This window comes from Bos javanicus, chromosome 8 (assembly GCF_032452875.1).
Source record: "Bos javanicus breed banteng chromosome 8, ARS-OSU_banteng_1.0, whole genome shotgun sequence".
NCBI lineage: Eukaryota > Metazoa > Chordata > Mammalia > Artiodactyla > Bovidae > Bos > Bos javanicus.
The window spans coordinates 81,049,255-81,193,433 of NC_083875.1; positions in this window are offsets into that span (position 1 = coordinate 81,049,255).

The window sequence follows — 144,179 nt, forward strand, 5'->3', positions numbered from 1 at the left end:
CAGTGTTTATTTATACACACTATAAAATGTATTCTTATGTCTTTGTGCTCTGGTATATAGATTGCTTATGGTCACTCAGAATTGTCTTCTAAAATCCACAAGTGATATTTAAAAAAAACTTGAGCTAGGTAGTCCATTAAAAGCCCAAGGTGATACTGCATTTCTGATTACCTACTGAGTCATGGACAGTGTACTGTACATTCATATCAATGGCATAAGCAAAGGCCAGAGCATGCCCTAGTTTTTTGTATTTCCTGAGTTTTCTTGATTGCAGTCTAATCCTTCATGTTGTTCCAACACAGAGTGATTTTTTAAAGCAGAATTTAATTTAATACAAGTCTGAATATCTTCTGGAATGCTAGAAACCAGCATTACTACAGCAACCCTAATGAAAAACACAAGTTCCGTGTACCAATTTGTGGTCAGAGCCAGCATTCCAACCCTGCTCTCTCGTGGCAGCTAGTACTCCGTCCTGCTCCTTTTCCCAGCCCTTTGCTATTCTAGTTAAAGATGTCAGCGGCTGTGGCCCACATGGCATGCTAAACAGTCCACTGCTCACAGCAGGCTCCTCCAGCTCAAGTGCAAAGACTTTGAACTCATAAAACACACCACTACCACCACCACCATCCCCACTCCCTCCACCACCTCCCAGTGGAAGTCTCAGAGGATTTCCCGTTAATGCCCCAGCACACTGAAGCACATTTGTTTTAAAACATCCTACAAGTGCACACAGATCCACTCCCATATATGCAAGAAAAAGAATGAAGCACCTTCCAGAAGAAAACTTGCACAGTTGGGCCAAGGCTGATTCACTCAAATGTTTTATCACCGGTGTGGAATGCCAGTAACAAGGGCAATCATTTGTTTGTGAATTCACGGAAGACTGGACTCGCACACTGGAAAAGGGCTTCCTAATGAATAGCAATGGGGAGACTTGCTGTGTATTAGCATATTTTATCTGCCCTTGTTTTGAAATTAAACAGAGTTGTGGATGAAAAAGGAAGGCACAGACTGCCACTAAGCTGGCTTTTTAGAAAAGTGGCATTTGGAATGAGGTTTAACTATATGGACAAATTCTAAAGTTAACTGTTAGAATCCTCGGGCTTGCCTAAGACATTTTCCCCCTCCTTGAGTGATAACAGAATTTCCTAGTCACTATTATTCTTTCCTAAAGGCTTCTCACTCTTGGATACAATGTCTTTCTGTTTTGTCTGGAGTTGCTTAAAAATAAATCAATGAGGATTCTGAGCTGGAGCAAAGACTCCTCTGCAAAGCTAAATAAAATTTTATTCACTGTCTATTTATTGAACATATACTATGTGCTCAAAGCTATCCTAAGCACCTTGGGGGCAGCATTGAGAATGGAGCATATGTACATAATTTTAAAATCTTCTTGAAGGAATAGTTCATAGGGTTCAGTATCCACCTGAAAGGGAAGGAAATAGATAAGTAGATAGCTAAATACAGATACAGATTCAAATAAATGAATAAAAGGACAAGGTAAAAAGTTAAAGTAGCATGTCATTAAGATCAACAAGTATTCTAGAAGTTCTAAGAACACAATGGTGAACATGAGTTGGAATAGTCAGAGAAGGTCTCAAGGGTGCTGGAGAGTCTTTGTTTAATTTGGTAAGTTTGGATATAGGCACAAGGGGCAGGTATTCTGAAGCTGGGAAGTGCTAAATTATTAGCCAAATAATTGAGTGTGTAGGCTCTGATTGTCAAACTATAATTTTCTAAAAGTTAAAGGCAAGACTGTCATAAAAACATATAATATACACCTTCCAAGTTTCACTTATTAATGAGGGAATCAGTAGTATAATAAAGTTGACAACAGAATAAAGGAGAAATCAAAGGATATACTATTAATGAGACTTAGAATACTGAAATAAAGTTGCTAAGTTAAAAACAAAACTGGTTAATGCTATCAAATCAGATCAGTCGCTCAGTTGTGTCCGACTCTTTGCGACCCCATGAATCGCAGCACGCCAGGCCTCCCTGTCCATTACCAACTCCTGGAGTTCACTGAGACTAACGTTCATCGAGTCAGTGATGCCATCCAGCCATCTCATCCTCTGTTGTCCCCTTCTCCTTCTGTCCCCAATCCTTCCCAGCATCAGAGTCTTTTCCAATGAGTCAACTCTTCGCATGAGGTGGCCAAAGTACTGGACTTTCAGCTTTAGCATCATTCCTTCCAAAGAAATCCCAGGGCTGATCTCCTTTAGAATGGACTTGTTGGATCTCCTTGCAGTCCAAGGGACTCTCAAGAGTCTTCTCCAACACCACAGTTCAAAAGCATCAATTCTTCGGCGCTCAGCCTTCTTCACAGTCCAACTCTCACATCCATACATGACCACAGGAAAAACCATAGCCTTGATTAGACGAACCTTTGTTGGCAAAGTAATGTCTCTGCTTTTGAATATGCTATCTAGGTTGGTCATAACTTTCCTTCCAAGGAGTAAGCATCTTTTAATTTCATGGCTTCAGTCACCATCTGCAGTAATTTTGGAGCCCAGAAAAATAAAGTCTGACACTGTTTCCACTGTTTCCCCATCTATTTCCCATGAAGTGGTGGGACTGGATGCCATGATCTTCGTTTTCTGAATGTTGAGCTTTAAGCCAACTTTTTCACTCTCCACTTTCACTTTCATCAAGAGGCTTTTTAGTTCCTCTTCACTTTCTGCCATAAGGGTGATGTCATCCGCATATCTGAGGTTATTGATATTTCTCCCCGCAATCTTGATTCCAACTTGTGTTTCTCCCAGTCCAGCGTTTCTCATGATGTACTCTGCATATAAGTTAAATAAACGGGGTGACAATATACAGCCTTGACGTACTCCTTTTCCTATTTGGAACCAGTCTGTTGTTCCATGTCCAGTTCTAACTGTTGCTTCCTGACCTGCATACAAATTTCTCAAGAGGCAGATCAGGTGGTCTGGTATTCCCATCTCTTGAAGAATTTTCCACAGTTTATTGTGATCTACACAGTCAAAGGCTTTGGCATAGTACATAAAGCAGAAATAGATGTTTTTCTGGAACTCTCTTGCTTTTTCCATGATCCAGCGGATGTTGGCAATTTGATCTCTGGCTCCTCTGCCTTTTTTAAAACCAGCTTGAACATTAGGAAGTTCACGGTTCACATATTGCTGACCTGGCTTGCAGAATTTTGAGCATTACTTTACCAGTGTGTGAGATGAGTGCAATTGTGTAGTAGTTTGAGCATTCTTTGGCATTGCCTTTCTTTGGGATTGGAGTGAAAACTGACCTTTTCCAGGCCTGTGGCCACTGCTGAGTTTTCCAAATTTGTTGGCATATTGAGTGCAGCACTTTCACAGCATCATCTTTCAGGATTTGAAATAGCTCAACTGGAATTCCATCACCTCCACTAGCTTTGTTCGTAGTGATGCTTTCTAAGGCCCACTTGACTTCACATTCCAGGATGTCTGGCTCTAGGTCAGTGATTACACCATCGTGATTATCTGGGTTGTGAAGATCTTTTTGTATAGTTCTTCTGTGTATTCTTGCCATCTCTTCTTAATATCTTCTGCTTCTGTTAGGTCCATAGCATTTCTGCCCTTTATTGAGCCCATCTTTGCATGAAATGTTCCTTTGGTATCTCTGATTTTCTTGAAGAGATTCCTAGTCGTTCCCATTCTGTTGTTTTCCTCTATTTCTTTGCATTGATTGCTGAAGAAGGCTTTCTTATCTCTTCTTGCTATTCTTTGGAACTCTGCATTCAGATGCTTATATCTTTCCTTTTCTCCTTTTCTTCTCACTTCTCTTCTTTTCACAGCTATTTGTAAGGCCTCCCCAGACAGCCATTTTGCTTTTTTGCATTTCTTTTCTATGAGAATGGTCTTTATCCCTGTCTCCTGTACAATGTCACGAACCTCATTCCATAGTTCATCAGGCATTCTACCTATCAGATCTAGGCCCTTAAATCTATTTCTCACTTCCACTGTATAATCATAAGGGATTTGATTTAGGTCATACCTGAATGGTCTAGTGGTTTTCCCTACTTTCTTCAATTTAAGTCTGAATTTGGCAATAAGGAGTTCATGGTCTGAGCCACAGTCAGCTCCTGGTCTTGTTTTTGCTGACTGTATAGAGCTTCTCCATCTTTGGCTGCAAAGAATATAATCAATCTGATTTCGGTGTTGACCATCTGGTGATGTCCATGTGTAGAGTCTTCTCTTGTGTTGTTGGAAGTGGGTGTTTGTTATGACCAGTGCATTCTCTTGGCAAAACTCTATTAGTCTTTGCCCTGCTTCATTCCGTATTCCAAGGCCAAATTTGCCTGTTACTCCAGGTGTTTCTTGACTTCCTACTTTTGCATTCCAGTCCCCTATAATGAAAAGGACATCTTTTTTGGGTGTTAGTTCTAAAAGGTCCTGTAGGTCTTCATAGAAGTGTTCAACTTCAGCTTCTTCAGCGTTACTGGTTGGGGCATAGACTTGGATTACTGTGATATTGAATGATTTGCCTTGGAAATGAACAGAAATCATTCTGTCATTTTTGAGATTGCATCCAAGTACTGCATTTCGGACTCTTTTGTTGACTATCATGGCCACTCCATTTCTTCTGAGGGATTCCTGCCCGCAATAGTAGATATAAATCTGTAAATTTGGGCCTCCCTTTTCCACTGGACAAAGATCTACGCAAAAATCATTTGTATAATTTAAAGTAACTTCAGCACGTGGGTCCTAATAAATTTTTCAGTTCAGTTCAGTTCAGTCACTCAGTCGTGTCCGACTCTTTGGGACCCCATGAATCGCAGCACGCCAGGCCTCCCTGTCCATCACCAACTCCCGTAGTTCACTCAGACTAACGTCCATTGAGTCGGTGATGCCATCCAGCCATCTCATCCTCTGTCGCCCCCTTCTCCTTCTGTCCCCAATCCCTCCCAGCATCAGAGTCTTTTCCAATGAATCAACTCTTTGCATGAGGTGGCCAAAGGACTGGAGTTTCAGCTTTAGCATCATTTCTTCCAAAGAAATCCCAGGGCTGATCTCCTTTAGAATGGACTTGTTGGATCTCCTTGCAGTCCAAGGGACTCTCAAGAGTCTTCTCCAACACCACATTTCAAAAGCATCAATTCTTTGGCGCTCAGCCTTCTTCACAGTTCAACTTTCACATCCATACATGACCACAGGAAAAACCATAGCCTTGACTAGACGAACCTTTGTTGGCAAAGTAATGTCTCTGCTTTTGAATATGCTATCTAGGTTTGTCATAACTTTCCTTCCAAGGAGTAAGCATCTTTTAATTTCATGGCTGCAGTTACCATCTGCAGTGATTTTGGAGCCCAGAAAAATAAAGTCTGACACTGTTTCCACTGTTTCCCCATCTATTTCCCATGAAGTGGTGGGACTGGATGCCATGATCTTCGTTTTCTGAATGTTGAGCTTGAAGCCAACTTTTTCACTCTCCACTTTCACTTTCATCAAGAGGCTTTTTAGTTTCTCTTCACTTTCTGCCATAAGGGTGATGTCATCTGCATATCTGAGGTTATTGATATTTCTCCTGGCAATCTTGATTCCAGCTTGTGTTTCTTCCAGTCCAGCGTTTCTCATGATGTACTCTGCATACAAGTTAAATAAGCAGGGTGACAATATACAGCCTTGACGTACTCCTTTTCCTATTTGGAACCAGTCTGTTGTTCCATGTCCAGTTCTAACTGTTGCTTCCTGACCTGAATACAGATTTCTCAAGAGGCAGATCAGGTGGTCTGGTGTTCCCATCTCTTGAAGAATTTTCCACAGTTTATTGTGATCTACACAGTCAAAGGCTTTGGCATAATCAATAAAGCAGAAATAGATGTTTTTCTGGAACTCTCTTGCTTTTTCCATGATCCAGCAGATGTTGGCAATTTGATCTCTGGTTCCTCTGCCTTTTCTAAAACCAGCTTGAACATCAGGAAGTTCACGGTTCACGTATTGCTGAGGCCTGGCCTGAAGAATTTTGAGCATTATTTTACTAGCGTGTGAGATGAGTGCAATTGTGGGGTAGTTTGAGCATTCTTTGGCATTGCCTTTCTTTGGGATTGGAATGAAAACTGACCTTTTCCAGGCCTGTGGCCACTGCTGAGTTTTCCAAATTTGTTGGCATATTGAGTGCAGCACTTTCACAGCATCATCTTTCAGGATTTGAAATAGCTCAACTGGAATTCCATCACCTCCACTAGCTTTGTTCATAGTGATGCTTTCTAAGGCCCACTTGACTTCACATTCCAGGGTGTCTGGCTCTAGGTCAGTGATCACACCATCGTGATTATCTGTGTCATGAAGATCTTTTTTGTACAGTTCTTCTGTGTATTCTTGCAACCTCTTCTTAATATCTTCTGCTTCTATTAGGTCCATGCCATTTCTGTCCTTTATCGAGCCCATCTTTGCATGAAATGTTTCCTTGGTATTTCTAATTTTCTTGAAGAGATAAATTTTTAACTATAAGTTAAACAAAGGTACATTACCCTAAAGAATCAGATACTCTCTGTCGAAGCCTGTTAGACAGTAATCCAACATGGCACTGAAAGGATCTCCAAGTGCTGTTTTTTTCTCAACAGTATTCAGGCAGAAAGGAGTTCTCATCTTACTTTATCTTTTGCTGACTATATAATGTGGTCACGTGCCTTATCTTCTGGTTCCTTGGTTTCTGTATTTGTAAAATGTAGATAATAATAATTTTTAGCACACAGAGCTGCAGTAGAGATAAAATAAGTTAATATATAATGCTTTTGCAAAATACTTTGTATATAGGAAGGGCTCACGATATGTTACCTACGGCACGTAGAGAAGGGTCTTGAGCAAAACCCCAGACAAGAACGAGCACATTAAGGGAGCACTGAATAGTCCAGTTGGAGGGGACAATTTATTTTGGGAAAAAGAGAAAGATAAATTGAGTAAAGAGGTTTTTGGTCAGACTAGAGGAAATTAAAATTTAAAAATATTTTAAAGAGGAAAGACAGAAACACACAGTTTTAAGAAACTTGGATTCTATCCTAAAGTCAGTTGAAAGGTACCAGTAGGTTTTTGTTTTTGTTTTTTAGCTGCAGAATGACATAGTAAATGCAGATCCTGGGTGAAATTCGCCCAGCTCCTCATAGAGCAACCTGAACAGAATGGGTGTACGTGGTTAGAGAAGACTTGGAAAGTGGAAAAGGGTTGAGGAGCCAAAGTAGAATCACACATGACCAGATTATAAAACTAAAAGATTGTAGAAAGAGTGTTACCTTTGGTATAAATAAGGACCTTAAGAAAAGGAGACATTGTGAAGTGAAGGTGAGGAATTACATCTTGCAACAGTAGATGCAAATACTGTAGGTTGTACTAGAGAATAAGCGACATATATGTAGACAGTGGGAGACCGGGGTTTGGGTGAAAAATCAATTGTGGAGGTACAGAGTTAGAAGTTACCCACACACATGTGATAGCAAAAGCCATGAAAATCAATGGACTACCTACGTTAGCACTGGAAAAAAGCAGAGGAACAAGAATCATATGTGTGTTCTCTCTTCTTCTTTTTTCCAAAAGTTAACTTGGAAACCATGAAAATTTTACCCCTTCTTTGTGTCCCTGGATGTGATCCAGTGTCTTCTAGTTTATAGTTTATGGAAACTTGAATAGAATTTGTATCCTACTATTGTGTGAAAATTGTGTAAATCTTAATTATGTTGAACTGGTTCATAATACTTTTCAGGACTACTATATCCTACTACTTTTATGCATATTCATTCTATTAATTTTTGAGAATTTGATACTGAAACTCCAGCTAAAAAGCTTAATTTATCTACTTAAAAGTCATTGTAATATACAGTGGAACTATATGAACTTTGTTCTGTATTTTCCGAGTCTCCTCTAGATGTTATCATACTTCTGTAATTTAAAAATTAAAAAAGAAAGAGAAAAGAAACAGTATTAAAGTAAAAAAAAAAAAACCCACAAAAGTCAACTGTTTTCCAAAGGACAAAATCAGTGGGTTATTGATGAGAGAGGAGGGACAGTTTAGTGGCACTTTGGAATGCAAGGCAGAGGGTTGATTTAGGGGAAAGGAGGTCAGTTCTGCTGAACACCCCTCATGAAGGGGATGGCTGACAGCATTTGGTTGACTTCCCCCATTAAACATTAAAACTTTGGGAATGGTGATACATTAGCTTAAATTCACCCTATGGTATAAATCATCAATATGAAAGTGATTCCCAATGGAAGGGTTTGCTAGGAGGATAGAAATATTAAAGCAGGGGGGAAATTTAAGTTAAGGAGTTCAGAGTAGGCATTCCTTAGGCTTGGACTGCTCCCAAGGCAGCCCTGAGACAAGCATTTGAGTACAAGCAACTTAATTGGGACGCAGTTCTAGAAAGAACCGGGAGAGGAGTGGACAGTGGGCCAGGGAAGAGAAGAAAGCCAGTGCAGGATGAATTCATGAGCAAGGTCACGCTGAGGGCAACCAGTGCTCCCAGGGCTGCTAGGAAGCAACAAGGAGCTATGAAGAACAGGTTTGGGCTTACCCACTTGAGGGGTGAGTGGCTGGAGTACTTATCCCCTGAGTCCAGGCTGTTTGTGGAGGGTTTAACACCTCAGTACTTCTGGTCATCCAGTGCCTACAGTCAGAAACAGCCGTCTGGAGAGAGAGAGAGAGAGAGAGAGAGAGAGAGAGCAAGAGCACATGGCCCACAGGAAGCAGCCTTTGTGTTCCTGAGATCAGCAAGAACTGAGGAGATATGGTGGCCCCCCGCCCAGGGACCTGGGAGTCAAGGACTGGAGCCAGACTGCCTGCATGCAAATCTGGTTGAATGTGCTGCTTTTGAAAGCAACTCTGGGCAGGGCTATTGAAAGAGCTCTGACTATTCCAGTTCCACTTGCTTCAAGTTTCCTAAGAGGGACCTCGAAAATCTAAAAAAATCCAACCAATCTGTTGGGCGTCGAATAGAATTATTAGCAACCATGTGCTGGTCACTCACTATGTGCTAGCCTTTCTATATGGGTCAGGACAGGGTTTTCTGTCCCTTGCCCCACAATCTGCTCTGTCCTCCTCATCCTCCCTGGGTTGGGGGAGGGCAGATCTTTGTTACCCTGGAGTTCACAGGTTAGTTAGCATAACTCCTGCAAGTTCTTCTATTAAGACCATTAATAGAAAATGTTGCACTCTACTCCAAAATCCTATGGCTCCACAGGTACTTTTTCAAGATAAAGCCAAGAATCGTTGCCATCACTTAGAGAACACTGCAATGTTACCATCAGGCAATGACATTCACATTGAATCCAGGAGACGCTGTACCACATGGCGTTTCTTTTCCTATCACGCGGGTCCATGAATCCTTTACCTTCCTCCTCCCTCGTACCCCTCCACCATCAGTCTTTTACCTTTCTGTTTTCATGATTCTGGCTCAATTCTGGTGGCACTTAGCAAAGGTGGCTATATTTCTTCCCCAGAACATCCAGATCCTTTTAGGACCCTCTCCTTACGACCCACATTCTTGAGATTCTAGGGAAATAATAACTCTTTGGCTTTATTAACTAAAGTGAATGGCAGCATACTTCATTTGATTCTTTAAACGTTGCCCACACCTTTACAGAGGGACCTTTTATTAGCCTGTCTTCAAGTTACCTAATTCTCTTGCTTCCTGCAGAACTCCAACTGGTAGAGCCCCCCAAGACACTGTGGGCAGTTCAGTGACAGGAGCCTGCCTTATACTTCTGAATCTGTCTTTGCTAAGATACAAGCTCAGATGTTAGTAGAGCTTAAAACTCTGAGTTTCAGAGTAGATCCCATCAAAGAAGAATGATTGTGCCTGGAGAAAAAAAATTTTCATAGAGGATATTGTGACTTCAGTCCTTTTTCTCAACACATATTGAGAGCCCCTACGTGCCAGGCACTGTTCTAGGTGCTAGGAATATAGTGCAGCCAAACAAAGTTGCTGCCTCATGAAGTTCTATTCTAATGGACGGAGTGAGTAACTGACACACACACACAGGAAAAAGGCAAGTGCAAATAATGAAAGTTAACATTTTTAAAGTACTGAAGATGGAGGAGCACAATTTTGGGTTCGATAGCTAACAAATACACTTAAGAATTAATATCTAGGTTGATTGGGCATCTTCTTTAGCACAATAAGGACAGCCACTTGACACCTCTTAAAGTTATTGAGAGTAATTTTGAAGGAGACTGTAGCAATGCATGGACAGGAAGGAACAGTGACTCATTGAATTCTTGATATTAATGTTAAAGGGACTTATAATCCACCCTCCAAAGTTAATTTACACACCTCTCACCCTCATCATGTGATGTTTCTAGTAGTTCAAGAAAAACTTATTAACTGAACTGTTGCTACAGTTCTTTCTACTCTTAGGGAGATTGTGACCCTCGTCAAAATGGTGTGAATAAGCTATAACTTTCTTTCTGCAAACAGAATGGAAATTACTCTGGGCCGTGGGTGTGTGAGGTTTTCCTTAGAATGGAATGGTGAGGGTGAGTACTAATGTGCTAATCAACCACTGTTTGCTGGAAAGGTTTTTTGTCAATGAGCTCTGAGAGAAGCAGAATATAGTCACGGGAAGTTCCAGGATGGGGTCTACTTTACGGGAATTGGAGTCAAATCCAAACATTTTGTGGTTCCACAGTGTAAACTTCTACTCAAACCTTTGGACATCTATCCATCACTGGTCCCGCCTGGAGCCACTGTGACTTTCACATGAAATCCACTGCAAGCTACTAATTATCGTCTTCATAAAAACCACAGTGCAGGCAGTAGCTGAATTCCAAAAATGTGTTTTCTGCTCTCAAGGAATAATAGTGATGAGAGAAAACTTGTAGATGGCTAGTGTCCTTATCCATGAGTGTTTCCCCAAACATCAACTTAATTCCAAGACTCTTTTTTTCTTTCTTTTAATCCCATAGCTATGAGTTTCTCTCATCCCTCATAGCTATTACTGCCTCCCCTAATAGCACTTTGATTGTAACTATGCAGGAGATTGGTTTCTAGAGCAAGCTAGCTTCAGGCCTTTGAGAGGTTATCTCAGTTGACTGTGAAATGGATGAAACCATTTGTCATGATCCTTGTCAAAGTGTTAAAGCAGTTACATATGTCTAATGTGTTTGACTTCTAAGGAGCATGTTGTTTGCCTAATGTAATAACGGAAGCTTGGTAACATAAGGACTTTTCAACTAAATGATATGTGAAAGACAGTGGGTCTCAGACTTTTGGTCTCACCACTTCACACTCCTAAAATTATTAAGACTCCCAAAGTGCTTTTGTTTATCTGGGTAATAATATCTGTTGATAATTACTATGTCAGAAATTAAAACAGAATTTTTTGTTTTAATTTACTTAAAAATAGCAGTGAAACCTTATCCTTTTATATAAAAATCACATTTTATGAACAATAAGTATATTTTCCAAAACTAAAAAAAGTTAGTGATAATGTGGCATCATTTACTGGTTTTGTGAATCTCTTTAATTCCATATCTGGCTTCATAGAAGATAGCTGGGTTCTGTTTCTGTTTTTGGTCTGTTGTCATATCATATGCTGTGTAGCTGCTGGAAAGCTCTTCTGTACACTTGTGAGAGAACAAGAAGGAAGACAAATAATGCTTGACCATTCTGATAGAAATGGTTTTGATCTAGTCTCTGGAACTCTCTGAGCTCCTGGAAGTCATTTTGAGAACTGTTGTCAGAAGGGAAAGGCGCCATTCTTTGCCAGTTGATGAAACAGGGGCAGCTTGAGGAAGGAGTGTAGTGCACAGGATCTCAAGGCGAATTCACTGCTAATCCCAAGAAAGTGACATGAGATTTGAGAAGTGGCAAGAAAAACTGGGTTCACTTCCACTTCAACATTGAATCCTTTGGATCTACAAAGACAGATTTCAAATATTGGAGCTCGGTGGGAACTTAAGATCACATGAAAAAATCTTTCATTGTAAAGAAATGAAATATGTTGACTCAATGACTAGATATTGGCAAACTCCAGCCAACAGCTGGGGTGTAGCCTGAGCACAAAATGATGGGTACTCAGAAGCAACAGGAGGCATGGAGGGTGTCCCCCATTCCCCACATGACTTCCCTTTTTGTTTATTGCTGAATTGTTCTCTCTCCAATAGCACTGGGCTCCATCCAGTGAATATATGTTCTGCTAGCCACTTAACAAACTCAAGCTGTGGTTTTGGGCTGATAAATAATTATGTTAATTAACAGGTTGGAGGAAAAATATGATGTTATTCCTGTGGAATGCTCTGAGAAGCTGGAAACACTTAACTGCAAAAACTACATGTGGTGAAGTAACCAATAATTTGCTTAAAAAACCCACATCTGGTTTGCTGGCTCAAAGCAGGGGTTAATAGTCGTTCGAGGGCAGCCAGTGGTGAAGAGGGGTCCCAGGATAAACAGCCAAACCTTCACGGCAGGAAATATGCTTGTTCTGAAGCAAAAGCATTTATGTTGGCTTCTAACCAAGATGAAAAGTGAAAGGAATTGCTTGGTTTGCCTCTTGCTTTCTTCTCTTTACAACATACAGCTCAAGAATGTCTTTCTCATATTTGTACACTTGGAAATGGGAAAGAGTTAGGAAATAGTCAAGTGAGAAAAAAAAGTATATATATATATATTCTCCAAATTCCTAAAAGGATGCAGCAAAGACATCACAGCACTGAAGAACAGAAAAGTGAGTTTGAATTGTACGCATCACTATTATCATAATAGATATAATGATTTGATAAATATTTACTGAACATCTTCCTTGCACAAGGCACAAATATGAGTGTTATAACTAATACACAGATAATATGTGGTCCTAGATCTCAAGGGGGGACGAGCTCAGTAGAGAGACTAAAACAAATATACAATATATGCATAAAACAAATCCCAGTGTGATAGGAGTCGTTAAAGAGAGAGAAAGAAAGTGCTTCAGGAAGTTCAGAAGGAGGACACCTCATCTAAGATTGGACGAGTCTGTGAAGCTTTCCTGTCAACAGTGGTATTTCAGCTGAGGCATAAAAGACAACAAGGATTCCTGCAGATGGAAATGAAGGCAGAATTGTATTGGGAGGGAGAGTATTAGCATATCCATAGTACCTACAGATGGAGGTAGAAAATTAGAAGATGGTAAGTAAACTTGTTTGACTAGAATGTAGGAAAGATGAAGAGAGTTTGGGGAAGTTAAGCAGAGAAAAGCCAAAATTGGAGGGTTTGGAACTGGAATACTGATCTGGCATAGTACTGTGTATGACAAAGTGGAATCGAACAAATCTGAGGACCAAGATGGGGCTCGGGAAGATAGTCTCATGATGAAATCATTACAGAGGTGCTATGGTTGACGACCACAGATATGTATGTGACATGATGACATGGGATATGAGTGCCAAGGTAGCTGGACAGTTGAAGGTGTTTTCCTAGGCTCCATCTGCAGAGACTAAGGGAAAGTGCTTAAATTTCTGAGCTGCCAAATAGACATTCTAGCCAGTGGTCAAAAGTTGGATATGGAATCCAGACAAAACTATAATTCAAAAAGACACATGTACCCTTATGTTCATAGCAACACTATTCACAGCAGCCAAGACATGAAAACAACCTAAATGCTCATCAACAGATAAATGGATTAAAAAGATGTGGTACATGTGGATGATGGAATCCTACTCAGCCACAAACTAAGAAGGAAATGATGCCACTTGCAAGGACATGGATAGACCTAGAGACTGTCATATTAAGTGAAGTAAGTCAGAAGGAGAAAAACAAATACCTTATGATATCACTTATATATGGAATCTAAAATATGACATGAAAGAACTTATCTATGAAACAAAAACAGACTCACAGACATAGAGAACAGACTTGTGGTTGCTAAGGAGATGGTGGGGTTGAGGAGGGGTGGAGTGAAAGTTCGGGACTAGCAGATGCAGTTAGCAGATGCAAACTAGTACATATGGGATGAATAAACAGCAAGGTCCTACCGTATGGCACAGGGAACTCTAGTCAATATCCTGTGATAAACCATAAAGGAAAAGAATATAAAAAAGGATGCATGTATATATATAATTGAATCACTTTGTTGTACAGCAGAAATTAACACCATATTGTAAATCAACTATACTTCAATAAGCATTCTTTTTTAATTGGGATATAAAGGCCAAAACCATGAAGGGAGGGAGTACAGTCAGAGGTCAAGATAAGGAAGAGCAGTCATTACCAGGAAGGAATGAGAAGCAGTGATGCACGTGAATCTGAGCTACACAGATTTGACTCTGGCACTGCCCACGATGTGTCTGCTAAAGGTATTCTGGTGACTTCCCATCACTCTTAGGATAGTACCAAATCTCAACGGCCTACACATCCCCACAAGTTCTGGTCCTCTCCTGCCTCTGAAGCACTACCTTCTTCCACCCTCTGTACTTCAGCCCCTGTGGCCTTCTTTTCATTCCTGGGCCAGCTAGGCTCCTTCCCTCCTCAGGGCCTTGACTGTGCCTGAGAACATTTTCTTTCATCCTTTTGCCTGGTTACCCTCTATACATCATATACAATTCAGTGGTCACTCCTCAGGACCACTTTATACTTCTCTACCTTATGACGCTTTATACTTTATAAAACCTTTTGACCTGTTATACTTCTCTGACTAGAAGTATCAAATCCTCCCACTAAATCCTCTCTTAGCACCTTATGTTTTCCCTTTCCAGACCTTATCACAGTTGCAGCTGTACATCTTTCTGTAAAATTATTTGATTCATACTGACTCTACCAAGAAGCTATAAGTTCCTAAGGACAGAGTTACCACTGATGCTTTATTCTCAGAACAGTTCCTGGTCCTTGCTGCTGCTGCTGCTAAGTCACTTCAGTCGTGTCCGACTCTGTGCGACCCCATAGACGGAAGCCCACCAGGCTCCCCCGTCCCTGGGATTCTCCAGGCAAGAACACTGGAGTGGGTTGCCATTTCCTTCTCCAATGCATGAAAGTGAAAAGTGAAAGTGAAGTCTCTCAGTCGTGTCTGACTCTTAGCGACCCCATGGACTGCAGCCTACCAGGCTCCTCCGTCCATGGGATTTTCCAGAGTACTGGAGTGGGGTGCCATTGCCTTCTCCTCCTGGTCCTTAGAAGTCTCTAAATGCATAGCTGTTGAGTGAATGAATGTTAAAGGAGGATACAAAAATGCTTTCACCTGCATTATCTCATTTGATCTCCATAATATACCTACAAGGTAGATATGGTAACCCAAATTTTACAAACAGATAAACTTTACAATACACATCTTGCTGAGCACTAAACAGAAGTTAATGGCAGGCTTTGGAAACACAGAACTCCCATATGAACCAGCAATTCTATTCTTTGTTATATACTCAAGAGAAATGAAAATATATACCACACAAAAGCTTGTATATAAATGTTTATAGAAGCATCATTCATAATAGGTAAAACCTGGAAACAATCCAAATGTCCATCAACTGATGGATGTATAAACTAAACAGGGTACATCCATACAAAGAAAAGTTGTTCATCAATTAAAAGGAAGGAAATTTTTTTAAAAAAAGAAGTTAACAGGAGCATTGTGGCTCTGACTCTTTTCACTATGTCACACATGTTCCTCAGGAGCAGAATCCAGGCCACGAATATCAAAGAGAGAGGTGAGGACAAGTATCAAACGCCATAGAGGGGCAAAAGAGGATGGAGATAGGGTCACTTCACTGATTTGAAATGCCAGGAATGGCCTTTTAGAAAATAGTATCAGAAAAGAAATGGGGACAGGAATCAGACTATGAGTATCTTTAAGTATAGTGGATTAAGGAAAGCTTTGGGGGTGAGGCAAGATGTGGCAAGACGATTACAAAAAGTCTTGCAGTTTGTCCAGATTGACGCTAAGAAAAATTATTTGGAAATTGAGATTATAAGGAATTTAAGGTAGAATCCTCCCTGGGACAAGTAAAAAGTCAAAGCAAAACCATGCTTCATAAACAAGGAAACTGGAACTCTATTCCAAGATAATACATGAAAAATGAAAATGGCAAAATTATAGTAATTAAAAGAGTAATTTAAAAAAGAAAATTCCCTGTTGGTCCAGTGGTTAGGATTCCAGGCTTTCACTGCCAGGGCCCACACTGTTCAACCCCTCACCATGGAACTAGGGCTCTATAAGCCATGCAGCCAGGATGAAAGAGAGAGAGAGAAGTTATAATTAGAGGTACCATAGTCACTCATCAAGCTGGGACTTTTAAAAAAAAATAATGATGCTTGATGTTATATTATTGTTTACCTTCTGGATATTTAATGGCCAAACAAGCCTTACAGAGTATAAGGACCACCGTCCAGAGAGTTTAATAGTCCTCGTGATGGTGGCTGAATATGATGAGTGTTCCAAAGGAGGAAAATAATATCAATTCTCTCTTATTCGACAGATGCTTCTGAGGAAATGAGTGTGAAAAACCATCTGCTGTGCAAAACGCTGTTACAGAATGCGGGAGGAGAATGGATGACATGCTTTCTGGGTGGCAAAAAGGCTGATTCATTTTAAAAGTACAAGAAACATATAAAGGTATGTGGTCTGTACAAATAGTAGTCCCAGATGCCACATGAAAATAAACCAGTGGAAACTTCTAATTTAAAAAATTAAATTAGAATAGTTATAATTCACTGATAGAAACTTTTGATATTCCAATCAAACTACCTGTAAGGATATAGCCAATGAAAGAAGAACCATCTCACATTAAAACTGGTTCAATTTCAATTCAATTCAGTCACTCAGTCATGTCCGACTCTTTGCGACCCCATGAACCGCAGCATGCCAGGCCTCCCTGTCCATCACCAACTCCTGGAGTCCTCCCAAACCCAAGTCCATCAAGTCGGTGATGCCATCCAACCATCTCATCCTCTGTCGTCCCCTTCCCCTTCTGCCTCGATCTTTCCCAGCATCAGGGTCTTTTCCAATGAGTCAGCTTTTGGCATCAGGTGGTCAAAGTACTGGAGTTTCAGCTTCAACATCAGGCCTTCCAATGAACACCCAGGAGTGATTTCCTTTAGGATGGACTGGTTGGATCTCCTTGCAGTCCAAGGGACTCTCAAGAGTCTTCTCCAACACCACAGTTCAAAAGCATCAATTTTTTGGCGCTCAGCTTTCTTCACAGTCCAACTCTCACATCCATACATGACCACTGGAAAAACCATAGCCTTGACTAGACGAACCTTTGTTGACAAAGTAATGTCTCTGCTTTTTAATATGCTGTCTAGGTTGGTGATAACTTTCCTTAAAACTGATACTAGAGGCCAACCTACCAGTAGAATTAGAGTTTTCTACTACTTTCACTCCACATTGTGGGCTAATGTGTGACTCTTGACCACCTGAAACTCACTACCCTGTCACCTGAAAGGAGAGCCCAAGACTCAGTGTGTCCCCTCTGTCACCCTTCAGCTGAAAGATGAGAGTGTCAAGCAATTTGAAAATGCTCTATTATGGGAGCATCATTTTTTTAAGATCTGCCTTTGTCATCAATAAAAGTGCAGTAGCTACCCCCAAAGCAGGCTCTCAGAAAGGCAGCTGCAATACAGTGCATCCAGGAAGCTGCAGGCCTACTAAGTAAAATACCATGGGAATAGGCTAGTAGCAGGGCTTGCCTTTGTTTCATTGTGTATATGGGTGTTTCCACTTTTCAGAAGAGCAGACAGAGGGAGGGAAAGAAGACCCCTCCTCAGTCCAGCAGAATTTATTAGATGGAGCCTACAGGTGAGAGATATTCTCCTAACCTATTAGGGGACAAAGAACAGAGACTGTGCAAGTCAGCACCTCCACCTCCAGCCCAGATAGCCTTCTCTTCACCCTGAGGTAGGAAGTAGGCCAAACAGAGAAGCAAAATGCTACAAAGCAAGGAAACTGGAAATCTCTCTTAAAACTCTTTGGAAAAACAAACAAGTCTATATCCAACAAATGAACAGAATACCATTTTTGCTTCTAAAATTGGCAATAATTTTAATGAAACATTTAAAGGTAATGAGGTTTATAGGAGAGTCCATGAAAAAGACATTCTCATATACCATCAGTGGAAATGTAAATTGCCAGTAACTTTCAGGAAATGATCCGGGTTTACCTACTTTCATCACTGCAGGCTTTTTAAAAAATATTTTTTATTTTTAATTGGAAGACAATTGATTAACAATGTTATGTTGGTCTCTGCCATACAACATCATGAATCAGCCATAAGTATACATATATCTACTCCCTCTTAAGCCTCCTCCCACCCACCTCCATCCCATCCTTCTAGGTCAACACAGAACATCAGGTTGAGCTCCCTATGTTAAACAGCAAGTTTCCACTAGCTGTCTATTTTACATATGGCAATATATATATTTCAGTGCTATTCTCTCAGTTCATCCTTCTGACCCTCTCCTTCCCTCACAGTGCCCACATGTCTGTTCTGTACTTCTACATCTCTATTCCTGACCTGAAGATAGGTTTATCATTTTGTACCATTTTTCTAGATTCCATATATATGCATTAATATACAATAGTTTTTCTCTTTCTGACTTACTTCACTCTATATAACAAGCTCTAGGCTTATCCACCTCAGTTCAGCTGACTCAAATTTGTTCCTTTTTATGGCTGAGTAATATTCCACTGAATATATATACCACAACTGCTTTATCCATTCATCTGTCACATCATTGCAGTCTTGCTTAAACAACCTTATAGCCTAAAATAGAAGAATATTTAAATATTTTTATAAACATAGGTGTATAATACTCCTCCATAAGAATGTGGAGTTATATAATGACATGGGAAAATGTTAATGACATAACTGAAAACTTTAAAAAGAACAAGAAAAATATTACATATCTATTTAATATTACAAAGTATTTACAATATGACCCCAATTTTTAAAACCACACCAAAAGTATTAGAGATCAAGATGGCAGAGTAAGAGGACACTGGGTTCACCTCCCCTCACCAACACATCAAGAGTCCAGCTACATATGGAAAAGATCAATGAAACCAAGAGCTATTTTTTTTTCTTTAAGATTACAAAATTGATAAAACTTTAGCCAGGCTCATTGAGGAAAAAAGGAAAGGGGGCCAAAAAATGAAAGAGAAATTGCAACCAATATCACACATTACACCGCAACCATTAGGGAATACTACAAACAGTTATATGTCAACAAATTAGACAACCTAGAGGAAATGATAAGTTCCTAGAAATATGTATCTTCCAAGACTGAATAGAAGAAATAGATAATCTAAACAGATCAATTACTAGGACTAAAGTTAAATCAGTAATCAAAACACTGTCAACAAATAGAAGTCCAGGATCAGACAGCTTCTCAGGGGAATTCTATCAAACATAAAGAAGAGTTAATACCTATCTTTCTCAAACTATTCTGGAAAATTGAAGAAGAAGAAACACTTGCAAATTCATTCTGAGGCCACCATTACCTTGATACCAGGGTAATCAGATTTACTAGGTTAATCAGTGACACTACTGAAAAAGAAAATACACATCACTACCTCTGATGTATATAGATGCAAAAATACTCAACAAAATATTAACAAACTGAATTCAACAATTTGTAAAAATGATACACCACGACCAAGTTGGATTTTTCCAGATATATAAGTTCATACCTTCCATGTGGTGCTGGAGAAGACTCTTGAGAGTCCCGTGGACAGCAAGGAGATCCAACCAGTCAATCCTAAAGGACGTAAACCCTGAATATTCACTGGAAGGACTGATGCTGAAGCTGAAGCTCCAATTCTTTGGCCACCTGATGAGAAGAGCTGACTAATTGGAAAAGACGCTGATGCTGGGAAAGATTGAAAGCAGGAGGAAAAGGGGACAACAGAGGATGAGATGGTTGGATGGCGTCACTGACGCAATGAACACGAGTTTGAGAAAACTCTGGGAGATGGTGAAGGACAGGGAAACCTGGAGTGCTGCAGTCCACGAAGTCACAAAGAGTCAGACATGACTGAGTGACTGAACAACAACTACTACAAGTATAAGTTCAGTGTATGTGGTTCAATATTTATTAATTAATCTATGTGATATGCCACATTAACAAAACAAATGATAAAAATCACAATCATTTCTATTGACCAGAAAAAACATTTGACAAAATGTAACACCCGTTTCGGAGAAGGCAATGGCAACCCACTCCAGTACTTTTGCCTGGAAAATCCCATGGACAGAGGAGCCTGGTAGGCTGCAGTCCATGAGGTCGCTAAGAGTCGGACATGACTGAGCGACTTCACTTTCACTTTTCACTTTCATGCACTGGAGAAGGAAATGGCAACCCACTCCAGTGTTCTTGCCTGAAGAATCCCAGGGATAGGGGAGTCTGGTGGGCTGCCTTCTATGGGGTTGCACAGAGTCGGACACAACTTTGCAGTGGCAGCAACACCCATTTATGATAAAAAGTTTTCAACAGAGTTGAAAACATAATAAAGGCCATTTATGACAAACCCACAGGTAACATCACACTTGTTGGTGAAAAACTGAAACCTTTCCTTCGAAAATCAGGAACAGGGCAAGGAAGATTACCCTCATCATTTCTATTTGATATATATTTGAAGTCCTGGCCACAGCAAACAGGCAATGAAAATAAATAAAAGGCATCAAAAGTGTAAGGGAAGAAATACAAATGCAACTACTTGCAAATGATAAAACCCTGAAGTCTTCACCAAAACTCTATTAGAATTAATAAATGAATTCAGTAAAGTTGCAGGACACAAGATTAATATACAGACATCTGTTGCTTTTCTATACTCTAATAATGAGCTATCAGACAGAGAAGTAAGAAAACAATTCCACCTACTATGGATCAGAAAGAATAAAATGTCTAGGAGTACACTTAGCCAAGGAGGTAGAAGACCCATAGGCTGAAAACTGTAAGACATTTATTGATGAAGGAAATTGAAGAGGATACAAATAATGGACAGATATTCCACATTCATGGATTGGAAGAATTAATGTTATAGAAATGTCCATACAACCCAAAGAAATCTATAGATTCAATGCAGATCAGATCAGATCAGATCAGTTGCTCAGTCGTGTCCGACTCTTTGCAACCCCATGAATCGCAGCACACCAGGCCTCCCTGTCCATCACCAACTCCCGGAGTTCACTCAGACTCACGTCCATTGAGTCAGTGATACCATCCAGCCATCTCATCCTCTGTCGTCCCCTTCTCCTCTTGCCCCCAATCCCTCCCAGCATCAGAGTCTTTTCCAATGAGTCAAATCTTCACATGAGGTGGCCAAAGTACTGGAGTTTCAGCTTTAGCATCATTCCTTCCAAAGAAATCCCAGGGCTGATCTCCTTCAGAATGGACTCAATGCAATCGCTATCAAAATACCCATGACATCTTTCACAGAACTAGAACAAATAATCCTAAAATCTACATGAAATCATGTATGTGTGCTGTGCTAAGTTGCTTCAGTTGTGTCTGACTCTTCACAACCTTATGGACTGTAGCCCACCAGTCTCCTCTGTACATGGATTCTCCAGGCAAGGGTACTGGAGTGGGTAGCCATGCTTTCCTCCAAGGGATCTTCCCAACCCAGGGATTGATCCTGCATCTCTTACATCTCCCACATTGGCAGGCAGATTCTTTACCATCAAAGCCACCTGGGAAGCCCTATAAAAGACCCCAAATAGCCAAAGAAATCTTGAGAAAGAATAAGACTAAAGGTATCATGCTCCTTGACTTCAAACTATATACTACAAAGCCACAGTAATCAAAACAGTATGGTACTGATACAGAAACAGACACATAGATCAGTAGAACAGAAGAGAGCCCCAAATTAAGACCACACACATTCAGTCAATTAATCTCCAACAAAGAATGCAAGAATATACAATGCAGAAAAGATAGTTTCTTTAATAAGTGGTATTGAGAAAACTTCACAATAAACTGTGGGAAATTCTGAAAGAGATGGGAATACCAGACCACCTGATCTGCCTCTTGAGAAATCTGTATGCAGGTCAGAAAGCAACAGTTAGAACTGGACATGGAACAACAGACTGGTTCCAAATAGGGAAAGGAGTACATCAAGGCTGTATATTGTCACCCTGCTTATTTAACTTATGTGCAGAGTACATCATGAGAAATGCTGGACTGAAAGAAACACAAGCTGAAATCAAGATTGCTGGGAGAAATATCAATAACCTCAGATATGCAGATGATATCACCCTTATGGCAGAAAGTGAAGAGGAACTCAAAAGCCTCTTGATGAAAGTGAAAGTGGAGAGTGAAAAAGTTGGCTTCAAGCTCAACATTCAGAAAATGAAGATCATGGCATCCGGTCCCACCACTTCATGGGAAATAGATGGGGAAACAGTGGAAACAGTGTCAGACTTTATTTTTGGGGGCTCCAAAATCACGGCAGATGGTGACTGCAGCCATGAAATTAAAAGACGCTTACTCCTTGGAAGGAAAGTTATGACCAACCTAGATAGCATATTGAAAAGCAGAGACATTACTTTGCCAACAAAGGTTCATCTAGTCAAGGTTATGGTTTTTCCTGTGGTCATGTATGGATGTGAGAGTTGGACTGTGAAGAAGGCCGAGCACCGAAGAATTGATGCTTTTGAACTGTGGTGTTGGAGAAGACTCTTGAGAGTCCCTTGGACTGCAAGGAGATCCAACCAGTCCATTCTGATTTCTTTGGAAGGAATGATGCTAAAGCTGAAACTCCAGTCCTTTGGCCACCTCATGCGAAGAGTTGACTCATTGGAAAAGACTCTGATGCTGGGAGGGATGGGGGACAGAAGGAGAAGGGGACGACAGAGGATGAGATGGCTGGATGGCATCACTGACTCGATGGACGTGAGTCTCAGTGAACTCCGGGAGTTGGTGATGGACAGGGACGCCTGGCATGCTGCAGTTCATGGGGTCGCAAAGAGTTGGACACGACTGAGCGACTGAACTGAACTGAACTGAATTGAGAAAACTGAAGAGCTACATGTAAAAGTTTAAAACTACAACATTTTCTCAAACCACATACAAAAATAAAATGGATTAAAGACCTAAATGTAAGACTGGAAGCCATAAAAGTCCTAGAATAAAAAAAAGGCAGTGCACTCCCTGAGATAAGCCTTAGCGTTACTTTTTTTGGATCTGTCTCCTCAGACAAGGGAAATAAGAATAAAATAACAAATGAGGCTTAATTAAACTTAAAGAGCTTTTGTACAGTGAAGGAAACCATCAACAAAATTAAAGGGCAACATACTAAATAGGGGAGATATCTGTAAATAATATATATGATAAGAAAATAATATCCAAATATATAAAGAGCTCACACAACTCAGTATTTTTTAAAAAATTAATTAAAAGCAGGCAGAAGACCTGAATAGATATTTTACCAAAGAGGACATACAGATGGCCAACAGGCACAAGAAAGGATGCTCAACATCACTAATCATAAGGGAAACACAGATCAAAACACAATGATATATTATCTCACACATGTCAAAATGGCTATCATCTAAAAGACAACAAATAATAAATGTTGGCAAGGATGTGGAAACCATGGTACTCTATGAGTGGGAATGTATTAATAAAGCTTGTGCAGCCACTACTTGCACAGTATGGAAATTTCTCAAAAATCAGTAGCTACCACATGTTCTAGTAATTTCTCTCTGGGTATATATCCAAAGAAAATAGACACATTAATTCAAAAGGCTATATGAACCCTAATATTCATAGCAGCATTATTTACAATAGCCAAGATATGGAAACAACTTAAGTGTCCATTAGCAAATGAATCGGAGAAGGCAATGGCACCCCACTCCAGTACTCTTGCCTGGAAAATCCCATAGATGGAGGAGCCTGGTAGGCTGCAGTCCATGGGGTTGCTAAGGGTCGGACACGACTGAGCGAATTCCCTTTCACTTTTCACTTTCATGCATTGGAGAAGGAAATGGCAACTCACTCCAGTGTTCTTGCCTGGAGAATCCCAGGTATGGGGGAGCCTGGTGGGCTGCTGTCTATGGGGTCACACAGAGTCAGACACAACTGAAGTGACTTAGCAGTAGCAGCAGTAGCAGATGAATAAATAAAGAAGATGTGATATGGAATGGAACATGATGAAATATTGTTGTTGTTGCTGTTATTTAGTCACTAAGTCATGTCTGACTCTTTTGCAACCCCATGACTGTATCCCACCAGGCTCCTCTGTCCATAGGATTCTCCAGGCAAGAATACTGGAGTGGGTTACCAGTTCCTCCTTCAGGGGATCTTCCCGACCCAGGGATCAAACCCACGTGTCCTGTATTGGCAGACCAGTTCTTTACCACTAAGCCACCAGGGAAGCCAAATGGAATATTACTCAGCTATAAAATGAATGAAATTTTGCCATTTACAAAAATGTAGATGGAACTGGAGGGTATCATGCTTAGTGAACTCAGACAGAGAAATATGAATACTATGTTACCAATTATATTTGGAATCTAAAAAATAAAACGAATGTAACAAAACCAAAACAAACTCACAGATATAGAGAACAAGCTAGTGGTCACTTGTGGGGAGATGGAATGAGTTAAGGGAAAGAAGCCTAAGAAGTACAAACTACTAGGTATAAATTAAATAAGATACAAGGATGTCATGTACAGTACAGGGGATAGAGCCAATATTTTATAATAATTTTATTTTAAAAAATTTTTTAATTAAAAACTTAAAAACAATTTTTTTTATTAACAAGGAAACACAAACTTTAGATGATACAGTAGACCAGTTAGACCTAATTGATATCTATAGGACATTTCACCCCAAAACAGTGAATTTCACCTTTTTCTCAAGTGCACATGGAACCTTCTCCAGGATAGATCACACCCTGGGCCATAAATCTAGCCTTGGTAAATTGAAAAAAATTGAAATCATTCCAAGCATCTTTTCTGACCACAATTCAGTAAGATTAGATCTCAATTACAGGAGAAATACTATTACAAATTCCAACATATGGAGGCTGAACAACACGCTGCTGAATAACCAACAAATCACAGAAGAAATCAAAAAAGAAATTAAAATATGCATAGAAATGAATGAAAATGAAAACAACAACCCAAAACCTATGGGACACTGTAAAAGCAGGGCTAAGGGAAAGGTTCATAGCAATACAGGCTTACCTCAAGAAGCAAGAAAAAAGTCAAATAAATAACCTAACTCTACACCTAATGCAACTAGAAAAGGAAGAAATGAAGAACCCCAGGGTTAGTAGAAGGAAAGAAATCTTAAAAATTAGGGCAGAAATAAACACGAATGAAACAAAAGAGACCATAGCAAAAATCAACAAAGCTGAAAGCTAGTTCTTTGAGAAGGTAAATAAAATTGACAAACCATTAGCCAGACTCATCAAGAAACAAAGGTAGAAAAATCAAATCAACAAAATTAGAAATGAAAATGGAGAGATCACAATAGACAACACAGAAATACAAAGGATCATAAGAGACTATTATCAGCAACTATATGCAAATAAAATGGACAACTTGGAAGAAATGGAAAAATTCTTAGAAAAGTACAACTTTCCAAAACTGAACCAGGAAGAGATAGAAAATCTTAATAGACCCATCACAAGCACGGAAATTGAAACTGTAATCAGAAATCTTCCAACAAACAAAAGCCCAGGACCAGACAGCTTCACAGTTGAATTCTACCAAAAATTTAGAGAAGAGCTAACACCTATCCTACTCAAACTCTTCCAGAAAATTGCAGAGGAAGGTAAACTTCCAAACTCGTTCTATGAGGCCACCATCACCCTAATACAAAACCTGACAAAGATGCCACTAAAAAAGAAAACTACAGGCCAATATCACTGATGAACATAGATACAAAAGTCCTTAAAAAAATTGTAGCAAACAGAATCCAACAACATATTAAAAAGATATATCATGACCAAGTGGGCTTTATCCCAGGGATGGAAGGATTCTATCCACAAATCAATCAATGTAATACAACACATTAACAAATTGAAAAATAAAAGCCATATGATTATCTCAATCGATGCAGAGAAAACCTTTGACAAAATTCAACATCCATTTATGATAAAAAACCCTCCAGAAAGCAGACATAGAAGGAACATACCTCAACATAATAAAAGCTATATATGACAAACCCACAGCAAACATTATCCTCAATGGTGAAAAATTGAAAGCATTTCCCCTAAAGTCAGGAACAAGACAAGGGTGCCCACTTTCATGACTACTATTCAACATAGTTTTGGATGTTTTGGCCACAGCAATAAGAACAGAAAAAGAGATAAAAGGAATCCAGATGGGAAAAGAAGAAGTAAAACTCTCACTGCAGATGACATGATCCTCTACATAGAAAACCCTAAAGACTCCACCAGAAAATTACTAGAGCTAATCAATTAATATAGTAAAGTTACAGGATATAAAATCAACACACAGAAATCCCTTGCATTCTTATATACTAACAATGAGAAAACAGAAAGAGAAATTAAGGAAACAATTCCATTCACCCATTGCAATGAAAAGAATAAAATACTTAGGAATATATCTACCTAAAGAAATGAAAGACCTATATATAGAAAACTATAATACACTAGTGAAAGAAATCAAAGAGGACACAAATAGATGGAGAAATATACCATGTTCATGGATCAGAAGAGTCAATATAATGAAAATGAGTATACTATCCAAAGCAATCTATAGATTCAGTGCAATCTCTATCAAGCTACCAATGGTATTTTTCACAGAACTACAACAAATAATTTCATAATTGGTATGGAAATACAAAAAAAAACCTCTAATAGCCAAAGCAATCTTGAGAAAGAAGAATGGAACTGGAGGAATCAACCTGCCTGACTTCAGGCTCTACTACAAAGCCACAGTCATCGAGACAGTATGGTACTTGCACAAAGACAGAAATATAGATCAATGGAACAAAATAGAAAGCCCAGAGATAAATCCACACATCTATGGACACCTTATCTTTGACAAAGGAGGCAAGAATATACAGTGGAGAAAAGACAATCTTTTTAACAAGTGGTGCTGGTAAATCTGGTCAACCACTTGTAAAAAAATGAAACTACAACACTTTCTAACACCATACACAAAAATAAACTCAAAATGGATTAAAGATCTAAATGTAAGACCAGTAACTATAAAACTCCTAGAGGAAAACATAGGCAAAACACTCTCCGACATAAATCACAGCAGGATCCTCTATGACCCACCTCCCAGAATATTGGAAATATTAGCAAAAATAAACAAATGGGACCTAATTAAAATTAAAAGCTTCTGCACAACAAAGGAAATTATAAGCAAGGTGAAAAGACAGCCTTAAGAATGTGAGAAAATAATAGCAAATGGAGCAACAGACAAAGAATTAATCTCAAAAATATACAAGCAACTCCTGCAGCTCAATTCCAGAAAAATAAACGACCCAATCAAAAAGTGGGCCAAAGAACTAAACAGACATTTCTCCAAAGAAGATATACAGATGGCTAACAAACACATGAAAAGATGCTCAACATCACTCATTATCAGAGAAATGCAAATCAAAACCACAATGAGGTACCATTTCACGCCAGTTAGAATAGCTGCAATCCAAAAGTCTACAAGCAATAAATGCTGGAGAGGGTGTGGAGAAAAGGGAACCCTCTTACACTGTTGGTGGGAATGCAAACTAGTATAGCCACTATGGAGAACGGTGTGGAGATTCCTTTAAAAACTGGAAATAGAACTGCCATATGACCCAGCAATCCCACTTCTGGGCATACACACTGAGGAAACCAGAATTGAAAGAGACACGTGTACCCTAATGTTCATTGCAGCACTGTTTATAATAGCCAAGACATGGAAGCAACCTAGATGTCCATCAGCAGATGAATGGATAAGAAAGCTGTGGTACATATACACAGTGGAATATTACTCAGCCATTAAAAAGAATACATTTGAATCAGTTCTAATGAGGTAGATGAAACTGGAGCCTATTATACAGAGTGAAGTAAGCCAGAAAGAAAAACACCAATACAGTATACTAATGCATATATATGGAATTTAGAAAGATGGTAATGATAACCCTATATGCAAGACAGCAAAAGAGACACAGATGTATAGAACAGTCTTTTGGACTCTGTGGGAGAGGGCGAGGGTGGGATGATATGGGAGAATGGCATTGAAACGTGTAAATTATCACATGTGAAGCGAATCACCAGTCCAGGTTCAATGCATGATACAGGGTGCTCGGGGCTGGTGAACTGGGATGACCCAGAGGGATGGGATGGGGAGGGAGGTGGGAGGGGGGTTCAGGATGGGAAACACATGTATACCCATGTCGGATTCATGTCAATGTATGGCAAAACCAATACAATATTGTAAAGTAAAATAAATAAATAAATAAAACTGAGATATAATAATTTTAAATGGAATATAATCTATAAAAAATTTCATATCAGTATGTTGTACACATGAAACTAACATAACATTGCAAATCAACTATACTTCTACTTTAAAAAGAAAGTAAAAAGATTAAAAACAAACTAATGGAAAGCAAATACAGGCATAAAAAATGTGGACATGACAGGGGAAAAAAATGGAAAACTGCCTCCAAATGTTAACAGTGACTATGGCAAAATATATGTAAGATTTAAGATTACCTTGAAAGCATAATTGGTTATATTTTTGTAGTAAAATGCATAGATTAACAAAAGGACTGGGAGAAACTTTTTTAGAGATAGAGAGGCCAGGCAGAAATGGAGCAAGAAGGGCCATGAATAGCTAGTACTCACACCAGCCCAGTGATGATGTTCATAGAAATTAAAGCATGTCAGAGACAACTTTCTTTTTTCCCTATACAGGCCCCTAGAAACATTAAAATTGCCCAAGACTTGGTAGGCTAACATACATTTGATGGATCTTTAATAAATCAGTCATGGAACAGTTTTATTAATAGAGGTTTTATAGGAACATGATCTCATTCCAAATAGTGCTTATGAACCCAAACTCTGAAGTAAGGGAAAGCTATCATAACAGAAAGACTTTATGGAGTTCTAAATTAACCAGTGACACCTACCCTGGAAACACAGATGAGATGGAAAGAACCCTGGAGTCTAACTCAGAGACTCTTCTGCCCCATGATGAAGGTGTCCTTGGCCAAGTCATTTACCTCTTAGGGATTAGGGGCCTCATCTGGAAACTGGGGATTATAACACTGCCCAGTTCCCTTTACGGGACAATTAGAAACAACAAAAGGCAAAATGCAAGTGAACACAGTGTTCTGCAAACCTAAGTCGTCATTGCAGTACTCTATTACTGAGGAGGGTGTAAGGAGTCGGGTTTCATAAGCCTAGGCACAAATGTTACAGTACTTCACGGCACCATACTTTTCCCTAACAATAGCCCTAAATGCATGGAGCCCTAAAATGAAGAACTTGAAAGCTGACTATTTTTCCTCTTTTTCAGAATACTCAAAATATTTTTCATATTTGGAATTGGTACTTGAAATATATGTTCCAAAGATAATACCCAAATGTGCATATTTGGGATGTATTTGGTCAGCGTTATAGGGGAGGAGAACTTCATTTTCCTAAAATGTTTACAGTCATAAATATGCATGCATGTACAGTATGTGTTTATGTGTGTGTGTATTCATGCACAAGTGTGTGGGCCCATTGATGCACATTTATATTACAGAAAGCTGTAAGAAGGAGAATAACTCAGTAAGCTCTAAAAAGTGATAGAAATGGTACCTGCATCCACCTTCCCTCCTGCTGACTCCTAAAGATTCAGGCTAAGTTTTGTAGAAGTGGTAGGTCACTAATAATTGGTTGGGATGATTAATTTTATTTATGTGCTGTGCTAAGTTGCTCAGTCATGTCCGATTCTTTGCAACCCCACGGAGTGCAGCCTACCAGGCTCCCCTGTCCATGGGGGTTCTCCAGGCAAGAATACTGGAGTAGGTTGCCATGCCCTCTGCCAGGGGATTTTCCCAGCCCAGGGATTGAACCCAGGTCTCCTGCATTGCAGGAGGATTCTTTACCCATTGAGACACCAGGGAAGCCCAAATTTATTTATAGTGGGACAGAGAGAGAGAGAGAAAGTGTGTGTGTGTGTGTGTGTGTGCGTGTGCGCGCGCTCAGTCATGTCCAACTCTTTGCAACCCCATGGACTGTAGCCTGCCAGGCTCCTCTGACCAAGGGATTTTCCAGGCAAGTATACTGGAGTGGGTTGCCATATCCTATGCCAGGGGATATTCCTGATCCAGGAATCAAACCCATGTCTCTGGCATCTCCTGCATTGGCAGGTGGATTCTTTGCCAGTAACTGGGAAGCCCTTATAGTGGGAGGAAGACATGTTAAGACAACAAATAACTGGTGCAAGTTGCACAAAATATAAAGTGTCTGTGGATAAGAAAATAACATGCACAAAATTAATGTCACGTTTGTAACTGAAAAATCACAGATCTACCAAGGGGTAGCTGGTTAAAGTATACCTTTAAAAGAATTCTGTGGGGCCATTTGAAAGTATGATAAGGATCAGTATTCAGATATTGAAAGATATGCATGAGTTAACACAGAGTGAAGAAAGAAGACTATGTGTATTCTATAAATAGTAAAATACAACTTTTGTAACTATCATCTATGGGCATATTATAAAGTATGCCATGTATATATTGCATAGAAAAAACCCTGAGGTTATATACCATATAATATTAATACTATCATTCTCAAAGTGATCCAATTTGGATGTTTTAACTTTAAAATTTTTTTCTCTGCTATAATTATTGGAATTCTTTAACATTTTGGGATTACTTTAACAACTGTAAACAAATAAAACATCTTTTTCACTTTAAGAAAAGTAGCAAAACACATAGCTCACTGAAAAATACTTAGACTTCAATCTTAGGAACTGATTAAGAATAAGAAGTGATTATTAGGAATAAGAAGAGAGTAGCCATTAGCCTCAGCCCTCCCCATTATGAGTTCAGGTAATGTGGTACCCCTTACCCTATCCCTCTGATAGTGAGAAGTTGCAGAGCTTAAAAAAGGAAACAAGCCCACCCAATAAACTCAGGAATATAGCTTCAGTTCACTGTGTGACCCAAATCTTAAATAGAAACCATGCAATCAACATATAGCCTTTTTTTCCTGTGGGCTTTCCTGTCTAACTGGTATAATAGCAATACCAGTGGCTTTGATAACACTTTTTTTAAAGCCACATATAAAGGTAAAGCTTGAGTGGAAAGCCAAGTCATTATTTTTGCAGAATTAAAATCATTGTGGGTGAGGATATTGAGTCAACTGAAGTTTATTTAAAGGAGATTTAAATCAGGAGCTCTAGTGGGAAGAACTAGTTTGACAAATCTATTACATCTAATACATTAGGTAAACAAAGATTTCATGTCAGAAAAGTATTAACTATAATGTTTGGTGAATAGAATGAAACATTTGCCTTCTTCTAATCCTTCCTTTAAGATAGGCAGCAACCACAGGGACCTATTATGGAATTAAAATTAATACATATATTTTAGTTTTTGTATGCAGCCAACAATTCCTTTAAAATCCCCCTGAGCACTCAGGCATAACTTTCTTTAAAAATGTTAGAAAAGTAAGGAAGTGTTATGAATTCCAGGAAGCATTCTCTTCCACGCTGCAACTCCTTCTTCACCTGAGTCACTCTGCTCCACAAAGAAGCTTCATTTGATTCCACAGGTTTGTGCAGCTAGAGCTGATGTTGGTTTATAGCCTGGACAAAAATACAAGACAAGAGAATAGATATCTGGCATTGAATGCTTCTTGGTGAAAAACATTCCTGCTCCCAGCAATCCAACCAAAGAAATTAATGCTGTTTAAGTTTTCATGGGGTTTTAACAGAATCTGGATATTTTTACTCTTTCTTTCTAGTAATTCTGATTCATTTTGACAAGAGTGTGTGTTTTAAAGGAAACAACATTTATAGACACCCCCTAGCTCTCAACTGTGTGATCTGAGGAAGCTGGGAAAGATGTGGAGGGTCGTGACTGAAGGCAGTTTTGCTCCATTTACACTCATAACTGCCCAAGAGAATGTAGGAAACCTTCAAGATTTAGGAAAGGTGACTATAAGCTTTGCAAACTAACAAGTCTCTCTGTTTATTAAAGCCTCCTGGTAACCCCAACTGTATTTCTTTTACAGTTAAGTTCTGTTCTTCTTCACCCTTTGTAAGCATGCTCTGTCCTTACCAGACAGCCCAGATGGATGGAGCCTGCAATATCTGATTACTGTGGATTCCCAGTGCTCTTCACAATGAAGAATATGTTTCTCTCTGAGAGCCTCTATATTGAAACCTCACATTTAAGGATTCCTGGGTCTTTGAAGCTGCTCCTTACACCTCCACTAGAAGGTGATGTGATACATAGAGTGCTGATAAGGTGCCTGGTATGGTGACCAGCTCTTTCCAGGGTCTACACTTGTTCTTGCTCACAGTCCACAATACTGAACTGTACCGGGTTAAATACTGTCCCTCCAAAAATCATGTTTACCTGGTTCCTTAGAATGTCATCTTACTTGGGAAAGGGATTTTTGTAGTTATAATTAAAATGAGGTTGTACTGGATTAGAGTGGGCCCTAATCCAAAGACTAGTGTCTGTGTCAGAAGACCATGTGAAGACACAGACGTGCAGGGGAGAATGCCATGTGAAAACAAAGGCAGAGACTGAAGTGACATGTCTACTACCCAAGGATTGACAAGGATGGCTGGCAAACCCCAGAAGCTAAGGGAGAGGCACGGAACAGATTCTCCTGCAGAGCTTCTAGTAAAAATCGGTGCTGCCAAAACCTCAATCTTAGACTTCTAGGCTCCAGAAGTATGAGAAAACAAATTTCTATTGCCTTAAGCCTCCTAAGTTTGTTGTCCTTCCCTAGTTGCTCAGTGGTAAAGAATCCACCTGCCAAGCAGAACATGTGGGTTCGATCCCCTGGAGAAGGAAATGGCAACTGATTTGTATTCAACCCCTCGAGTATTCTTGCCTAGAGAATCCCATGGAGAGAGGAGCCTGTTAGGCTACAGTCCCTGGGGTTGCAAAGAGTCAGACATGACTTACTGACTAAAACAACAAACAGCAAAACAAAGTTTGTAGTACTTTGTTACAGCACCCTTACAAAACTAATAGTGGATAGACTGGAGAGGAAGTTGTTAAGAAATTCAGAGGAGTAAAATATAGATACCTTCAAAAACAGACATCTGAAGCTTTAAAATTAGGCTTTAAGAAGATACCATTAACATTTCACTTAACATGCAAGACTGTTTTTATTTGGAGTTAACAACCCAGGCCAGTGTTCTTGCCTGGAGAATCCCAGGGACGGGGGAGCCTGGTGGGCTGCCGTCTCTGGGGTCGCACAGAGTCGGACACGACTGACGTGACTTAGCAACTTAACAACAACCCAGGGGAGTAAACAGTTTCCTTGGTTCTTTCCAAGGTCAGATAATTTCATGTTCTTCCTAAAGTAGAAGCTTTGAGATGAAAGGAATTTCCAGGATATAACCACTCTGTTCCCTGGTTTAGACAAGGCTATGGCCCCAGTGTGCCATATCATTAAGAGATTTAGAAAAGAATATTTCTTCCAGCCACAAAACACTTAGGATACAAAAGTGTTTGTGAATTTTAATGCATAGCATTTTCTTACTGAACTGTTAAACTAAAGATGAAAAATATTCCACAAAATCCAACAATCACTATGGTATCATTTCCTAGAAATTTATTGTGTAGTAGCGTATACTACGGAGAAGGCAATGGCACCCCACTCCAGTACTCTTGCCTGGAAAATCCCATGGACAGAGGAGCCTGGTGGGCTGCAGTCCATGGGGTCGCTAAGAGTCGGACACGACTGAGCGACTTCACTTTCACTTTTCACTTTCATGCATTGGAGAAGGAAATGGCAACCCACTCCAGTGTTCTTGCCTGGAGAATCCCAGGGACGGGGGAGCCTGGTGGGCTGCCATCTATGGTGTCGCACAGAGTCAGACACGACTGAAGCGACTTAGCAGCAGCAGCAGCAGCAGCGTATACTACAGATCAAGAAGCTCAAAAAAGCCATTGACTCTGTAGAAGTATCCAATGTAACCTTTAAAACTTACCTGAAAATTAAAATATCCTTTATAAAAAACTACATTACTCTGCTCAGGTACTAATGCTGGATCTAGTGATAAGTTAGCTCACCTTTTTAGAACAACTGACATTTCACATATAAAAGCACGTATACACACGCACAGATATGCACACACTGATGTCTGATAAAATCAGCTGCTTATGTCTAGCTGTGTTCCCCAAAACACTGAATATCCTACAAAACTCATACTATAGAGCACCTAGAAAAGTAAAATAGAACAAACATGCTTTTAAAATTGTATATGTGAATATCAGATCAGATCAGATCAGTCGCTCAGTCGTGTCTGACTCTTTGCGACCCCATGAATCGCAGCACGCCAGGCCTCTAAAATAAGGGGCCAAAAATGAAGAGTAAGATGAAAACATGGTGGTAAGTGGGAGTCGTACTTCGGCTCCCAGAGTACAGATAAGGTCCCAGTTGTAGGTCTCCGAGGCCGAGACTCTAGGACTTGGGTCTTCATGAGTCAGGGAGTTACAACTGAGACACTGGCTTTCAGTCAAATAATCAAAGTCTCGGAGAAAGAGGGAAGGAAAAAACAGTGAGAAAATCAGAAAAGGGAGAATATGAGAAAGTATTTCTGTATCCTCCTATTTTTAGTTTGGGAGGAAAAAGTCTTTCGTGACAATTTTTAACCACAGGCTTGCATTTTCACAGATTTGGTATTCGTTTTTACACTATGGCACGGTCCAGGAAACTCTAAATCAAAAAATTAACCTGGAAAAGAGTTGCCCTGGGTGCCAACCAAGAAACCTCAGTCCAGACCACACAAGATTCCCATAAAATATGAGCTCAAAATTCAATTATAAGAGGAAACAAGGCAAAATAGACAAGAATCACATAATCAAAAAGCACCTGATTCAGATCCTTAAGATTTTCCAGTTGAGGAAGTATTAGAAACTAGCCATGTTAGAAAATATGTTTAAAATAATTAAAATGAAATAATGAAGTAAATTTTAAAAAATCAATTAGATTGAATATAGTTGTCCAATACAACTTGAAATAGAAGCAAATAGAACTTTTTGAAAGAAATGTAGTCTTTGACCTTGAAAACTCAGTGGATGACAGATGAATGGAAAAATAAAATGTGCTGCATCCATGAAATGGCATACTATTCAGCAATGAAAAAGAATCAACCACTGAGGCAAGCTACAACATAAATGAAGCTCAAAAGCATTATACTAACTAAAAGAAACCAAACACAAATAAGCACATCATGTGTGATTCCATTTATATGAAATGTCCATATAAAACAAGTCTATAGAGACAGACGTTTCCTGACTGGAGGTGGGAATAAGGATCAACTATAAATGGTCATGAGCCATTTTATAAGAAAATGTTCTCAAACTTGATTATGATGATGTTTGCACAACTAAGTTTGCTAACAGACACAGTAAACTGTGACTTTTCAATAGTTGGATTTATATATGCAAATTATATTCATTTTTGTAAACTATTCATGTATCTCAATAAATTTGTTTTTAGAAAAGCAGTGGGAAAGTTAAACAGCAGATTAGACAATGTTGAAGTTGAAATACAAATCCAAAGACACTGGAATGCAGAACAGAAAGAGATCATGAAAGAGAGGTAGAGAAAGTCGAAAGCATAAAAAGACCCAATACATATATCATGAGTTCCAGAAAAATAAATACCAGAGAAAAACAAAAGGAGGAGAGGAGAAGATGTTTTCCAAAGAACAAAGCCTGAGAATTTTCTAGACCTGATGGAAGACATGAATCACCAGCTAATAAAAAGAAATCTGCACTAAGATATATTGCAGTGAAGTTACAGAACCACTGGCAAAGAGAGGCTGTTAAGAGCAGTAAGAGAGATTACTTGTTACAGAAGCTCAGGGGAGGAAGCAATTTTTATTAAGAAAGATGTCACAAAAGAAATGGGATTTAACTGGAACCTAGAAAGAAGGGTAAGGTTTAAAAGGACTTGAAGGGAGAACGTTCTAATCACAGATATGAGGAGATGGTAAGCAAAGATGCAAAGGACAAAATGTACAGTGATGAGACTTCATGTGTAAGAAAAGGACAGTCAGCTGAAGTGAAAAATAAACGTAGAAAGTAGATAGAAGTCAAATTAAGGAGGCACAGCTGAACTAGAGTAGAGTGCTCATGGAAAGGCCCTTTTAAGACTTAGATGTATCAATCCCCCACAATTAAAAATATTCCCTGATTCTTTTTATCAAGTCGACCCTTGTTTCATAGTAACCAGAGAAACTCTACAACTTTGAAACTGGAAAGGCAGCTTTCTAAAAGTTGGAGTACATCTTCCATTGGAACCCTTTGGTGGCCTGGGATCCAAGTCAGACCTGAACTTGGGAGACACAGGGAGCTCCAGGTTGCCAGTGGATATCCACCCGTGCCCATCAGGAAGAAAACAGAGACTGCCTCAGTCTTCCCTGCATGTTTTTACTAAACTCCTACAAATTTAACAGGCCTGAGAAAAAGGTGAGTCATAAAGGTGGAAAACATTTTGGCTGCAGATTTGGTAAAAGATGAAATGTGCTAACCTGAGTCATCAGCACCTCAGGCAGCTTAAAAGGAAAAAACCCTCAACCATCATGGCTGCAGATTTCTGGGAGCTTGTCTGACAGAGTGTCAGGATTTGGTAACTTTTGCCTGGCATGGGCATGGCTTGGTGCAAGTTTAGTTCATCCAGAAGAAGACATGAAATGCCTCATTTCCAACACACAGCCTGTAGGGCTGGCTGGCCCTCCTTCAAAACCTCAGGGGGAGATGCAGCTGCAACCCACGTGCTTGCATGGAGCCAGTTTCACTCCACATGAAGAAGTGCTAGCTGCCGGCACCAAGTGAGGCCCTCAAATGGATGTGTTTCTAAAATCAGGCATTGCCAATTCCATTCCAAGAAATTACATTGGTAATAAGATTGTGTGGAATTTATTTCTCTGAACTGTGGCTGCCAGATCATTTGAAATAAACCCTAAAGTCTTGTTAGTAAGTTCAATAAGAACAAAATTAACCATTCCTCCATTATATAGTTTTATAAAAATAATCACAGATCCTTTACCTTATTTCAAAAAAAGAGATAACTGCCTGGATATCATGTTCAGGCATGTTCATGTCAAATATTTAAGAAGGAACTAATGTCCTCTGATAACCATTTGATGTGGAACAGGATTTGAAGCCCTCTCCAGCTGTATCAGTAAATAAATGCTGATTTATTTACAGCATTCTTAGAGAAGAGCTTGCCCTTCCTACAGGCAAAGGAAGCAGTGTGAAGTACTGCTCAGACCTGGATTTGAATCTGAAACTAGCATTTCAGTAGAGTGTGACCTTGGCCAAGAACCTCAGCTTTCTCATAAGTACAATGAGAGGATGGCACCTACTGCAAGGGGTGGGGGAGGAGAAAGTGAACAAAATGATGATAAATACGTCATTCACTGGTGCTCATAATGTCAGCCCTTCCCTCTCCTTTCCTGTAGCATTATGCCTCAAGAAACTAGCGGCTAGTGAGCTGCTGTAAAAGGATTGGGTAGCATTTGGACTGGCAGAGAGAAATGCCTTCTGGACAGTTGGAAAAACCTGAGCTCTTTTGAGGGGTGATGGGGAGACAGTGAAGCAGGCAAGTGGCTGAAGAAGCTACTGCTACCGGTCTAGCCATGAAAGAGAGTCTGGTGTGACTGGAGGAGGAAGGTCCTTGGGTATTACACTGAGGCATTTAGATTTTGTACCTTTAAGGACAAAATGGCTTTTCCATATTTCCATTTCCATCCATGTATGGATGTAAGAATTGGACCATAAAGAAGGCTGAGTGCCAAAGAATTGATGTTTTTGAACTGTGGTGTTGGAGAAGACTTTCGAGAGTCCCTTGGATGCCAAGGAGATCAAACCAGTCAACCCTAAAGGAAATCAACCCTGAATATTCATTGGAAGGACTGATGCTGACGCTGAAGCTCCAATAATCTGGCCACCTTATGCAGAGAGCCAACTCATTGGAAAACACCCTGACACTGGGAAAGATTGAGGGCAGGAGGAGAAGGGGACGACAGAGGATGAGATGGTTGGGTGGCATCACCAACTCAATGGACATAGGTTTGAGCAAACTTAGGGAGATAGTGAAGGACAGGGAAACCTGGCATGCTGCAGTCCATGGGGGGGTCGCAAAGAGTCGGACACAATTGAGCAGCTGAACAACAACAACAACCTTTAAGGACTATGAGTCTGGGAAGGTTTCAGAGCTGGGAAAATTCAGCAGACACCTACTACTTGATTCTGACCACCTCACCAGAACTGAGGAAGCTTCAGTTCTGCCGAGGACTGCCTTCTAGCTTAACAGTGCCTTCATCAGATACAGCCCCCAGCCTATCACAGCAAGTCTCTTCTATGGGTGAAGAAAGTAAGACTTGTGGAGGTGAGGTGACTTGCCACAGGTCAGCATCAGCAACTGGAAATCTGTGTCTTCTCATCCTGAACTTTGTGCTTTTCCTACTATACTTTATCAGAACTATGAAAATTCTATGAAGATGCATCAGATCAGATCAGATCAGTCGCTCAGTCGTGTCCGACTCTTTGAGACCCCATGAATCGCAGCACGCCAGGCCTCCCTGTCCATCACCAACTCCCAGAGTTCACTGAGACTCACGTCCATCGAGTCAGTGATGCCATCCAGCCATCTCATCCTCTGTCGTCCCCTTCTCTTCTTGCCCCCAATCCCTCCCAGCATCAGAGTCTTTTCCAATGAGTCAACTCTTTGCATGAGGTGGCCAAAGGACTGGAGTTTCAGCTTTAGCATCATTCCTTCCAAAGAAATCCCAGGGCTGATCTCCTGGAGAATGGACTGGTTGGATCTCCTTGCAGTCCAAGGGACTCTCAAGAGTCTTCTCCAACACCACAGTTCAAAAGCATCAATTCTTCGGCGCTCAGCCTTCTTCACAGTCCAACTCTCACATCCATACATGACCACAGGAAAAACCATAGCCTTGACTAGACGAACCTTTGTTGGCAAAATAATGTCTCTGCTTTTGAATATGCTATCTAGGTTGGTCATAACTTTCCTTCCAAGGACTAAGCGTCTTTTAATTTCATGGCTACAGTCACCATCTGCAGTGATTTTGGAGCCCAGTAAAATAAAGTCTGACACTGTTTCCACTGTTTCCCCGTCTATTTCCTATGAAGTGATGGGACCGGATGCCATGATCTTCGTTTTCTGAATGTTGAGCTTGAAGCCAACTTTTCCATTCTCCACTTTCACTTTCATCAAGAGGCTTTTGAGTTCCTCTTCACTTTCTGCCATAAGGGTGGTGTCATCTGCATATCTGAGGTTATTGAGATTTCTCCCGGCAATCTTGATTCCAGCTTGTGTTTCTTCCAGTCCAGCGTTTCTCATGATGTACTCTGCATAGAAGTTAAATAAACAGGGTGACAATATACAGCCTTGACGAACACCTTTTCCTATTTGGAACCAGTCTATTGTTCCATGTCCAGTTCTAACTGTTGCTTCCTGACCTGCATACAAATTTCTCAAGAGGCAGATCAGGTGGTCTGGTATTCCCATCTCTTTCAGAATTTTCCACAGTTTACTGTGATCCACACAGTCAAAGGCTTTGGCATAGTAAATAAAGCAGAAATAGATGTTTTTCTGGAACTCTCTTGCTTTTTCCATGATCCAGTGGATGTTGGCAATTTGATCTCTGGTTCCTCTGCCTTTTCTAAAACCAGCTTGAACATCAGGAAGTTCACGGTTCACGTATTGCTGAAGCCTGGCTTGGAGAATTTTGAGCATTACTTTACTAGTGTGTGAGATGAGTGCAATTGTGCGGTAGTTTGAGCATTCTTTGGCATTGCCTTTCTTTGGGATTGGAATGAAAACTGACCTTTTCCAGGCCTGTGGCCACTGCTGAGTTTTCCAAATTTGCTGGTATATTGAGTGCAGCACTTTCACAGCATCATCTTTCAGGATTTGGAATAGCTCAACTGGAATTCCATCACCTCCACTAGCTTTGTTCGTAGTGATGCTTTCTAAGGCCCACTTGACTTCACATTCCAGGATGTCTGGCTCTAGGTCAGTGATCATACCATCGTGATTATCTGGGTCATGAAGATCTTTTTTGTACAGTTCTTCTGTGTATTCTTGCCATCTCTTCTTAATATCTTCTGCTTCTGTTAGGTCCATACCATTTCTGTCCTTTATCGAGCCCATCTTTGCATGAAATGTTCCTGTGGTATCTCTGATTTTCTTGAAGAGATCCCTAATCTTTCCCATTCTGTTGTTTTCCTCTATTTCTTTGCATTGATCGCTGAAGAAGGCTTTCTTATCTCTTCTTGCTATTCTTTGGAACTCTGCATTCAGATGTTTATATCTTACCTTTTCTCCTTTGCTTTTCGCTTCTCTTCTTTTCACAGCTATTTGTAAGGCCTCCCCAGACAGCCATTTTGCTTTTTTGCATTTCTTTTCCATGGGGATGGTCTTGATCCCTGTCTCCTGTACAATGTCACGAACCTCATTCCATAGTTCATCAGGCATTCTACCTATCAGATCCAGGCCCTTAAATCTATTTCTCACTTCCACTGTATAATCATAAGGGATTTGATTTAGGTCATACCTGAATGGTCTAGTGGTTTTCCCTACTTTCTTCAATTTAAGTCTGAATTTGGCAATAAGGAGTTCATGAAGATGCATAAAAATCATCAAATGGGAGAAAGGAAAACCTTGGAAAGCCTTTGCATCCTAAGCCATATGCATACCACAGAGGCAATGAGGTTAAGGATTCATCATGTCCTCGTTATTCAATTTTCTGTGTCAAAATTTAGTGACCTCCTTAACTATTAATGTATGGAACTTAATAGCCTGGAGATAAAGTTAGGTTTAATACTAACTTACCTCTAAAGAGAAAATGTCAGTAGCTTTGATTGAATAGAAGCACACTTGTGTTGATATGGACTCAGCAGCTGGCAAAAGATATCTCCCCTTAGGAGATCAGCCCTGATTATTCACATGTTAGAACATGACCAGGAAATCATGTCCTAGTGCTCAAAGCCTGCACTGAAATTCACAGCCCAGCAAGATTGGAAGCTTGGTGTTGGTCTAATGTAGTGACCAGTTTATTTACTTGGCTGGCCCTCAAACGCCCTGACAGTATAGTCAACAGGCCCTAAGTAGTCACCCCAAAATACTGGTCTGCAAAGGGATGCTTAAAACTCCTTGTACAAGGGCCCTGGGCATTGAGCTCACCAGTCACCTAACCCCTGACCCAAAAGGAACGCTGACAATGAACCCTTCTCTTGGTTCATCAATGCCTACCATCAAAAGAATCTTCAGACCATGTTCTGTTTGTACCCATCCCTCCCTATAATAGCCTTTAGTGCTTCTCAGCTTACCAAGTACAGAAGCAAAACTAAAAAAGTGACAACCTCTCCATCCCTGAGTTATTTGGTATCAAATTCCCATATCATTCTGAGAAATTTAGAATTAGCTAGAAACTGCCAAATGAAAGAACAATTATGCTTCATAGATCTACTATCAATAGGAGATAAGAAAAGCCTCCCTAGACTATTTAGATAGAATAGTTCTTTTCACTCTGAAGAGTTAATTTTAAAACACTAAGAAAGTGTACACCTAACAACTTTCTGTGTACTCAAATCAGAACTGGAGGTGAGCGCCACAGATTATCAGAATATCCTGAAAAAAGATTATGTGCTACTTGTGCTTTTTTAATTGTCCCCCATTTCCTGCCTGACTGTATGGAAAATGTTCTTGAGTCAATACATGGTCAGTAGGAAGAAACATAGCAAAAGATAAGGACTCTCAAGAGAAAATTAAAGAGATCCAGCAATAATACATGTCTGCCTTAAATGCATTTTGAAATGACAGATTTTTTAAAAGAATAAAGACACTATTGATGTTTACACTTGTTTTGACTTGCCCTGTGCTTCTCTAATTCTGGATTATTTTTAGGTCTTGGGAAATGGATCAAAGATAGTGCTCTCCAGTGAATGAATCTATTCTGATTTCGTTCTGTGCTTAGGCTATGAACGTCTAAGAAAGGTCTTTCAGAAAGGAAATATTCTCCATATAAACACCTAAGCAAGGATATGTGCTGTTATTTTCCACTCCCCAGTCCTTCCCCCAACCTATTCTCAGCCTTTTTCTTCTGTGGCTCAGTAACTGGGCTCCCCTGTCGGTGGCTGTCCCAACCCCCAGCTCGGCAGGCTTCTGCCTGGTTTCAGCCAGCTGAGGGCAGTCAGGAGAATGGAGGGTGAAAGAAGAGGGGGGCAGAGTATTTCTCCCCCATTTCCTCTCTGTGTGCTGCCCCATCTCTGGCACTATCTGTCTCTCCATGACTGCTGTTCCGGGTGAGGAGCTGTGTGTTTCCTCCAGCTCTCAGAGGCTCCCATGCTCCAATAGTGCGGCTGTTTCCTCCCAGGACCGTCCAGTCCTAAGGGAGGTGGTAACAGCCTCCTGCTGTTATGGGTCTCTAAGTTTCTCAGCATCTCTTGTTGGTGCCCTTCACCTTCCTTCTCTGCAAGTAGAGCCTAGATTAAGTCTCTTTACTTGAATCACCAGAGTGAACTTTTCTTTCTTGATGGGACCATGGCAGAGATGAAGTTCAAGTTGCCATACCTGCTATGTTTGTGCTGTCAGCAGGAGAGACAGTGGTTACAGAAATGTCCCTAGCATGTCCTGTCATATAGCAGCACCTTTGGGTGAGGGTGTTTTATTACCTTTATTCAATGTTCTCAGTTATTTGGGGAAGAAAGGACTTTAGAAGCCTTCTAGTCTGATCTTCTATTAATATTTTTCCAGTTAATAATGTTAATGGGAATCAAGGAATGTCTGTCCTCTGGGCCATTATGATCTCCTTGCATGGCTGTCACTTGGTCTATCATCTAAAGGAATCTTTATACAGACGATTGTCAGAAACCAATAGATCCACCAAGCAATTATCAGCCAGCACGCTGCCTTATCTTATAACTAAATGAAACCTCACCAGGATTTTGGGCAACAGGGTTCCAACCTACCCAGGAGAAGCAGAAGTCATGGACATTGCACTCATAAATGCCCCTCCTGGACCTCCTTGAACTCCAACATCAGGGAGAGTGACAGAGGGAATTTCTTCCAGTTTTATATTTCTCTGGCCCCATTCTGAAGTATTTTATTTTAATCTGTCTATAGTGGAAGCTGAGAGACTACATTTTAATAACCACTCTGATGATTCTGAGGTCTAGCACCACATTTAGAACAGTGCTGGAGACTGCCAGCTCCACAAGGACAGAGAAAACATCTGCTTCTGCCATGTCGCAACGCACACACGTGCTCCAATTCATGGTTTTGAATTAAAGAAGAATACACAAACCAACATCTGAACCCCCTTTTCTATGAGGCCTTACTCACATGCACTGAAATAAGGAGCTTCTCCAGACAATTAAAAGTGTCCCCTGCGTTCTGCCCTTGAGGATAGTGAGTGGACTGTGGTTTGTAGTCAATCGACTGAGCACACAGCTGGTTTTGAGGGGGCACAGTGGGTATTTGGCAGAACCTTCTTTTTTATACATAATAGTAAATCTCTTAACATAATATTTTCAAACCAAAAATACTACATTAACAGTGAAGTAACACGACTGAGCGACTTCCCTTTCACTTTTCACTTTCATGCATTGGAGAAGGAAATGGCAACCCACTCCAGTGTTCTTGCCTGGAGAATCCCAGGGACGCAGGAGCCTGGTGGGCTGCTGTCTATGGGGTTGCACGGAGTTGGACACAACTGAAGTGACTTAACAATGCTTCACCCATTTTTTTCATCAATATTTATTAAGTATATTTAGTAATTGCCACTACAGGACAGGCACTCCACTAGATATTAGGGAAATAAAATCAAAGCCCTTGTGCTTATGAAGTTTACAGACCCCAGGTAGAGTTGGACATTAGCCACATGCTCCCATCAATGACATAAATCATTAGGGTGGCTGGCTGGTGGCTCAGACAGTAAAGAATCTGCCTGCAATGAGGGAGACCTGGGTTTGATCCCTGGGTGGGGAAGATCCCCTAGAGGAGGGTATGGCAACCCACTCCAGTATTCTTGCCTGGAGAATCCCTATGGACCCAGAGGACCCTGGTGGGCTACAGTCTATGGGGGTCACAAAGAGTCAGACATGACAGAGCGATGAAGTCCAGCACAGCACATAAATCAATGTGACATTACAACTGTGATGTGCAAAGGAGAGGTAATGGTGAGAGTGGGAGGTCTGCCCTGCAGAGCTGGAGACCTAGGAAGCTTTTGCTGAGACAGAGAAGTTGCTGAAGGAACGAAGGATGAGAAGGAAAGGAATAGAAAGGCAGAAGAATATTGCAGGCAGAGGGCCAGAGAAAGTCAGGGGAAGCTGGGATGTCTGGACAAAGGAGACGAAGTGGTGAGCTCATCTTGAGCCGTTGAACACACTACCCAGAAAACATTCAAGGGCTTTGATCAGAGGTAACTGTGATTATGCGCGGTGCACAGCATGCTCTCTGTGACAGACTCTGCACACAGAAAACTGCTACAGTTGGAGTGGGGTTTGTTAGTTCCTGTCCGCCTCTCATAGAACTTCAGTGGTGTCACATGATGACAGAACTAGCCATTCCCTTCAGACAAGTACACTGGATAAAATATTTAATGCTCCTTTAGAGCACTAGGTGGTTAGCTTGCTGAATTGGCAAGATTGCTTTTTTATTCCAAATAGTCTCGTAAATGGCAAATAAGTGTGACAAAAAAGGCTTTAAGGGAAGCGCTCAGTACTTTTATAATATTCTAGCTGCATTGTAAAAACACACTGAAAACTAGTAAGCGGTTTTTAAAAAGAAATGTTTATATGTTAAAACAGTCTAGAAAGTCAATGTAAAATTCATCAATTTCAGAACTCATTTATAAAACAGAAGTAAACCCATAGACATAGAAAACAAACTTATGATTACCAAAGGGGATGGGAGGGAGAGATAAATTTGGAGTATGGGATTAATAGATACACACTATATATAAAATGGGTAAACAGCAAGGATCTACTGGGAAGTATATTCAATATCTTGTAATAACCTATAATGGAAAAGAATCTGAAAAAGAATTTATGTATGTAACTGAATCACTTTGCTGTACACTTAAACTAACACATTATAAATTAACTACACTTCAATTAAAACATTGTTTCAATTTCACAGCTCTATGTTGATAGAACATTGTTTCAGTTTCACAGTGCTATGTTGATAGAACGATAAACAATTTCCCACTTCTATTATAAAAAGTATATCAGATAATTGTACAATTCTACAATAAAATATAAATCTCTGTATTGCTTTTACACAAATATACTTTCCTTTGAATGAAAAGCAAAATAATATAGGCATCTATTAGCTTAAACTGTAGAAGCGATATTTATTTGATATTCAGAAATTTTAATTTAGAATATAAAATTTTTTAAGCATACAGACACATTCCCATAGACATTTCAAGGTGAAATAGTGCAAAATACTCAGATTCCACAAACTCTACTTTCAGAATAATCTGGCATCATTGACAGTATTAAAGACCCTAAACTGAATATAATTATTTTAGCAGTGTTTTTCTCACTGTTTGCTCAAGCCAAATGTCTGGCTAAATCCTAGATTCAATGAGCAATTCTCATTAAAGCTTAAAGATTGTGACACGTGGCACAGTGGAGTAAAATGACCCTTTTAACTGCCTTTTCAGTTTGCAAATTATTTCTAAATGCATTACTTTATGAAACTGGACATTCAAAGGTCTGCTTTTTCTTTCCATGCTCGTGATTTTGAACTATTCATTTCATTTACATCGGTGGTATGTCAAGTGCTACATCTCAAACTGTGTTTTAGAACTCTTCATCATGCATACGTAGGCAAAGTGTAGAGAACGATCCAGAATGAGATGGAGATCACATTTTTCCCTGTCACACAGGCTATAAAATGCAACCAGTTAAAATTCAGTCATGCTCCAGGGTAAAATTTGAGTTACTCAGTATTTTTCATTTCTACAACAAACTGCTTGAAAAGAGCCTCAAAGCTAATTACCAGTTTTCTTTTTCAATAGAAACAAATTGACTGCAAGTCTAATTAACAGATGAGTTTTTTTGTTGGGAGATAGGGCTCACAGGAAAGGCACACTTGTACACAAGTTTGTACTCTGCAGCATGCTAGTCTGTCCAAGGCCAGCCCGACCAACATCTCCAAAGGGGGAACTTACCTGGTCATCCAACCTGCAGCATCTCCAGGCCTCATCCCTCCCCAGCCCATCTTAATTCTGAGAGTTTCTTGTCTATTACTTAAAATACCAAAAAATGAAAGTGAAAACCACTCAGTTGTGTCCAACTCTTTGCGAGTTGGACCCATGGACTATACGTATATGTATATAGTATATACATATACATACATATACGTATAGTCCATGGGGTTATCAAGGCCAGGATACTGGAGTGGGTAGTCTTTCCCTTCTCCAGAGGATCTTCCCAACCCAGGGATCAAACCCTGGTCTCCCACATTGGTGGCGGATTCTTTACCAGCTGAGCTACAAGGGAAGCCCAAAAATACTGGAGTGGGTAGCCTATCCCTTCTCCAGTGGATCTTTCCAACCCAGGAATTTAACTGGGGTCTCCTGCATTGCAGGAAGATTCTTTACCTACTGAGCTATCAGGGAAGCCTGAAATACCGAAGGGGACTGCATTAATTTGCAAGAGCTGCCTTAAGGAAGTACCACAAACTGAGTGGCTAAAATGATACAAATGTATCATCTCATGGTTCTGGAGGCTTCCCTGGTGGCTCAGGTGGTAAAGACTCTGCCTGCAATGCAGGAGATGCCAGTTTGATCCCTGGGTGGGGAAGATCCCCTGGAGAAGGGAACGGCTACCCACTCCATATTCTTGCCTGCAGAATTCCATGGACAGAGGAGCCTGGCAGGCTGTAGTCCATGAGGTCGCAAAGAGTCAGACACGACTGAGCAACTAACTCTGGAGGTTGGAGGCATGAGATAGAGGTGTCGGCAGCGTTGGTTCCTTCTGAGGCTGGCAAGGTGGGAGCGGTGGAGAGTCTGCTCCATGCCTCTCTCCTGGGGTCTGCCAGTTAGCTAGCAATCTTTGGCACTTCTCAGCCTGTAAATCATCTCTCCATCTCTGCCTTTATCTTCACATGGCATTCTCTCTGTGCATTGTCCCTGTATCCAAATGTCCCCTTTATATGAGAATACCCTTTGTATTGAATTAGAGGCCCACCTTACTCCTGCATGACCTCACCTTAACCTAACTAGCTATATCTTTAACTGCTCTATTCCCAAGTAAGGTCACATGCTGAGGTACTGGGGGATAAGACTTCAATGTGTGGATTTTGAGGGGACACCATTCAACTCATAACAAGTACCACAGATAATCTAGGGGATCGTAAATAGTAGGTTAATATACAGTAACAGTTCTAGAATGATACATACTAAGCAATTAAACATAGTTACTTTGGGGATGAGAATAAGGTCGACCAGCGTAGAGGTGGAAATAAAGGAGATTTACTTTCACCTGTAACATCTTCACTTTTAATAAGGAGAGGTAGTTGACTATTGCCTGTTTAAGTAAAAAATAATATAAATAAATTAAGGCTGTGCAGTGATTCCAATGGAAATGCTACCAACAGCCAAGGTACATTTTAGAAATCTGTGGGCAGCATTGTCAGCTGTTGCAGTGATTGGGGGCTACATGTTGTCTCCCCCACTGTGAAGAATTGTCTAATGTTCTGCACCATTTTAAATGTCCTGCCACACATTTATATACAAAAACAAAAGGACTTTTTGATGTGATTTTAATATACACTAAATTTTCTAGGGATGCAGACTTTGCACCTGTAAATTAAGGGGAGACTAGGCGTGCTGCAATTCATGGGGTCGCAAAGAGTCGGACACGACTGAGCGACCAATCTGATCTGATCTGATACTTTGTTTGAGGCTTCCCCAGTGGTTTAGTGGTAAAGAATCTGCCTGCAGTGCAAGAGCTGCAGGAAACTTGGGTTCAGTCCCTGAGTTGTGACTCTTCCCTGGAGCATCCCATGGACAGAGGAGCCTGGCAGGCTACAGTGCACAGAGTTGCAAAGCGTCAGACATGACTGAAGCAAATGAGCATGCACAGACATTGTTTGGTTCAGAACTTCACCATAAGACTTCACTTTATTGGAAAATAGGTCCCCAACATCAACATCACTCTCAATATCTGAGCCACCCCTAGGACACCTCTAGGGTAGATGCACAGAGAGTTGTCATAACCCTGATGATTGTTTATACATGTGCAGTAACTAAGCACTTAATTCTGTCTTCCAAGGTGGGGACATCAGCTAAAGCTTTGGAAGTGGAAGAGAGGCAATGAATTCAGGAGATATGCTGAAAGCAAAACTTGAAAGGCAGTGACTGTGTATTACATTTTAGATTGAAAAGGACAGGACCATCAAAAAAGCCTCTGAGATTTTTAACTTGAGCTATCAGGTGGGCAACTGGAAAGTGTAAACATGAAAAAGAGGATGCTGGCTTCATGGGGAACATTTCTGCTCAAGTCACATGTGGGAAAGAGCAAGACATTCACAGGCATCAAATGACACATGGTTTAGTGACTTAGAGATCCTGAGTTGGGAGTGACCATACAACTGGGAAATGAAGAACTTGGAAATGAAGAACATACAAAATCAGGAGGAGAAAGGCCTTAACAACTTGAGGGGAAACCTCCAAAGGACATGCACACCTCAGGAAAGTTATGAGGAGATCTTACCTCTCTTCTGAGCTAGAAGCAGCTCAAGATAAAAGGCAAATAAATAAATGACAACAAAACTCAAACCCTGTGACTTTCATCATTTTGGTGTTCTTCATACTGTCTAGCACAGTGCAGGGAATCCTGTAACATCTAAAAATACCCATCAGTTTATTTCCCATGGCTCTTTCTCTCCCTGGAACTTTCAGGAAGGGGAAAGAATGTTCTTACCAAGTGGGCTTCCCCAAGCACAGATACCATCCTGATCTGTGGGAAGATATCTCCCAAAGCTCATTGCATGTGTCAAGACTCAGAGTTCTCTGGCAGGCAAGGAGGAGACCGTCTGCACATGACCACAATCAGGGTTCAGGGCTCTGCTTTCGCAGTTCAGGGAACTGGGGACTTGTCCCTGGGAGACAGGCCGGCTCCCCGCTTTCCCTTGCCTCTGCTGCTGCTGCTGCTGCTGCTGCTGCTGTCGCTTCAGTCGTGTCCGACTCTTTGCGACCCCATGGACTGCAGCCTACCAGGCTCCTCCGTCCATGGGAGTTTCCAGGCAAGAGTACTGGAGTGGGGTGCCATTGCCTTCTCCCTTGCCCCTAATACTAGACAAAACCATAACTGAGCTTAACCAAGTGTCATTCCCAAAATGTTTTATCCAGCCCAAATCCACAAGAAATGCCACAATCCTATTCCACGCCCACAACTGTCCTTCCTCTCCTGACGGTGACATCGAAACCTCGAGGACACTCCCTCCTTCTGGCTTTATCCACCTCCCACTTGCCTCCCAGGACATGCTAGATGGAGTAAGGGCTCTGTCACCGAGGGCACATACCTGTGGTCACATAAACACATAAACACTTTCACTAGCAGCCATGTTCTCAGGCTCTGGCCAGGAAGACAGCTGACAGCCAGACAGGAGACACACCGCTCGGTGTTGACTACGGCCGGGCATTCATGGTCCACCCCAGCAGGAAATGGGTTCCAGATGTGTCCTCTGCTGTGCCTGTAATGGAGTCAGAGCATCGTAAATGGGGCTTCTAGCCTGGCTCCCCAACCTTTGTAGTCCCCTGGACAATGCTGGAAAAGTGGGGGGAAATTTGGGGAAAATGTAAGAACATGCTGCCTTGGTATGTACAGTTTCAACAGAGAGATATTGTGTTCTGAGTTTCCAGGTCCTATTTTGGTTATGCTTTTTGAAGATAACACTGTGTGTGTGTGTACACAAGCAGGGAGGGGAACAAAGGAAATGGTAGAGGGGAAGGGAAGAGGAGATCCTGTGTCAGTTAAAAAAAGATTTTGTGTATTTTAGACAAACTAAGATAACATTGTGATCCATGTCAACCCAGCAATCCAATAAGTGTAAAAAAAAAAAGAGATGAATATGCTCTTCTCATTTCATTTTTGCTGTTAAGTAGATATTTCAGAATTGTGGGAACAGGACACCCAACACAAGATGGTTACTGATTTTTATTAATAAGCATTCAAATAGAATACTTTTGTTCTAAATTTCCACAGTTTACAAGTTTACACGTGTGTAACTTTGGCATCGCTGTACTTGGATAATTCTTTGCTCATAGGGATAACAGCTTAAAAATCTCACTTGAAATAGATTTTAAATAATACAAGGTCATGGCAGCCTGAGAAAAGTAAACATAAATAACCTCTAGAGATTTCCATAAGTAAACAGTCTTAGCTGGGGACTCTGAGCTTTAAAATAAAAAAAAATCCCTCGAGGATTCATCATTGTTCAGAATTATCATGAGATAAGCAAGTAGCATAGACCAGTCCTTCCAATGAGCAGCAGCTGAGGACTGCCTTGGTCCTGAAAGGTTGCATGGGTGATTTACAAGCTATTTGAATCTGCTTGAATAAGAGTCACTGCCAAGGTCACTGAGTGACCTTGATAAGTCACTTAACCCTTCTGGTCCTCAGTTTTTCCCTTTGTAATGACTACAGTCCATGACAGCTCAGATCTCAGAATTTAATTTTTTAAAGCCTCATACATTTTAAGCAATATTCAATCATCATACAGTCTTCCATCTTTGTAATCCTAAAGATATTGACACTTTTTGTAGGATCACACTGTTTATTGGGGCTTCCCTGGTGGCTCAGAAGGTAAAGAATCCACCTGCAATGTGGGAGACCTGGGTTCAATCCCTGGGTTCAGAAGATCCCCTGGAGGAGGGAATGGCAACCCTCTCCAATATTCTTGCCTGGAGAATCCCCATGGACAGAGGAACCTGGTGGGCTACAGTTCATGATGTCGCAAAGAGTCGGACATGACTGAGTGACTAAGCACATATTGAGGGTTTCCCAGGTGGCGCTAGTGGTAAAGAACCTCCTGCTAATACAGGAGATGCAAGAGATGCAGGTTTGATCCCTGGATCGGGAAGATCCCCTGGAAGGGGATATGGCAACCCACTCCAGTATGCTTGCCTGGAGAACCCCATGGACAGAAGAACCTGGCGGGCAACAGTCCATGGAGTCGCACAGAGTTGGACATGCCTGCAGCGACTGAGCATAGCACTGTTTATTCTATGCTCCAGGGCTTGCTATAACCAGACAAGTACACAGGATGTTCAAAAGCAAGAGATCCTTTTATACTGGGAGGGTAAGATAAACCTCATGAAATAAACAGCAAGATCCATTCCAGATGGTTCCATCCACCTTCTGCCTGCCCGTTGTGTCTACTGAGAATCCCTCATGATTTCAAACAAAAGGGGCATCAACGTTCTTCTTGGTAAAGAAGAGAGATTTACTCCTAGCTCTCGGTTGTTCATTTCACTGTAGACATAAAGTTTCTCCCTGAAAGCTGAAGCTCACTTTAAGTTTTCTCAGCACAGGGGTTAACCAATAGATTTTGTTATATGTTAGCCAACATTTTAAGTTCAGAGAATTTCATGATTGCACTGAAAAATATGATCCAATCTATCCAAACAGTGAAAAAGCAAATCATACTAAATATTCAACCATTAGTCAAATACATAGTCATCTCTTTCTTAAAATGTTTTGATTACATAGTAAAATATGAATTAATTTTTGATGGCAAAAAATTAAAATAATAGCAATGTAAGTAGACTCACTCTAAAATATTATCTCTAGTCTCTGTTCTATTACTATATTTAATGCCTGTCATGAACTGAGTGTGTAACCACTCAACCCTTTTGCTATTTACACATGAAATTGAACAAATAAATACTTCTGTGTGAAGTCTGTATTTTTTATGTAAATAGAATGAGTCTTTACTTCTCTGAATGTTTTTAATTGGCAATAAGTCTTTTAGTATTTCTGTAAGTGCAAAAACAGATTTCTTGTGTTTAAAAAATTGCTGCATAATATTCCATAGAATGCATTATGAAATTATTACCTTATTGGTGGAAATTCATGGTTGCTTTTCTTTAAAAAAAAATTGTTCCATAAAATACTACAGGGAACAGTCCTGTACCTGCATCCTTGCACACATGTGGCTATTTCTCTTGGGTCAGTACCAAGAAGTGGGATTGCTGGCTCCATTGATAAGTGCAGTTTTAATGGTTTGGCAAAGTGCCTTATAAAAAGGCAGTGCAACGTTGACTCCTGACCAGAGATTTCCCTTAAAGGGAGAGTTGCCTATGTTTCATGACTTCATCAATATATGAGTGAGTGAGTGAGTGAAGTCGCTCAGTCGTGTCCGACTCTTTGCAACCCCATAGACTGTAGCCTACCAGGCTCCTCCCTCCATGGGATTCTCCAGGCAAGAGTACTGGAGTGGGTTGCCATTTCCTTCTCCAGGGGATCTTCCTGACCCAGGGATCAAACCCAGGTCTCCCGCATTCCAGGCAAACGCTTTAACCTCTGAGCTACCAGGGAAGCCCATCAATATATAATATTATCTAATTTAAAGTATAATATTTTCTGGCCTTCCCTGATGGTGGTGTGGATAAGAATCTGTCTGCCAATGCAGGGGACATGGGTTCAATCCTCAGTCCATGAAGATTCTACATGCTTTGGAGCAAATAAACTCATGAGCCACAACTACCGAGCCCGCATGCCACAAGTAATGAAGCCTGCGTACCTCAAACCTGTGCACTGCAACAAGAGGAGTGAGAAATCTGCACACCGCAACAAAGAATAGCCACGGCTCCCCACAACTAGAGAAAGCCTGCAAAAAAGCAATGAAGACCCAGCACAGCCAAAAAAATCATTTAATTAAATAAAATTTTAAAAAATATATTTTCTAGTCTAAAAGGTGAAAAAAGAATTTTAATTTGAGTTTTTTGATTACTAGTGTGGTTGTGCATTTAAAAATAATTTACTGGTAATTTCTATTTCTTCTATGAATTGCTTATTCATATCCTTTGTATCTTTTTTTTCTGGTGAGTTGTTATTTTTTATCAATTCATAGATATTCTTCATATATTCTGCTAGTTTTCCTTTTCCTGTCAAATATGTTGAAACTGTTTTCTCTTGGTTTGATGACAGCTTTTTGACTCTGTCTACAGGATCTTTGGCAATTGAAAGCTTTCCTTTATCTTCCTTCTTCAAGTATTCTTGGATAATACTTTTGCATAGATTCATTTGCATAGTTAGTCATCTGTAAGCCCTTTTTTAAAGTACATCTTTGTTCTTCCTTTCCCTTGTATCAGTCCCCTCTCTACTGATCTTGACCCACATTAGTCCCCTGTCCCACCTCCCTCCAATTCAGCTATATACAAAGCAAAAAAGAAAGACTTGTAAGGCTGAAAAAAAAAAAGGAACAAAATATAGTACGCAAATACTACCAAGTAAAAGAAAGTTGTTGCAGGTATGTTATTACAAGATAACGTACTTTAAACAAAAAGCACTATTAAGAATAAAAAGGAATTGAGAGAGTAACATTGAAACGTATACATTACACATGTAAAACAGATAGCTAGTGGGAAGTTGTTTGTAACACAGGGCGCTCAACCCAGTGTTCTGTGACAACCTAGAGGGGTGGAAAGGAGTTGGGGGTAGGAAGGGAGGTTCAAGAGGGTGGGGACATATGTATACTTATAACTGATTCACACTGTTGTATGGCAGAAAACTGACACAGCATTGTAAAGCAATTACCCTCGAATTAAAAAGTTTTAAAAAAAAGAAGAAAAAGGGTCACCCCATAATGATAATGATTCAATTTACCAAGGAAGTGGTCTAAATTTGTATGCACCTAATAAAAGAGTATTATAATACACTGAACAAAATGTTACTTGATTAAAAGAAAAAGTTGCTTTCCTTTGAGTTGCCTTTTCCTTCATTTTCCTAGTAGCACAGATTGGAGCCAACAATCCCACTTCTTTTACTTTGCAAAGCAGCAAAGTTAAATGAGGACAGGGTTTGAGATTCATGAGAAGAAAAACAAGTGACTAAAATCTATTTTACTAATCAGATAAATCATATCCACTTAAAGAATACCAATAAAATAGGTGAGAAGATAATATTTCGTTATGGAGGAATAAAGGTAGATTTAGAGGGATGACACTTGAAGGAAGTAAGAAACCAAGCTTTCAAGGAAAATTCCTGAAAAAAACTCCTATGGTTTCCAGTTTGTGTGTGTTTTGCATTTTAATTACAAAGTGCAGTGTTTCAACACTTGGTTAGGGAATCATTCATAATTGAGACTTTCCTGACCACAGTCAGAAAACCTTCCTTCACCTCCAAGGAGGTTTGTTTGGGAAACGAAAACAGGACCTATCTGCCAGAGAGCTGTGGTCCTCATCAAATAAAGCAGCCCCACGATTGGCACAGCGGCACACTTGTGCTTAGGGGATGGCCTCAGCTACCAGATGCTGAAACTAAAATACCTCTCAGGGTTTGTTGGAAAGTGGGTGAATTCACATTACCAAAACTGGCCTGTGTGAAAACCTTTCACTTGGAGTCAGTCTGCATGTGGCTTGTGGAAAGGAGAGAGGTTTAATTTCTATTTCTTTCCATCCCACATCATAAGCACAAAAAGTGCTGTTGAACATTCAGCTAGTGGTTCTAGTACATTCCTCATTCTGAAATGTATGTGGAAATATGTATATACTCCTAAAAATTACTGTGCATGAAGATTTCTCCAAGGAGAAAAAGAACAGATACATTTGAAATAAAAAGAATCATGACTATTTGCAAATACTTTACCAAAAAATATTAGTCATATTTCAAAGTATAGCTTTCAAAATAAAATAATTTTACTATTAACACTCCTGTCCCACAAAAAGGAAGTGCTAATAATTCCTTATTAGGTTTTGCTTATTCTCAAAGTTTCATAAATGTGAAATATATGACAAGTAAAGTCAGTGAAAATTGGAGAAAGAAAAAAATAGTAAGTATGCAAAAATCATCAGAAAAAAAATTAAAGAATTTCATCCTAAAGAGCGTATAAGTCTTTCAGTCGTGTCTGACTCTTTGCCAACCCCATGGACTATACAGTTCATGGAGTTCTCCAGGCCAGAATACTAGGGTGGGTAGCCATTCCCTTCTCCAGGGGATCTTCCCAACCTAAGAATCGAAACCTAGGTGACCTCAGAAAGCTATAATCACACAAATTTTTAGACAAAGTCATACAGATTTTTATTGTCACTTTCCAAGAACATTCTAGAAACTTTGTCGTCTTCCTTGATGCTTCCTTAATGCAACTTAATGTTAAATATCATTAAGACATTGCGGGTCTTTGCCTGTGAGAATTTCAGCATATAATGCCATGAAAAATGAAGAAATGGAGTTTGAAAAGGAAAACCAGAACTCTGGAAAATTATTATTTGGAAGAAGGATGTGCAGAAATGAAGCCCAGGGCATTTGGCTGTTAACCCCAATGATCTCCAAGCAGAGTTGGCACCTTTGATACTTCCCTGGGCCCCAGCGGACCTCTACTACTCTCTCAGAATAATAAGGCTTTTGTTGTTTTCCAGATGATCTCCATGGATTCTTCGAAATATAAAACACCATGATTCTCATTAGACCTTATCACTGCATCTTGCTTCTTTCTCTTCTCTTGATGATTGGGGTCAGCTGGCCCCAGAGAAGACTGGTTGCTGTCCCCAGAAACTCTGAGATACAGTCTTAGGCTACTCTGGCTACTGACCTAGTTCTGACCTTTGTACTCAGATCTCAAAATGACCTCACTTAGCTCCTACTTTGACCCTAAATCTGGAAACTAAATCCCTGACTCCTCCTTAGCTGAATTGCATTTTCCTCCAACATGCCTCCAGGAGTTTCCCCCTACAGTGTTTCCCCCTACAAGAGAATTCTCAAACACACACACATACAAATAAAATAAAAATTTTAATGATATATAGAAAGTGATATTGTAAACACTTGTGTAATAGATACTACAAGCCCACCAAAAAATATTATGGTGATATACTTCACAATATTTATTTCAAAATTCAGTTTATTACAAAATTAGTGTTAATATTATTTTCTACCCTCCCTACTTTTCCTTTAACTTTTCCTTTCTCTCTTATCTCTTTCAAAATAGGACTTTAAGAATTTTCAGGGACTCATCTTCAAATATCAACTATGTTTTCTAGATTTTTTTTTCCTTGATATTTTCTTTGGCTGACTTGCTTCAGATTTTGTGACTTATACTATTTTTATTTACTTTAGTGAGAACATACAAAGGGGACTCTGCAGGAAGCCATGCCTGTACGCTCTCATTTTATTCTGATGTTACTGTCCATTAAGTACGGGCCGCATTGATATCTATAGCCTCCCATCTTTCAGCAGCTTATATGGTGCTCCTATAAAACATGCATTCTCAAGAGGTCCATATCATTTCCAAGGGGCAAAAACCACTTCCTCAGAGGGGTAAGAAATTCTTACTCAAAATATATAAAGAATATATATAGTTACAATACATAAATAGATAGTCTATCTGTGGTATTATTTCATTGGGGGTGATTAGGGGGAAAATGTCTAAAAAAGCTATTTAGGGGGCAATAGTGAAAGAAAGGATTAGAAATATTGTTCTAAAATAAAAATCATGGTTTGTCTCAATGAAAGCTATTGTTTGAGCTAAGCATAATAAATAAATCATGAAGCATGATAAAGTAAAGGGGAAATGGATATTTTTGTCCAAATATTCACCTTTTCCCTTCTTTTTGTTATGCTTTACAGGGCCAACTCTTTACCAGTCTTATCATCTTTTCTAGTAATATTTTTCCAAAGAACTTGATTCCAGGGTTTAGAAATCTGAGTGGCCCTAGTTTCTAATATCTTCTATCATTTAAAATGAAATTACACTCTAGGTATTTCTGTTTAATTGTATGTTAGTAAGTGTGTGTATTTACCTGCTTCTAACAAACTGTTGTAATACATGCTAATATAGAAATATGGGAAGTACTATATACAACAAGTAAGAAGCAATACATATGGAATGCTTGGGAATTTAGGGAATGTCCTATCTTGAAAGAGAAAAGAGGGAGAAATAAAAGATAAAAGGAAAAATAGGAAGCATAGGAAGTAAAGTTAACACAAGTATTTTCAAAAGTTTTATTTATATCAAGATTTTCAGATGCTAACTTTACATATGAAAGTTATACATGACTCCCCAAGAGAAAGACCCCAGTGATGGACCCCATTTTGTGACCCACTGATCAATGGGAATAACATGGCAAGAAAGGAGGACCCACATCTGGAGGAAGTTGAGAGCAGAGAAGAGAAGGGAGGCTGCATATTCAACACAGGGCTTGGCGTGATAACAGTGCATTTTCACACAACACTGTATGTTTCAATGTTGGAGATGTAGGAGAAAACGATGGCTCAAGGACAACTTAAATTTTACTTGTTCATATTAAAAAATAGCACAAAACTAAGGAAATTTTCAGAGATGTTCCATAATGTATATAAACAAAACTTATGAGCATGAATCAATAGAGTAGAAAAATCCAAAAGTCCAAGAAAAATCCAAGGTAGGATTGTGTTCTAAGGCAGGAGGGGAAGGGTTGACAGAGGATGAGATGTTTGGATGGCATCACTGACTTGATGGACATGAGTCTGAGCAAGCTTCAGGAGCTGGTGATGGACAGGGAAACCTGGTGTGCTGCAATCCATGTGGTTGCAAAGAGTCGGACAAGACTGACTGACTAAACTGAGGATTCTGTCCAATGGTTCTGGGGTTGGGCATTCTCTTCAACTTCTTCCTGTCACCTTTGATGACTCAGCTCTATTCTTCTGCTCCCTAAATGAATCCGGTGCCATGATCTATCTTCATCCTTCTTGTGTCTGTGCCCTATCCTTGTCAAGTCCCGGAATTCTCAGTTTTCAGTATCATCTCTAGGCAGACCTCTCGCTAAACCATCATTTTGGCTTTATATGTCTCCTGATTACAAAATATAATTTCCAACTACCTGTTAGAGATGTGTATGTGGATTTTCTTTTGACATCTTAAGATCAAGATGAACAAAAGAAAGTTTATCATTATAAAACCTTCTAATATCCTTATTTCTATTCAACAAACTTCACAGAAATGTATGACACACAAGCTTCTCTGTCCTCAGCCAGGTGCCCAGTTGGTTACCAAAGCTGTTCATCTACCTCCAGCTGTTCATCTATGTCACAGCTGTTTTCTACACCCTAGTCAGACCCTTACATCTCAAACAGACTACTGCAATTGTATTAGCATCTCCAATCCCTCTCCCTTGGATCCACTTCATGTGCTGTTTTCAGATAAATCCTAAGATACACATCATATCTGGCTATCTAATAAAATAACTGAAAGATCTCACAATTCCTAATCATTTCAGTCAATATTGAAGCCCTCTCTATTTTTCTTCCAAAGTATTGCCCAACTAACTTCCCACTATTCCTTATAAACAACAGATGGGCCCAACTACTGGTTGTCCATTAACACCCCCTACATCTTCTTGCCTCAATGACTTGTTCAGACTGTTCTTTCTGCTTAAAATGCTCTTCTATCTTCTCTCAACTTTACTCAACAAAATCTGACCCTCTGTCAAAGTTAAGGTCAAATTCTACCTCCATCCATATTAATGCTCTTCCTGAATATATGCTCTTAACTTCACACTTCTCCATTTCTCTCCCCGTGTGCTTAGTTACATTTTACCTTTATTTAATAATACTTCACCAGGGGACGTGAATATGTTTATATATGCCATCATTCTTCCTGCTTATGCCCGAAGCAGACATTACTAGTCAATTATAACACTCTGTCACTGAATCCAGACATCGTCTTGGAATCCATCTCGACACCATGCTTCAAGCAGTCACTGCCAACTAATTAAAGTTGACACATGAAAGCAAGACCTAGACCATAGTAAATATCCAATAAGTGTTGGCTATTATTATTCATTATTACTATATCAACACTATTATCTCCTAGTATAATTCTCATCATATGAAAGAGAAGATTGTTGAAGATGAGGTTATTAGTTAAACAGACTGCTACTAAAATGCTGCTGCTGCTGCTGCTAAGTCACTTCAGTCGTGTCTGACTCTGTGTGACCCTATAGATGGCAGCCCACCAGGCTCCGCCATCCCTGGGATTCTCTAGGCAAGAACACTGGAGTGGGTTGCCATTTCCTTCTCCAATGCATGAAAGTGAAAAGTGAAAGTGAAGTCACTCAGTCATGTCCGACTCTTAGCGACCCCATCAACTGCAGCCCACCAGGCTCCTCCTTCCATGGGATTTTCCAGGCAAGAGTACTAGAGTGGGGTGCCATTGCCTTCTCTGACTAAAATGCTACTTGCCTACATTTCTTCATTTTATACTTAATGAAAATGGCAGAAAACTTATTTTTCTTTCAAGTAGAGTTTTCTGTCAAGTTGAAGAAAACTGTGAATGTGAAAGTTGCTCAGTTGTGCCTGACTCTATGTGACCCCAAAGAGTCCCTGGAATTCTCCAGGCCAGAATACTGGAGTGGGTAGCCGTTCCCTTCTCCAGGGGATCTTCCCAACCCAGGGATGGAACCCAGGTCTCCCATAGTGCAGGCGGATTCTTTACCAGCTGAGTTACCGAGAAAGCTGTGCTGTTTCCCAAAATGAAATATCATAATTCCTCTCCTTTAATGCACATACTGATTTGCAGCAAATGCTAATAATCCTCCAATTCAGAATGAGCTGCAATGTTATCAACCCCAGAGAAATTGAGGAGATCATTTCATCATTGAATCTTCAGAATGGCTGATGTTTCAGCTGGCCATAACAATCACATTCCAGTGGAAAAGCTGCATCCTGTTCAGAGGACATGGGCTAGAAGTGCTATGAATTTGTCTGTCTGGGTATTTCACCAAGTGAATGGATGAGGAATGTGTACATGAGAGCACATGTGAAAACAGCTGTTTTCACATATTATCTGCTCAGGATGCTTCCAAAGCACTTGTCCTTTCACAGTGATTGTTTACATGCTGTTTCTTATAACCTGGAAGTAACAATGACCCTGACAATGACGATGGTGATGCTGCTGGTGATGGCTGATGACGATGTGGGTGCATCACGTCTGCATAATCCTCCACGATTGTCACATGTGAAGCATGGCTGTCAGAGGGAGGTGGGAGTGAGGGCCACTCTAAAACTTAAATTCACACAACTTCCTCATGGAAGGAAGATTCTAAGCCACATCGCCAGACTGGGGCCAGGAGCTATGCCCCACTTTATTAGGGCCTCATTCCAAGTTGGGTGGTAAGTCTCAGAAGAAAATGGAGCCCAACCCATGTGCAGACACTCCATTTGAATGGGAGAGTTCAGATTCCGTGTTAGAAGTTCTGAGGTCTCAAATTTCTAGTCTCCATTTCAGACCTTTTAGAATACCGTTTCTTCCTGCCAATGATGTCTTTAGGGAATGGGATAGTTTGCCCCCTCAAGGCCTCCCTTAGATCACTCATTCCCCTGCAGCAATTAATTTCAAGTTCAGTCATATTTGTGTTATCTTGATGAACACTTCTTGGTGGAAGCAAGTCCAGTTTTCACAGTGATGATAGAACAATCCAACATGATGTCTTCTTCTCTGTTGGAGCAGACAACCACCGTTGGTGCCCTATTTGCCCCTCGTCTGCATCTGTGTGGATTTTATTACCTAGACAGCCAATGAAGACGGTCATGTCCCAGTGATTAAGTTTAAAATTGGGCTGATCATACATGCCTTTTGGAGAAGGCAATGGCACCCCACTCCAGTACTCTTGCCTGGAAAATCCCATGGACAGAGGAGCCTGGTGGGCTGCAGTCCATGGGGTCACTAAGAGTCGGACACGACTGAGCGACTTCACTTTCACCCTTCACTTTCACGCATTGGAGAAGGAAATGGCAACCCACTCCAGTGTTCTTGCCTGGAGAATCCCAGGGACGCCGGAGCCTGGTGGGCTGCCGTCTATGGGGTCGCACAGAGTCAGACACGACTGAAGTGACTCAGCAGCAGCAGCAACAGCATACACGCCTTTGTTCTTGTCATTGGCTCACAACTTCAATACTTATTTACTGTAGTTTCTGAACTTCAACCTAGAAATCTAACCTTACGAGACACTGAGTAGCATATGCCCATCCCTGAAATCATTCAATTTTCTGATCATTGAGAAAAACACTGTAGAAATATTTGAGAACTCATTCCATTTTAAATTAGGGTATCCCAGAAAAGCAAATAAACAAAAATAAGATTTAATAAAAGAGCTTTTATTCAGAAATCTGAAACCCTGGAACTTTCAAGTGACAAAATTGTCTGTACAGGACACGTACTTTCAAATGCATTTTTTTAAAAAAAAATCACACCAACCAACTTGACTAATGACAGTATCAGAGGCCTGGCTCCAAACTGACTACCAGATGATGCTGTGACAGTCTAGGCAATTCAGTTAGAAAAAGAAATGCAGATAAAATGAACACAAAACAGACTTTATATTAAGTAACTGACTTGAAAATCTCATAATTTTCATAGAAGACATGACATTTATTACTGAGTCAGAGACATTTGAAAAGAAAAGAGAATTCTGAAAAAGTATGTTGAATCAAGACCAAGAAATCACAGGGTCCCCTCTAGAGAACCAGAGCACCCACCTCACCTTAAGTCCGCAGGTGCTGTTGCGACAAATGCTTGACAAGAAGACTCTTGTCCCACCACAGCTCTCAGCTTAATAAGGATTTCCTGAAAAGTATTAAATACATATAAAATACAAACATATAATTGGAAGATATTTTCATTTGAGTTTTTAAGGAGAAGAGTATACAGATTGCAAATTCATTTTCAAACTGTTTAAAATGATAAGAAAAATTTACCCATTGGACTTTTTAATCTAATGTGTTGTTTCATTTTCTGGTAAATCTGGATGTTTGAAGTTACTATAAAATGATGTGTGTATGTGTGTGTGTATGTGCTCAGTTGCTCAGTCATGTTTGACTCTTTGCAACCCCATGGACTGGGCTCCTCTGTCTATGGAATTTTCCAGGTAAGAATATAGGAGTGGCCTGCCATTTCCTCCTCCAGGGGATCTTCCTGACCCAGGAATCAAACCCATGTCTCTGGAGTCTCCTGCATTGGCAGGCAGTCTTTGCCACTGAGCCACCTGGGAAGCCCCACTATAAAATGATAAAAAATGCTTTATATATTTCTGCATCATACATTTTACTAAATATAATATTTCCTGAGACAAATATTCGCTTAAGATCAAGTTGTGTCCTACCATTTTCTTATAGTTCACATTTGGTACTAGATGACATGACCACAAAAACTATGTCTTTGAGGGGATCACAGTGCTTTTCATGTAATGAAACTACTCAGCAGCCTTTAGATATGTGAGTCAGGTCCCAGATGCTGCAGAATTTTTTTTATCACAGAGACCTTTATTACACCATTCTATTGCTTGTGGGAAGAAAAATACTAATGTATTTGTGCCCACAAACACTCACATTTGAAAGAGAGCTTGTAATTCTTCTGAAGTCTAATTTCCCTGTTAGTGTTGTATCTTCTGTGTCATACCTGAGTCTCCGCCATTGTATATCTTATGGTCTCTGCTGCATCACTCAGACATTAGGCAACAGCAGCCGCCCAGATTCTAGCAGATGCTGTAGAGTTAACCAATGTTTTGTTTTGTCTTTTTTTTTTAACCATAAAAGCATAGCTCCTAGACAAGGAAAATGTCTCAGGCTGATTTCTTGTCGATGCAAACTCAGCTGTGAGAGACCTGTTCATATGTATTAGTGGCTGACTTTTTTTACTCATCAGAGTAAATGTAAGGTATTTGCTAAGTAACCTCTTATGCCAAAGGAAAATTCCCAGAAAAGAAACAGGGGTGATGGACCTTAAAAGTATTCTGCTAAGTGAAAGAAGCCAGACGGGAGAGACCACGTATATAAAATGTCTATAACAGGTAAATCTATAAAGATAGAAAGTGTTTTCACCTGGCTCTAGGGGTGGGAACAAGGATTTACTATAAATGGGCCCAAGGGATCCCTCTGTCATGATGGAAACATTTTAAAACTGGATTGTGGTGATGGTTGAACAACTCTGTAAATTTAGTAAAGTAGTTGAATTATACACTTAAAACAGATGAATTTCATGGCATGTTAAAAAAAAGAATGGATATCTAACATGATAATTTTCACCTTCTAATGTATGGAATATACTATTTTCAGAAAAAAAAGCAGAGTCATCCTATAACTGCACACCTGTATACAAAGAAAATTTGAAGAAACTGCTTAGTTTGGTTTATGTTTCAGTGAAAGCTATGAACTTACTACATGGTCATGTCATGCTCCAAATTACAATAACTTCTCTCCCAGCCTATAGTTTATTATATTTCAAATCTATGATTTTAAAGCAAAGCCTGTAATCTAAGCATTGTTGAGATTCCTAGGGAAATTCCAAGCAAAATTATTGAAATTATCCATTTTAAATATTACCCAAGAATTACATGTCTCTAATCTTTTTATGCCATTCACTGTAACTCCTTCTACTGATATAATTTAAAACTTACAGAAAAGTTACAAGATTAGTACAAGGAGTTCCAAATGCCATTAGCCATATTCACCAATGCTTATAATTTCCATTTTTGTCATTCTTTCTCTATATATATTTCTTCAATCTTTTCTCTTTCTAAAATAATGTGTGTTCATTGGAAAAATAAAATGATTTATATAGGAGCAATTATCTTAAAAAGTATAATTTCCCTTTTATTTATACTTTTATTTATAAAAGTATAAATATTAACAATTTCTTGAATACTCTTCATCAAGTTTTTGAGAGAAACAAGTGAAATTATCTATGTTAGAATTCTTTGCAAATTTTAAAATGCATAAAGAAATATGAATTGCTTCAAAAACAAAGCAAAACACTAGCTAATTCTATTTTTCTCTTGCAGTTGAACTGACAATGACCTTGTAGTCTCCTTGTATGCAGAGCAACTTCTTTGGAAGACAAGGTAGAGGCTTGGGGTGTTTTGCTGCTGGATTGACTGAGCATTGGACCCAGAAAGAGCTAAGTGGAAAGTTGCAGCAAAAAGAAGTGATGACCACATTTCTGTGATATGTTTCATAGGACATTCAGGGAAAAGCAGAAGTGCCAGTGTCTTAACAGAGCTACACAAAAGAAATGAATCAACATTGCTAAGAGTGTTCTGTATTTTTCCTGGCCCTCCATTTACAAGCCATTGGTCTCCCATAAATGATCACATTTACTTGGAATCACAACACTGAGAGCTTGGCTGAGCCAATTCTAATCAGAGGCAGTTAATAGACAGGATCCCTTGCAGTACTCTTGCATACCTTTCTGAAGTATGGCAGAAAGTGAAGAAGAACTAAAGAGCCTCTTGATGAAAGTCAAAGAGGAAAGTGAAAAAGTTGGCTTTAAACTCAACATTCAGAAAACTAAGATCATGGCATCCAGTCCCATCACTTCATGGGAAATAGATGGGAAAACAGTGGAAACAGTGGCTGACTTTATTTTTCTGGGCTCCAAAATCACTGCAGATGGTGACTGCAGCCATGAAATTAAAAGACACTTACTCCTTGGAAGGAAAGTTATGACCAACCTAGACAGCATATTAAAAAGCAGAGACATTACTTTGTCAATAAAGGTCTGTCTAGTCAAGGCTATGGTTTTTCCAGTGGTCATGTATGGATATGAGAGTTGGACTATAAAGAAAGGTGAGAGCTGAAGAATTAATGCTTTTGAACTGTGGTGTTGGAGAAGACTCTTGAGAGTGCCTTGGAATGCAAGGAGATCCGACTAGTCCATCCTAAAGGAGATCAGTCCTGGGTGTTCATTGGAAGGACTGATGTTGAAGCTGAAACTCCAATACCTTGACCACTTGATGCGAAGAGCTGACTCATTTGAAAAGCCCCTCATGCTGGGAAAGATTGAGGGCAGGAGAAGGGGACGACAGAGGATGAGATGGTTGGATGGCATCACTGACTTGATGGACATGAGTTTGGGTGGACTCCGGGAGTTGGTGAAGGACAGAGAGGCCTGGCATGCTGCAGTTCATGGGGTCGCAAAGAGTCAGACAGGACTGAGCAACTGAACTGAACTGAACTTGCAGTACCCTGCTGACAATGGATGGAGAGAAGTGAAAAATAACAGTGAATGAAAAGGAGCGACACTAACAAAGAACATGTTAAAACAACAGTCACCACAAGAAGTGCCCCACTTCCATGTTTGCAGTGTGCTCATCCTCCTGTGGGCACCCTAGCCTGCAGTTTCTCACAATGAACCCTTCTAGCCTCAAGGAAGCTCACAGATACCCAGCGGGTTTGTAGACTGTAGTCAAGATCGTAAACACAAACAAGACCCTTAACTGCTCCCGGAAAGTGGCTTGAGACAGCTCTTCTGGAGGAGCAATGTCTTCCAAAGCTGCGGGGAAGCCTTGTTCTCAGAAGGAATGTGAGCATTTATGAGTAAATGTGTGCACACCTGCGTGCTAGGATGTTAGCAGGTATAGAACTTGGTTCGTGTCATAACTGTCATGGAAATTACCCACACAACCTCACTAGTGGCTTGAGGGGTGAAAGGAAGTGGGTGGGCAACATTCTAGGCCAGATCAACATGTGGTACATACAAGGAAAGATTTTTCTGGATGTAACTAGACTCAAACAGAACTTCTGCTCAAGTTCATCTCAGTCCTTGGTTGAGTATATTAAAGAGACTGTTGATTTTGGCAGCATCTCTGGGTCAGCCATACCCGTGGGGTCAGTGTGGGGCCTGGGACATGCCTATAACTCATCTCTGTGGCTATAACCAAAGTATCATATTATGCCCATTGGATCTTAGTTGGATTTGAAAATGGCTTCCAGAAGAGTGCATACAAACAGTTGCTTCATCATTTCTAATACTTTGTTGTGACATTGTCTCAGTGAGATATCTGGATGGTTTCTAACCACAGCACAACCTGGCCCACTGACTAAGACACATTTCTTAATCTTATTTTTTTGTTTGTCCTTTTTATAAAAGTAATCTTATGATTATTGTTGTTTTGTTATCTATTATTGTTACCTGTCTCACTTTCTTTGAGATACTTTTTAAAAATTGTTTTTCTCCTTGCATCCTTGTTTTCCTGCACTAGTATAGGAAGTATATACTCAGTTGCTATTCTTTCAGTGACTACTCAGAAATATTAAAATGCATAATTAAACTATAAAAATCTAGGGACATCCCTGGTGATCCAGTGGCTAATTCTCCAAGTTCCAAATAAAGGGGGCCTGGGTTCAATCTCTGGTCAGTGACCTAGATCCTGCTACTAAAGATCCTGCATGCTGCAAGTAACAGTCAGCACAGCCAAATAAATAAATAGACAGATTTTTAAAAATCTATATTTGTCAATATTTGAACAATATAAGAAACTTGGTATGTTTTCATTATAATAACTCCTCTCCCCTGCTTTACATCAAATTGTCACTGTATATTTAAATGCCATCTTGAATTATTAATTCCACAATTTAGACCTTGTTTTAGTCAATAAATTATTTGTATTTATCCATATTTTTCAGAGAAGGCAATGGCACCCCACTCCAGTACTCTTGCCTGGAAAATCCCATGGACGACAGAGCCTAGTAGGCTGCAGTCCATGGGGTCGCGAAGAGTCAGACACAACTGAGTGACTTGACTTTCACTTTTCACCTTCATGCATTGGAGAAGGAAATGGCAACCCACTCCAGTGTTCGTGCCTGGAGAATCCCGGGGATGGCGGAGCCTGGTGGGCTGCCATCTATGGGGTCGCACAGAGTTGGACATGACTGAAGCGACTTAGCAGCAGCAGCAGCAGCATCCATATTTTTAACATTTTTCTTGCTTTCTTTACAGCATTCCTTATTGCATCTCCTACCTCTTTTTCTGTTCTTAGTATACTGATAGTTTTTAATCATAAATATATGCTGAAATTTGTTAAATGCTTTTTCCATGTTAATTTATATGACCTTATGGTTTTTCTCTTTTTCAATGTTAACATGATGAATTACATTGATTTTTAAGTATTGAACCAACCTTACATTCCTGGAATAAGCCTCACTTGGCTGTGGTAGCTTATTTTCTTCATAAATTGCTAAATTCAATTTTCTAATATTATGTTCCTGAAGGACATTAGTCTATAGTGTTCTTTCTCTGTACTATCTTTGTCTACTTTTGGTATGAAGGTAAAGCTAGTAAATCCAGAAAAAAAAATGGATTAGAATAAAGTCTTTTTCTTTTATTTTCTGGAAGAAATTATAAATTTGGTGTTACTTCTTTAATGTTTGGAAGAAATCACCAGTGAAACCATCTGGTTTTGAAGATTTCTCTTTTGGGGGGAGGTTTTAACTATGAATTCAATCATCTATTTTATCTTGAGTAAGTTTTGGCAGTTTGTGATTTTTGAAGACTTGGCCCATTTCATCTAAATTACTTAGGCATCTAGTGTTCTTTGTTGTATTCTTTTAACATCTTTAGAATCTTAGTCATTTTAACTGTGAACATCTCTTTTTTTTACCTGCTCCACCTACAGTCAAAGCCAAAGTGGGAAGTTAGCCTATCATCTCCCTCTGCCAGGTTGGATTTTTTTTTCTAGTTATCACAAAAGGAGGTAGTCCTTTAGTGGCTTCTGACTGATAGAGGGTCATTCTCTCTGTTTTTTTTTTTTTTTTTTGCCTTTTCCCTGCACATGTGACTAGGGAGGCCTGGAGTGCTGCAGTCCATGGGGTCACAGAGGCAGAAACAACTGAGCAACTGAACAACAAAGAGACTACATACAACCGGTAAATACAACCGAAGAACACACAACCTCACTTACCCTGTGGGTTCACATTTTCTTTTCTTTTTTTTTCTGGTCTCTGAAGAATTCTTTGATTTTCTTTCCACTCAGCCATGCATTAAAAGAGGTTTTTGTTTTATTTGTTTGTGATATTTTATCCAGTATTTAAAGTTTATTGCTTTGAGAGGAGTTTCTCCAAAATTCTAAGTCACCATATTTCTAGGAATAATGATGAGGTAGCAATTTATGCACTGATTTGGACGAAAAAAAATTTTAAGTTTGAAAATGTTAAACATAATTGAGGAAAATTTAGACAGTGATGTGATGAAGAATGTGATTTTTCCATATGTATTGAAGTATTTAAAACTGCATGTCCTGTGATGAAGCAATTCCCTTTATCAATATCTATACTAGAATAATTCCTGTAGAATTGAACAAGGATGTTTATGACAATCTAGTTTGTAATAATGAAATTTGGAAAATACTGAAATGTTTACCATTAGTGGCAATGATTAAGTAAATTAAGGCATGTATTTGTTGTGGAATATTCCAAATACACTGACATGGACAGCGCTTAAGAGTTCTGGGGAGCATCAACTGTGCAAGTACGTGCTTAGCACAGACTGTGTGTTCATTAAATGTTAGCAATTGTTATTTTTTAAGATGTTCCCTGTCTTCTTCATCTTTCTGGTTGACAGAAATGGCATTGAGTTTATGTCACATGGCTCACTGAATCAACTCATCAATCAATCACTCTCCCTGTCTCAAAAAAAGAAAACTGTCAGAGAACTACGGAACACAAAATGTAAAAAAAAAATTTTATGCACCATTTCATTTGTTTTCTTCATTAACTAATCAGTTAGCAAAACCCTTTAATCTTTGACTTTGAGAGAAAAAAAAAATATATATATAATGATGTGTATATATTATATTTATATTATATACCAGATCAGATCAGATCAGTTGCTTAGTCGTGTCTGACTCTTTGCAACCTCATGAATCGCAGCACGCCAGGCCTCCCTGTCCATCACCAACTCCTGGAGTTCACTGAGACTCACCTCCATCAAGTCAGTGATGCCATCCAGCCATCTCATCCTCTGTCGTCCCCTTCTCCTCCTGCCCCCAATCTCTCCCAGCATCAGAGTCTTTTCCAATGAGTCAACTCTTCGCATGAGGTGGCCAAAGTACTGGAGTTTCAGCTTTAGCATCGTTCCTTCCAAAGAAATCCCAGGGCTGATCTATGTATTATATATATATATATAATGTCTTTACAAAAAAAAAAATACCAATTAAGTCAACTGTCTGCCTACATCTAGCACCTTTTTTTTTTTTCATTAAAGTGTTTCCCCTTTAAGTGGTTAAGCAATAAAATAGCCTCAAACCTGACCCTGGATTAATAGACCTTCCCTTATAAATGATAAGCAATTAAGGTTTTGAGTTGTTTTTTTTTTCCTTCCTACAGAACTTCTCTTTGAAACTCATTTAAGTGTATTTTTATCAATGTAAAGTTTATAAAGGATTTGGGGTGGGATGGAGGGAATGTGGGGCCTTAGTTCACACATGAGCACAAAGGTAAGATCCCCAAATTATAAGTCTTCAAGGGGGAAACAATTAAATCCTGGAATACCATGTTTCTTTACTCAGGTAGAATTCCAACAGATTGAAGTAGATGACCCAGTGTCATCTGCTGTATATCCTTGTACATCCATTCTAACTCAACTTGAATGACTAGAAAATCCAAAATACATCTTAGTAGAAATGTTTCCTGGTAGATTCAGTGTTAAGTATTACTTTAAGTAGAGTGTTCATATTGAGATTTCAGGTCCCACTAAAGACTATTTCACAGATCTACTATTTCATAGAAAAAAAGTTCAGTATATGCATGGTTCCTACAATTCCTTCCAAATTCTTAATTGGTAGTATCCATAATTGTGCATCCCAAATGAATACCACATTGTTCTTCATCCATTATCCCTGTCATATGGATTAGATGGAATAATCTTCTTTTAGAACAAGAGGGAAAGTAGCAACTGTAGCAAGCAAACACACACACACACACACACACACACACACACACACAATTGTGGGAGGAGAGGAGACTATGTTGTTAAAACTCCAGGAAGAACTTACTCACAATGATGTCTATCTCATGAACTTCCTGAAGGAGCTAAGTTTTCCATGGTCCTCCCCAGTCTTCAAGAACATTTCAAGTATGTAAAGTCTCTAATATTCTGCCAGTTTCAAAAGACAATTCACCAGAATCAATCAGCTCATTAAGAAAGCCTGGGCCAGGCCTGTGAGAGGTACAGGGAAGTATTTGGCATAATTTCTGCCATCATGTAAATCTTAAAAGGCCAGGACCAAAATATGCTCAAATGGCATGACTCAGATAATGAATAGCACAATTCCAGAAAAGAAGAAACAACAGACTGGTTCCGAATAGGAAAAGGAGTACGTCAAGGCTGTATATTGTCACCCTGCTTATTTAACTTATATGCAGAGTACATCATGAGAAATGCTGGACTGGAAGAAACACAAGCTGGAATCAAGATTGCCGGGAGAAATATCAATAACCTCAGATATGCAGATGACACCACCCTATGGCAGAAAGGAAAGAGGAACTAAAAAGCCTCTTGATGAAAGTGAAAGTGGAGAGTGAAAAAGTTGGCTTCAAGCTCAACATTCAGAAAACGAAGATCATGGCATCTGGTTCCATCACTTTATGGCAAATAGATGGGGAAACAGTGGAAAGAGTGTCAGACTTTATTTTTCTGGGCTCCAAAATTACTGCAGATGGTGATTGCAGCCATGAACTTAAAAGATGCTTACTCCTTGGAAGGAAAGTTATGACCAACCTAGATAGCATATTCAAAAGCAGAGACATTACTTTGCCAACAAAGGTCCATCTAGTCAAGGCTGTGGTTTTTTCAGTGGTCACGTATGGATGTGAGAGTTGGACTATGAAGAAAGCTGAGCGCCGAAGAATTGATGCTTTTGAACTGTGGTGTTGGAGAGGACTCTTGAGAGTCCCTTGGACTGCAAGGAGATCCAACCAGTCCATTCTAAAGGAGATCAATCCTGGGTGTTCTTTGGAAGGAATGATGCTAAAGCTGAAACTCCAGTACTTTGGCCACCTCATGTGAAGAGTTGACTCATTAGAAAAGACTCTGATGCTGGGAGGGATTGGGGGCAGGAGGAAAAGGGGGCGACAGAGGATGAGATGGCTGGATGGCATCACGGACTCTATGGACCTGAGTCTGAGTGAACTCCGGGAGTTGGTGATGGACAGGGAGGCCTGGCGTGCTTTGATTCATGGGGTCACAAAGAGTCGGACACGACTGAGTGACTGAACTGAACTGAACTGAAGCTGAAATTGTATGACAAGATTTTACTGAGAAAGTAGATCGTAAGCCAAGTCTTAAAAAGTAAAATAAAAAAGAAAGGATGTAGACACATGGTGTGGAGAAGAAGGAACAAGCCTGGTAGGGAAACATTTGTGACATTTTAAGTGGTTTCCTATGCTCCAGCCTTGCTTCCTTCCATCCATACTGCATATCACAGTCAGGCTGATTGTATCAGACAGTAAGTGTGATTCCCCAGTATCCAACCCTTCCATCTCCTATCAAGGGCATTTATCCCAGCTCAAGGGTAGTAAAACTGATTGAAACAAAATTCTAGTAAATAAAGTCCCCAAATATTCTCCTTATTCTTAAAATCAAAAGGCCAAGATTTCTCTCTAATTGGACAGAATAAGCGGGTATGTAGCATGTTAAGAAAACCAGAGGGAACTAGCCTTAGGATGGCATTGATACTGAATGATTGATAGAACCCGGATCTCTGACAACTTTGCTAAGCCACCTAGTCAAACAACTCTGAACCCCACATGCCTCTGGACTTCTGGTTACCTGAGCTTCTCTACTCTGTTCTGTTTCATTTCCTTTATTCTATTCTATTCTACTCTTTTGTTTGTTTTCTAAAATCTAGTCAAAACCTAATTGACTTTATAATCCACACATGGATCATGACCCAGAGTTTAAAAAACACTGTACCACAGCTTTCAAACGTCCAAAAACATAAAAGAATGACTATATAACTGTGAATAATTATATATTTAATTGTGTGAAATATTACAGAATATTGTATTAAGCAATCAATACATTAAGATTTTAAAGGGACGTTACTTTTCTATATTTCCAAGTACAATCTGACGCTCTGAGAAGCTGCATGCTGCAGACCCTGTGTGGATGTTCACTCCCTGAAACCCTGCTTTCCAGACTTCTCTTTCCCAGAAAGAGAGACCAGGACTCTTCCTCTGTAGGAAGCACAGGCCAGTGGAACAAAGTCCAAGCTCCTTCTCTGACTTGACTAGCCCTTCAGGACCACGCCCTTCCTCATGGTATTCTAGGGACACTGGAAAACCAGACAGTAGAATTCAGACTTAAAGTTGTAGAGAAGAAAAGGCTGCTGAAAGTCACATGCATGGAAGTTGCCTGTTGAAATCAACACATGGATAAATTATTCATTGGCTTTAGACCATGAAATCAGGACTTTTGATAAATTTAGTTTATCAGAGAAAAAGGAGTGACTGACTTGAAAAGACAAAACTAAAGGAACAGGGAACATTTAAAAATAAATAAATAAAGCATCTAGATGATGCCAGTAGTGACCCAGGATTGAGAGGTGAGGGCGAGAACACAGGAAACACCTCGGTGGAGACTGTCACCTGGCATTCTGGGGCACTAATGCCCTAAAATGATTGGTTACACTAATACAATAGGCAAGGCCATCCTGTGATGTTCCTCCAGTAGATGGAGGCCTTCCAAGCCAAGTCAGATTAGGAATGAGAGGTAGATCTCAGTACATTTAAGCTGAAGAAGAGGAATTCTCCTAGGGGAAAAAAGTGTCGCCAGCTTTTAGATGGCTTTTAGAGCTGGATCCAGTTAGCAGATATTAATTACAGACAGATTACTATTCAATATTAGGAAGACATCCTTAATTATTTTAGTTATATTCAATCAAATGTGTGACTACTGAAAGAACAGAGTCCTCTGTCATGGAAGGTATTCAATGCTGATGCTTACTTGGATTTATGTATCAGGAAAATGTTGAGTTGGAGGCTAACGGCAAGCAACCAGAGAACAGGCACTGCATCAGTGACCCACAGTTCAGCAGAGGCCCCAGTATGTGGCTGGTAACCAAACACCTCTGGTTAAATGAAGTATGCCCAAGCCTTTTTTTCAACTGTTTATTGATTCTATGAAGTCTTGGGAGAGGACAGGAGCTGGGGGGAAAGCACAGCATACTTTTAGACAATAAATAATTGATACAGTTCTTTAGATAATCCTTTCAAATATTTCAAGGCCACATTTCCATTGAGCACATACAATGGCCGGTTCCACAGCCCATGACTTAGTATATTACCTGCTGTAACAAACAAGCACTACCATTTCAATTACTTGATGTGATAAAAGTTTATTTTTGCAGATATAGAGGCAATGCAGGTGACCGTGGTAAATAAGCCATTCTCCTTTACCTGGGGTTCAAGACACAAGCTTCTTTTGTCTCACAGCTCTGCCTTCCTTTAAGGCCTTAGAGTCATTAGCATGGGAAAGGGCTCAAAAGGGCAGAAATGAAAAGATTTTATGAGCCAAGCTTAGACATGGCATATGTATTCTGCTCCCACTGCATGGAGAGTTTTCATTCACACCTAAATACAAGGGTGATGGAGCTCTAGTGCATCTGGGATAAAGGTGGGCAGAAAACAGTGTTGGTGGACAGCTAGTAGTCTCCTCTGCTATAACCATGGGCATGCACAGATCACACAGAATCCCCACAGAGTGCCACCTGTGATAACAACTACTTTAAAGGTTAAATTCTTAAAAATCCATGCCCAAATCAAGCATCTAATAATAAGCCAATAAACTTTGCAGTGATCCCACTAAAATATTCAGAAAACTGCCAAAGGCAGATCACAAGAGTTTATTTTCCAAGCAGGGTTGCTCATCTCTGTGTCAGCTGGCATTCTGAAGCCAATTACTACTCTTAATACTGTTTGCAAGTCTTCCTTTGAACGTTGAAAAGGATGGCACCTCAACCAGTACCTCAGATGATACTTTCTAGTTTTCAACTTCTCTTACTTAAAAGGTTCTTTAATACCTAGCCAATGGATCCCTCTTTCTGGCATCAAGCCAAACCATTTTGTTCATGTCTGTCAGCGGGCATGGGCTGCCATGCCAATAAAAAGAACAGCAAGATCAAACATGAGAAAGAATTAATGCCTTTGCATACCTGTCTCCTGGCTTTTCTGGTGTGGAGTGATGGACACATTCTTTATCTGTGACATCTGAGCTACAGCCAGGACAACAATATCTTCAGCATTCTTGGGAAGTCAGCTGAGCCACCTACCTCTCACCCAGCACCCCATCAACTCGGGCCTAATAAAGCATTATTTTCTCTACACTAATGATCAGTTACACTTTTATTACTAATTTATCAACCACCTCTCCTTTATTAAGATGAGCTTTTGGCTTTGCTCTTTGTTTTGAAGTCTTTCTTCCATTTGATCTTCTGGGCCAGTATTTTTTATTCTTAACAACAATGCCCTTCTTTCATGGAGCTACTGAATTTTTATATAAAAAACTTTGATTTATCATTCCAAAACGTCTGGTTTTGTATTTTTTTTTTCTGTCCAAATCGTGATTGATTTGCCTCCTTCAGCTGCCTATTCTCAGAGTTCAGTTTATTGCCCCCTCTCTGGTGTCCCTTATAGATTTTCTTTATTTTTTAAAACAAATCTTATTGGAGTACTTTGAGCTTCCCTGGGGGCTCAGCCATAAAGAGTCCATCTGCAATGCAGGACACGAGGGTTCCATCTCTGAGTCAGGAAGTTCTCCTGAAAAAGGAAATGGCAACCCACTCTGGTATTCTTGCCTGGGAAATCCCAGAGACAAAGGAGCCTGGTGGGCTACACTCTATGAGGTTCCAAAAGAGTCAGAAACGACTTAGCAACTAAGCAACAACATAGATGATTTACAATATTGTGTTAGTTTTTGCTGTACAGCAAACCGAATCATCTGTACATACATATATATCCCTTATCTCTTCGATTTCCTTTCCATTTAGGTCACCACAAAGCACTGAGTAGCCTTCCCTGTACTCATAGCAGGTTCTCATCAGTTATCTATTTCATACAAAGCAGTGTATATATGTCTATCCCAATCTCCCAAGTCATCTCACCTCCCTTTTCCCCACTTGATGTCCAGACATTTGTTCTCTACATTTGTGTCTCTATTTCTGCTTGGCACAGAGGTTCATTTGTACCATTTTTCTAATTCCACATATATGCATTAATATACAATATTTGTTTTTCTCTTCTAACCTACTTCATTCTGTATGACAGTCTCTGGACTCAAGTCAGATTAATGGGAAACCTTGAGCAGTTGTGACCTCAGGCAGGTGCAGATTCCCGCTGGTGAGGTGGCCAGCTTGTGTGAGGCACCAGAAAAAAAAAAAAAAAAAAGCCTCTATTCCTCAGAGTATGTTCAGCAGAGAGAGAGCTGCCTTTACCCAGCCTCATGGGAAGACAAGAAGGCATTACATGAGGCATCTCTTCCCGCAGTTCCAGAAGCCCAGAGGTCCTCATAGGATTACATGCAAGGGAGGCACAGCTCAGACCTCTGGGGGCCATGGAATTCTACACCCTCACTCAGACATCCAGGATCCTACCCAGGCTGCAAAGTCCTGTACTTGCTCAGCCTCCTCTAACCCCTGGCAGAGCCCGAGGATCACAGCTTTCCTGTCTTGCTCACTTGCAAGTCCAGAAGCTGTGCACCTGAGACAGCCATTAGGTGATCTTGAGTAGACAGGAGGGCATCAGAAGTGCTCACTCGTGGTCAGCTTCCCAGAACCTCCTCCATTAGACGCTATGTTCAGAATCTTAAAATTCTTTCTGATAAGGTATTCTTGTTCTCTTATCTCATTTAAGAGTGGCGTTTGGCTGCAATTCAAATCTTTTAGCCAGGACTCTTGAGAACCAAGAGATAATTTTTCAGGATTGAGGAATGGAGGACAAAAGACCTTTTCTTCTTACAACTTGATTTTGTTTCAGGAATCTATAGGGCTTTCAGCTAGTCAGTAGTGTTTCTCTGCCTCCACATTTCTGTCTCATGGAGGTGGTCTGAGAACACCAGCTGGCCAGGGCGAGTTAAGGGGAAATAGTTACAAGAAAGCCAATCATTATTGAGAACAGGAATCCTACAGGGATTGATAGTAATAACACTCCCTCACACTATTGTGCATTACCGTATGCCTGACCTTCTTTGAAGGAAGTATTTTCTACGAGGAATGCTATCAAATTATCACAAAAATCCCTAATCCCTAATCCACTTTGTTGATACAATAGCAAGGCTAAGAAACATTTCCAAGAAAGATAATGTGAAATTCTCAACATCCTAAAATAAGTAGTAGGAGTTGCCCCTGCTCTTAATTTTTGTTACCAAGTATCTTCATTTGGACTATAAAGAAAGCTGAACCCCAAAGAATTGATGCTTTTGAACTATGGTGTTGGAGAAGACTCTTGGGAGTCACTTGGACTGCAAGGAGATCCAGCCAGTCAATCCTAAATGAAATCAGTCCTGAATATTCATTGGAAGGACTGATGCTGAAGCTGAAACTCCAATACTTTGGCTACCTCATGTGAAGAGCTGACTCATTGGAAAAGACTCTGATGCTGGGAGGGATTGGGGGCAGGAGGAGAAGGGGACATCAGAGGATGAGATGGCTGGATGACATCACTGACTCAATGGACATGAGTTTAAGTAAACTCTGGGAGTTGGTGATGCACAGGGAGGCCTGGTGTGCTGCAGTCTATGGGGTCACAAAGAGTCGGACATGACTGAGCGACTGAGCTGAACTGAATCTTCACTCAAGGCTTCCCAGGTAGTTCAGTGCTAAAGAATCCACCTGCCAATGTAGGCAAGGCAGGTTCGATCCCTGGGTTAAGAAGATCCCCTGGAGAAGGAAATGACAACCCACTCCAGTATTCTTGCCTGGGGAGTCCCATGGACCGAGGAGCCTGGTGGGCTACAGTCCACAGGGTCACAAAAAGTCAAATACAACTTAGCGACTAAACAGCAGCAGCAACAGCACACATCATCAGCAATCTTATTACCATTTCTTAATATGAAATATTAATTTCAAAAAAGAGGGACATGATCTCATAACTTCCAAAGTGGATATACACAAATTTTATGAAAAAATGTGAATATCCTACCACCAAGTGACATCACATCACAGGGAAGCTTTGCTTTCAGAAATCAATTGTTGCAGGGTATAGGGTGCTAAAAGTGTTTCCCTCCAGAAGAGAGGAACAGAAGTCGGAACTAGGTTCAAAGCTAGAGCCCAGTCCAGGTGGCCTGCTCATGTCCCTTCTGATTTCAAAGGGATTCCACCCATCAGGTGCCAGCTACCTCCTCCAACTCTGAACATGATAATGATCAAAGAAGCTACATGCTGTGATGGTGACAAATCACACAAACCCCGAGGGAGAGTAAAACACAAAAACTCTGATCATTCAGTCTTTTAGCAGAGCGTCCTATGCTTATCTTCTAAAGCCAGGCTGCTGATTCTGATTTCTAGTTCCACATTTTACTAACTTAATAATCTGGAGCAATTTATCTAAGTCTCCAACCCTCAATTTGCTCAGCAAAATGGGGATAGTAACAGCTGAAAGAGTCATGAAGGATTAAACAAGATGACACATGTAACTACTCAGAATAAATGAAGCTCATTAAATGCCAGATCTTATTAGTAAGCAATTACTATGTTCCAGGCATGTGTTAGTGCTGAGAATAAATGTTACCAGAGGTGGCCACATCAATCCCACCATCCCCATGCTTTTCTGCAGCTTGGCTTTGCCATTTCTGCCATCACAAAAATACTGCTCCCCTTGAATCAGGGCACTCTTGTGTCTTGCTTTAGCTCAAGTGTCACTGTATGACTTCCAGGCAAGGCCTTAAGAGACCTTGAACTTTCCATTTGTGCCCTCCTGGAAGCCAGCTATCATGTGACAAGGCTCCAGCTAGACTACTGAATGCTGACAGGCAGCTGGACAGAGAGAAGCCAAGGGAGGAGAATGAGATGCCCAGTTAACAGCAAAGGCCAAGGCCCTAGACATGGTGAGGCTGTGGAGTGGGGTGATTGTGGGGATATTCCAGCTCCAGCTGAGCCACCAAAGATGAGCCATATCCACCACCCTCATCCAAATTCCTAACCTTAAAATAGTGACCAGATTGCCATTTTAGGCCATTAAGTCCTGGAGTGGTTCGTGAAGCAGCATTAGATAATTGAATCATAAGACACAACCAAATCCATAGTGCAAACTATCAGAGACCCAGAAACCACTCCCAGATTGCGTAGAAAATGCTCTGATAGAGGTGTTAGGTCTATACAACCTACTATGGGCACACAGCCAGGCCACAGTTCATTCAACCAGGCCAGAGTCAAAAAAGAAAAGCCTTGGGAGGTGGGAGAGGACCATCAAAGCTGCCTGAGTGGGCATGGCCATGGAGAAAATTTAAGGTCGTTCATCCTTTTCACAGAGAAGGCGATGGCACCCCACTCCAGTACTCTTGCCTGGAAAATCCCATGGTTGGAGGAGCCTGGTAGGCTGCAGTCCATGGGGTCGCTAAGAGTCGGAGACAACTGAGTGACTTCACTTTCACTTTTCACTTTCCTGCATTGGAGAAGGAAATGGCAACCCACTTCAGTGTTCTTACCTGGAGAATCCCAGGGATGGGGGAGCCTGGTGGGCTGCCGTCTATGGGGTCACACAGAGTCAGACACGACTGAAGCGACTTAGCAGCAGCAGCATCCTTTTCAAGAAGGTATTTCACATCCCAGCAGGAGGAGCTGGCATGTCTAGATGCCTCAGAGGGAACGCATGTTCCTAGGCTGTTAAATCCTATAATGAGGCTTTCCTAATGAAAGGGACAGGTATAAGGTTCAGGGAAAGTTTCCATTGTCTCCTCCTTTGTATGTACTTTGTGCCTTCTGAACAGAAGATTGCAAGTTCCTTGAGAGCAGGTGTTCCCTTTACTTTCTTACTTTCTACCTCCAGATCCCAAGATTGTATTTCAAGATTTTCCTTCCAGATTCCCTGAAGTGGCACCAGCTGCTCCCACACTTGACAGTGGAGACAAAGAACTGGCAAACTTCGAGAGTCGATGGACTCAATTTCGTTTGTCGGGTAAGTCTGACCAATTCGACACCCTGTTCAGCTGGTTTACTTGTTTCATGTGCCCTTTTGTGGCAAAATCAGCAGGCTCAGTTTTGGAGGGTAAATCGCACCAGTGTGCACATCGGGAGCATTTTTTCCCCCTCAGTCTGAGTTCTTCCTCTATGGGACAAGTCAATTTGGTTGGGTACCCATTTGTAGATGAGAGATGTTGTTGGACTGTACCCTGAACTGGTTCATTGGGAACTAGTTCTCGTGGAGCAAGACCACCCTAGTTGGAATTAGCTCATTTGTAGGGTAAATTTACTTGAGTTTCTCTTACCTTGGTAGAGTAACAAGCAAATTTGGCCTTGGAATACAGAATGAAGCAGGGCAAAGGCTAATAGAGTTTTGCCAAGAGAACTCACTGGTCATAGCAAACCCCCTCTTTCAACAACATGAGAGAAGACTCTCCACATGGACATCACCAGATGGTCAACACCGAAATCAGATTGATTATATTCTTTGCAGCCAAAGATGGAGAAGCTCTATACAGTCAGCAAAAACAAGACCAGGAGCTGACTGTGGCTCAGATCATGAACTCCTTATTGTCAAATTCAGACTTAAATTGAAGAAAGTAGGGAAAACCACTAGACCATTCAGGTATGAGCTAAATCAAATTCCTTACAATTATACAGTCAAAGTGACAAATAGATTCAAGGAATTAAATCTGATAGACAGAGTGCCTGAAGAACTATGGAAGGAGGTTCATGACACTACAGGAAGCAGGGATCAAGACCATCCCCAAGAAAAAGAAATGCAAAAAAGCAAAATGGCTGTTGAGGAGGCCTTACAAATAGCTGTGAAAAGAAGAGAAGCAAAAAGCAAAGGAGAAAAGGAAAGATATAAGCATCTGAATGCAGAGTTCCATGGAATAGCAGGGAGAGTTAAGAAAGCCTTCCTCAGTGATCAATGCAAAGAAATAGAGGAAAACAACAGAATGGGAAAGACTAGAGATCTCTTCAAGAAAATTAGAGATACCAAGGGAATATTTCATGCAAAGATGGGCTCGATAAAAAACAGAAATGGTATGGACCTGACAGAAGCAGAAGATATTAAGAAGAGGCAGCAAGAATACACAGAAGAACTGTACAAAAAAGATCTTCATGACCCAGATAATCACGATGGTGTGATCACTCACCTAGGGCCAAACATCCTGGAATGTGAAGTCAAGTGGGCCTTAGGAAGCATCACTACGAACAAAGCTAGTGGAATCCTGAAAGATGATGCAATTAAATTGCTGCACTCAATATGCCATCAAATTTGGAAAACCCAGCAGTGACCACAGGACTGGAAAAGGTCAGTTTTCATTCCAATCCCTAAGAAAGGCAAAGCCAAAGAATGTGCAAACGATCGCACAATTGCACTCGTCTCACAAGCTAGCAAAGTAATGCTCAAAATTCTCCAAGCCAGGCTTCAGCAATATGTGAACCATGAACTTCCTGATGTTCAAGCTGGTTTTAGAAAAGGCAGAGGAACCAGAGATCAAATTGCCAACATCCGCTGGATCATCGAAAAATCAAGAGAGTTCCAGAAAAACATCTATTTCTGTTTTATTGACTATGCCAAAGCCTTTGACTGTGTGGCTCACAATAAACTGTGGAAAATTCTGAAAGAGATGGGAATACCAGACCACCTGACCTGCTTCTTGAGAAACCTATATGCAGGTCAGGAAGCAACAGTTAGAACTGGACATGGAACAACAGACTGGTTCCAAATAGGAAAAGGAGTACGTCAAGGCTGTATATTGTCACCCTGTTCATTTAACTTATATGCAGAGTACATCATGAGAAACACTGGGCTGGAAGAAGCACAAGCTGAAATCAAGATTGCCAGGAGAAATATTAATAACCTCAGATATGCAGATGACACCACCCTTATGGCAGAAAGTGAAGAAGAACTAAAAAGCCTCTTGATGAAAGTGAAAGTGGAGAGTGAAAAAGTTGGCTTAAAGTTCAACATTCAGAAAACTAAGATCATGGCATCTGGTCCCATCACTTCATGGGAAATAGATGGGGAAACAGTGGAAATAGATGGGGAAACGGTGGAAATAGTGGCTGACTTTATTTTTCTGGGCTCTAAAATCACTGCAGATGGTGATTGTAGCCATGAACTTAAAAGACGCTTACTCCTTGGAAGGAAAGTTATGACCAACCTAGATAGCATATTCAAAAGCAGAGACATTACTTTGCCAACAAAGGTCCGTCTAGTCAAGGCTATGGTTTTTCCAGTGGTCATGTATGGATGTGAGAGTTGGACTGTGAAGAAAGCTGAGTGCTGAAGAATTGATGCTTTTGAACAGCGGTGTTGGAGAAGACTCTTCAGAGTCCCTTGGACTGCAAGGAGATCCAACCAGTTCATCCTAAAGATCAGTCCTGGGTGTTCATTGGAAGGATTGATGCTGATGCTGAACTCCAATACTTTGGCCACCTCATGCGAAGAGTTGACTCATTGGAAAAGACTCTGATGCTGGGAGAGATTGGGGGCAGGAGGAGAAGGGGACGACAGAGGATGAGATGGCTGGATGGCATCACCGACTCAATGGACATGAGTTTGGGTAAATTCCAAGAGTTGGTGATGGACAGGGAGGCCTGGCGTGCTTCAATTCATGGGATCACAAAAGTCAGACACAACTGAGTGACTGAACTGAACTGAACTGAGGGTAAATTTATTTACCTGATTGAGAATGGGTCCAATTGTAACTGGTTCATTTGGTAGCTAGTTCTTGTGTGGGAGGATAGCCTAGTTGGAATTAGTTCATTTGTTTAATAGGGTAAGTGTATTTACCCTATCAGGGAATTGGATCGTCTGTATGCATCAATGCTGGAACCTGTTTATGTCATTTTTATTGAAAAATTTCTGCATCTTTTTTGTTTCGGTGTTATAAAGCTTGTAAGAATGGGAAATATTTCATCTATCCCCAAGGAAAGATCTTTGGGGTGCATATTAGATATGCTAAGATCAGAAGAGCAACGATACCTGAATGGCTCACAATTAAACAATCTGGCAGTAGAAGCAGTTTACAAAGGAGAGGAACACTCTGATGATAATGAACATGCATGGCAGGAGGGGGAAAGTGAAGCAGGGGGCCTCCCTTGGACCTGAGGAGTCCAAGTCTAATTTCCCCTATAGGAGCCCCGGAGACTGAAATGGCAATCCACTTCAGTATTCTTGCCTGCAGGATTTCATGGACAGAGGAGCCTGGTGGGCTACAGTCCATGGGATCTCAAAGAGTTGGACACAATTGAGTGACTAATACTTACACCTCCAGATCCCACACTGCCAATTGCACATCCCAGCACACTGCTTTGCTCTGGTAAAAGCTCAGTTAATATGGAGTGACGGTGCATTCATGAATTCTCATCCTTGGAAGGAAACTTTCTCTGATTTAAACTCCCTCCCAAACTCCTTCAAAGCTAGCCAGTCCCAGACATGGCTACTGCTGACTGGTCAGTGGATAAATACTATACTTCTCCAATCTCACCCACAAGAGAATATAGTGAAAAGCCAGCCCCCAGAGCTTGTCCAGACCCCTAGGCTGCATGGGTCTGAAGACCTCACCTCTGTCATGATTCCTTGCGCTCCTCTATAGGAATTATCCGAGTGCTTGCTAGATACCTGCCCCTTTGCACTGTGAAGTCAAAGTGCCAGAAACATTATTAATACCTTGCTCCTTCCCAGATTATCAAGGCTTAGTGTCGTGCCTGCCACAGAGCACATGCATTGTGTGAATCAATGAATGAATAAATTTTAATTATAACAAAGCCTCAAAGGCCGAGCACTTATTCATTTTTTAAAAATCTAGATAAATATATACAGTCAAAGAAATAGCCCAGTTCATGTTAGAAAAAGATTCAAACACCAGTATTCATATGTATAGTATATTCTATTTAATGCCTACAATAATAATGTAAATTAAATATGCACATAGTACAGATCCAGGTACTTATATGTGGTGTTTATCTCATTTTGTACACTTCTTTAAAGTTGTGGCAGAGAGAGACTCAGTAACTTGCCCAGGGTCAAACAGCTGGTAGGGAGCTGAACTTGGGTTCACACACAGGCAATTAGAATCCAGAGCTATTTCCCTTTATATAGCACATCAATGTTTCTCTTAATAAGATTTTAGTTAAGGTAAATAAATAAATAAGAACTTCAAGAGCAACAGAAGGCTCAGGCGTTGAGCCGTGGTCACTTGTCCCTGTGAGGGTTCTTATCCAGTTCTAATAAGGTCTGTGATGAAGACCAGCTGCATGCCCTCTAACATCAGGGTGCCTATGAGTGGTTAGGAGTCCAGGTAAGACAACATCCATCGAGTGTTCAGGTTGTACAGAGGGGATCCTTTGGTTGGAGCTGTGTGAGGATCACGGCAATGGGCCAGGACCTCCATCCAGCAAAATGCCCTTCTCTCAAAAGGATGGAGCTTGGCGGAAGGGTCAAGCCCCAGCCTCCCTCCTGAGAGGAGGCCCTGATTCTAGGTCTGGCTCAATCATCAGCCCAGCACCGGGAACCTTTAGGGTCATTTCTACCCATTTCACCATCCAGCAATGAAAAGCTACAGATTTCTTTTGGTTCACATAAAAACCTAACAGTTCCAGGAAAAGCCAATCTAACAGCACATGGCAACTCCTCAGCCTACTTCCCAGGGATGACCAAGTGCTTGTGGCAGAAGCTTGTCATTTTCAAAAACAATTAGATGAGGTCAAGCCTCCAGCGGATCTGGGGCTATATTGACAACAGTGTAACTGTGAGAACCACAAACACAACTTGCCTCCAGACCAGAACTCTTACAGATTTTATTTTAAATAAACAGCGAAAGAGCCAGAGTTCTCACACTACATTCAGTGTGAATTTTCTCTTAACGTCATTCTGGCAGATACCTCTTTAGTGTCACAGCACAGAAATAGCAGAAAGAAGAAATTGCCATCACAAAGCTTTCTGTTCAGATACACAGATGTCGAAACATTTTGATAAGGGCTGTTCTCCAAAGTCTCAGCTTGATTCTTTAGTCCCTTGCCCACATTAGTGAAGCACATGATCAAACTCAAGAGGTCCCACTCACCATCTCACTCCACTGAGTGCAAGGTTTAAAAATAAATATCTGCCCCGGATTTCCAGTCTCCACCAGAGAGCAGAGGAAACACAGACTGACAAGAGGAGAAGCAAGGGGATTCTCACTTTCCACTTATTATCTCCTCCCGGCCTTCCAGCCTCAAGTCTCTTCTGCTTGGTGTCCACCTGGCTCCAACTCCCTTGAAAGTCACAAGAGTTTAAAACATAGTGATACCCTTGTGTGTTCAGGGTGGATACGTAACAAAAAAGAGACAGAGATCACAAAAGCCCTCACTGAGAGCTGCCTGATTTCACTGTATGTAAACAAATTTTCTGATAGGCAATGTTAATACATTTGAAATATCTGTCCTTCTGTTCCAGGCTCCCTCCTGGCATAGCCAGCCCCTCTAGTACTGCGCTCTGAAAGCAGACAGATCTCTTGGAAAACAGTGTCTCCCTTAATGTTATCTGCATGATGAGGGCAGGTGGGTGAACTTCTCTTTGCCTTTATCCCCTCTTCTGTAAAGAGAGGATATTGAATGGTAAGCGTCGTAGAGTTGTTGTAGGAGATTAAATGCTTAATGAATGCAAGTGAAATTAGCATGGGAAGCACCTAAGAAACTCCAGTGCTAACTGTGAACAATATTCTTTTTATTGACCACTCTTATCTCACCATTCTAATCAGAAAGGATCTATCAACTGGAACTTCCACCAGGACAGAAGTTCATTGACACTGATATGTACATCAGTGATGTATCTTCATCTTTGACCTTACATGTCTAATTGGAAAATGAAAGGCCATTTCCCCAGGTTTTATTTATTTAATAAACATTTATGGGAAATATGCTATGAACTGGGTACTCTTAATGTATTTCTCGTACTTGAGGGGTGCTCAGGAAATATTGATGAATGAATGAATGAGTGAATGACCCTCCCACAGATGCTTCTCTTGGATGCAACTGCAGAGGCCACTGAGAAAGAGAGACCTGTCTGTCCTTTCAACCCAGCTCATTCCAAATCAGAAGGCCTCCTACTCTCACCTAGGGCTGCAGAGCCCCTGGCTTAGCCTTTCTCCTGTTTCCTTGCTTGGCTTCCAACCAAGAAATTTACAAAGAAGCAGTCATTAGAACACATCCTCTTTGTATGACTATAGTCAGGAGTTATAAAGGATGCTCAAAAAGAAGGTATCTCACATGTGTGTGGGAAGTACCCTCTCCCTTTAATCCAGTCAAGGATTTATTCTTCCCCGTATAACAGGACCGTGTTCAGCACATGGCATCTGTGCCTCCATAGGCTCTGGGCATAGTCTAGCTGTATTTTCATGGAATGGAAACTGGTTGATTTTTGGCCACCAATATCCACCTTCTCTTGTTCAGGTGATCTGACACCTTCTCCCTTCTCTGGAAGTGTGACTTGGGTGGGACCCTACCCCACCCTTAGTTTCCAAAATGCAACAAGTGTCAGCCTGAACTGCAGGGATGGGTGAAGAGGCAGCACCTGGCTCAAGTTGGTCCAATCAGAATGAATCGCAGGACTAGAGCAGGTGACTCCAAAAGGAAAACAGTCTCTTCTTTTACACTGAATATGGACTGGGGAGAGTGACCTTGAGGTTATAGTGGTCACAAGATGGCACCCAAAAATGAAGCAAATACAGGGAAAGACCGACCTCAATCCCAGGAAATATTGTCCTGATGATTTCTCCTGAGCTCCTGAATCACGTTTGAAGCCAGATTTCCTCTGGATTTTTCAGCTCCTTGAGTAAATAAATTGCTTTGTCTCTTCTTAAGCCTATTAAGGTTCTTTTTTCTATTCATAACCAAGAGAGTCCTAGATTACCCACAGATCTTGTCACAGTGCCTAAAGTTTCATGTTGCTTGTTCCCTTGCATTAATGCAGGAAATAGAGCTGTAAAATGGCAAATGGGCTATCAACCATCAGCCCAAGAGTGCTTTGTCATTTGATAACTATCATTTTCATTTACTTGGTAATACTCACAATTCAATTTTAAGCCTCCAGGGATAGAACACAAAATCATATTGAACAACAGCAGAAAAGTCCACCATGAAGTTTCATCATCTACAGCTCTCCTTTTATGTGATGTCCCTTGGAGTTCTATGAAGAACAGTAACTCAGACCCTAGAAGGTAATGAAACTTCTTGAATGTGTGAGGCTTGAAGGAGCTGTGAATGGATAGGATGGTAGAGACAAAGCTAAAGGGGAATTTATTTCTTTAGTTTGACAAGTCTTTTGTTTCCAGCAACTTCAGAGACACCAAATATCATATAAAAAGAACCAAGAATTCTCTTCCTTAAATTCCATTACTTTTACTGGTTCATTTATGAGCCACTTTTTCAATGTCTTTATCCAAAGTTGGCCAGTCAACTTTGGATATGTTTATAACCTCAACCTCAACTTTATAACCTCATGAGCTTGAGACTCTGATTTATTCCACCAATGCTATTTATTGAACATGCATTAAATCAGATGCTTTACTAGTTACTAGGTGCTGGAAATTTAAAGATGAATGAGCACATTTCCTTCACCCAAGGAACTTGGAGTCCATGATCAAAGCAGACAATGCTCCCCAAGACTATAATACAATGGGATTAATGCCATTACAGAGCTAAGTATGTGACCATGACTAGGGTGCCTGCCCCAGGCTAAGAAATGGAGGAAAAGACTCAGGACAAAAAAGTGACTTTTGAGCAGGCATAAGCCCACTAATGAGGCAGAGTGCAGCCATTTCAAGAAGAAAGAGTAACATTGGCAAAGGAACCATGGTATGAAAAACTCTCAGGCATTTAGTGAACTGGATTTGATAAGTGAGTTTAGGTACAAGAATGGGAAACCATGCAAGAAGAAGCAGACACTGTGCTTAATGGGCTCCTTCTGACAAGCCAAGGACACCATTTGTCTGGGAGCCTTTGTGTGTGTGCTCTTTAGTTGCTCAGTCGTGTCTGACTCTTTGTGACCCCAGTCTCTTCTTGTCTGCGGGGATTCTCCAGGCAAGAATACTGCACTGGGTTGCCATGCCCTCCTCTAGGGAATCTTCCCAACCCAGGGATCGAACCCAGGTTTCCTTCATTGCAGGTGGATTCTTTACTGTCGGGGAAGCCTTTAGTGGCTCCCCATTTGCTACAAAATAAAATCTAGAACTCTGAACTTCTTGAATCCAGATCAAGTAGGCATGTTTTTGCTTTTTTGCATTCTAGTAGCAAAAAAATAATAATAATAATAAACCCAACATATACGATGAAGGCAGAGTCTGGAGACACTCCTTGACTTGGCATTTTTGTTCAAATTAGCTGTATTTTTTCCCTTATCTCGACTCTCCTGGTAAACACGGGCCCAAGAGATGAGAGGAGCCACAAATATCCCCTCCAAGTCCACACTCACTCCCCAACAAGGCATACTCAGCTTAGACTCATTTTTCATTTGGTATGAAGTCATTTTTAAAGTGCCTGCTTCTCATTAGGAAGGTAACTCGATAGTCCCTGCGGGAGATGCACAAGAGGCAGAAGTGAAACAGCCTTTTCCTTCAGACTCTGGCATTTTCCCTCACTGGCTCTCCTTCTGAGCTTCGATGTTGATGAGTCCTTTTTGTTCAGAAAACTCAGAAAACTCTGCCTGAATCTCTGACTCCGTGGTGTGTGCTGTTGTTGCTTTGTTGTGCGTTCATGTTGGTTCTGACAGGCATCTTTTCATAGAACAAGCCAGGTACGAGCACAGTTTCCCAAACGAGGGCACACCATGGCTCAAATGTGTCCCAGGTGCGGCTCCTTCAACGTTCAGTTTACACGTGATTCTCATTACACAGTCCCCAAGGGCTGTGAAAACATTTTCTTGAGCTGCCCCCAAACATCCACAACTATGAATTGGTCAGTGCCAATTGGAAAAGCACTGTTTGTTTAAACTGCATCCCGGGTAGTTCCCTGGCCCGATCCCTGCTTGGGCTCCCCACAGCTCTGTCGTCCTCCTGGCCAGCACACCCAAGGTGGCTCTTACTCCATCACCTCCCTTGGGTCTCTCACCATTCCCTCATCCTGGCCCTGGATCTTCTCACTTGAAGGTGCAGAAGCAAAGAGGCAGAAGTTTCACTCAGCCTTCTGAAGCCTACATCCTGATCTGCTCTCTAGCTCACACTTCAACTTGCACAATCTGGACTTGCTTATTTAGCCTTTAAAAAATACTGTTGTTTTTGTTCAGTCACCAAGACATGTCCAACTCTTCTCGACCTCATGGGCTGCAGCACACCAGGCTTTCCAGTCCCTCACCATCTCCCGGAGTTTGCTCAAGATCATGTCCATTACATCGGCTACTGTTAGATAATCTCTTAGCCAAAAGCAGCCCACAAAAGGGAACTGACCAATCACCAAGGGAAGCGTAGCCTGCATGGAAAAAAAAAAAAAAAGTGCTTGACCAAAAAGGAGGAAACAGTATTCAGTAAAGGATACTTTGCACTTTGGGATGATTCTGAAAGAGTTGTTTTCCTCTCCATGCCTCAGTCCCCCCATTTGTAAAATCAGGCCTTAGACCAGATGGTCCTTAAGCTACTGAAATACTGTAGTTGAAATACTATGTTGAAATCTTATTATTCTATTTATTAAATATGGGTCATCTGCTGGCTCAGACAGTAAAGAATCTGCCTGCAATGCAGGAGACCTGGGTTTGATCCCTGAATGGGGAAGATCCCCTGCAGAAGGGAATGGCAACCCATTCCAGTATTCTTGCCTGGAGAATTCCATGGGCAGCGGAGCCTGGTGGGCTACAGCCCATGAGGTCACAAAGAGTTGAACATGACTAATCGACAAGTACATACACACACACACACACTTTAATAAAATTGCCGATTTAAATTCGACTAGTAATGTTCTATTTTTTGTGAAGCAGATGAGAAACCAAAATCTCACGTTTGTTATCAATAAAAATAATCGCATTTATAGTGGAAATAAAGGGGGAAATCTTTAATCATGTATAATACATGGAATAGGGATTAAGATGGTTGGCAGTGGGGAGCTGAGCATTGTTTAAAAGCATTCTTATAAAAGGCAAATTTGACTCCAGAGGCTGAAACCACTCCCAGCAGCAAGCATAGCAGACATGAAAATGGAGAACAGTGTCATCTGTGACAAAAGGCCTGGCTGAGCTCCACCTTGCCCCATGCCATCTCCAGGTAAGTTGAGAGAGCTTTCTGGGACAGCCACCACACTGGGGATCCCTGAGGCAGACCCAGGGGAGATATTTGATGATAAAAGCAGCCCCTAGTCCCCTACCTTGGTTCAGCTCCTCTGCAGCTCAGTACAGATACCTAGTTACAGGAACTGAGATCTGAGTTTAATTTTGTACCTGCCCCCTCCTCCCCTCCCTACCACCCCCTCCGCCCCCCCACCCCAACACACGCCCACATAGGAGAGCTGATTTTGCAGGTGAAGCTGGAGAAGATGACAGATGTAAAAGAAGTCAGCTTGGCCCTGGCAGCTGAAGGTTCTAGGAAAAAAATCTCTCAGGCCCAGGAAGCCTGGTGCTGAAGATATGAGGGTAGGGTCGAGAATTCAAGGAATCTAGCCATGATGTCAGGGTCCTGGTCCCTGTAAGAAACTGGATCGCTAACTCTGAAACCCAATTTACTGTCCAGTGGAAGATGGGGCAAGGCCCGGTGGTGAATCAAGCTTCCAAGAAGGATGGGTTCCAGAATGGGAAGGTGGTATCAGATGTTAATAAGGAAAGAAAAATCTGCCCTGCCTCTCTCTCCAACCTGCTCCTAAGCACTCCTCTTCCATCGAGTTTGGATACTTGACTTGATTAACTGTTTGCTGTCCTGCACCCCCTGGAAAACTGAGCTAATTGGCCTGAGCTTAATCCTTACTGTCATCTGGTTCATTGCACAGTACAGAGCCAGGGGAAGGTTACCACATCCTTGTTGATCCTTGGAATATGGCCCTGCCTCTGGCCCCAACCAACGCTTGAGCAAAAATTACAGATCTAGAAAAGATCCCAACTCCAGACATACTTTTTTTGTCATTTTTAAAAACATATTTGACATCACCAATAAAGACTTGAACTTACTTTATAGACAATTTCTATTAGGTGTTTCCAAAGGAGGGTGGTGATGAGTCATCCCACATGTATTTCACACTTGAAGGAAGCTCTATCCTTAATCAACTCCAAGGTAATCATTCAGGATGTATGTTCAGTTTTGACTGCTCTAAGTCCTTATCAGTGTCTCCAAATTCTAAGTTATTCTGGATTTTCACACCAGTTTTCCCCACTTAGGGGTTTCATTATCTTTTTAGAGAATCTAGATCTGCCCATTTCAGTCACCTCAGATAGGGAAGCATTAAAAGTCAACAATTTTCCAGGCCACATCCATACCCTGAGGCTCCAGGTTCATTTTAAAAGAAAATGAAGGAATACCAAAATTGAATTTAAGGTTAAATATTTGAATCAAACATGTTAACATGTTTAATGCAAAAACTATGATGCAATATATTTGGGATATGATTGTAGTACTCACAATACAGGAGATTCATTATAAAAGTTTGTAGAAAGCTAAGTCTGAGAATGAGATCCAAAGTTTTAAGTCATTCTCATTCAATCCTTTAAACTATATATGATTTCATTTAGATATGAAGTCAAGGGTTCAAATCCAAGACCCTTTGCAAAATTGAGCACTGATTGGATTGAGCTCCCTGGCTTCCACCCAAAAGCAGGTTTGTCTGTTTGTTTTTTAAGTATAGTTGTCTTACAATATTGTGTTAGTTTCAGGTGTACAGCAAAGTGATTCAGTTATATATTTTTTTTCAGATTACTTTCCATTATAGGTTTGTTACAGAATATTGAATATAGCTCCCTGTGCTATACAATAAATCCTGACTGCTTATCTATTTTATGTATAGTGGTTTATATCTGTTAATCCCATTCTTCTAATTTACCCCTCCCCCCCATCTCCTGAAGGTGGATTCTTTCTCCATACCAGCTCTACTCCAGCTAGTCAAACCACCCTTGCCCTGCACCCCTGAGGTTGAAGGTACTTAGACATAATCCAATCCCAATGATCCAAACCAGTAGAAACACCCAATAGAAACAATAATATAGAATGTACTAATTTGATTTCCATATGCATTTCCCTCCTCTCTCTGCTGCTGGCCAAGACAGGATTACTAACTTATTTTTTCCAAAATAATGCAAGATTTTTGTGGGGATGGAAAGATGGGTGATGAGGAAGAGACTAGAAAAAGTCCAGGTAAGGAAGGTCCTTCTGGCTTCTGAACAACCAGGAGAGAAGCAGGTGCCCCACCTCTCTCTGATCCTTCTCGGCTGCCTGCTGAAGACATCCTGAAAGATGAGGCTACAAAAATGTCAATTAAGAAGGTGAACCCAAAGCAGTGTCAGACTTTGTCAGACTCTCCATACAGCCTCCAGCTACCTGCTCTGGAATATCAGAGTGCATGGATAGCAATCATATCCTAGCACCATTTCCTATGTTGATGAAATTCCTCCCTTTGAAAGTCTCTGTAATAAGGACCCCTGCCCCTTCCAAAGATGGAAAAAACCTTAATATCCACTTTCCCAGCCCTCTCAACAGCGAGGACATGGCCACATGGCTTACGTGTGGTCAGTTAGTGGCACCTATCCAGCCCTTTGAATCCAGAAGGAGTAACACTCGGGCTAAGGCCCAATGAAAGTCACTGGCAGTGGATTCAGGGAAGTGGGTGGTGGCACAGGGTCCAGGAGTGTGGAGATGCCAGGGGCACAGCTCACAGGGGCCCTGCATGGAGTGGGATCGTGGCCTTGCTTCCTCTTACTCTCGTGGGCCCTGCTCATCAGCCTTCCCCTCTACTGTGTGGTTACCTTCACATAAATCCTTCTCCCAGTTAAGTTAAAGAGAGGCCACTTGTGCACAAATAAAATACAAATCAGATTGGAATAGATCGATTTTCTATCCTTCCTGGTTGAACTCAAGAGTGGTCATATGTCTTGCTTGAGCACAGGAAATGTGAGCAGAAATAACCACGTGTCACTTCTGGGAAGAAGTTTCAAGGGCCAGCCTATAGTTCGCTCTGTCTTTTCTTCTGTCAGAGCGGACAAACAACCGATGTTTCAGAGAGGCCAGGGCCCAGCCGACTTCTTCTGTCAAGGGCTAGAAAGTGAGGATTTGGGGCCTTGTGGGCTTTATAGTCTCCCTTTGCAACTACTCAAATCTATTGCTGTAGCACATAAATAAGGTTGTGACCATGTCTAGGTTTCAATAAAATTTTATTTACAGAGATCAGGCTGCATTTGGCCCACAACCCACAGTTTCCGAACCCTAAAATAGACACCGCTTGGTCGGCCTCAGTCCTTGGAAAAAAGATGAGAGGGAGCAGAAACAAAGCAATTTACAACAAGCAGGTAGCCTGAGTGAGGAAAACAATTTTGGTTTCGTAAGTCACTTAATTGGGGGTGTCACTTTTTATCACGACATGACTCAGTCTGTCTGGACTGATACAGGAATGCACAGGAATAAGCTTCATGAGAGTAAACAAAAGTTGTTTTATGTGATTTGATGAGGTTAGGGCCGCAGGATGAGGCAAAAACTTCTTTACTGTCAAGGACAGTCTTTGGTTCTGGAATACAGCTTGCAATGGACTGCTGGTGCCTGTGACCCCGTGACCCTGTCATCACAGAACGGCAGTGCAGTTCTCCCTTGGGAGTGGACCACTGGGCCAGGATCCCAGAGGACTGGATTCATATTATCTGTGTGACTCTGAGCGTTCACTCCCTTTCTGGGTCTCAAGTTCCCCATATGAAAAACAAAAGGGTGCGCTGGCTCTGAGGCACCTTCCTCAGCCTCTGCATTCACAGGCTCTCCCAAGGGCACTGTTTACCGGATAACTGACAACAACAGGAGGTACCAAAATGACCGTGGGTAACAAACCATGCCTTTTGAAATAGACCCTGTCAGCCGACACAAGCACGTTGAGCTCCTTGGGGTGCGGGGCGGGGAGTCATTTTCCAGACCCACAGGAAGCAGCACGATGGAGCCAGGAGAACAAAGCTGCCGGGATGAAATGTGAGTTTCGTGCCCACGCTTCTCTGCATCCCTACTGAGAACTTAACACTCAGCAGTTTAGTCACTCTTGGCTTCCGGAATAAATTCCTTCATGCTCCTTGGCTGTTTCCAAAGTATGTTCTCATTTCAGATTCAGTAGAACAATTTTTTAAAAACTCAAGGCTGAAAGCAGAAAACTGGGACCTCTCATTTCTTCCTTTACTTTTATGTCTACAATAGGGTTGAGGACCTTCTCGGAGCCAACAGCACATGCTGTACCAGACTCAGCCCAGCCTCTGGTGCTGCTAGGTTCTGTGCATGTGAAATTCCAATTTAATCCCCACGCCAGAGGCTTAATCCCTGAACCCTGAATCAGACCTTGGCAGAGAGACTTAGCTCAGCCGACTTGTAAATTTCCATCCTCCAAACACCCCCAGGCCAGTCAACGGCTCAGCTGTCTCTGGGGCTCCAGAGTGCAAGCCTTTACCCATCTCTCTCCACATCTCAGGTCGGGACATTCAGGCAGGAAAGGGTGGAAGGGAAGGCCGCCCAAGCCCTCATCTGCTCCAAGCTCTTTCCTAATAACTTGCCACAACATCTGGGTTTGCCACGATTACTGTCGTTCTTTTGTCTGTTGCAGAGGTCAAACGAACTATACTCACAGACCAAATCAAGCCCATCAAATGTTTTTGCCCATGAAGTTTTACTGGAACACAGCCACACCTGCTTATTTCTGTATCTTTTCCCAACTGTTGACGATAGAGTTGCTATTGTAACAAACATTGACGGTCCATAAAGCTGAAAATATTTGCCAACTGGTTTTTTACAGAAAAAGTTGGCTGACCCCAGGTCTGCTATTCTACCAAAAGCAGTTTTACGTTACACTAACCCAACAACTGCTCTGAAAACTTTGTTAGGCTACTTAGTCTTTAGGATAACTATAAGGAGCTCTTGCCTAAAGATTATGGGACAAATCCAATGAGTGTATGTGTGTGTGTGTGTGTGTGTGTGTGCAGTTTGTATGCATAAATTAGATATGGAGTCTAAGGAAGGGAAAATTGAATATTTAATAAGTTTAAGCAAAGCATTTAAGAGAAGATTCTGTGCTACGCTTAGTTGGTCAGTCGTGTCTGACTGTTTGTGACCTCATTCTGAGAAGGTAGCAAATGGACATCAGAATGCTGGGCCTTGGCCCTTTGGAAAAAAAACTAAAAGGAAATCTGAATAAAGTATGGATTTTAACTAGTGAGGATATATCAATATTGACTCACTAATTTGTAACAAATATATCACAACATAGGATGTTGATAATAAATTTATTCAGTTAATCATCACAATTATCTTAATAAAAGACATAACTGTTTATCCTTATCCCACAGTACAAAATTTAAGGATGAAGGAAAGTTATTGCTCAAGGTACACAGATAATTTGGTGGGATGACTGACATTTGATCAAAGCATCTGGGTTAAATAAACAAGAACAACAAAATGCTAAAATAAAGTCAAGAAACAAAAAATAAAGGATATTAACCTAAAAAAAAGAGCAGTAGGTGGTGGGAAGAAAAATAAACTATCATTATTATAACTGTTACTATTAGACTAGGCAAAGTGTTTCATACACACATTATCTTATTTAATTTCCCCTCTGAAACCATGTGGGGCTTCCCTGATAGCTCAGTTGGTAAAAAATCCGCCTGCAAGGCAGGAGACCCCAGTTCAGTTCCTGAGTCGGGAAGATTCACTGGAGAATGGATAGGCTACCCACTCCAGTATTCTTGGGCTTCTCTTGTGGCTCAGCTGGTAAAGAATCCACCTGCAATGTAGGAGACCTGGGTTTGATCCCTGGGTTGGGAAGATCCCTTGGAGAAGGGAAAGGCTACTCACTCCAGTATTCTGGGCTGGAGAATTCCATGGAGTGTATAGTCCATGGGTTCGCAGAGTCGGACACAACTAAGCGACTTTGACTTTCACTTTCTGAAACCATGTGAGATATCATGGAGGATGTAAACTTTATATCCAAGGATCCTGAGTTCTGAAATGCCTCACCCAAGGGGACCCAGTGAAAGGGACTAGAGTCCCTTTCTTTCACTTCGGAGTCCAGTGACCTTGTACCAGGGATGTTTCAGACTAGTTTCAAGACTTGCCTCAGGCTGAACATACACCAGAAATAGATGTGTTCTTTGACAGAAGACCAAAAAGCCTAATACTGTCTTATTGGGAGCACAGCCGACACATGCCAACACAGAGTGAAGGAGGGGAGTGCCCAGTGGAGCCAGCTCACACTCATCCCCACTGGCACAACCAGCAACATCCCATCCCCAGTAAATCCCAGACACATGCCCTGGTGCCTTGGTTTCCTTGATATATGACTTTGACCCAAAGCTCTAGATTTAAAATGATAACAATAATCAAAAACATCAAATGCCTGCCTTTAGCATACATGTGTTGTGCTAAGTTGCCTCAGTCATGTCCAGCTCTATGACGCCATGGACTATAGCCCACCAGGCTCCTCTGTCCATGGAATTCCCCAGGCAAAAATACTGGAGTGGATTGCCATGCCCTCCTCCAGGGGATTTTCCTGACCCAGGGATAGAACCTGCATTTCATATAATATTTGAGCTAATTCTAACAACTCTATGAGGCTGTCATTATATCCTTTTTTTATAAGACTACTGAAGCCCAGAGAGGTTATGTAACTTGCCCAAGGTCACATAGCTGATCAAAGAGGGAACCAGAACACAGATCAGCTCCCCGAGTTGGTACTCCTCAGAATGGCAAGGACCAGCACCTCAGCATGGACTGGGACACTAACAGGAGTGTCCAGGAGGGACAGGAAGGAAGCGAAGGTGTTAGCAGAAGGAGAGAGCTTGCTCAGCCTCCTGTAACCTCTGCATTGCTGGGTGAGGGAGGCATCCTTGTCCACAGTAACTTGGGGAGATGTACACCTGTGGCAGTGAAAAGGCCAAGGAAAGAAGTGTAGCTTTCCCACCTGAACCCCAAATCCTCTCTTCCCTTTCTTCTCAAAATCTATCTTTGGGAACTAACCAACAGCATTTTAGTCATTAACATAACACTTCAGGACACATGAGCCATGCTATAATTAAACAGGATTGTAAATGTCAAAGAACAGACGTTAAGCCAGACAGAAGTTAGGAATTCAAGAAGAAAAAAGATTTGAATGTCAAAACTAAACAATAGTAGAGAAAGTTTTAAAACAAAATATGACATTCTGCATATTTCGCCTGTTTCCCAGATCTGAAGCTGCCATTGTGTGTACTGCGACAAAGAAAAAAAAAAAGATGATGCTGAAAAATATTTTTCAGGGCCATTGTTTAGGGGCCTGAATAATTTGTTAAATCTCTCTGTGTGTGAAGTCATATGAGAAATGATATGCAATCCCATGGACCATAACTCTCAAAGTTCTTCTGTCCATGGGATTCTCCAGGCAAGAAAACTGGCGTGGGTTGCCATTTCCTTCTCCAGGGGATCTTCCCAACCCGGAGATCGAACTCTCGTCTCTTAAGTCTTGTGCATTGGCGGGCAGGTTCTTTACCACTAGTGCCACCGGGGACGCCCCATTAAACATTACAAATTAATTAAAATTAAAAACTCCCTAATGCTTTGAATTTTCCAAGTAGCTTTTATTCTTCATCTCTGGTTCTAACTAATTAGAAGGCATGATTTTTCCTCTATTGGAAAAGGTCTCTCTCATACTTAAGCAGTCTGGAAAGAAAGTGTGAAACCCCATCTCTTGATGCTGTCTGCACATCTGGTGAGGCCATCAGAGTAAATCCAAACCGCAGAGGCCAAGCTGAATGTGAGCCAAGGACCCAAGGAGAGGAAGGTGTTCCGTGATGCTTTGCGCTTGCTCAGAGCAGATTGGGTTCTTCCTTCTCCCTGCTCTGAGCAGAAGAGAGAACTTTGTAAGACAGAGTTACAGACTAGGAGAGTTTTTGTCTATCTTGCAGGCATATTTTTCTAAGCTTATTTGCAGTGTAATTCCCTGGCTAGTGATTCTAACAGTTTCCGTGTGTGTGTGTGTGTGTGTGTGTGTGTGTCCTAACCACAGACTCTCCTCCTCTTTTGACTGTGTTGACCTGCTATGCCCCATTATCTCTGGCCTTTGTGACTTAGAAGGTCACAGACACTGTTCCCTGGATAAGACCCAGGGAAGGAAGGAAGCAGAAACAAAAATGTTTTCTCAGTGAAGTGACCTGATTACACACAGAGAGATGATTTCTAAGCCGTCTCATAACTGCCCCTGTTCAGTGCTGGATCAAATCCACAAAAGCTGTATAGGCTCCCTCCTGAGTCTGCTACTGGCCAAATAAAAACTGCAGCTGTCTGGGGGAAGGGGTGTTGAAATGACAAGACTGTCCTTACTCTCTGGTGATTTTGGGTACCAGTGGACATGGAGAGTTTGGAAGGAGGGACACACCTTCCCAATGACCTTACCTCCATTAAGTGTAGTGCCAAGTAAAAGTGCTGCGTATCTGTTGGGGTTTGGATCTTGGCTCCAACATGGCAAGCTGTGTGACTTGGGATGCTCTGCTTATTCAAATCCCTGTGCCTCAGTATCCTTATCTGTAAAATGGGTGACTATGAAAATTGATGCAATGGAACAACTGAGTGCCCAGAATATAGCATCAGCTATTATTATTATCATTATTATTATTATCTTCTGAGTTCCTTACCAACACACACAAAGCCTTTATCCTTCCCCTCCTTTCTCCAGAATTTTCCATCCTGGTCTTTCTATTTCTCAATCAGGCTAAGATCTTTTCCCTCCCATGATCCCTGCTTTTGCTGTCCCCACTGCCTGGAACACGAGCCCCAGCTCCCACATGTCTGCATCCTTCTCATCCATCCTCACTGAGTGTAAGTGCGATCTCCTCTGAGACCTCCTGAAGACCACCCACACTGAAGCCTAACACTCCCACCCCCAAATGCATCATCCTGAGGAAATGCTACATAAAACTTGTCACTCTCTGAAATCACCTCCTTTGCCTATTCTTTAACTCCTTTATGCTCAGCTTCTCCCACTTGGTGTGACCCACTGATCTCAGTTTGCCCAGGACCTTCCCAGTTTTATCAGGAAAGCCAGGTCAGGGAGGCATCCTTCCTTCACTGGAAGGTCTGGGCAATGTCCAACCTAGTCACTTCTGTATCTTCAGCTTTAGGGGAAAAAAAGGTGGTGGATGTCTAACACATAGTAAGAATCTAAGCAATGTGTGTAGAATGAAAGAAGGAAGAAATTAATATTTTTCTCTTAAACTTTTAAAATAAGTCTTTCTATCCAATCACAAGAGACTCATGAGTCCTCTCATTTCTTATCTACAAAGCAGAGAGAATAAAAGTTGAAGTTGCCAGAACCAGAGATCTTTTGAGCCAGAAGGAGCTTTGCTAAAAGTGTGACCCCAGGCTACCCTCCCACCCTCCAAGAGGGGAAATTAAAGACCCTGAACTAAGAAGTCATTGCCAAGGTCATCAGCTGATCTCTAGCAGAGAGAAGATCTCTCAGCATATGATTTGTCTGAAAGTGTTATGTAAACTATAAAGAGTATTTTGATATAACATATTTATATTATTCTTTAGTTATAAGTCTGTGATTATTTTATCTCAACAAGAATCCATAATAGACTAAGCTTATTATAAGGAACTAATAATTTATTTAGACCTTCTGTGTTGTTTTGAACTGAAACATGACCCTCATCCAAGTGCCTAATTGATTCAAATTCCTTAAATATATCATGGGTTTTCTATTCCTTTTTAATAAGTTCAGCTTTAACACTCACCCAGTTTCACCATTTGTCACAAGTAAAACCAAAGGAAAAGTAACATCTAAGGATGAAATCACCTGTGAACAAAAATCACTAGATGCCCACAGGCAATGAGGTCTCCAAAGACATTTATTGATTGCTAAGAATAACCTGAAAAAAATGCAAAAAGGGACATACCTCCATCACGAGTCTCCCCAGTTTTGTTAGTCTGGACCCTATATGCGATCAGCAGGTGGACAGCAGTCCTGGCACATATAAACTACCTCAAATGGACAAATGGAAAGAAGCTGATCCTGTTCATTCTGAGAACCAAATTTCATATGTGCAAATTTTTAAAAATTTACCTTGAAACAAATTCAACCTGCAGTGATGGAAAGTGCTCATTCTCTATCATTCTAGTCGCCTCTATCATATGTTTAGAAACCTCACAATGTGCAATGGAATTTCAGAAACTTCCTTCTTCAAACTCAATAGCAACTCAGAGAATTATTCTGGTTATACACAAAATCTCTGTTATTTATCAAATGTGCTTTGGGGCTGGAGCTAAAAGTGAATAAAAACTCAGTGAAGTAAGCTGACTTCCCCAAGGTTACCCAGCACCAATGTTAACAGAATTTGAGTTTGGATATCTTTATATAATTTTCTTTCTACGAGTTTGTGTATCTGGAGGCCTGTGTGTAGTACACACAAGCCTGTGTGTGTACACACACGTCTGTAGTGAAATGCTCAGATGTGTAATTTATTTCCCAATTTCTGTTGTCAGTGCTGCTTTGGGGAAGAAGAGAGAAAAGGAGGAGGGGAGCCTCAGACCAATGTATACTTTTTTTTTTTTTTTTTGCGAAATGCACACCCAGTGCAAATTACACAGTAAAGTTAGCTGAGGGGCATAATTTGTTACACAAATAAACACTATTTGGTTCAGTCTGTGGCCACTGAAGTTATAATGAAAATCTAAAAACAACTGTAATGCTTCTAACCATAAAATTATAAGGCAAGAAAGTGGATTTAGATAACTGTAAGAGCCTTAATTGTATGTTTGTAAACTCACAGACAAAGTTTTACTCAAATTTAGCTCCAGCTCAAATAGCACATTCAAAGCACAATTTTTATTTTTCCCGTTCTTCTGCCATGTGGGTCAAAGACCCCAAGAGTTAGAAAGGTACATCCTGGCCAATAGGCACATGAAAAGATGCTCATCATCACTAATTATTGGAGAAATGCAAATCAAAAGTACAATGAGGTACCACCTCACGCTGGTCAGAATGGCCAACATCAAAAAGTCTACAAATAATAAATTCTGGAGAGGGTGTAGAGGAAACGGAACCTTTCTACACTGTTGATGGGCATGAAAATTGATATAGCCACTGTGGAAAACAGTATGGAGATTCCTCAAAGAAACTAAAAATAGAATCACCATATGATCCAGCAATCCCACTCCTAGGCATCTACCTTGACAAAATTATAGTTCAAAAAGATACATGCACCCTAATGTTCAAAGCAGCACTATTTATAATAGCCAAATCATAGAAACAAACAACCAAAATGTCTATCAACAGATAAATGGATAAAGAAGCACCTATATCCTTTATCCAGAGAAGGCAATGGCGCCCCACTCCAGTACTTTTGCCTGGAAAATCCTATGGACGGAGAAGCCTGGTAGGCTGCAGTCCATGGGGTCGCTAAGAGTCAGATACGACCGAGCGACTTGACTTTCACTTTTCACTTTCATGCATTGGAGAAGGAAATGGCAACCCACTCCAGTGTTCTTGCCTGGAGAATCCCAGGGACGGGGGAGCCTTGTGGGCTGCCGTCTATAGGGTCGCACAGAGTCAGACACGACTGAAGTGACTTAGCAGTAGCATATCCTTTATCCATTATACAACAGCTTCTTATTGCATATATATAGATATACAATGGAATATCAGTCAGTCATAAAAAAAAAAAGAATGAAATAATGCCATTAGCTTTTACTAGGTGGCTCAGATGGTAAAGAATCTACCTGCAGTGCAGGAGATGCAGGCTTGATCCCTGGGTCAGGAAGATCCTCTGGAGAAGGGAATGGCAACTCAGTCCAGTATTCTTGCCTGGACAATTCCATGGACTAAGGAGCCTGACAGGCTACAGTCCATGGGTCGCAAAGAGTTGGACATGACTGAGGGACTAACACTTTCATTCCAATGCCATTTGCAGCAACAAAAATGTAACCAGAGGTTATTATCATTATACTAAGTGAAATGTCCACCACCTCCTTCCCTGGTGGCTCAGACGGTAAAGCGTCTGCCTGCAGTGTGGGAGACCAGGGTTCGATCCCTGGGTCTGAAAGATCCCGTGAAGAAGGAAATGGCAACCCACTCCAGTATTCCTGCCTGGAAAATTCCATGGACTGAGGAGCCTGATAGGCTACAGTCCATGGGGTCGCAAAGAGTTGGACACAATTGAGTGACTTCACTTCAAGTGAAATGCTAGAAACATAAAGACAAATGCCATATGATATCACTTGTATGTGAAATCAAAATGTAGCACAAATGAACCTATCTACAAAATAGAAACAGATTCATAGACATTTGCCAGTCCAGGTTCGATGCACGATACTGGATGCTTGGGGCTAGTGCACTGGGACGACCCAGAGGGATGGTATGAGGAGGGAGGAGGGAGGAGGGTTCAGGATGGGAAACACATGTATACCTGTGGCGGATTCATTTTGATATTTGGCAAAACTAATACAATTATGTAAAGTTTAAAAATAAAATAAAATTTAAAAAAAATTAAAAACTTAAAAAAAAAAAAAAAAGAACAGACTTACAGACTTATGATTGCCAAGGGGGAAGATGGGAAGGGAAGGGATAAATTGGGAGTTTGGGATTAGCAGATGTAAACTGTTATATATAGAATGGATAAGCAACAAGGCCCTACTTATTACACAGGGAACTATATTCAGTATCCTGTGATAAACTGTAATAGAAAAGAATAATAGCAGAAATCAACACAACATTGCAAATCAACTACATTTCAATTAAAAAAAAAAATGTCCATTCTTACAAAAGAGTGCTGGGAGTGGAGCGGGAAGAAGGAAGAGAAGGAAGAGAGAAATGCAGCTTAATTCAGCAAGGGTAGCCACATGGACAGGGTTTTTTAAAGATGGGATAGTTTCAGGCACACTTTACCTATAATTGTTCAATTACACACCTGATAAGAGGATTCCATCAGAATTCCAGAGTATCAGAACCACAAGGAGTCAGAGGTCCAATATTCTCGTGTTATAGAGTCTCAGAGAGACTAGGTAACTTTAGAGGGGTTACAGATACAGAAAGTCAGAACTCAAGATCCCTGGCCCCAGGCCCAGCTTTGTCACCTTTCCCTGTGTCGGGCAGCTTGTGGCCACTGGGGCAGCCCTGTTTCCAGGTCAGCGTTGGCAGGTTTGACCCAGTGGTGAGTTGTGGTGAGCCAGCCATTCTCTTCAGCTACTGCTCCTTCCCAAACACCCACGACAGGATGCTGAGAGGACAGCTATCCATGCTTGCTCCTCTTTCCAGTCCCTAATTCTAACCAGGCTGAGGCCCAGGAACTGAGGAAACAGCAGGAACAAGGTGAAGGTTCTGCCCTGGGAAAGCCGAGGACTGCAGATCACAAACCAAAGAAAACCTGTCAGAGGGCTCCAAACAGGCCATCGCTAGGGCCGTGGAGACACTAAAGCTGGGAGGAGAGGGAACACTGGACAGGGATGGTATTTTAGATGAAGGGAGAGCTCCTTAGAAGTGACATCTGAGCAAAGACTTGAATGACAAGAAGGTAATGAACCCCTATCTGGGGCAAGAGCATTGCACAGCGAAAAGACAAGACGGCAAGACAAGCCAAATCCTCAGTGAAGGTAGCGTATCCCTGTGAATACACTAAACCATTCAATGGCACACTTAAAATGGATAGATGATATGACATGTGACTTCTATCTCAATAGGAGGCGCTAGCTGCAAGGAGATCCAACGAGTCCATTCTGAAGGAGATCAGCCCTGGGACTTCTTTGGAAGGAATGATGCTAAAGCTGAAACTCCAGTACTTTGGCCACCTCATGCGAAGAGTTGACTCATTGGAAAAGACTCTGATGCTGGGAGGGATTGGGGGCAAGACAGAGGATGAGATGGCTGAATGGCATCACTGACTCGATGGACGTGAGTCTCAGTGAACTCCGGGAGTTGGTGATGGACAGGGAGGCCTGGCATGCTGCGATTCACGGGGTTGCAAAGAGTCAGACACGACTGAGCGACTGATCTGATCTGATCTGAGTGGCAAAGAACCCGCTTGCTAATGCAGGAGACAAAAGAGATGAGGGTTTGATCCCTGGGATCAGGAGAAGGGCATGGCAACCCTCTCCAGCAATCCTCCTTGGAGAATCCCATGGATAGAGGAGACTGGCAGGCTATCATACGGCCGCAGGGTTGCAGAGTTGGCCACAATTGAAGTCTTAGCATGCAAGGCTGTTAAAAATTAAATATAAATTTTCTTCTTATTTTTTAAAATAAATAAATTTAAAAGAATGGATAAAGTCACTTGGGTTTTTCAGGGGCATACTGTCATGAACCTTATCCACACTCCTTCAGGACTACATAAGGGAAGTCATGTGACCAGACAACTCAGGGCCTTCTCCTTATCTCTTTCCCTTTTATTGTCCTCCACATGGCCTTCCTAGGTGACTGGGTTAGCCAATAAGTGAGTTCCCAATAAGGCCATCAAGGCTGCTGGCAGTATCATGCACCGTTGATCCTCCCATCCCTCCCCACCATCACCAAGATTAGTACTTAAACAAAAGCCTTTAAAGTCTTAACCCAATTGTCACCATTTTTGGCCAAAAAACCTGAGTCTGGAGGAGAGGAGGACACACTTAGAAGTTGGAACTGTTAAATAACCTTCTGTGGGTTTTTTTAATTTCAACTCCTAGAAACCCACATGCCACAATTAAGAGTGTGTGGTCTAAAGGTTGGGATTTTTAAGTGTCCCAGTAGGCCGATAGGACAGAAATGTTTAATTCGGGGCAACTTTTCTGTTACCCTGAACCAAGCCATATAGATAATGGTCTACCTTTTTTTTAGGCATTTGTTTACCGAAAGCAGAGAACAAGAAAAGGGGAAACTTTCACAGATTTTTTTTTATTATTATTATTATTTATCCAAAGTTCCTATATTCTGAGTCAGTCCACAGAAATTGTCAAGTGTATTCAGAATACATACACATATTAAAGGAATAATGAAGACAGATGTTGAAAACTACATAAAATAGAAATAGAATTGGCCATCTTTTTAAAGACTCACTTTGACACAAATAGCACTTAAATCTGAACATTGTTAGTGAGCTCCAACCTCCTAGGAAAGTATTCCATTCACCAGGGATTCCCAAGAACCACAGTGATGGTGCACAAATAACTTGACATCTGTGTGGACTCAAACAAAGCAACACAAGCATCTCTTCAGTTTTTAGACAGCACACCTCTGTGATATGATAACCATAAAGCCAATTTTCTCTTCTCTCAGTCTGTAGGCCAGCTTCAAGTTGTTGAAACTCAGGGTTGCCAAAAGGGAAAAGCAAATTACTTCAATGCAAGAAAGAACAAATGGCAGCACCAAGCTCATGCAGCTCAGCTCACATAAAATACGAATGAGGCCGAGGTTAGTGAGCCTCCAGGGGAATGCTAAGGTGCTAAGGCGAGCTCACCACAGAAAAATGCAGGCCCCAGCTTGAAACATCTATAAAACTAACTGAGACAAAAAAGTACAGGTTGGTTTTTTTTAAAAAAAAAAAACATGTGAAAGAGTCACCATCAGACAACTGGTGTCCATCAGGACTCACACTGGCTCTGGTGGTTTCCTCCCAGCTGCTGTGGATGGGTTGTCGCTTTACTTCTTTGCTTATATGCCAAACAGGGAAGGAAGGGAATTAACATGTCAAAGTGCAGGGGCCGGATTTTAGCAGGAGAAAAATATGCTGGCAGTGGTCATTCAAACAACTTGGATGCAACTGTTGACCTTGTTTTGGTGCCATTGCTGCTGTTTTAGTTGTTTAAGTCCTAGTTTCTCATGCTCAAATTGAAAAAACAAACGACTGATTGAGACTCATGTTATAACATGTTAGCCAGATCGAAGGATGAAAGGCAAAGCTTCTCAAGCAGCTTTTCTCTGGTATAGACCATGCCAAATCCTCCACGTGACCAATTGAGAAACATTGTATGACCCAACCACATATAGGAACCAAACAAGGTTTTGTCTTCAGCTATGCTCCCATCTCCTTGCAGCAGAAATTAGAAGCAAGTTAGAAGCAAGTTGTCCAACTAATACTGTGTAAAGACAGAGTCAAGATAACTAAGAAACAGTCACCAAAGAGTAGCTATCAAGAGTGTCCAAAGAAAGCACCCCTGATAGATTTTGTGACCTTTCTCTTCTTTCCTGCAAGGCCCCCATAACTCCCCTTATAATGACATATGAATGTTTCTTCTTCAAAAACTGCATTTGGTTCTTCTCAATCTGTTTTTTTTTTTTTAATATATCTATTAGAAGCATGATTAAAAGTGGGATTAAGCTTGTCGGGTAGCCATCCTGCTAACCCAAACTCTCCTCAAACCTTGAAAATCAACTTTGGGAACTTTGGGAATCAACCTGTGCTTCTCAAGCTTTGTTTAAATGGGGTGATCATACACTTTAATGTCTAAAGTATTTTATTAATACTTTAATAAATGTTTATACTTTAATAAATGTATTAATACTTTAATAAATGTATTAATGTCCAAGGTATTTGAAGAGCTAAAGAAAAAAGGTACTATAGATAATTATTCCTGAACAATAAATATAACTGGGCACAGAATGAGAAAACTGGACTCATGGCCATCTTGTGTTTAACCTGTGCCCATAAAATGTTTTCTGTCTCTTTTTTTTCTGTTTATCCATGATTTCCCATCAGGTTAAGAGCTCTCCTAGCCCACCAAAATAGGAGTGTCTAGTCTCTCTTTCTTGCAGTTTACACTGTGGGAAAATAATTATATCGAATATATTTTTTCATTCTATTAGCACCAGTCCGGAGAATCCACTATTTCTCCCATGATGGGGTATATGTGTCCCTGCTGAATCAGTTCAAATGGAAATCACTTTATGTTGAAATCTGTGATAGATACTTGCCAGTTCCCCAGCACCAGCAGATCAGCATGCTGCCATAAGGGAACAGGAGGCCCTGCACTGCCTCTGTGCCAGTGAGTAAGAAAAGCTCAGATCCAGCGGTCACTTCATAGCAAGGAATTTAAGGGTCAGCTTCATTCCAAATGGAGGGTCTGAGAGGGTTCTAGGAAAATGGAAATTATTTGACAGGTTTCAGTGAGTTCATTGTCAAGCACTCACTGTTGGACAAATCCAATCACCAGTGTGCAAGGCCTGGTTACTAATAATTAATCAGCTATATGAAATCTTACAGAAATACAACGAAGGAGAATACAAATGTCCTACACCATGCGGGAGGCGACTGCACGTCAATTACCTGTGGTTTGGGGAAAACTGGGCTATGAAAGGGAGGGTGAAAAGGCGTTTATGTGCCAGAAGAGGAATGTTAATTCCACAATGTAGCTCTGTGAAAGACAAACTGACCAGGTCCTTGAGACTGGTCATGTCTGAAACCATTACTGACAGAGCATGAAGTTACAACACTGTTCAGATTTGCTATTCTTGTCCTGGTAAGACATGTCTTTAGCAAAGGAAATAAAAAAGGCTATAAGCATTGGTATGCTCTAACAGTTTAATAGACAGGGTGCCCCACTATATAGCGCTTCAACAAGAAGCATCAAGGTTGTTGTTACTCATTTCAGCAAAAGGAATCAGCAGATGATGGAGAGCATTTGGTGTCCCGTAGGACGTTGGCTGGAAGCTCCAGGTCACTGAGTTGGGGTACCGAAAGAAGTCTTCTAAATAGCTTCTAGTCCAGTCCGGGAGAAAAGGAAAGCTATACCCATTTGAATGCACAGTTTCAAAGAATAGCAAGGAGAGATAAGAAAGCCTTCCTCAGTGATAAATACAAAGAAATAGAGGAAACAATAGAATGGGAAAGACTAGAAATTTCAAGAAAATTAGATACCAAGGGAACATTTCATGCAAGGGTGGACACAATAAAGGACAGAAGTGGTATGGACATAACAGAAGCAGAAGATATTAAGAAGAGGTCGCAAGAATACACAGAAGAACTATTAAAAAAAAAAGATCTTCATGACCCAGATAACCACAATGTTATGATCACTTACCTAGAGCCAGACATTCTAGAATGTGAAGTCAAGTCGTCCTTAGGAAGCATTCCTATGAACAAAGCTAGTGGAGGTGATGGAATTCTGGTTGAGCTATTTCAAATCCTAAAAGATGATGCTATTAAAGTGCTGCACGCAATATGCCAGCAAATTTGGAAAACTCAGCAGTGGCCACAGGACTGGAAAAGGTAAGTTTTCACTCCAATCTCAAAGAAAGATGATACCAAAGAATGCTCGAACTATCACACAATTGCACTCATCTCACACACTAGAAAAATGTTCAAAATTCTCCAAGCCAGGCTTCAATAGTACATGAACCATGAACTTCCAGATGTTCAAGCTGGTTTTAGAAAAGGCAGAGGAACCAGAGATCAAATTGCCAACATCTGCTGGATCATTGAAAAAGCAAGAGAGTTCCAGAAAAACATCTATTTCTGCTTTATTAACTGTGCCAAAGCCTTTGACTGTGTGGATCACAATAAACTGTGGGAAATTCTTCAAGAGATGGGAATACTAGACCACCTGACCTGCCTCTTGAGAAATCTGTATGCAGGTTAGGAAGCAACAGTTAGAACTGGACATGGAACAACAGACTGGTTCCAAATTAGGAAAGGAGTACATCAAGACTATATATTGTCACCCTGCTTATTTAACTTATATGCAGAGTACATCATACGGAATGCCAGGCTGGATGAAGCACAGCTGGAATCAAGATTTCCAGGAGAAATATCAATAACCTCAGATATGCAGATGGCATCATGCTTTTGGAAGAAAAAGAAGAAGAACTAAAGAGCCTTTTGATGAAAGTGAAAGAGGAGAGTGAAAAAGTTGACTTAAAACTCAACATTCAGAAAACCCAGATCATGGCATTTGGTCCCATCATTTCATGGCAAATAGATGGGGAAACAGTGGAAACAGTGAGAGACCTTATTTTGGGGGGCTCCAAAATCACCTCAGATGGTGACTACAGCCATGAAATTAAAAGATGCTTGCTCTTTGGAAGAAAAGCAGTGACCAACCTAGAGAGCATATTAAAAAGCAGAGACATTACTTTGCCAACAAAGGTTCGTCTGGTCAGAGCTATGGTTTTTCCAGTAGTCATCCATGGATGTGAGAGTTGGACTTCAAAGAAAGCTAAGCAGTGAAGAATGGATGCTTTTGAACTGTGGTGTTGGAGAAGACCCTTGAGAGTCCCTTAGACTGCAAGGAGATCCAACTAGTCAATCTTAAAGGAAATCAGTCCTGAATATTCATTGGAAGGACTGATGCTGAAGACCCTGATGCTGGGAAGGATTGAAGGCGGGAGGAGAGGGGACAGCAGAGGATGAGATGGTTGGATGGCATCACCAACTCAATGGACATGAATTTGAGCAAGCTCCAGGAGTTGGTGATGGACAGGGAAGTCTGGTGTGCTACAGTCCATGGGGTCACAAAAAGCTGGACACAACTGAGTGACTGAACTGAACTAAGTCCAGCCAGTCCGTGTGATTAGTCTTGAATTGCATTTTGCCAAATAGATGATACACCTAAATTTGAGTAGTTTTATTCTAGAATCAGCAGCTTTCAGGGCTCTGTTGGATAGCTAAGTCTGGGTAAGCATTTTTACATGAACATCATTTCTGGAAACTTCTTAATTATATGAATTACTTACGATGGTCAAGGGGGAATAAAGAAAGGTGAAGGGAGGTAAGACATTTGGGCCTTTAGGGAGTCCCAGAATTTGGAGAGATGATAGGTGATCATGTAAGAAAAAAAGTGTTTTCAACCCTAAAATAGTTACCAAGGTCTATGGGAAGCTTAGAAATGCCCTTGACTGGCATTTGGAAAATCTCAATGGAAAGCCTCACCCCAATCTCTCTGGCGTGGGAAAGTCTGGGAAGTATCTCTGCTGTCCTTGTTACTGATGCATCTGCAATTTACAAGAGAAGATCCAGGCTGGCTGATGCTATTTATTTATTTGGAGGAGTCGGGGGCAGTACTGTGGTATGTTCTTTCATCTAAAGCAAGAAAATGGACAAGAATGTATAGCTTCCACTCACCAGGCATGTTCAACCCTCTCCATTCCTGACTCATGAATGAGGTCGGGAAGGAGGACGCTTCCTCACCACATCATTCAGTTACCACGGCTGGGTGCTTCAACCTCATTGCTCCTTCTCAATAACCACGCTCCATGGGGTAAAGTCAACAAGAGACTGGGGATGATGTGATTCTTTGTCCCCCAAAGGGCTAGAGTAATAGCCTTTTGAAGGACATTTTACATTTCTCTTCTCTGGGAGGCTTCTTTTAACCACTTGAGGATTGCAGTCTGTTTGAACAAGAAATCATTTTACACTCCTGAATAACTCATTCCTGCCCAACGATTTCTACATAACTTCCAGGATATGAAAACCACCCAAGGCTCCCAACATGGCTGCTTTCTTTCCTCTCATAAACAAACTCAGCAGTAATCATGCCAAGTGGTCACTCGGGAGCTGCATATTGCTTAAACTCTTCCCTTCAGTGTTTGTTCTGCCAAACACTGATTATAACATTTCTCCCCATGTCCGGAGAACAGGAAGGTTCTCTTTTGCTGGCCTCTTGTTCACAGCCTTGTCCTCTGTCAGCCATAAATAAATGGTGTCAGCATGATGGATCCAGATTCAGTATATGATGGGTTCCATAACAACCCTAAAGATATCAGGTCCTAATCTCTGGAACCTGTAAATATGACCTTATCGGGGAAAGGGATCTTAGCAGGTATGATTAAGAATCACATGTGGGAGATTGTCCTGGATTATCTGGGTGGGCTCTAAATGCAAGAACATAAGAGGGAGGTGGAGGGAGTTTTGGCACAGGCAGAGAAGGAAGAGGCAATGTGACCATGGAGGCAGAGACTGGAGTGATGTGGCCACAAGCCAAGGGATCCTGGAAGCCACCAGCAGCAGGAAGAGACAAGGAACAGATTTATTCCTGGAGCCCCTGATGAGAGCGGAGCCCTGAAAGACTTTGGTTTCAGTTCAGTGAGATAGATTCGAGACGGCTGGCCTCCAGAGCTGTGATAGACTAAATTTCTGCTGTATTATACCATTTGTGTTGTAAAAGCCAACACCAGAAACAACTGAATGCAGTTAGCTGGGTCAGACCCTCAGCACTCGGCAGCTGCCCGTGCTCTCTGCTGAGAGGCCAAGTGCACCTCAGCACACTAACTTCTGTGACCCTTCCAAGGAAGATCTGACTCTTTTCTCTCCCCAGCTGACCCAGGCAATTCAGTACCTCTTTGCCATTCTGACCCCTTGAGAACCAACATATGGAAACAAAAGCCCTAAAAGGATATTCAAACATGAATTTCCAAACTCGACTGTTGGCTCTCAAAGAATCTCCCCAACCCCCCACTAGCATTAGCTCTTCTCTCTCATCTAAGCTAAAATGTCATACAAAATGTCTTCCAAGCCATTTGATGGTCATAATAATTAGGGTTTAGCTCTGTGAATTTGGTTACTGTATTTTTCTGAGCTTCAATTTCTTCATCTGAAAATGAAGATCATAAAACACCCGTCTCATACAAAAGAGAAAAAAAAATTTCCCTTGCAGTAGGATATATGTGAAATTTATTGAAAAAATGTTTTCCTGGAATGAATATTATCACCTAATTTTTTCTTCAGTGCCTGTAGCCTTGACTAAATCTGAAAATTTTCTCCCAAAACAATAGGGGAACTCCTAAGAGATAGAATATAAAAGAATTTTATTATAATCAGCTCAGTGAACATATTTCAGATTAGGATCTCTAGGATCTCTAAAGGAGTAAAAAAGAATTCTTTCTTTCTTTTTTTGGACTTTGCATTCCATGCAATTCTATAAATGGCAAAAGCTTTGTACTGCTATTTCATGATTTCAAATATGCTTTGGAGCTACAGGGCATTTTAAAAATATCATTAATATAAGCCAAGTTGAAAAAAAAGTAGCAATTTCTGGAGTCTAAATTAAATTGGTTGCTAGCCAAGATTTTTTGCATTAGGAAATGCCAGGGGTGGGGGGGGGGGTGGGGGGGGGAAGATCGTTAATCACTTTCCACAGGTATTTGGAGTCTCCTACGCATCCAGGGATAAAGAGTGCTTTGGAAACAGGCTGCATGGCCTCAGAAAGCACTGCTGTGTCCCCATCCTTACCAAGAGGATGGAATGGTAAGGCTGTGGGCTCTGGGTGCAGCACAAGATGCCATGGATACAAGAACAGGATACTCACTGACCCCTCGTACAGTACCTCACTTGGCTTCTGCTTGGTTGCCTGTAAAATGAGAGAGATGAGTGAGATGATCTTGAAAGCTCCTTCAGGATCACATACTCCACATTGTAAAAAATCCAGGAAAAATTGGGGGGTCTAGGGGTCCATTTACAGAATCAGCACATAAGGACAAGTATTCAAAGTGCTGATAAGGAGACTGGTTTAGTTCTAAGCAAGACACAAGACTCAGACTCTTCCCAGAGAGGAGGAAAACTGAGGGGAGGAAAATCTCAGCTCCTCAGAGAGGCCTTCACTAAGAACTCAGTAGACCGGGGATAACAGAGCCGCCGCATGCTGTCTGCCAGGCGCCCCTCAGTCAGTTCCTTTCTTTGCACTTAGTGCCATTGGAAAGCATCTTTTCTCCTAATCTACGTGTTAGTTTATTATCTGTTCTCAGTCACTAAGCAATAACTTCTGACAGAAGCAGGGCCATCCTCTCACGTCGTGTCATGAATGAATGACTGGATGGATCCACCCTGGCCTGAGGAGCATCTGTTCTCCACAGGAAACAGAAGCAATCTTCTCAAAATGCAAATTTAATCCTGCCGTTTTCCAGCATAGCACCTGTCAGCGGCTCTAAGCCTAGAGACAAAATCTCTCATCCTGCCCTAGAATTGGGCTGACCCTCGGGTCACTGTTGCTCCATTCTCCCTCTTGCACTCAGTAACCCAGCCTCTCTGGCCTAAATTCATTTACTCACAGGCACCATGCCCATTCCTACAGCTACCCTCTATGTCACTCCCTCTGTCATACGGAGAACACGCTGCCCTAAAAGCAGTCACCCCTGAACTCTCTCTCATCTTTCAGATCTTAGCTCACTGCTCTATTCCTCAGTGAGGACCACCCTGACATAGATGCAAGCATACACACTCGCCCTAGGTGAGACCTTCTGTTATCTGCCCTGGAAAGACCCTCCTCTCCTGCAGTGAGCTTACTTCAGTTTGCTGATGTTCACAGATGCATGTGATTATTTACTTAATATTTGCCACTCTACTTACCTTGTAAAATCTGAGAAAGCAGGGGACAGTCTGTCCTTTGCTTACCCTGGAGTCCTCAGAACCTAGCACCATGCTTGATGCATACTCACCATCACCATGCAGTTAATATTTGCAGAACGAATGAATGAAAGACAAACACCTTCATATTTGGATAAAGCCAAAATCTCTGCATTGTTGCAAATAGCGGAGAAGTTGTGTTTAAATCTCAACAGTCACAGGTAACTGAGAGCAGACTTCCTTTTAAAACTGATCTCCTCAAACTACAAAGTTACAGTCCTGTCGGCCGATTAATCGTATCTCAGACCAGTGAGGAAGGCCTCCTCGAGATCTAATCCCTCTGTGTAGCCGGAGCTCCCTGCTGCCTTGTCTCTTTATCCTCACTCATTCCAACCAGAACGTTTTAATTTGGAGAAATAATGAACCTCAAGAGGAAAGGGGTGGGCAGCGGGGTGCGATGGGGCCATGGAATTTGAGTCAGTGTCTGGTTACCATTTAGGGCCTAGAAGGAAACAACTAGAGCCAAGGAACTGGCATTTGCAACTGCTCTTTGTTCTGTTTTTAAAAAGAAAATTCCACAAAATAAAGTTCTGGGGCTCAAAGCAAAAATGTTTTCTGCATTATAGAGAATCTCCCGGAAGTATGCTTCAAAACTGCTGCAAACTCAAAACTGCAGCAAAACATTTGCTAACTGGAAAGAATAGACTGGCTGTGAGGTCAGGATTAAGAAAATGGAGAAAGAAGTCTTTTCCTCCAGACAGAGATAAAGATCACAAATGCTGGTCCCCAGTGCGCACGACTGTTTAGGAGATTCTCTGCACTGACCAGGAAACAAAAGGTGAAGAATTACACAAATAGCCATTTTGGCAGAAAACAGGTAACTCAAAACAAAGAAAACACAGAGATACAAAGGAGTTGAAGGGAAAAGTTGTGTGGACACACGGGAGTCAAATGGCAAAAGCTGATCCCCGGAACAGACTGGCCAGCTGGATTAAAATGATGCTGCTGAGATAAGAGGAAAATGTGAACAAAGCCTGATAATCCAACAACATTTGTTCCAACCAAGGAGAAAACAGCCATAAATCTTGTAGAAATGTGATATATTGGAAACCAGGAGAATGGACCTTCACCCAGATCTTACCCTGACTTATGCTCCATTCCATAGCCAGAAAAATGAATATATAAAGGCAGAATATTGGTGAACTCTTAGTTTTCTTCCATGTAGGCTCCTCTCAGGCCTGGTGTGGAGGGGGACACCTGGTCTGGAGTTCTGATTCCTGCCATCACTGGGGCATCCAGCTCACCCCCTCTGGACCCTGCTTTGTCATGTGTGAAAGGAGAGTGTTTCCTGTCCCTTCATGATCCACTGGGGTTCCCCAACATCTGGGCAGTATAGGAGCGTGTGGGAAAGCACAGAATTTCACTGATGGAAGATTACTATCTCTCTATGTCCACGGCTCCTCTATCGACTACCTGTGTGACTTTGGGCAGGTGGCCCAACTCCATTCATTCAGTTTACCCATTTGAAAAATGGGAAAAACTGTGGAGAATCATTAACTGTGGCTGAGAGACATGCAGTAATGTACTCAGTCATAGAGTCAAGATTTCGACTCAAATTTCACTGATGCCGGTAACCCTGTTCTTTCCACTGCGGCACTGATCCCCAAGGAAATCACACTGAGCTTTGTATTCATGAAAGACAGTTACTGACGGTCAGGACTAAAGATAATAATAAGCTGCAGAAAGTCCCAGCACTTGAAAAATGTTCAGCGATTATGAGCCACAATTATAGTTGCTCTTTGTAATTGCTAGTTTCTTGAGCTCAGGATCTTGATAAATAAAAGAAAGAAAATGAGTAACAACTTAATTTCTCACAAGGTAAATTCTCTGTGCTTTCTCACCTCTCTCTCCCCAAAGTCTTTCTTCTAAGTATTGGTTTGATGTCATGATCCACAAATAATATACTCTGACCAAACTCAAATTTGCTGACTCCTTGAGAGTTCACCTAGTTGACCAGGTTCAAGAGATAACTGAGAAAAGATGTACTGAAAAGGCACAGAGTCTGCCTTAGGCAAAATACATGCTTTCTTGTCGTAAATAATTCATTGACTTCAAATATTTTCAACTATTTAGTTTCACATCTGTAGAACATATGAAACAAAGTCACAAAGAATCAAGCCCCATTTCATTTCAGTTTTGGGGGTTTCTATACACCCAAGCCCATTCTGTTTCTTGGAGAGGTACAAGTTTTTCCAGATGGAGTTTCAAAGTTTTGTTCCAGTGTCCAAATACTGACTCTGTCCACCAGACCCATCACTAGACTGTACATCTGGTTTTGGATGGTAATCACCAAACCTCACTATGCCACTAGATTTCAATTTGGCTTCTTAATTGAAACCTTGTGATGAAGCTCTGAAACCCACTCTCCCCTGGTTAGTGCCAATGAGCTTTTAAATGGATCAAACATTAGTCCTTCCGATGCTCAGCCCTGAAGTTATAATTCCATCTGGGCCAAACACAGAAAGTCAAGGAATTAAATGCTCAACATAGTCTTGACACCAAGTAGATGTTCAGTAAACATCTGTTAAGTGAGACAATAAGAAACAAGACACAAATGCAGGAAAATAATCGTATGTGGCACCACACACTTCACTGGGTCCCTTTGGTGTGTTGCTTTGCAGATTCTTCCTTTTTAACCTGAGACCTTCCTCATTTTATACATCAGAAAACTGAGGCTCAGAAAGATATGATAATGGGCTTAAAATTATACAACTGGTTTATAGTGGAGTCAGGATTCAAACCCAAATCCTCATGGTGCCAAAGATTGCCACTAAATTACTCTTTCCACTAAATTACATGCCCTTCTTCAGTGAAACTTCCACTATCTCAGGCTTCACATGGATATAATGACAATTAAGCCAACATGCTTGGATTGGGAAGATCCCTTGGAGTAGGAAATGGTAACATGCTCCAGTATTCTTGTCTAGGAAATCCCATGGACAGAGGAGCCTGGCAAGCTACAGTCCATGGGGTCCCAAAGAGTCAGATACGACTGAGCAACTGAGCACACAGCACACTGAACACACAAGCCAAATAATGGAGTTTTTCTTCAGGCTCAATTAAACTTGAAAGGATACCACTTTAAAGAAAAAGCTAGGCCTATTTAATGCTATATAGGATTTATAGAGAGATGAGACATGCCCCATCTTTCATATTTAAAGTTAGAATTTCACCAAAACTGTTTTATGTAAAATATAAAAAAGTTTTCATGCCAAATATTCATTTGATCTGTTTTATCTCCAAGTAAAGCAATCTGAAAGTTGAGTGTTTCATCAGTTGAGAAAATACTTTTGCTGCAGTGTACCAGAAAATACAAGGAGCACTGACTTAAAAGAAGTGTGATCAGTGAACAGTTCAGTCACTCAGTCGCAGCCAACTCTTTGCAACTCCATGGACTGCAGCACGCCAGACCTCCCTGTCCATCACCAACTCCTGGAGTTTACCAAAACTCATGTCCGTTGAGTTGGTGATGACATCCAACCATCTCATCTTCTGTCGTTCCCTTCTCCTCCCACCTTCAATCTTTGCCAGCATCATGGTCTTTTCAAATGAGTCACCTCATCATATTAGGTGGCCAAAGTATTGGAGTTTCAGCTTCAACATCAGTCCTTCCAATGAACATTCAGGACTGATGTCCTTTAGGATGGACTGGTTGGATCTCCTTGCAGTCCAAGGGACTCTCAAGAGTCTTCTCCAACACCACAGTTCAAAAGCATCAATTCTTCAGTGCTCAGCTTTCTTTATAGTCCAACTTTCACATCCATACATGCCTACTGGAAAACCATAGCCTTGACTAGATGGACCTTTGTTGATAAAGTAATGTCTCTGCTTTTTAATATGCTGTCAAGGTAGGTCATAAATTTTCTTCCAAGGAGTAAGCATCTTTTTATTTCATGGCTGTAGTTACCATCTGCAGTGATTTTGGAGCCCCCCAAAAAATAAATAAATAAAGTCTGCCACTGTTGCCACTGTTTCCCCATCTATTTGCCATGTAGCGATGGGACCAGATTCCATGATCTTAGTTTTCTGAATGTTGAGCTTCAAGCCAATTTTTTAACTCTCCTCTTTCACTTTCATCAAGAGGCTCTTTAGTTTCTCTTCACTTTCTACCATAAGGGTGGTGTCATCTGCATATCTGAGGTTATTGATATTTCTCCCAGCAATCTTGATTCCAACTTTTGCTTCATCCAGCCCAGTGTTTCTCATGATGTACTCTGCATATAATGTAAATAAGCAGGGTGACAATATACAGCCTTGACGTACTCCTTTCCCTATTTGGAACCAGTCTGTTGTTCCATGTCCAGTTCTAACTGTTGCTTCTTGACCTGCATACAGATTTCTCAAGAGGCAGGTCAGGTGGTCTGGTATTCCCATCTCTTCCAGAATTTTCCACAGTTTATTGTGATCCACACAGTCAAAGGCTTTGGCATAGTCAATAAAGCAGAAATAGATGTTTTTCTGGAACTCTCTTGCTTTTTCCAAGATCCAGCGGATGTTGGCAATTTGATCTCTGGTTCCTCTGCCTTTTCTAAAACCAGCCTGAACATCTAGAAGTTCACAATTCACGTATTGCTGAAGCCTGGCTTGGAGAATTTTGAGCATTACTTTGCTAGCTTGTGGGATAAGTGCAATTGTGTGGTAGTTTGAGCATTCTTTGGCATTGCCTTTCTTAGGGATTGGAATGAAAACTGACCTTTTCCAGTCCTGTGGCCACTGCTGAGTTTTCCAAATTTGATGGCGTATTGAGTGCAGCACTTTCATAGTATCTTCTTTTAGGATTTGAAATAGCTCAACTGGAATTCCATCACCTCTGCTAGCTTTGTTCGTAGTGATGCTTCCTAAGGCCCACTTGACTTCACATTCCAGGATGTCTGGCTCTAGGTGGGTGATCACACTATCTTGATTATCTGTGTCATGAAGATCTTTTGTGTACAGTTCTTCTGTGTATTCTTGCCATCTCTTCTTAATATCTTCTGCTTCTGTTAGTCCATACCATTTCTGTCCTTTATTGAGCCCTCTTTGCATGAAATGTTGCTTGGTATCTCTAAATTTCTTGAAGAGATCTCTAGTCTTTCCCATTCTATTGTTTTCCTCTATTTCTTTACATTGATCACTGAGGAAGGCTTTCTTATCTCTCCTTGCTATTCTTTGGAACTCTATATTCAAATGGGTATATCTTTCCTTTTTTCCTTTGCTTTTTGCTTCTCTTCTTTTCACAGCTATTTGTAAGGCCTCCTCAGACAGACATTTTGCTTCTTTGCATATCTTTTTCTTGGGGTGGTCTTGCTTCCTATCTCCTGTACTATGTCATGAACCTCCATCCATAGTTCTTCTATCAGATCTAGCCCCTTAAATCTATTTCTCACTTCCACTGTATAATTGCTAGGGATTTGGTTTAGGTCATACCTGAATGGTCTAGTGGTTCTCCCTACTTTCTTCAATTTAAGTCTGAATTTGGCAATAAGGAGTTCATGATCTGAGCCACAGTCCACTCCCAGGCTTATTTTTGCTGACTGTATAGAGCTTCTCCATCTTTGGCTGCAAAAAATATAATCAATCTGATTTCAGTGTTGACCATCTAGTGATATCCATGTGTAGAGTCTTCTCTTGTGTTGTTGGAAGAGGGTGTTTGCTATGACCAGTGTGTTCTCTTGGCAGAACTCTATTAGACTTTGCCCTGCTTGCTTCTGTACTCCAAGGCCAAATTTGCCTGTTACTGTATCTCTTGATGGAGATGGCAATGGCACCCTACTCCAGTACTCTTGCCTAGAAAATCCTATGGATGGACAAGCCTGGTGGGCTGCCGTCTATCGGGTCGCACAGAGTCAGACATGACTGAGCAACTTCACTTTCACTCTTCACTTTTATGCATTGGAGAAGGCAATGGCAACCCACTCCAGTGTTCTTGCCTGGAGAATCCCAGGGACGGGGGAGCCTGGTGGGCTACCATCTATGGGGTCGCACAGAGTCAGATATGACTGAAGCAATTTAGCAGCAGCAGCAGCAGTATCACTTGACTTCTTACTTTTGCCTTGCAGTCCCCTATAATGAAAAGGACATCTTTTGGGGTGTTAATTCTAGAAGGTCTTGTAGGTCATCATAGAACTGTTCAACTTCAGCTGCTTCAGCATTACTGGTCAGGGCATAGACTTGGATTACCGTGATATTGAATTGTTTGTCTTGGAAATGAACAGAGATCATTATATCATTTTTTTTTTGATTTTTGATTTTATTTTTAAACTTTACATAATTGTATTAGTTTTGCCAAATATCAAAATGAATCCGCCACAGGTATACATGTGTTCCCCCTCCTGAACCCTCCTCCCTCCTCCCTCCCCATACCATCCCTCTGGGTCGTCCCAGTGCACTAACCCCAAGTATCCAGTATCGTGCATCAAACCTGGACTGGCAACTCGTTTCTTACATGATATTTTACATGTTTCCATGTCATTCTCCCAACTCTTCCCACCCTCTCCCTCTTCCACAGAGTCCATAAGACTGTTCTATACATCAGTGTCTCTTTTGCTGTCTCGTACAGAGTGAAGTAAGCCAGAAGGAAAAACACCAATACAGTATACTAACGCATATATGTGGAATTTAGAAAGATGGTAACAATAACCCGGTGTACGAGACATTATATCGTTTTTGAGATTGCATCCAAGTACTGCATTTTGGACTCTTTTGTTGGCTATGATGGCTACTCCACTTCTTCAAGAGATTCTTGCCCACAATAGTAGATATAATGGTCATCTGAGTTAAATTCACCCATTCCAGTCCATTTTAGTTCTCTGATTCCTAAAATGTCGACGTTCAGTCTTGCCATCTCCTGTTTGATCACTTCCAATTTGCCTTGATTCATGGACTTAACATTCCAGGTTCCTATGCAATACTGCTCTTTACAGAATCAGACCTTGCTTCCATCACCAGTCACATCCACAACTGGGTGTTGTTTTTGCTTTGGCTCTGTCTCTTCATTCTTTCTGGAGTTATTTCTCCACTGATCTCCAGTAGCATCTTGGGCACCTACTGACCTGGGGAGTTCATCTTTCAGTGCCCTAACTTTTTCCCTTTTCATACTGTTCATGGGGTTCTCAAGGCAGGAATACTGAGTGGTTTGCCATTCCCTTCTCCAGAGGACCACATTTTGTCAGAACTCTCCACCATGACCTGGTCTTCTTGGGTGGCCCTATACAACATGGCTCATAGTTTCATTGGGTTAGACAAGGCTGTGGTCTATGTGATTAGATTGGTTAGTTTTCTGTGATTTTGGTTTTCAGTCTGTCTGCGCTCTGATGGAGAAGGATAAGAGGCTTATGAAAGCTTCCTGATGTGATAGACTGACTGAGGGGGATATTGGGTCTTTTTCTGATGGGTGGGGCCATGCTTAGTAAATCTTTAATTTTCTGTTGATGGGTGGAGCCGTGTTCCCTCCCTGCTATGTTCCCTCCCTGTTGTGTTCCCTTCCTGCTCTACACTAAAAGAAGTATTCAGTTCAGTTCAGTTCAGTTGCTCAGTTGTGTCCGACTCTTTGCGACCTCATGAATCGCAGTACGCCAGGCCTCCCTGTCCACCACCAACTCCCGGAGTTCACTCAAACTCACGTCCATCGAGTCAGTGATGCCATCCAGCCATCTCATCCTCTGTCATCCCCTTCTCCTCCTGCCCACAATCCCTCCCAGCATCAGAGTCTTTTCCAATGAGTCAACTCTTCGCATGAGGTGGCCAAAGTACTGGAGTTTCAGCTTTAGCATCATTCCTTCCAAAGAAATCTCAGGGCTGAAATCCTTCAGAATGGACTGGTTGGATCTCCTTGCAGTCCAAGGGACTCTCAAGAGTCTTCTCCAACACCACAGTTCAAAAGCATCAATTCTTCAGCGTTCAGCTTTCTTCATGGTCCAAATCTCACATCCATACATGACCACTAGAAAAACCATAGCCTTGACTAGATGGACTTTTGTTGGCAAAGTAATGTCTCTGCTTTTGAATATGCTATCTAGGTTGGTCATAACTTTCCTTCCAAGGAGTAAACGTCTTTTGATTTCATGGCTGCAGTCACCATCTGTAGTGATTTTGGAGCCCCAAAAAATAAAGTCTGCCACTGTTTCCACTGTTTTCCCATCTATTTCCCATGAAGTGATGGGACCAGATGCCATGATCTTCGTTTTCCGAATGTTGAGTTTTAAGCCAACCTTTTCACTCTCCTCTTTCATCTTCACCAAGAGGCTTTTTAGTTCCTCTTCACTGTCTACCATAAGGGCGGTGTCATCTGCATATCTGAGGTTATTGATATTTCTCCCGGCAATCTTCATTACAGCTTGTGCTTCTTCCAGTCCAGCGTTTCTCATGATGTACTCTGCATATAAGTTAAATAAACAGGGTGACAATATACAGCCTTGACCTACTGGTAAGAAATTTCCACAGTGCCATCAGGATGCAGGCTTTTTATATCCTTAGCAAGATTTTACTGTCTTTGTGGTCTCAAAATGGCTGCTGAAGCACCAACAATTATAATGTTCATTCTAGGCAAAAGGAAGATAGAAGGGCTCAGAGCAAGAGTGTATGTCAGTTGAGAAAATCCCTTTAAAATTCCTTTTCCACAAGCCTATCCAGTGATTTCTGCTAACATCTCTTTGGCTACAGCTATATTACATACAGGAGTGGTAAGAAAATGTACATATATAACGTAGGTATATTGCCAATTCAACAAAACATAATTCTCTTAGTAAGAAAGAGGAGAGAATATTAGATAACCATCTACAAGGTCTGACACAAATGCCTGAAACATTATTTAAATATATGGCATGTAATGAATGTCTTTTGCAATGCAGGAGACATGGGTTTGATCCCTGGGTTGGGAAGATCCACTGAAGAGGGGAATGGCAATTCACTCCAGTATTCTTGCCTGGAGAATTCTGTAGACAGAAGAGCCTGATGGGCTACCCATGGAGTTGCAAATAGTCGGACACATCTAAACAACACTTGGACTTTAGTTTCAACAAAGTAGACACTCAAAGGGATTGAATGATATGTAGAAGACAGAATCTTTGTTTCTATGAAGTATGCTTGCTTACTAAGTCACTTCAGCTGTGTTGATCTCTTTGCAACCCTATGGACTGTAACCCACCAGGTTCCTCTATTCATGAGATTCTCCAGGCAAGAATACTGGAGTGGATTGCTGTGCCCCCTTCCAGGGGATCTTCCTGACCCAGGGATCAAACCTGTGTCTATAATGTCTCCTGCATTGGTTGGTGGGTTTTTTACCACTAGTGTCACCTGGAAAGCCCTCTGTGAAGTATAATAAAGCTACTTTAAAGCCTATTGCTTCATATGTTGAATAATATAGAGATTAAAAGTTATTCAGCTTATTAAAAACTCAATCTAAATGAAAGAAAGCATGATTTTACTAAGATATGTGAGCTATTAAATATCCTTGGCTTCAAAGTCTCTGAAGCATTGATCTATGGTCATTTCACAGTCCCCATTAACCTAAAGGCATATATGCCTGCTTTTATGGCTAAAGGTAAAACACCCATAACTAAGGAGTTACCATATTCAAGAAAACCAAAGACTTTCTCTCCCTCCCACAGGGCCCAGTTCAGACAGCCACTGGGAATGACCCTCTGCCCAAGGTAGAGGGATGCAGAATCAAGCACCTATGTGGTTGGCCAGAATCCTGGATTCTCCACATTCAGCTCAGTTCAGTCACTCAGTTGTGTCGGACTATTTGCAACCCCAGGGCCTGCAGCTCGCCAGGCTTCCCTGTCCATCACCAACTCCTGGAGCTTGCTCAAACTCATGTGCATCAAACTGGTGATGCCATCCAACCATCTCATCCTCTCTCATCCCCTTCTCATCCCACCTTCAATCTTCAGCATCAGGGTCTTTTCCAATGAGTCTGTTCTTCCCATCATGTGGCCAAAGTATTGGAGCTTCAGCTTCAGCATCAGCCCTTCCAATGAGTCCTTTAGGATTGACTGGTTTGATCTCCTTGCAGTCCGAGGGACTCTCAAGAGTCTTCTCCAACACCACAGTTCAAAAACATCAATTCTTCAGCATTCAGTTTTCTTTGTAGTCGAACTCTCCCATCTATACATGACTAACTGGAAAAACCATAGCCTTGACTAGACAGACCTTTGTTGTCAAAGTACTGTCTCTGCTTTTTAATATTCTGTCTAGATTGGTCATTGCTTTTCTTCCAAGGAGCAAGCATCTTTCAATTTCATGGCTGCAGTCACCATCTGCAGTGATTTTGAAGCCAAAAAATAAAAGTCTCTCACTGTTTCCCCATCTATCTACCATGAAGTGATGGGACCAGATGCCATGATCTTGGTTTTCTGAATGTTGAGTTTTAAGTCAACTTTTTCACTCTCCTCTTTCACTTTCATCAAGAGGCTCTTTAGTCCTTCTTCACTTTCTGCCATAAGGGTGGTGTCATCTGCGTATCTGAGGTTATTGATACTTCTCTTGGCAACTTGATTCCAGCTTGTGCTTCATCCAGCTTGGCATTTCACATGATATACTCTGCACATAAGTTATATAAACAGGGTGACAATATACTTGGCATACTCCTTTCCCGATTTGGAACCAGTCTGTTGTTCCATGTCCAGTTCTAACTGTTGCTTCCTAACCTGCATACAGATTTCTCAGGAGGCAGGTCAGGTGGTCTAGTATTCTCATCTGTTTCAGAATTTTCCACAGTTTGTTGTAATCCACACATTGGAATCAGTCTTAAAAGTGCTCAAGGTCAGTGTCTCCCAACACAATTCCATCTCTGCAAAGTGAAGGAGAAGGAGAAAGAAGGGGTACACAGAGAGCAGACGTGGGCTAGGCAGCAGGGACCAGAGTCAGATGCCAGACTTCTAGCTGGAGGCTCACTTCTAGCCCCTGGGAAGGTCCCCTCTCCCAGAACACTACTGGGGAACTGTTCTCAGATACACGGCACCACATGTTGTGACTTGAGACTACTTTAATGCGCTTCTTTAAGGCCATGTGGTTAGCTGAGTAGATGCTGGCCAGCATTTAGGTGATTGATGGAAATTAGAACCAGGGATGGTACAGTACAAGCAAAGGGTAACAGCCACCTCAAGAACAAGACTTTCACCAATCCTATGCTTGGGTTCCTCTCTCCGATGTTCACATCTGTTCTTACCGCTTGTTTTCTTCAGATCATGTTTGTTCTTTTGATTCATGATAATGCCCCAGAAAGTGTTGACTTACCCACTCGTCTAAAGAATGACACATGACAGAGGAAGACTAGGTAGAAGAGAAGTATATAGAGAGAGCCATATGATGAAGAGCGTAAAGATAAGAAAGACTGAAGATCAGGTCAGCTCAACAATTTTCCCACTGACACATCCATGACATTGGTGTACTGTTGTCATTTCAAAAGATACAAATCAAGACCTCCCTGATGGTCCAGTGGCTGAAAATCTACCTTGCGATGCAGGGGATGTGGTTTTAATCCCTGGTTGGGGAACTAAGATCCCCCATGCAGTGGGGCAACTAAGCCCAGGTGCTCTAGAGCCCACACTCTTCAACAAGAGAAGCCCGCATGCCACAGCTAGAGCCGTCCGTATATGCCACAAGGAGGACTCAGCACAGCCAAGATTTTTAAAAAGATACGGATTATTATTTTTAAACAGAGAATGCACATCGACTTTAAATCCTTAGATTTGCTTTATATTTTTGGCTATATCATTTCTTATCTGCCATGGAGAAACCACAACTAGAAGGGAAGAAAGGCAGAAAGGACCAGAAATAACTTCTGGAAAACTGAAACTGCATATGCTGAAATCAACTGAAAACTTTTTTGTCTCTTTGTATAAACTGACACACATCCAGATATTATAGACAGTTGCAGGGCTAAGCTCGACCTTCAGAAATATTAGTCTAGAGCAGCACCTCATAGCTCTGAACTCGTGTTAGAGTTGCAGTCTGTCCCACATCACATAACCCTTACATGCCATCTTTGGCTGACTTCACCTTTCATGCAAGTTTGCCCTTCAAGGAGTTTCAATCTATTTGAGAAATGCTTTTGTATTTTGAAGTTACGCACATTCTTTAGTGGAATTTTGCATATAGCAGGCATGTCATAGGTGTTCACTGATTTGTGTATCACATGCAATATAATATTAGCTGTGCATCTGTAGAATCCAAGGGGTCAATAAATATTTCTGTGGTCCTTCCTCCCACACTCCAAGTTCAGAACTGGCTAAGAGGTTCAGACAGATGAAGGTGAAAATGTGAGCTCTATCACTAATCTGACCTGTTTTGAAAGGTATGACTTAAATGGTTCACCTCAATTAGCTTGTCAACACCTTCCCTTGGAACTGGGGATTGGATAGGCTTGTCCACCAGTCATGGGTGCTGCTGGCCATCCACAGGCCTTTCCAGTATGATTAGTTAGCATCCCAGGGGACAGACAGAGCACCCTTTTGAACGTAAGAAGATCAAGAGGGGCAAACCAAAGTTATGCAGCTCCTTTTCCAAATATCCCTGAGCAGCTAAATCGCTCCTTCTCCCATGGGAAGGAGTTAGTAAGGGGCTTAAAAACAAGGATCAGAGTCCTGTCTCCTGCAGATTGGAAACCTTTTCTCTCTGAGAAGTATAGGACATCTTCCCATTTAAATTCCACAGATGCCTGATATTCTTTTCCTCTGGATGTTAATCTACTGTCCTGAGAGGATCATTTATATTTATTATGTGCCAAACCCAACGCCCAACACATAATTCAAGATAACCCCCCTCATAAATTCTATGTATAAGATTTATATACCCCAGATGGGTGGAGGTTTTGATCTTTAGAACTGGACAGATTTTTGTAATTCATGAAATGCCCCGCAGTGCCCAGAGCTCTGTTCCTTGTGTTTCCTGTGGAGCCTCCTACGAGCCAGGAGATTATGGCGTAAAGACAGCGAAATAAATACTAAGCTTGAAGAATTTGTTGCAAAGATGTTGATAAATGTTTTTGGATATATGTGATTTATTCCACAAGAATGCCCTTTCTGGCTCATTCTAACTAAATAAGAGATATAACTTTAGGAAAGATCTGTTCTCAGACTGCTTGGAAGTAACAAAAATGCGTGGTGGTGCCACATGGAGGGGCATCATCTTAAAGGACTCTTGAGTTTTAATCCTTAGTCTTGGGTGGATGGCCAATGTAAGATACCTTAATAAAGAGACAGTGCATGCTCAGAGTCCTAGATACATTAGGGATAAACATAATCATGTACTTTCACAGAGTAATTTAGTAGGAAAGATAGATAAGACAAGCTGATGTAGCAGACAACTCCTGCTGCTGCTGCTGCTGCTGCTAAGTCGCTTCAGTCGTGTCTGACTCTTTGCGACCCCATAGACAGCAGCCCAACTCCTAAATCTCAACAAATGTTTGTTTAGAGCCCAGAGCACACAGTCCAATAAGGCTGAGATTTTGCTATGCATTCAAGGTCCCAGATTCCTTCTATCTTGGGCTTTCACTTTCTTCTAAGTCTTCAGAATTCTCCTCATGCAGCCCAAGTATGAGAAAAGCATATGAGGATGGAGGTTACAATGCTGGGCTTGGTTTGGCCTCAAAGAGCCAGCCTAGATATGGCATATACATCACTTCTTCTTAGACCTCTTTGGCCAAAACTCAGTCACGTGACACACCTATCTGCAGAGGGACTGGAAATGGAGCTTGCAGAGTGTCCAGGGAGAATAGAAGAGGAGTGATGGTGGACACAGCAGCCTTAAAACAGCCAGGACCAAGAGCAGCCAGTAAAAAAAGATTATGCATTATATGGTTCGATTCATATGAAATATCCAGGACAGGTTAATATATACAGAAAGAAATACAGATTAGTGGTTGCCTAGGATTTGAGAGGGGTTATAGTTGGGACTTCCCTGGTGGCTCAGACGGTAAAGCCTCTCTCTACAGTGCGGGAGACCCGGGTTCAATCCCTGGGTTGGGAAGATCCCCTGGAGAAGGAAATGGCAATCCACTCCAGTACTATTGCCTGGAAAATCCCATGGACAGAGGAGCCTAGTAGGCTACAGTCCATGGGGTTGCAAAGAGTTGGACACGACTGAGTGACTTCACTTTATCACTTTATAGTTGGGAAGGGACTTCCCAGGTGGCTCAGCAGTAAAGAACCCACCTGCCAATGCAGGAGACCCAAATTCGATCCCTGGGTCGGGAAGATCCCCTGGAGAAGGAAATGGCAACCCACTCCAGTATTCTTGCCTGGAGAATTCCATGGACAGAGGAGACTGGTGGGCTACAGTCCATGGGGTTGCAAAGAGTCAGACACGACTTAGCAACTAAACAACAACAAAAACAATAGGGGAGTAGAGGGGTTATAACTATTACTAAAATATACAGAGTTTCTTCTTAAGGTGATGAAAATGCTTCAGACTTGACACTGTTGATGGTTGTATGACACGCATATGTGAACATACTAAAAAGCATCTAATTGTAAATGGATTAATCATATGGTATATGAATTAAATCTAAATAAAATCATTATTTAAAAAGAGAACAGGACCAACTGGAAAATGGGAATTCTCTGTATTATCTTTCATGTAAATATATAACTATTCTAAAATAAAAGATTATTTTTTAAAGCCAGGACCAATTTTAAAGATAGTGAATTTTTCTTGCAGTATCTTCTCAGATTTTTCTCAGGTGAAATCTGGTGACACTGAGTATCAGAGGCCTTATGCTTCAAGTCAGAAAACTTCAACTTTGAGGTGGATTTTCATTGTATCTGAGGCTCAGTTTCCTATTTTGTAAAATAGGAATGATTCATTGACCTCAACAGTTTGTTGTATGCTTAAGATATTAAATCTGAACGCCTGTGGCAATCTGGCATCTAGTTGGATCTTGATGAAAGCACATTCATTATTTAAGCTCTTCAAAGGGAAATAAAATATTAAAACATATAAACAACCCAAATTAAAAGTTGGTTTAAGACTTAAACAGTCACTTCACAAAAAGAAGATATTCAAATGCTCAGTGTTATAGATGGAATATGTCCCCACAAAATCCATATGTTGAAATCCTCCAGCATGATGATATTAGGAGGTATGATCTTTGGGAGATTAATGATAGGGATGGAGCCCTCATGAATGGGATTAGTGCCCTTCATAAGAAGAGACACAAGAGCTCTCTCACCTTCTCTGTCTCTCTCTCTAGCAGGTGAGGATGCAGCAAGAAATGACTGTTTATAAGCCAAGGACTGGCCCTCATCAGGTACTGTCTTCCCACCCTTTAGAACTATGAGAAATAAATATGTGTGGCTAAGCCACGGTCTGTGGTATTGTTGTTACAGCATCCAGAAGGACTAAGACAGTCAATAAGCATATGAAAAGGGACTTAACATCATTAGTCACCAAGGAAAACCATATACCTTTACACACTCACCACAAAAACTAAAATTAAAGCTGACTCTAATAAGTGACATGGATTTGGAACAACTAAAACTCTCATACATTGCTGGTGAGCATTTAGAATTGTACAATCCCTTTGAAAACAAACTGATACTTTCTGATAAATTTAAATATTCACCTACCCTAAGACCTCCAAAAACACTTCTAGATATATACTGAGAGAAACAACTGTATATGTTTGAAACAAGACTGATCCGTTCATAACAAGTCCATGCATAAAGGAAAAAGTGGAAACAATCCAGTTGTACATCCATCAGAAAATAGATGAACAAATTGTGGTATATCCAAAGTGAAAGTGAAAGTCGCTCAGTCATGTCTGACTCTTTGTCCATGGAATTCTCCAGGCCAGAATACTGGAGTGGGTAGCTGTTTCCTCCTCCAGAGGATCTTCCCAACCCAGGGACCGAACCCAGGTCTCCCTCTTGCAGGTAGATTATACCAGCTGACCCACAAGGGAAGCTCGTGTGGTATATCCAAACCAGGTAATAATATCAAGCCAAAAAAAGAAAGAAAAGCAAATTAACATATATGCATTTCAAAAAAAATATGCTGAATGAAATGATGCATAAATGAAAGAACACAAACCACAAATGTCTGATTCCATTTATATGAAGTTTTTGAACATAAAAAATCTGATCTATAGTGACATAAAATAGATCACCTGGATCTGGGAGTTGTTGAATAAGAATTGACTTGAAAAAAGTATGAGATAACTTTCTAGGATACTGGAAATGTTTTGTATTTTAATCAGGGTATACAAATTTGTTGAAATTCATTATGCTGAACACAGAAGACATGCATTTTACTCACTTAACATGAAAAACAAGGAATTCAAGCTAATGGAAGATGAGCTGAAACAATTTTATCCTCTGCTTTGGAAATGAGATGGCATGTGGTATATATATGCCAACTGTCTACATATATGCCTCCCACCACCTGGCTCCCCAAGTTGTCAAGGTACAGAGCCCTGGAAAATTATCTCCAGGCAATGTTATCTAAAGACAGCCCTGCAAATAGCCATGCCCACTGTGTATTCTGCAGGTCAATCTATTCCATATTACAGTAAAAACATAATAATAACCTCTAACCTAGACAAGTCTCAGATCACATTTTTCTTAAGTTATCTAAAGCTTGTGAAAACAGGAAATAAGACACATTAAAGACATTGTAGAAAAAATATCCTAAATAGACTAAAATGCAGATGAAGTCTATGAGAAAAGGACAGATGATGCTTTTTTTTTTTTTTTAAGTTCCAAAATTATATTAGCCAAAACACAGGAGAAAAGGAAATGAGAATCCTGAGATGGAATGGCAATCAAAGGCAAAGAAAACACAGAACATTCAAAGCATTGTGCATAAGCACTGGGGAAAGAGGCTAGATCAGGTTGTGTATTAACTTACAGCTGGCAACCGGCTGAAATGGGAATTTAATGACTCAAGGCTTATGTCTTAGACATGAACAGGAATTGAATGAAGTAGGGGGCAGAATCCTGTTAAAATGCTGGAGCAGATTTTACTCTTTCACTTTCAGGTTTTAAGACTCAAGCTTTGAGACAGAAACAATCAGCTACTTATTAATAAACTCGAAATTTTCTCCTAATAGCTATTGGGACCTTAGTGTTATTAGTTGTTTACACAATATACATGTTCAGTAGCTAGCTGTTTTAAATGTTCTCAGATTCTGAAATAGGAACAAATTACATATATGTGCAAAATGTCTTTGTGTAAAGGAAAAAGTACATGTCACAGCAACATGGATAGAAGCAGAGATTATCCTACTAAGTGAAGTAAGTCAGCTAGAGAAAGATAAATGTCACATCCTACCACTCCTAACACCAATCTTCAACAGCTCCTCACCCCCAGGATGCTCTGATGATTGAAGTCATCCTTTTGTCACTTCTTTCTCTTTCCAAACTAGATTCCATAGCCTGTTACTCTGCTCATTTTGTGTACAAATTTTCAACTCTCTGTGTGTGGAAGCCCCACTCTCCTTCCTTGTCTCTTACTCATGAGAACAAAGAGGCAAAGCCAACTCTGGTTAAACCCATCTCTGCTTATTCTTCATCTGCACCAGGGCTGCTAAACATGGATGAACTTGGAGCATCACTGAAACTGCTTTTACTCCTACAGTGATTTTCCCCTAAAGTTGCTTTCCATCTACATTTTCTACTTTCTAGTACCTCTGAAAATATAACCATGGATTCTCTTAATAGTCCAGGAATAAAATTTCTGGCTCCCTGACAATGAAATATTTTCTTATATCAAAGAGCTTGTTCTTTTTAAAGACTTTTCCTATCACTTCAAGAACTAGCTTCCCTGGTGGCCCAGCTGGTAAAGAGAATCCACCTGCAATGTGGGAGACCTGGGTTTGATCCCTGGGTTGGGAAGATCCCCTGGAGAAGGGAAAGGCCATTCCAGTATTCTGGCCTGGAGAATTCCATGGACTGTATAGTCCATGGGATCACAAAGAGTCGGACACGACTGAGCGACTTTCACTTCACTTCACTTCAAGAACTAGAAAGGCAGTGGGCAGATACTTTCAACTCACTCTCTTAGCCAGTCTTCTATCAAGTCATATGATCATTATTAAAAACTCAGAACAAACCAACTGATTTTTCATTTTAGTGAAAGAGGATGCAACAGATAGTAGGGAGGCAGGGCTGAATCCAATAATAAGAACTGGCTGGGGGATTTGCTTCAACCTCCTGTAGCTCTTCTGGTAACAGAATCAAAAAGAAATCAGTCTAATGAAAGAACAGGCAAGGGCCCAGTATCTGTTCCCATGAGAAAACATATTATAATTTGCCCTCAGGGAAAAGAGAAAGTAACTAGGCCTCTGAAGAAAAATAGAGCAGAAAAACATATTACCAGTCATACTAAGAACATTTCTCTTTTAAATGATCGGTGCCTTGAATAAACATTAAATTTAAAAGGTCTTATGATTATACTTAGTTTCACTGCCTCAAAATATATCTGCTAAATAGATCAAATACATCCTTTGTTACAGGCTTAATGGAATTTTGGCACCAAAAATCTGATCCATTTTTGGTCCTTACCTTATAAAACTTCATGTCTATCAGATCCCTTAATGGACAGAGAAGGTCATTAAAGTTCCAGACATTTCTGCAGCCCAGGCCTGAAAAGTAGCAAAGCCCATTTTTCGAATTTAGGGATGGCCAGCTGAGCGCCGAAGAATTGATGCTTTTGAACTGTGGTGTTAGAGAAGATTCCTAAGAGTCCCTTGGACTGCAAGGAGATCCAACCAGTTCATCCTAAAGGAGATCAGTCCTGGGTGTTCTTTGGAAGGAATGATGCTAAAGCTCATTGGCCACCTCATGCAAAGAGTTGACTCATTGGAAAAGACTCTGATGCTGGGAGGGATTGGGGGCAAGAGGAGGAGACGACAAAGGATGAGATGGCTGGATGGCATCACCGACTCGATGGACGTGAGTCTGAGTGAACTCCGGGAGTTGGTGATGGACAGGGAGGCCTGGCGTACTGCGATTCATGGGGTCGCAAAGAGTCGGACACGACTGAGCGACTGAACTGAACTGAGTGTCACACAAGCTGACTCCATAGATCTAATTGACCCAAGAAACTCCAGTTTTGCTGAAGGCCATTTTGAACCTGAATTTGTAATCTATGATTCAGAAGGACAGGCCCTATATGCAATGGACATTTTTAGCAGCAAGGAAAAAAATGATTCGCCATCTCCCACCTGAAGGAGGGTTAGTCTTCAGAGCAGGTGAGACAGAGGCAGAGAGGCAGCTCCTGCAGCCCTGAGGTTCATGGAGCTGGGCTGTGGTCAGCTGGGTCTCTGCACGGAGAAGCCTTCAGGTAACGGACAAGACTACGGAGATCAGCATGACTATAGAAAAGCTACAAAACAGGTGTAAAATTTAAAATGTCATTGAATTAAGATGACTCAGAGGTTTCAGGTGTAGTGTTACCATTTATTTCCCGGGAAGAGTCTGGAGAAGAGGGCAGAGAGTTGCTAGAGTGTGGCTTACTCAGCTTTGGAGTCAGAGCTGTGTGCACTCAGCTCTGCCTCTTATTAAGCCATGTGGCTTCAGGCAAGACATCCCAGCCCTCCGAGCTTCAGTAAAATGAAGATTGTAGGACCAGCCTTGCAAGGTTGTTCAGTGAGATCAGATACACTAACTATATCATGTGCTAAGTCAATCAGTGCTCTTATGTTGATGAGCTGACCCTTTCCGAAGATTCAAATTCCCAAGGACTCCAAATTTCTCACTACTTTTTCCTGTCCTTTACCCGCAACAAGATGACCAGAGTCAGGGAGTTGTATTTAGCCTGACACACAGTAGGTCTCGGGAGACACTAGCTTGGTTTAACTGTATCTTCAACCCTGATTAAACTCCCATTATCACTCCAAGGTGGAGGAGGGCATGGCAACCCATTCCAGTATTCTTGCCTGGAGAATCCCACGGACAGAGGACCCTGGCAGGCTACAGTCCGTAGTGTTGCAAAGAGTCAGACACAACTGAAGCAACTCAGCATGCATGCATCATTCCAAGGCACAACAGACTCTACAGACCTCAGAAAAAACAGGCTGATCTCAGAACTTCCAAAACTAGTCCACAGTGGGAAGTTAAGGCAACGGGTGTCAGGAACAGGGAAGTAAACCAATAGGTCCACCCTCTGGATGTGAAATAGTATCTTATAGAGTCCCAGACACTATGGGTAAGGTTTTGTTTCATCCTAGGTGTTGATAACTGCTCTAGGAAATTCCTCAAAGCCCACTTTAATTCATTCAGACTTCCCATACCCCCCTGGAAGGCCAAGGAGTTCCTAAAATTACCATAGGATTTAGGAGTGAAATTTTCGATCACTCCACTGGTCAGCCAGTCACCTGAAATGACCAAGCCTTTTGATCCTCCTATCAGTGTGCTGGACGTCTTAGCACACTGGGTCTCCTTTTTGCTGAAACTCAGGAATAGATGGGACAGCTTGCGGGGAGGCATTTTTTTCCCTATGATTAGCAGACACATGATACCATCACATTCACCCACTCTGATTTTATGTTTATCAGCTCATTAGTTCAGAGAGTCAAAGATGATTGCTTTGGGAGTCATGGAAGAATCTAAATAAGTTAACTCATTTCTCTTTATCTAGTTGTCGTCCATTGTTTTCAGCTCACATGAAAACTAAAGCCTTGACTTTTTGCAGAGCCCTAGTGGAGACATTTAAGGTTTGCATAATCCTCCATTATGCACGTTTGGGAATCTAAGTGAAAATGACCTAAGGAAAGCCATCTCACAGGTTCTCATCTGTCACTTTAGTGGCCCAGATAGAGAGCCAAGAACCCAAGTCAGGGGAACATTGCCCTCATGGATGCTCAGGCATCTCTTCACGTGACTCTCAGAGAACTCTGCCTGCAGCCCAGCCTTAGGGGCTCAGCTTACAAGCATTAGGATTCACAGCAGCTAGTCCGAAACCAGGGCTCTCTCTCATCCCCAAAGAAGAGATTCACCTTGTTCTTGAATTTGAAGTGTCATTCAGCAGTGATCCTTGATTAGGGACAAAAAGTGATCTTTAGCAAAGTTTATCCCAGCCTGCCTTCAAATAAGGTAGGAAAATAGAAAGTAGTACACAGAGCTAAATTTAGGCTATTAAAGTGTATTAAAATACACATAAATGCCCTTTCTTTTACAAGAAGTGCTGACATCAGATAGTGGTTATGGCTTCTTTAATGCCTTTACTTGTTAAAACAAAAAGTTGGCAATTTTGTTATATCCACCCCCTCCATCCCCATTCTTGTTTTTTTTTTTTAAAATCTTGCTAGTCCTTAACATCCAGAAATATGGAACATCTGGAAAAGAGAAAATAGCATGATGTCTGTGCTGTAAACCAGCTGTGGGATCTCAAGCAAACCACCAAGATTCTTTGGTCTTTAGTTTTTTCGTCAGGAAATTGGGGGAGAACAGGGCCAAAGGTGGGCTTGGGCATGGCTTGGGGGCACAGGGGAAGTTAACTCTGGGGTCTCCTGTGGGTCACACAAATAATAAATAGCCATCATTAAAAGACATTTTTACTGATAGAAATTAATTAGGTAAGTTTCAGATATTCATAACATCATGTAAGTCTGGATCAGAAATTTTTCACAATATCCAAATGCTGGGTTTTTGGTTTTTTTTTCCCCTGTTCTTTCTTTTTAACAGCGGCTCTGAAAGCCCCTATCCCCATCTTCCTTTGCTATCCCTGGTCACTTTTGTTTCTCAAATGCTGAAAGTGGAGACATTGGCACCAAAGGAGCTTGTGTGCCGAGGTGCAGCCCCCTCCGTAACCTTCCTGGCTGCTGTGCTCTCTCGCCTGAGCTTCACTCAAGAGCTCGTGATTAATCAGCCCCCACAGCAGGGCTTGCAGCGCTGGCCAGATCTGTCTGCTGCAGTCAAGAGCTCATAAATCTCATGAGGTAAAGGACAGAGGGCAGCCAACAAACCCCCCTTTGAAAATGCTGGGAGTGTCAAGGCAAGATCTCTGGGAATATTCTGGACACAATCTTGGCCTCAGGTTTTTGTTCCAATCAGCTAGCTAGAGATTCATAATCTAAAATTGGCTTCTAAAAGTGTGCTCAGCACATACCTCAGACTTTCGGCTCCTCAGATCCCAGAGGACACGTTCACTGTGAAGTTTAATATCCTTTGAATCTCCCAGGCTATGGAATCTTAAGACAGAACCCAGGAAACAAGATGCAATGGGTTCAAATCTTCCCAGCCATGTGACTCTCAGCCACTGATTTCATCCCTCTCAGGATCAGTTTCCTCATCACTAAAATGAGCTACAACGATGGCTTTTCATCAGGCTTCAATGAGATGATGCAAGGAAAGAATTTAGCAGTGTTAGGCATATAGAAGATACTCAAAAATGTTCTTGTTATCTAAGGATTTGCCTAATACAGCAGCTTTCAAACTTTTTGGTTTCAGAACCCTTTACACTTTTAAGAATTATGGAGGACCCCAAAGAACTTTTGCTCATAAGGTTATATCTATTGATATCTACCTTATTTGATATTAAGACTTTTAAAAATGTCTAAAACACAAGAATATGGAAGCGCCTGTTTCATTAGCCATCAGAGCAATGACATTACACATTATCTAGCTTCCAGAAAACTCCACTGCACACTCTAAGAGAAAGACAATCAAAAAGGCAAATAACAGCTCAATGTTATAGCTTTGTGTGGAGAAGAAAATGGCAACCCACTCCAGTATTCTTGCCTAGAGAATGATGTGGACAGAGGAGCCTAGTGGGCTGCTGTCCATAAGGTCGTACAGAGTCAGACATGAAAGCGACTTAGCATGTCTGCATGCGTTGGAGAAGGAAATGGCAACCCACTCCAGTATTCTTGCCTGGAGAATCCCAGGGACAGAGGAGCCTGGTGGGCTGCTATCTATGGGGTCGCACAGAGTCAGACATGACTGAAATGACTTAGCAGCAGCAGCAGCATTATAGCTTTGATCTTTACAGACCTCATGGCACACATTGAAAATCATGGCTGTTATATTCTCTTTTCAAGAAATAGTATAGTTCAACATGTTACATCTTGAGAACTATTCTGCTTATTTAGATTCCATCAGGTGAAGAAGCCAACACTTTTTTTTTTATAATAAGGGGTGGAAATCTGATTTTTATTTATTTATTTTGGATTGCATTGGGTTTTCATTGCAGCATGTAGGCTGCAGAGCACGTGGGCTCAGTGGTTGCAGGACATGGGCTTAGTTGCCCTGACATGTGGAATCTTATTAACAGTTTCCCAACCAGGGATTGAACACATATCCCTTGCATTGGAAGGCAGATTTATAACCACTGGATCACTAGGGAAGTCCCCAAGTCTACTTTGAATAAGTTATTCACAAATTAATATCAAGAATTCTCATTTATATTATAATCTGTATAATTAGGTCTATAATTTTTCTCATTTCTTCCAATTCTCTTAACAGAAGAATGGGGGAATGTCTAAAATAGCAATAATTGTTACTATATACTGGGAACCAATGTGCCAGGCACTGTACCAGGAGCATAAAAAACAAGCTGCCTGTAATCTTTACAATCACCTTACAATGTACCCATTGTTACTCTAACTTTACAGTTTGTCTGAGGAAACAAAAAAGTTAAATAACTTACACAAAATCTTATTAGTAATTGATGTAACTAGAAGGAGTCCACCAGACCTCCCCATTCCTAAGTATGCTATACAGTTTATTCTGCCTCTATCACTACATATACACACACATACACACACATATATATGCATCACAATCATTTTCTTATTTTTTAAGATTAAATCTAATGAAAGTGGTTGATTCATGATCCTTTGCATTATTATTATTTGTAAAATAAATTCTAAAATAAAAAAATAATTTCAAAACTTACTGCAGCTACTGCTAAGTTACTTCAGTTGTGTCCGACTCTGTGCAACCCCATAGAATGCAGCCCACCAGGCTCCCCCATCCCTGGGATTCTCCAGGCAAGAACACTGGAGTGGGTTGCCATTTCCTTCTCCAATGCATGAAAGTGAAAAGTGAAAGTCAAGTCGCTCAGTCGTGTCCAACTCTTAGCAACCCCATGGACTACAGCCTACCAGGCTCTTCCACCCATGGGATTTTCCAGGCAAGAGTACTGGAGTGGGGTGCCATTGCCTTCTCTGTCAAAACTTACTACAAAACTACAATAATCAAGACAGTATGGTATTGGCATAATGATAGACATATAGATCAATGGAATCAAACTGAGAGTCCAAAAATAAACCTTGATTTTCAGCAAAGATGCCAAGATGATTTAACAGGAAACACTCAGCCTTTCAACAAATGGTGCTGGGACAAGCAGATATTTATTTCAAAAGAGAGGAGGTGGGACCCTACTTCACACCACATACAAAAACTAAAATGGACCAAGGATCCAAATATGAGTTAAAATGATAAACCCCTTGGAAGAAAGCATAGAAGTAATTATTCACGACTTTGGATTAGGCAATAGTTTTTTAATAGATCATCAAAAGCACAAGCAATAAAAAGAAAAATAAATTGGACTTCAAAATTAAAAACTTTTGTGGTTCAAAGGAAACCACTAAGAAAGTGAAAAAGCATCCCATCAGACGGGAGAAAATATTTGCAAATCACACATAAAGGACATATCCAGAATATATTACAAAACTCTTACAACTCAACAATAAAAAAACAAATAACTCAGTTTTAAAATGAGTAAGAAGTTTAGATAGATATTTCTCCAAAGTAGATATATAAATATCCAACAGGTACATGAAAAGATGTTTGACTTCATTAACCATTAGGGAAATGCAAATCAAATCACAATAAGATACCCACTCACAGCCACTCAGTTCAGTTCAGTTCAGTCACTCAGTGGTGTCTGACTCTTTGCAACCATATTAATCGCAGCATGCCAGGCCTCCCTGTCCATCACCAGCTCCTAGAGTATACCCAAACCCATGTCCATTGAGTCATTGATGCCATCCAACCATCTCATCTTCTGCCATCCCCTTCTCCTCTTGCCCTCAATTTTTCCCAGCATCAGAGTCTTTTCAAATGAGTCAGCTCTTCTCATCAGGTGGCCAAAGGATTGGAGTTTCAACTTCATCATCAGTCCTTCCAATAAACACCCAGGACTGATCTCCTTTAGGATGGACTGGTTGGATCTCCTTGCAGTCCAAGGGACTCTCAAGAGTCTTCTCCAACACCACAGTTCAAAAGCATCAATTCTTTTGTGCTCAGCTTTTTTTATAGTTCAACTCTCACATCCATATATGTCTACTGGAAAAACCATAGCCTTGACTAGACGGACCTTTGTTGACAAAGGAATGTCTCTGCTTTTTAAGATGCTGTCTAGGTTGATCATAACTTTCCTTCCAAGGAGTAAGTGTCTTTTAATTTCATGACTGCAATCACCATCTGCAGTGATTTTGGAGCCCAGAAAAATAAAGTCAGCCACTGTTTCCCCATCTATTTGCCATGAAGTGATGGGACCACATGCCATGATCTCCGTTTTCTGAATGTTGAGCTTTAAGTCAGCTTTTTCACTCTCCTCTTTCACTTTCATCAAGGGGCTCTTTAGTTCTTCTTCACTTTCTGCCATAAGAGTGGTGTCATCTGCATATCTGAGGTTATTGATATTTCTCCCAGCAATCTTGATTCCAGCTTGTGCTTCTTCCAGCCCAGCATTTCTCATGATTTACACTGCATATAAGTTAAATAAGCAGGGTGACAATATACAGCCTTGACGTACTCCTTTCCCTATTTGGAACCAGTCTGTTGTTCCATGTCCAGTTCTAACTGTTGCTTCCTGACCTGCATACAGGTTTCTCAAGAGGCAGGTCAGGTGGTCTGGTATTCCCATCTCTTTCAGAATTTTCCACAGTTTATTGTGATCCACACAGTCAAAAGCTTTGGCATAGTCAATAAAGCAGAAATAGATGTTTTTCTGGAACTCTCTTGTTTTTTCCATGATCCAGCAGATGTTGGCAATTTGATCTCTGGTTCCTCTGCCTTTTCTAAAACCAGCTTGAACATCTGGAAGTTCACGGTTCACATATTGCTGAAGCCTGGCTTGGAGAATTTTGAGCATTACCTTACTAGCATGTGAGATGAGTGCAATTGTGCGGTAGTTTGAACATTCTTTGGCATTGCCTATCTTTGGGATTGGAATGAAAACTGACCTTTTCCAGTCCTGTGGCCACTGCTGAGTTTTCCAAATTTGCTGGCATATTGAGTGCAGCACTTTCACAGCATCATCTTTCAGGATTTGAAATAGCTCAACTGGAATTCCATCACCTCCACTAGCTTTGTTCGTAGTGATTCTTTCTAACGCCCACTTGACTTCACATTCCAGGATGTCTGGCTCTAGGTCAGTGATCACACCATCATGATTATCTGGGTCATGCAGATCTTTTTTGTACATTTCTTGTATTCTTGCCATCTCTTCTTAATATCTTCTGGTTCTGTTAGGGCCATACATTTCTGTCCTTTATCGAGCCCATCTTTGCATGAAATGTTCCCTTGGTATCTCTAATTTTCTTCAAGAGATCTCTAGTCTTTCCCATTATGTTGTTTTCCTCTATTTCTTTGCATTGATTGCTGAGGAAGGCTTTCTTATATTTCCTTACTATTCTTTGGAACTCTGCATTCAGATGTTTATATCTTTCCTTTTCTCCTTTGCTTTTCACTTCTCTTCTTTTCACAGCTATTTGTAAGGCCTCCTCAGACAGTCATTTTGCTTTTTTGCTTTTATTTTTCTTGGGGATGGTCTTGATCCCTTCCTCCTGTACAGTGTCATGAACCTCCTTCCATATTTCTTCAGGCCCTCTGTCTATCAGATCTAATTCCTTGAATCTATTTGTCACTTCGACTGTATAATCATAAGGGATTTGATTTAGGTCTGAATGGTCTAGTGGTTTTCCCTATTTTCTTCAATTTAAGTCTGAATTTGGCAATAAGGAGTTGATGATCTGAGAGACAGTCAGCTCCTGGTCTTGTTTTTTCTGACTGTATAGAGCTTCTCCATCTTGGCTGCAAAGAATATAATCAATCTGATTTTGGTGTTGACTATCTGGTGATGTCCACGTGTAGGATTCTCTTATGTTGTTGGAAGAGGGTGTGTGCTATGACCAGTGGGTTCTCTTGGCAAAATTCTATTAGCCTTTGCCCTGTTTCATTCTGTACTCCAAGGCCAAATTTGCCTGTTACTCCAGGTGTTTCTTGACTTCCTACTTTTCATTCCAGTCCCCTATAATGAAAAGGACATCTTTTTTGGGTGTTAGTTCTAAAAGGTCTTATAGGCCTTCATAGAACCGTTCAACTTCAGCTTCTTCAGCATTACTGGTTGGGGCATAGACTTGGACTACCATGATATTGAATGGTTGGCCTTGGAAATGAACAGATATCATTTTGTTGTATTTGAGATCGCATCCAAGTACTTCATTTCAGACTTTTTTGTTGACTATGATGGCTACTCCATTTCTTCTAAGGGGCTTGCCTACAGTAGTAGATATAATGGTCATCTGAGTTAAATTCACCCATTCCAGTCCATTTCAGTTCGCTGATTCCTAGAATGTCTATATTGACTCTTGCCATCTCCTCTTTGACCACTTCCAATTTGCCTTGATTCATGAACCTAATATTCCAGGTTCCTATGCAATACTCCTCTTTACAGCATCAGACCTTGCTTCTATCACCAGTCCCATCCACAACTGGGTGTTGTTTTTGCTTTGGCTCCATCCCTTCATTCTTTCTGGAGTTATTTCTCCACTGATCTCCAGTAGCGTATTGGGCACCTACCGACCTGGGGAGTTCCTCTTTCAGTATCTTATCTTTTTGCCTTTTCATACTGTTCATGGGGTTCTCAAGGCAAGAATACTGAAGTGGTTTGCCATTCCCTTCTCCTGTGGACCACATTCTGTCAGACCTCTACACCATGACCCATCCATCTTGGGTTGCCCCATGGGCATGGCTTAGTTTCATTGAGTTAGACAATACTCTGGTCTGTGTGATCAGATTGGCTAGTTGTCTGTGATTTTGGTTTCAATCTGTCTGCCCTCTGAAGCCCTCTCTTAGTGCCTACTGTTTTACTTGGGTTTCTCTTACCTTGGATGTGGGGTATCTCTTCACGGCTGCTCCAGCAAAGTGCAGCCACTGCTCCTTACTTTAGATGTCTGGTAGCTCCCCTCAGCCGCCACCCCTGACCTTGGATGTGGGTTAGTATACTCACTACAATGTCTAAAATTAAAAAAAATAATAAAAATACCGAAAGTTAGCAAAGGTGTAGAGAAAGACTCTCATATATTGCTGATAGAAACATAAAATGGTGCAGTTGCTTTGCAAAACCACCAGCAGTCACTGAGATTTTTCTGACTCTATGCAACCCCATGGATTGTAGCCTGCCAGTTCCTCTGTCTATGGGATTCTCCACACAAGAATAAATGGAGTGGGTTGTCATGCCCTCCTCTAGGGGATCTTCCTGACCCAGGGATCGAACTCTCATCTTCTGACTTGGCAAGCATTGGCAGTCAGATTCTTTACTGCTGAACCACCAGGGAAACATATATATGTGATTCAGTAATAACACAGGAATGAAGTGCTTATTCATGCTACAACTTAGACAAAATTTAGAAACATTACATTAAGTGAAAGAAACTGGTCAATTGTAGACCATATATTACATAACTTTATATATATGTCTATAGTAGGCAAATGACAGTGTATTAAAAAGCAAAAATGCCACTTTGCCAACAAAGGTCCATATAGTCAAAGCCATGGTTTTTCCAGTAGTCACATATGGATGTAAGAGTTGGACCATAAAGAAGGCTGAGCATTGAAGAGCTGATGCTTTTGAATTGTGCTGGAAAAGACTCTTGAGAGTCCCTTGGACAGAAAAGATATCAAACCAGTCAATCCTAAAGGAAATCAATCCTGAATGTTCATTGGAAGGACTGATGCTGAAGCTGAAGTTCCAATACTTTGGCTACCTGATGCAAAGAGAAAACTCACTGGAAAAGACCCTGATGCTGGGGAAGACTGAAAGCAAAAGGAGAAGTGGGTAGCAGAAGATGAGATGACTAGAGAGCATCACTGACTCAATGGACATGAATCTGAGCAAGCTCTGGGAGATAGTGAAGGACAAGGGGAGCCTGGCGTGCTGCAGTCCATGGGGTTGCAGAGTCAGACATGAATGAGCTACTGAGCAACAGCAACAATAGGTAAACCCATAAGGACAAAAATAGATTAGTGGTTGAGAGGGAAGAAGGGAGAGGTGAATGAGGGGTGACTGCTAAAGCATACCAGGTTTCTTTTTGAGGTGATGAAAATATTCTGAAATTAGATATTAGTGATGATTGTACAACTGATGATTGCAAACATACTAAGAACAACTGAATTGTATACTTTTAAAAAGTGAATTTTATGTGAAATATATCTCACTAAAACTGTTATTGAAAAAAATATTAAATGCTATTCTTAGATTGGGTTTTGTATAATTGCATTCCTCCTGTTTTTCTTGACCTTCCAACCCACCTCAGGCAGTGAATCTGGAAACTAAACAAGTTATTAATTTTATTTAGTTGAAGTAATCTGCATGCTGAAGGCTGAAGGAAATACAGTTTAAACCCAAGCATACCGTGTCATAAATTAAAGTGGGAAAGTACATGTAAATAAAACCAGTAATGATTCAAAGTTTCAACTTGTGAGTGTAGGCGTTAACCAGAGGAAATGTGTTCCATGGGTGGGGGAAAAAAATGGACCAGCATTTCATGGCATGTTTGGATAATTTTAGTGAAAGTGTTAGTTGCTCAGTCATGTCCAATTCTTTGCAACCCCATGTACTGTAGCCCACCAGGGTCCTCCTGTCCAGACAAAATACTGGAGTAGGTTGTCATTCCCTTCTTCAGGGGATCTTCCCTGCCACAGGGATCAAAACTGGGTCTCCTACATTGCAGGCAGATTCTTTATCAACTGAGCCTCCAGGGAAGCCCTTGGGATCATTTTAAGCAAATAATAAATGTCTCATCCCCTCCATAAAAAAACCATCCCTCTGGTTTTTCTCACCTGAATTCACTGACATTCTGAAAGCTCCTGAGGAAGTTGTGGAGACAGCTGACACCCAAGAGCAAGTGCCAGAGTCCCGCCCTTGCAGATGAAGGCTGTGAGCAGCCTGGGACTCCCTGATGAGCAGGACCCGCCTGAGTCTCTCGGATACAAGCTGTCTTTGCCTGGAGTCCTGCTGTGACCAACATGTCGGGCCAGCAGTCTGGGAAGAAAGGGCTCCCTGACACTTGTCACGGTGGTGAAATCCAGAAATGCTGAGCAAGTTCACTGAGGAAGGCAGGATGACAGGAAAAGCAAATTAAAGATATCATTTGGAAGAATTAGGGAGAAGAAATAAGCTAAACTGCCCAACAGAATTTAATACTATCTCAAAGTTGACTGGTCATAAATACTCTTGCTACTTTTTCGAGTCCATGAAAAATACTTCAGATTATTTAAATGTATTGTTTCTGAGAAACCCTTTTTTTAAGTGCTGAAGAGCAATTGAGTTGACATGTTTGTGCAAGGGAGAAGAGGTTAATAAGCATGAGAGGATTGGTTTTGTTGCTGTTTTGTGTCTCACCATTATTGGTAACACTGAAGCAACCATATTAGTCTTAAGAATCATCAACCAAAAAAAAAAGCAAGTCAGGAAATATGAGAAATACTCAAAAATTTCCAAGCCCCACCTCCAGCTTCTAAGCAACCCGACATTCCTTATGGGAAATGCGTCATGTCCCACTTTGGGAATATTGGTGTTCTGACAAAATTTGAGCCTCTAAAAATGCAAATATTTCATTGTCCATGAAGAGAACATTCATTAAATTAAAGCCAAAGAAAGGAAATGGGAAAAAATTCAAGAGTTTAAAGGAAAATTAAAAAGATGAAAAAATAAATAAATAGCTCTGACCAAACACCATTTTGCTGAGTTATACACAAATAATCAGAACCACGTTGTGTTCATTAAACCTCCCTTGAACAACACTTCAATTTTAAAGTTATTAGACAAAGTGTTCAGCAAAAACTAAACCAAAAACAGCATATATATGCAATTTTGCCAGGAGTCAAAACAGCTTTTTTTAAAAAAAGAGTTTAAGATTTTGTTTTTCCTAAAACATCTCGATGCCTTCAGGATAGCCATTTCCCCTGCCAGTGGTGACTAAAATAAGAGAAATTGGGAAGCCAAACCTTGCTCCTGTATTCAAATCGGGATCCATTTACTTTGAAAATGTTCACTACATTTAAAGTATTTTAACTCTTTTGCTTATGAATTTACAACTTTTTAAAAGGAGAGAAGCTACTTTTATGAAATAATACTAAGTATAAGTCAGTACAAAGATTGGTATTGAGTTTCCCTTCTGGATAAGAGAAATTGTGTGAAAAAAAGTCAGCTAGAAACCATCTGAGTCTCTTTGCTCAATATTCAACCTTACAATTCCCTTCTTACAATTCCCTTGATCCCAGTCATAATATGTCATGCCTGACCATGAACACAATCCAGTCAGTTCTGCCATGATGCGTATTTCTAAAACACAATCTATTTCAGATGTGATTAAGTTTCTACA